Source organism: Lytechinus variegatus, chromosome 18 (assembly GCF_018143015.1).
Source record: "Lytechinus variegatus isolate NC3 chromosome 18, Lvar_3.0, whole genome shotgun sequence".
Taxonomy (NCBI): domain Eukaryota; kingdom Metazoa; phylum Echinodermata; class Echinoidea; order Temnopleuroida; family Toxopneustidae; genus Lytechinus; species Lytechinus variegatus.
Genome location: NC_054757.1, coordinates 7764270 through 7908448, shown reverse-complemented (window position 1 = coordinate 7908448; position 144179 = coordinate 7764270). Strand labels below are relative to the sequence as shown.

Here is a 144179-nt window from a genome sequence, read left to right as displayed (position 1 = left end):
GATGGTGAGAGAGGGAAGATGTATGGTAGGTGAGATGTGATGGTAAGAGATAGAGGATGGTGAGAGGGGGAGGATGTATGGTAGGTGAGATGTGATGGTAAGAGATGAGAGGATGGTGAGAGGGGAAGGATGTATGGTAGGTGAGATGTGATGGTAAGAGATAGAGGATGGTGAGAGGGGGAGGATGTATGGTAGGTGAGATGTGATGGTAAGAGATGAGAGGATGGTGAGAGGGGGAGGATGTATGGTAGGTGAGATGTGATGGTAAGAGATAGAGGATGGTGAGAGAGGGAAGATGTATGGTAGGTGAGATGTGATGGTAAGAGATAGAGGATGGTGAGAGGGGGAGGATGTATGGTAGGTGAGATGTGATGGTAAGAGATGAGAGGATGGTGAGAGGGGGAGGATGTATGGTAGGTGAGATGTGATGGTAAGAGATGAGAGGATGGTGAGAGGGGGAGGATGTATGGTAGGTGAGATGTGATGGTAAGAGATAGAGGATGGTGAGAGAGGGAAGATGTATGGTAGGTGAGATGTGATGGTAAGAGATGAGAGGATGGTGAGAGGGGGAGGATGTATGGTAGGTGAGATGTGATGGTAAGAGATGAGAGGATGGTGAGCCTGGGGGAGGATGTATGGTAGGTGAGATGCGATGGTAAGAGATAGAGGATGGTCAGGATGTATGGTATATAGGTGAGATGTGATGGTAAGAGATAGAGGATGGTGAGAGGGGGAGGATGTATGGTAGGTGAGATGTGATGGTAAGAGATAGAGGATGGTGAGAGGGGGAGGATGTATGGTAGGTGAGATGTGATAGTAAGAGATAGAGGATGGTGAGAGGGGGAGGATGTTTGGTAGGTGAGATGTGATGGTAAGAGATAGAGGATGGTGAGAGGGGGAGGATGTATGGTAGGTGAGATGTGATGGTAAGAGATAGAGGATGGTGAGAGGGGAAGATGTATGGTAGGTGAGATGTGATGGTAAGAGATAGAGGATGGTGAGAGGGGGAGGATGTATGGTAGGTGAGATGTGATGGTAAGAGAGAGAGGATGGTGAGAGAGAGGATGTATGGTAGGTGAGATGTGATGGTAAGAGATAGAGGATGGTGAGGATGTATGGTAGGTGAGATGTGATGGTAAGAGATAGAGGATGGTGAGAGGGGGAGGATGTATGGTAGGTGAGATGTGATGGTAAGAGATAGAGGATGGTGAGAGGGGGAGGATGTATGGTAGGTGAGATGCGATGGTAAGAGATAGAGGATGGTAAGAGAGGGAGAATGTATGGTAGGTGAGATGTGATGGTAAGAGATAGAAGATGGTGAGAGGGGGAAGATGTATGGTAGGTGAGATGTGATGGTAAGAGATAGAGGATGGTGAGAGGGGGAGGATGTATGGTAGGTGAGATGTGATGGTAAGAGAGAGAGAGGATTGTGAGAGAGAGGATGTATGGTAGGTGAGATGTGATGGTAAGAGATAGAGGATGGTGAGAGGGGGAGGATGTATGGTAGGTGAGATGTGATGGTAAGAGATAGAGGATGGTGAGAGGGGGAGGATGTATGGTAGGTGAGATGTGATGGTAAGAGATAGAGGATGGTGAGAGAGGGAGGATGTATGGTAGGTGAGATGTGATGGTAAGAGATAGAGGATGGTGAGAGGGGGAGAATGTATGGTAGGTGAGATGTGATGGTAAGAGAGAGAGGATGGTGAGAGGGGGAGGATGTATGGTAGGTGAGATGCGATGGTAAGAGAGAGGATGGTGAGAGAGAGGATGTATGGTAGGTGGGATGTGATGGTAAGAGATGAGAGGATGGTGAGAGGGGGAGGATGTATGGTAGGTGAGATGTGATGGTAAGAGAGAGAGGATTGTGAGAGAGAGGATGTATGGTAGGTGAGATGTGATGGTAAGAGATAGAGGATGGTGAGAGGGGGAGGATGTATGGTAGGTGAGATGTGATGGTAAGAGAGAGAGAGGATGGTGAGAGGGTGTGGTAGGAGAGATGTGATGGTAACTGGTAAGAAATAGTAAGAGGATTGTGAGAGAGGCGGTAAGAGAGATGTGATTGTATAAAGTGGAGATGGATTATGGTTTAGGTCTGTAATGATTGTTTGGTGGACCAATCAATGAATTTTATTTTGTTTTCCACTTGGAAGTTCGTTTTATACATTATTAACATTTTGTAAAATAAAATGTTATATAATATATCACATGTAAAGATGCAATTCTACATGAGAAATTTACAAATAAAGGGATGTAGGCTGGATTAAGTCCTCACGCATTTAGGAAATCGAGGTGGTTTTTTTTTTCTTACATCCTCGCGGAAGATAAAAAAAGACTATTTCGACCAAATTTCGGCAATCTGACCACCCTCCCCCTTCCACGGACCTGGGAGTTAAACTACGAAAAACCTTATACGCCTATACACCTTTACATCACCGATTATTATTAATCTCCAAGTTTATCAATAATCCTTGGGCTGACGCGAACTCAATCTAAGAGCTTCTTAGTTTTATTTGATGAATGAAAAGTGCATCGAGCTTTTCCATTATACAAGTCCCTAAATATAAACATCATACAAAGACAGAACCTCAATGGGACCAGCATTTGCATGCCAAAGCGGTCAAGAAAAAAGCAGTACAACCCATTCAGCAGGTGTACTCAAACGTGCAGTCGGATTCGGAACGGATGTTTTCATGAAATGCTTTTAAAATCACATTTCCTACAAATCATGACAGATATGATTTCACTAATGATTACATAATTTATGATGTTAAGTAACTCATTGTAGATATACGCAATTTTAATTATTATTATACCGGTACCTAATTTTTTCATTATCAAAAGTTTTGGAACCGATTCGCTTTTCGACCCCTTCCTTTACCCCTATTCAAGAACTATTGACGTTAGTTACCCGTAGCAACTGTACTCGGCCCATTGCACAGATACCGTACCGCAATGCATGCCCCATGCACGGTGGGACAGCCACCCCCAAGCTCAGCCTTCGACTCCCGGGAGCTCGCCGGCGCACGTACTCTCACGATATGGCTTAGCTTTATATGCACGTACCGGGCGCGTACCGTACGTCGATCATCAGTAAATTTACATAGCGTTGTCGAGACCGACCATCTTTAGTTTGCATTTGTGGAAGAGTAAATTTATCTGTGCCCGTGTAACAATTTCAAGAAGTTAGAAGTGTAAAAGTGAGTGGAGCAGACGTTTACTGTGAAATCAGAGATCGTGCTTAGGCTAGAGGACGCCAACATTACTTTGCAGATGAAATTAAATTTAATTCCGTGGAAGTTCGGTTGAGTCCAAGGCAAGGACAAGGCTCCCGCTTCTTCAATAAAGTCCAACGCTGATCTGCGCAATAATTAACACAAGCAGAATCTGACATTGACATCACTGCACTTGCAAGAGCAACTTATTTCAAAAGTCTTCATTCGTTTTGTCATCCTAATCTTTATTGAATGGGAAATAGAAAGAATTCAACAATGTAATTCTTTCGCCTAGCAGTTCAGAATTTATGGAATAGTCTAAAAATAAAAGGACACTTCGTTCAGAGTTCAGTCAAGACTTTAATAGAATCCTAACTTTCTGGAACTTTTGACTTGGCAGTCTTCACTTTATCATGTAATATAGGAATCTTCATGTTTGCTGGTTTGTTCACCTGAGAAAATTTTTGAAGGCTAAGCAATGTTCATTTTGTCAAAATGAAAGGTTACAAGAAAAGGAAATACAGAGCGATTATAATACAAAACAAAAGAACTTTATTCTCAAACTCTGCAACAACACAGCGGTAAGTTTTCATTTATTGAACAAGTGTCTGACATGGGCATGGCATCCCAATCCCTATTTTTTTTACAAACTGCATTTTCATTATCTTTCTCATTCTAGAAGAGTTGTTACATATCTCAAAACTATGTAACAGTTATGGTGTTTAAATTTATGGTAGTGGATCGTATTACCGAACACTTTTCATGAATTTGATCATATCAAACACATTCCAATAAAATTCACCAAACTTTCACCATAAATACACAAATACCTAAAAAATATAAATATGCAGAAATTTTGCCGAAATTGTTTTTCATTTTTACGACATCAGCTTCCAATCGGACCCCTCTTCGCAAGTGAAATATTTTGGTCACTTGAAAAGGTATCGTATTACCGAACATGTGTTTTCTATGGGAAAAGTTGGGAAAACAACAAAGTCACTGATGAGCTATTTTGACCATATTTTATTGTTTTGAGGATATAAAGACTTCGAAATTGTGTTTTTGACAATTTTTCATCATTTTTCTATTTAAGTTCCCTTTGGAAGGAAGTTGCAAAGGTTTGAGCGTATTTGATTATTTTCTGACGCATATGATGCGCGCGTTCGGTAATACAAGGCCGGTCGGTAATACAATCACTCACTATATAGCATACGTATGATAGAAATACTATTTTTTACTTTTCCGTCATACATATTACATGTCATTTAGTTTTATTATTAATTAGAATCGAGATATATTTACCAAAATAGTAGATTGGGCAAGAGTCCAGTGTTTACTACTAAGAAGTTGTAGGGTCTTTGTGACATGTTCAGTAATCTGCAGGGATATCATTAAACAAGAATGACTGAGAAATTTGAAATGGGGTCTAATTGAAATACTTTCATCAACTGTTTGATGGGTTTTTGGTTATTTTGCTCTCAATTTACCTGGCCTGCCAGAAATGAATTCAAGAGTTAAGAGATTATAAGTAGATGTTTGATTTAATATAGTGATTTGGGGTTTTGGACAGTTACATGTACGTTGTTTATTCCTTTTCCATTTGTGTGCATGTGTTTTAAACCATTTTCTTAAGAGACAATTTAGAAGACCAGAGATGGTATTCTGAGATTCATTTTATCTTGGTTAAAATAAAATATTTTATCTCTGTTAAAATCAGTGAGATGAAATACCCTTAAAGGACTTTACTATTGACTAATCTCCGAAGAGCAGAGGGTCAAAACAGAGAGAGGGAGAGCCAAGTCCAACCCAACAAAAAGTTGAATAAAAACACAAAAAATCCTAAAAGCATAACACTGAAAATTTCATCAAATCGGATGTAAAGTAAAAAAGCTACATGTATGACAATTTAATTTAAAGTTTCGCTTAATTTCACAAAACAATTATTCACATCCTGTTCAGTATGCCAATGAGGAGTCTGATGATGTCATCGACTCACTCTTTGTTTTGTATTTTATCTATGAAATATTCTAATTTTCTCCTCAGTGTCAAGTGAAACAACGATTAATTCCTCCCTGAACATGGAATTAGCATTTCAGCCAAGTTGGTCCTTATTGTCGAATCTGTGAAAAATGAAATATTTTTACGGTAATTCACAATAAAACACAAATGAAATTCATGTAGTGAGTGAGGGACATCATCGACTGTTGCATTTGGATGTCACTGACTTGTATCACTGATTTGTGAAAAATATTAAAGCGAAATTTTAAAATGTCATAAATTTCTTTACATCCAATTTTGATGATATTTTCAGCTTTATGCTAGTTTGATTTTTCTCTGTATTTAAGTCAACATTTTTCGGGGGTGGACTTGGCCTTTAAAATCTCTCCGAAGGGATATTCTGAGAAGTTAACCATTTTACAATCATTTTTTTTCTTCGTAAGACACACCTACATGTACATGTACTTTTGAAGCAATACCCATTGAGAATCACGGTTTTATAGCTTTCTCATCTCATTCAACCAATTAATTCTGCCAGGAGGTGTGGCAAAGGAGTGAGATTACGTCAATTTATTGAATTCAAATGGGATTGCACTACCGTATACCATAGCGCGCCTTTACAGAGATTTCTTTTGAAAATGATGATACTCTCATCTTTTTGTCGATGTTAATATGGCTTCATTACAAGCATCATTTCAAAGACAATATTAGTCAAGAAAAGTCTTGAGAAATAATCCCTAATGGAACAGGAATAATGTTAAAGGTATTGTTTAACTTTGTGAGCAGCCAATTTAAAAAATTCTCAAACCAAGATGAAACATGTGTACAAATGCATGTATTAGGACTAATAAACCCTGAAAACAACCATTATTGAGAATGAAAAGCTAAAAGTACGAGGCAAACCCCGATTTTGTAAATAGGCGTCTTATAGACGCCTATATAGTACACATAAGTGTATGGGATGAAATTAAGATGGTGTTTCCGGTCACTTTATATATCAGTTTTTGAAGCACTAAATAATTATTTTCGAACGCAATTTTTTCTGGGCTTCATTTTTGTAACATATCACAGACATAGGTGACAAGTGTGACCTTCTAGCTGAGATTTTTTAAGTAAAGTCAAACCAATGTTAACCAATCACTTTAAGTTATTACTTTCAAACTACATGTTATTCTTAGAACTGTATTTTCATTTCAATATTTGGAGCTAATTCACCTAGAAAAAGAAACATTGCTGAAATGAACATCGTGGAGATAAAATAGCCCCAATCCTATTTCAATATTGTTTTATTTTTTCTTCGTGACATGGGCGCAAGCAAATCATCTGCGTCACAGCGGTTAAACACGATGGATATGACCGCACAGGCACTGCTCTGTCGCGTCTTTTGATATGCAAGATAAAAAATGAATTTCTGATTAATGTGTCACTTCAGTGGCCGCGAAACTGGCGGGGTGGGGGGTTCAACCCCCACTTTTTTCTAAAACCGTGTGTACAAAAAACGTAGAATTGACAACCTGATTGTGATTTTTTGCTTGGTCAGCCTCCCCCTGCTTCCAAAACCATTCCAGGGCCCTTGCACTATTAAGTTGATAATTTTTAAACTGAATTCTACCAATTCTTATCCATTTCCTTTCCAGGTAGGGTAGCGTAGGCCGTTCCCCGGAAGCGCCACCCCCCTCCCCCGATGAAGGGCCCTGCCCTTGCGATGGAGAAATACGAAAGCTTTGGCCTGGTTGGGGAGGGAAGCTACGGTCAGGTGCTGAAATGCCGGCACAAGGAAACCAACCAGGTGGTCGCCATCAAGAAGTTTCTCGAGGGCGAGGATGACAAGATGGTGAAGAAGATTGCCATGAGAGAAGTTCGCATGTTGAAGGTAAATAGGTGAAATTAAAGTTATACCCCAAACCAGGGTGCTACATAAGCACTTGCCCGATTGCCCGGGGCAAGTAAAATTTAAAGTCGGGCAAGTGTTAAGAAGTAAAGACCAAAACTTCTTGCCCGAATTGGGAAAGCAAAATTCTCAAAGTAGAATGACCAAAATTAGGTTGATATGATATGATATTGACCCTAATTTTGGTCATGGCATGCAAGATAAAATCACTTTGAAAAAAGAAATGCCTTAACAAGGTAGATCAGTTCGTATCAAAAGAGAGAAAAAGGTCAATGGTTTATAAAACCAGAAAACTTTCTTTTGAAGAGGTAAAACTTTTTTTTCAAGTATTTTTTTGGCAAGTATATTCCAACTATTTAAAGATTTACTTGTCCAACCGGGCAAGTGCTTCTTTTAAAAGTTATGTAGCACCCTGCCCCAAACATCTCAAACAAACCATGTGGATCCTGCAAATTACCAAGGAAATGAAGAGAAAATGCAATTGGTCACTGTTTAATGTAAAGTAGTGTTGTTTATGATTATACTGCAGTCTCACTGTCAATGAAACCGACCATAGGTCGACCAAAACTTTTTTGTAACTTATTGCCAATAACATACCATTGGTTTATAGTTACATGTAGGAGTCAGTTTTTTGGTGTGACTGTGGTATAATGTAGGGAGTCCACAAGTCAACTTAGTCATACTCTAAACAGACACGGCGATCACAGATCTATATTAAACACCTTTTGACAAAATTTTTTGAGTTCAAACAGAGACTAATACCTTGGTCACATTTGCTCTACGGCGAGTCGAAAACAGCCGTTTTAACATTTTTTTGGTACCAACTACATAGAGGTGGTTTGAAGTAAAATGAATAAAGCGGCTGTTTTCGACTCGCCGTACGGCCGCCGTAGAGCAAATGTGACCAAGGTATGATGCTACAATACAGTGCATCCAAAAGTGATCACTTTTTGTATCCCTTTTTGTCAGGTTTCATTTTTTCCAGAAATATGAAACTTGAAAAGTGATCACAGATACTCCCAAACTGAAATATGACAGAACCAATGATGTCTTGCTTTTTCTTGGTAAATGGAAATGTTATAAAGTTTGAGAAAGTCATGCCGAGGCTAGATTAGAGTGATAGTTTCTTATATTATGTCAGAAATCATAGTTCAAGGTGTGAATTTACTGTTAAGACCCTGGTACATTTTGATGGGGGGGGGGGCACCCGTTATTATGTTAGAGTACTGAGGCAGAATATTGAAATCACCTTTGGAATGATGATTGATGGATGGAAAATAAATAAAAAGGTTGGTTGTAGATATACACTGTATCATTTTAGAAAAATGGCCTTTTTTAGTATATCATTTTCGGAAAAATGACTTCTCTATGCTCAATAAAAAGCATACTTTATTATTTCTCATGAACAATATACAAATTACATTTTGTTACTGTACAGATATGAAGGCCTACAGAAAAGGGATGCAGTGGTATTTCACAAATAAAGCCCATGTACTGCGTAAGATCTTTTAAAAACTTGAAAGATTAAAAAAAAAATAATCGCAATAAAATTTTAAGCTCTTATTCATTCAATGATTCTCATTGCACTCCAAGTATTTAATACTACCTCCCTACATGCATATCTACGTTCATTCATAATACATGTAGAATGGACCTACGTGTACATGTACTAGGTCCATCCATGATAGCAAGCTAATAGCAACCATCCCCATCTTTTGACTTAATCAGTTCCTTGAACTGTTCCACAATACAAACACAGTACTGTAGTTCATGTAATAGTACATGTATTAAGTGATGCATATTCCCTTACCCTTCTCCATCACTAGTGAATTGATCACCTACAAAAAAACGATGACTACACTTCAAGAGATTTGGAATACCATTTTTTAAATTTCAGAATAAAGAAAAAGGAAACAAAAAATAGAGAAAATGCATAAGTACTACACATGAATCATTCATGAAGGTGGAATATGTTATTCACTGATCATGCAGCAGTTGGTATTCCTCTCATTTTCACTCAGTTTACATGTACATGTAGCCTATTAAAGTCAGAGGTTGGCCAGTTTGTTTCATATTCCTTTTAATAGGACTGGGGGAAACACTTAATTTTTTTTGGGGTATTTCTTTTAGCTTGATTTAAAAATATGCTACATTGTATTATACAAACCAATTTTAGGGGCTCTTTTTTTTTAGTTTGCCAGTGCTACTTGAGCATTTTTATTTATTTATTATTTTTTTTGGGGGGGGTGCATTGACTTCAAGTCAAAGTCATGTTATTTCCCAAGGAATACTCGACTGTTAACTATTGTTCGGAACTCTACTCACTGCTAATTTATTTACAGTTACCTCAAAATCTCTGCAATGTACACAGAGTGGGATCCAATTATGATATGTTTCTTTCTGACATTCAAGAACACAATGGGTGCATGAAATTGGAGAGATGCTTCGTGAGAGTCCACTGATATTCAATAATAAAAGTATTGTAATAGTCCTGATTAGATCTATACAAGCATGCGCCATTGTCCCGAAGCAAGGGAGCATGGTTAGAGCGATATCATATTAAGGTTGTACACCGAAGCTAGACACGGTTGGGGGTAACACGATAGTTTTATTCGGTTAGATACACATGGTGTTACTAAGGGACATTGTACCCCAAGTTAATCAAAGAAAATGCTCCATAGATCTGCATAGGCCTGTCATGGTACATTCTTGTCTGTAAACTTTGTTTAGTTTACTGCTTACTACATGTGCATGTATGTCTACAGAGGCCCTACCATGTTGTGTGTACTGTCTGGCTCCATCTAAAACATAAGTGCAACATAAGGTGGTTTCAAACCGCCTCGATCACAAGAATCCCCGTTAAATTACGGGAACTGTTTTCGGCTAAAAAATACCCATTAATTATTCCTGCATTCACACCGCCCCGAAACATACCCTCCGGGATAAGTTCCTGAAGTTACGAGCATGCGCAGTATGGTCTGATATACAGGCAAGGCGCGAGATTAAAAATCACTAGCCCAGCAGCCACCCACAGCTCCCGCGCCCAACGACACGCTGGGATAAAAAGTTCCCGTAATTGCTTTCACATCGCCAAAATACCTGCGACCTTGGAAAAATCCCTGCGACAGTTCTCGTAATTTCGGCAAGTACCCACTATTTAGCGGGTATTTTCTTTCGGGGAAATTACGCGTAGTTTGCTTTCACATTACCAAAATACCTAGTATTTTCTGATCGGGGTAAATTTCCCGATCAGAGAATACCTGGAACTGACGAACTTCGAGGCGGTCTGAAACTACCTATAGAGCTCCTATTCTGAATTTTTTATTTAATTTGCATGTAAACTCTGGTCTAAAGATGTGGTGTAACTAGGGATAGTCCACTGTGACCAGAATCTCTAATCAGTACAACTTCAATTTATTAGCTCAGTTGATACTCATTCAGAAATGATGGGAAATACTAACTAAAATTGTTTTCTTCACCATAGGGTTTGATGGATGTCGAAAGAGAAAAGTAAACATTAAAGCTATGTTTATGTAGCACCATTTATTTTCGGTTTCCCATAATTTTATTACAGCCTAAAAGGGTTAGACCATCTCGTAGGTCCAATAGACCATGGTCTAAGCCAGAATATGGGCCTACATATCTGAATGGCAAGCAGTCTTGTCATGTAAAGTACATCTTATGTTTATGTACGGGTATATAGATCTGTTGGCAAATAGAATCAGACAGCGGTGACTTTAGCAGTACATGTATGTGTATCTGACTATCTGACAGGGCTTTAACATAGTTTTAGATGTTTACTTTTAGGATGGAATACAACTCAAACAATTTAATTTGCCCAAAGTCCCAAATAATCAAGTAATGACATGTTAATTTCATGGAGATTGTGCATTGTGATTTGTGTCAATATTCAGCTTTTATCAATACTGTGTTATATATCTATGCTTTATACTTGTACATGTATGTTCAAACACTATAAAATGAAAATAGCCTGAACTAGATTACATATTTCATTCAAGCTACATGTAAACTTACGAAACTCAGATGCTAGTAGTGGTTTGATATCTCCAAGATCCACCCAAAGGGGTTTGAATTAAAAAAAGGAGTCAGAATGCAGATTTTTAGTGGGGACAGGAGGGGTGCATGCCCTTTTTGAGCCTGCGACTCACTAGCGTACCGTATCCTGACAAGTCACAACTCGTGCAAGGCACGTACATGTATCTCTGCCCACCCCCCCCACAAGCCACAAGTGCCCCCCCCCTCCTTTGAACTTGAAGACTTTTTCCTTCTTTTTGGCTTGTCAAATTTTTTTGGCGGACGAATATGTCCCCCCCCCCTTTGGAAAATCATAGGTACGCCACTGCTGCGACTATACACATGCATGCAGAATTGCCCTTTACTGAAGTCACTATCCTGTCTATTCGATCCGTGGTATCTCGCACAGTGCAGTGATACCCAATACAGCAGGGCTATCCGATAGAAACCAAGACAAATATTGCACACATCTATCTTTACCCAGCACCTGCCAGGACTTCCCTTGCAATTGTCTCCCATAAGATCATCAGGATCGATCCTCGATACAGCTCCATTGCACCAGTGTGTGATTGATGCGTTGTTGAATATGATCGTAACCATGGCAACGGATGAACGGGCCTTTATCCAGGTGCTCATCAGTATCAATTGAGGGTCTTAACCGTCAATCGCAAGACACTTTTTTTTTATGTGAATTTTTATATGGGAGATTTAATTTAATAATGTTTTTTGCTAGAGTATGGTTATGTTCCGAGAAAATAAAATCAATTCCAAAGAGTTATTTTAGCTCTATTTTATGAACTTAATTTACACGTAGATATTGACCTGGAGTACTGGACATAATAGCACTCAAGTCCACTCTAACAACAGGGTGATCCAAATATATTGAGCAATATCAATTAAACATACTGAAAAAATTATCCAAAATAGAAAAAAAATTATGATCTTTTTAATATAATCAAGAACAAAAATAAAACAAAGCAGGCAAGGAATAATTTTCCTGGTATTGCATCACAATTTGCTCCACATTTTTGAAAGACTGCTAAATGTATAAAGGATTTCTCATGATTTATTTTGATAAAAACTTTAACAAAAATAATTAGTCTAATTTGGCCATCTGATTGTAAGTTAAAACTGATGAAAAATGTTGTCTGAATTTTCGAAAGCAGCAAGATTTATATTTTACAGTTAAGTGGCGAAAGCTGTTGCAATTAAATTATGCAACCGATACAATTACTGTCACCAGGCGCTCTTGTGAGTAATATCTTGCCTGGTTATCATAGCATATTACACTACGAGCACCAATCTCCTTTGTCTTGTACCATAGACGATCAATACCGTTCCTCTGTTGTGAGGGCGACCACTATTCAAGGCCTCGCTACCCATCTCTCGCCGTTATTGATTTTTGTCTTTCCCTTCAACTCAAAGCAACTGGACAACGTCTTATCCATACGCTGTCCCCTTTTTTCCTTGTGGTTAATTTTAAGTTGCCTGCTGTCGTCCTCATGGCCAAATCTCAAGTTAATGTGTCGACAAGGCATTGTCTGCGAGGCCTGCGATACTGTTGTGTCGTTAGACCACAATTAAAGCTCATTGATTCCAAAAAGTGTCCCTTTTAGGTGGCAGACTTGTAACATTGATTTATTTGCAAAATAACATGGTGAGATTTTTAGCCAAATGAGACCATCTCACCACAGCCTTCAAACTATTGCTTTTAAATATGCATAATGTATGTGTGTACATGATCATTATCGGGATCAAGGGTGTCCATTTTGAACACAGTTATTTGTCGTCTTTAAACTGTAGAAAATCCAAATGATAGAAATTAAACAGATCAGTCATCTGGGTCCCGTTTCATGAAGACTTGTCATAATGACTGATGCACAATTTCTATAACAAATTAACTATCGGCCAATCAGATTGATGGATTTCAGTAGCTTTTAACTGTTATTTCAATTTGTTATAATAACAGGTTTTATGAAACGGACCCATGCTTTATTGTAGATTTCTTGCAAGGCAAAAGTGGCAATGCTATGAGTATGGTACATTTAATTTCTCTACTTGTTCAATCAATCATCATCATCATTGATTATCTTCATCAACAAATCACTCATCAAATGTACACTGTACCCTAAAATTATGAGAACTTTTTTTTTGTAATCACAATAATGTCTGTTCAGCAGGCATCTCCTGTTTATTGCCCTTCATTGATCAGGCAGTAGGGAAATACTAGCCTACCGTATATGTATATGTAGGTAATGAAATGTGCAGATTCCAAACAAATACATTAATATTTCTTTTATAAAATGATTTTCATCATTAGTTTATCATTTATCTTGCTATAGTGGCCTTTGAAATAAAAGTTGTGCAATATAAATCTCCATGCTTGTTCCGAGGGTAATTTATGCATGATAAAGATGAAACAACATTGTCTATTTCTGTCTGTGTATATATTGTTTTCTCTCATAATTACTGTCTCTTTCAAGTGTATGAGTATTTTGATACTTACATGTATGAATTATAAAGAATAATATCTTTGTAATAAGTCATCCAGTCTATTCTTGTACAAATATACATGTAATTTTCCCATGTTTTTTCTCTTCAACAGCAACTCCGACATGAAAACCTGGTGAACTTAATAGAGGTGTTTCGCCGGAAGAAGCGTCTTTACCTTGTCTTTGAGTTCATGGACCACACGGTCCTCGATGAGCTGGAGAAGTACCCCATGGGGTTAGACGAGAACCTGGTCCGAAAATACATGTGGCAGATACTCAAAGGAATCGAATTCTGTCACGTCAACAATGTAAGTAATTTGCGTGGAATAATCACATGAGCTTCCTATAGAAGATATAGAAGTGTTTTAAGCTGGAGATAAGACCGTTCTTTATAGTTTTCACAGAGATTACATCGCATTAACTCTGAGCCAAAGACTTTTGATAGTGCCATGTGCTAGCAATTGATACCATAGAAACAAATTCTTTAAGTAAAAATATGACATCAGTTGGAACTGCTCTCTTTTTGTATGTAGTTTCTATAAATTGCATTTTTTTTCTAATCGTTTAAATGATTCCACATGTGCTGTGCATTATACAAATCTGATATACATGTACTAATTCTTACACTACATGTACATGTACATGTGTTGTTTTCCATGAAAGGAAAAAATAATCAGTCTGTATGAACCATTAGTCTGTAATTTATCAAATTTTTGAATGGTAAACCTTATGGGGAAGAAGCTCATAAAGAGATACAATAGTAAAGTACCAAAACCTTAAAATTTAATTGGGGGGTCTCTGTTATTCTTGTTGAATTTCTTTCTGTGTTTTTGATCATTTTGACATTACAGTGGACTTACCATTTAGATGTGAATGTTTATTAAAAACTGAAAAGTAATTTATAATATAACAAGCCCATATTTTTTACCACTAAATAAGCTATTCTGGGAGTTGCCAAAGACTCCTGTATCTGTGCACATGTAATTGTATCATTGTGCAGAATCTTCCCAGAATAAATAATTCAGTCCCGTCTTTGATCACAACCCTCGGAAGACAATGGCGCATCAATTTCACAAACCAGCTGCATTTTATTTCCTCTCTGATGTGAAATTCAGCCCAGAAAGGATGATATTACACCACAGAACATCATTCTCCCAGGCCCTCTCTCTTCTTCGGTTGCACTTCTCATGAAACATACATTTTCACCCAACATGTACATTCCATGTGGAATTTATAATTTTGTCAAGTGCTGATTGATCGGAATATGCATGATGCGTTCTTAAAAGGAGCAAAGTTAGGGTTTCTTTAAAGGGATCTCATCTGAGCTGAGTTTACACAAGAATGCATTAAGATAAACATAAACTTGAAAACATGAAAGAAAAATTACCACCTTTTCTTGTTACACCCCTCCCTGCCAATTTTATCATTAAAACTAAAATGAAAACTAGTGTAGATTGGGTATTTAACTCAATGGGAGCATGATAGAAATAATTTTTGTATTTAAAGATGGACTATAAAGGCAAACTGAGAATATTACTTGAAAATGGATTTTAAATTGTGTTTACAGTAATTAATTGCATTCATTAAACCACATCTGCTGGATTTCCATAAGGGAAGATGTCAGGGCTTACCTTACAGTGAAAGGCAAAAAAAGAAGGGAGGGGGGGTATTTCTTGATATTTTTTTGGTCAGTGCGTGATTTCCTCAAATGATTGATACATTAAAGCTGCTAAATTTCATGCATTTAATAACCTGAAAATAAATTTGTCTGTCAAAATATCAAAATCTTCTTTCAACTCTCCTGATATTGGAAAGGGGAGCTGAAGAATTCTGACACATTGTATCAATATGTCAACATACAACTGTTAAAAGCAGTGATTAGGTCTTCCATGGATACCATGTCTGATGCTCAGGCTTCTAGTTTGTTCTTCCTTTCACACCATACCCCTAGTTTGTTTCTATCAACAAACCAGACAACAGCCAGGAGTGTTTGATGAAGGGATGATGGTAGCTTGATGAACATGATGAACATGATGAACCCCGACCTAGATACACCTTTAATTACTTGAGTGTGCCTAGGGTGTATCTATTGAAAAGCGGTGTTTGCTTTCCAGATTCTATCTTCTGTAGATGGCTGTGTTGTCAGAGTTGAGACAACTTACGATTCCTGCATTGTTCACACAATCTGTGCATGTTAACAACCTCTTGAGTGCCAATTCTCCAGTTCAAAGATACATGTAGATCTACATGTACTATATATTATAAGTAATTTTTGTACACTGTTTCAACTCACAATATTTGAATTGAATGGAATAAAATGCCCTTTGCCAAAAGAGTTTAAAGGGATACTCCAGGCTGTACATGTTTATATCTTAAAATAAAAAAAATTCACAGAGCAAAATGCTAAAAATTTATTTAGACTTTATTGAATTTTGAAGATTTGCATTATTTTGGTGAAACAGTTCTAGGCATGTCTTCATGAATATTTATTAGGTGGGCTAATGATGTCATATCTCCACTTTCCTTTTCTTATGTTATTACATGAAATCATAATTGTAAATTTTTTTTTAATGTGTCTCCATTATGATGAACTAAGTTGCAGCAATAAATAATTGATGCTCTTAATCAGTTGTCAGTCCAATTGTTTTAGTTCTTAGTAGAAATTTTTTGAATAAACCTAATTTTATATAATGAAATACAGAAGAACAAATGGGGATATGACATCATCTGCCTACCGAATGAATATTCATTAAAGACATGCCTAGAACTATTTCACCGGGGTAATGCAAATCTTTAAAATTCAATAGCTTTGTTTGTATTTGTCATCCAATTTTGATCAAATTGTCAGCATTTTGCTCTGTGAATTTTACTCTATTTATTGAGATATGAATATTTTCAGCCTAGACCATCCCTTTAATCACCAATTCTCCTCCCTATGACCTCCCCCTTGTCCTCCCTCTCTTCTCTAATCACTCATTTTAAATCATCCTTTTCTTAACAGATCATTCATAGAGACATAAAGCCGGAGAACATTCTGGTGTCCAAATCCAAGGTGGTCAAACTCTGTGATTTTGGCTTTGCCCGGACGATCGCAGGCCCGGGTGAAATCTACACAGATTACGTCGCAACGAGATGGTACCGAGCGCCCGAGTTACTCGTAGGAGATACCAAATATGGAAAGTGAGTAATGTTCAAACAATACAATATTCATTTATTGATAGTTCTTGAATTTATTCCTGGTGTATGATTAATTACACAGTACACACACTATCTCTGGAATTGTAAATCCAGTATTTTGGTAATGAATCATTATGGTGTGGCTATTGTTTTCAATGTTATACTATTTTTATTTTGAAAGACGGCCTTAAATGTATTTCATGTGGAATTATAAATCAAATTCAGAGCTGCCAAGTAGTGCAGATTTTCCGTATTTAGTATTGAGAAGAATACTGATGGTTTCATACAAAATACTGATTCCTAAATTTTTAGTTTTATGTGTTGTCTTATGGTATTTCTTTTGAAAATACTGATTTCCTCACCAAAATACTGATTTTCAGCTTTAAAAATACTGAAATGTTCTTGTGGAGGTTGGCATCTCATTCTCTGCAAATTAGATTAAGCACCAGCTTGAAACTAAGCACCCTGTCAATCATTTGTACTTGTAGCGGACCAAATTTAATTGCTCAAAGTGTGTATTGTTAACAGACTTAACAAGCAATTACTCATTGTATTCACAGCTCTAATTAGAAGTCTCTCAACTTGTAATTGTGTGTTTAATTAATTAGAGGTAAACATGTCTTGTGGAGATGTAAATGACTTTATAAACTTGGAGATGGTAAACAAGCAAATGTTGGTGTTAATAACAAAAGTTCAGATAACACTGTCTGCATTTTAGTCTAACTATATGTATATCTACATGTAGTAACAATTTAATGTCAATTGATTTTTATTAAAACAAAATACCTGTTTATGTACAATGCTTAATATGCTGCTTTCGAGTCATGCACTGTAAACATGGGATTGCATTGGCACAGCAATGTGATTGTTTAGGTTATACCCTCTGAAGGCAATTTCTGTTGCAGTAAATTTGTGGCATTAAATTCTTCACCAAGAAATGTATCAGTATTGTGCCGCACTTGACCCAGGTGTAGTAAATACATGTAGGTGCCTTGCAGGAATACTTATTCCTTGAGATTTGCTCAGGCATACACTGTAGAAGTTACCTGGCAGTAATAATGACAATTAGCACCTTGAACTCATGGATATGAGTACATTAAAGTTGTATTATTAATGGTTATTTATTCATTGCTTGATTATTTGTGATGGCTTTTTTCTACTCAAAAGCAAAATCTGTAATTCAAATGTCATGTTTCAAATATTCAGATGACCTACTTTCCTTGTATCATCAAAACATGTATTCACATCACTGGGAATTAGATTTATCATATGTTAGCCTAGTTTCCTTGAATTTTCATCCATAGTTTGATATTTATGGATAATGATGATGATTCATATCATATTTGTGTTTATCTGTTCACAAAATATTCAAAGACTAAGAGGGTGTTGCAAGAAATTATTTGCCATCAATCACAAATTTTCTGCGGTCAATTCTACAATTAATAGTATCAATTTTAACTATAGCAAATTTATCAGATCACACTCCTGGTTTCATGGAGCAGATTTATAGCAATCAATAACAAATTTGCAATTGATTGCTCGGCATACGTGTATGCTTGATTTCGGGAACAAAAATAGAATTGAAATTGATCGCAAGTTTCTTGCAACGCCTCATAAGGATCCTCAAAAGGCATTCAAATTTCAGGCAGTAAACGGGGGTCCATTTTGGTAACCTGCAGTTTGGAAATGTTTCAGATAGACAATTAAGAGATGATGAAAAGAGAGGACATCCTATAGGCAGGAGCAGTGCAAGATAATGTCCACATTCCTCTAAGGAGAATGAAACATTTAGAACAAGTGGGCTTGTGTGAAAACAGAAAAATCAAAGAAATAGATCAACGAAATTTTGAGAGAAATCGGACAAATAATGAGACAGTTACATGTATGAGCATTTGAATATTGCGATCACTAATGCTATGGAGATGCTCCAGTTGGCAATGCGACAAAGATGTGTGATGTCACTTGTGAACAACTCTTCCCATTATGTTAATACATGTATGGGAAGGCGGGGTAAGTTGTGACAGTTTTTGCTTTTTGCATGTTAGAATTGATATGATTAATAATCTTGTCGAAATAAGTACCTTGCCTTGAAATTTCATTCTTCTGAAATATTTTCCACCTATATATAACTTTCTACCCCAACACTGAAAGTCATCGTGACCTTTGAAAAAACCGATGTCAAATGGCTCAACTTGCCCCATATATGGGGTAAGTTTGAGCCACCTTCTGGGGTAAGTTGAGCCACAAAAACTATGTACAAAATGTATGGGGGAGAACCAGCATGTCAATTTTTTGTTTAAATTCTTTTCACTTGCTAATTCTCTATAAATACTAACATCCTGTAAAAGGAAAAGAGCAGTCATGTAAATTTGCTCCTTTCAGCCTGTATTTCAATCTATTTTTATGGTTTGTTTGTTTTTTAAGATACATTACCATAGGAATTACCATGGCTCAACTTGTCCCATGCTATTTGGCTCAACTTACCCCAGTCCGAACTTAGTGTGATAATTTTGTATCCACACATTTATTATGCATTCATCATATAAAAGACTATGACAAGAATGAAGATCCATACCTGGACTAATAATATTGTTATCATGTCTTTATTATATTCAAAGACGTGTGTGTTTATAAAGCACTTATCTATTTCACACTCTTTTTTACTTTTTTGGCTGAAATTCATATTTTTCCCTCTAAAAAACTACTTTTTGTTTCAAAGTTGGAAACAATGTGGTGGGGTTAGGGGTTATGCTATGGGTCATCAATACATGACACCACCACAATGTCTGACTCATTCATTATTGGCCTGGGGCTGGTGGCTCAACTTGCCCCTATGCTCAACTTACCCCGCCTTCCCCTATATATATTTCACTTAAATTTCCTCTTTTATCACATCTATCAGTAGATCATGTGTTTTTTTTTATAGGAGGGCATGTAATACAGATTTTTAAAGAATACATCATGGATAAAGAATTTGTATCACCATTAGAAAAAGTCAAAAGAGACATTTTGAGGGTATTTTATAGTCCATCATAGGGATAGTTGTTCACATGTGACATGTGACACATCCTTGTCGCATTGCCAGTGGGAGGATCTCCATAGCATAAGTGATGGCAATATTCAAATGCTCATAACTTTCTCATTATTTGTCTGATTTTTCTCAAACTTTGTTCATATTCTTTAATTTTTTTTGGTTTTGACACAAGCCTTCTTGTTCCAAAGGTTTCATTCCCCTTAAATAATGAGAATGACATTATTCATCAAAATTCTCATCAAAATAAAATCACTAGTATACATGTAGCATTATCTTTACTCATCCTGGCACAAGTCTGAACCCATCATTTTCTTTTGTCTCTACAGAGCAATAGATCTATGGGCTGTGGGTTGCTTACAGGCTGAGATGTTGACTGGTGAACCCCTGTTTCCCGGTGATAGTGACATTGATCAACTCTATCACATCATCAGGTGCTTTGGTAAGTACAAGAGAAATAGTGTGATGTTGTTTGAAGGTTTGCATGGTGGCATGTACAATTGCTGATGTGGTTTACGGTACACCATGTGGAGTGTTATAGAAGCAGTGGATAGAAGAAGAGAAGAAGTGGATAGGCGAGAAAGTGGAGATTTGAGAATAGAGTATTCTTTCTTGAGAATAGTCCTGAAAAGGACTGTAAACCAGAAGGAATGTTGAGTGAGAACAGCTTGAGTAGTAGAGCTGATGAGGAGATGCTGGCTTGCGTCGGCGAGTAGAGATGATGAGTAGTAGAGAGACTCGACGTTTCGGACAGGTTGACTGTCCGTCTTCAGGAGAAATAGTGTGTTAGCATACTGAAGATGGATTTTCATTTGAATTTTCATTGAATAGATTTGAACTTTATTGTGACGGAAGATTAACAAAATAAAATACAAAATCATTTTTGTTTTCAAATGATTTTGTTGGAAAAAGAGTAAACAGGGGCTCCCTATAATCTGGCATCAAAACTTTATAGTGAGTTGTTTTTGTATCTGACTTTACAATTGCAGTTCTCAAATATGTTACTATAGTTTGATAGCAAAATTTAGTGCTGTACTGCTGTTATATAAAGGCTGAAATTCAGAATTCTTCTTGCATCATGTCCATATCATAATGATTCCTTGTAAAAGACATATAGAGTTCATTTTAATTTTTTGTAGATTTCATCAATGCTATTCAATAGTAAATTTGATAAAATCAATAATTGGTGTGTGTACGTTGCTCTATACCTTTTAAGAGAGGCTTTTGTGTACAAGGAATGCCGCGTGGTGTGAACTATAGATAAGGAGGTATAATGATTTGTATTAGAAATAATCTTAATTGTTTATCGATGCTTGTTATATTATCTTAAGTGATAGGACTTTGAAATGTGATATCTCTGATTTGAAATACCAGAGTTCAAAGATACATGTAGCAATCCCTTTTGTGTATTGAAGGTGTTTTCATCAGGTAATGATAGCTTTGTACACTCATGTAAACATTAATCAACATGCATTATTAAGCTGGATATTTGAAGGACATTATTATACAATTTGTACTTGAGATACAGTATGCCTATTCAATATATGTAGTATGTCATGTTTGTTTTTCTTTTGATCATGTGTCATAATTGACTTTGGTACAATGGCTTAGATATGTAAAATAGAAAAAAACATTGCATTTAATTGAATAAAAGGTGCAAAGATCTATTTGATAAATGATGACATGATTAAACACAATTTAGCAAGACAAATCATGAGTCCTTCCTCAAGCTGTTTTGAATAGTGGTCTTGTGTAAAAATTGAAAATACACATCTTGGGGAAAATTATTTATGATGCAACAGCTCACGAAAAAAGTCATAAAATTACAAGTCATGACGGGTAAATAGAGTGCTTGATTTAGAGAAGGGAGGGGGAGGGGGGAAATGGTGACCAGTATTATAGAATATGTGCATTGTTAGATTCACAGAAGATATTTACAAATTGAATTATAGATACACTGTACAGTGAATTAAGATAAAGAGAATAATAACCACTAACCAGTGCTTGGGCCAATGCAATCCAGAATGGAAAGATTGATTAACATTGGAGTTTGAGCAAGGACCTCAGTGGCTACAACCGAAAGATATATTTAGAATTATTAGATATCAATCAAAATAATTTTATACCACTGAACATACGGTACATGTAAATCTCTGTTAATTTTTTTTTTCTATTTTATAGTTTTTTATTGTATTGTACATGTACAAATTGATTTAAATGTTAGATGCTGTAATATGTAAGCTGAACCACATGTATTGTTGTGAATATGAAAAGATTGAACAAGTAAAATAAATGAAATGAATTGAATTGAACTTATGTTTTGTGAAAACACCCCTGGTCAAAGATCGGACCCCTTCATCTCTGAAATCTCTCCATCTCTCTTCCCATAGGTACTCTGATCCAGAGGCACAAAGAAATCTTCCTGAAGAATCCTCTCTTTGTTGGTATGAGGTTACCGGAGGTCAAGAACGTTGAACCCCTGGAGAAGAGGTTTCCTACACTCTCTGGGCTCTCTATCTCAATGATGAAGGTAAGATTCTCGGTTACACTTTGTAATTCCGAAACGTGTAAATTGCCTATACCTCGATGTTCGTTAATCCGAAAATGTAAAAGGGTTTGTTAATCCGAACATTTGTGGCGTTATTCCGAAGGTTCGTTGAAGCGAAAACGAAATAAGGTTTGATGTTCCGAAGGTTGGTTAGTCCGAAAACGAGATACGGTTTGTTGTTCCAAAGATTCATTGATCTGAAAACGAAGTAAGGTTTGTTTTTCCGAAGGTTCGTTAGTCTGAAAGTGAAATAAGGTTCGTTAATCATTACAATTTCGGACTCACAAACCTTTGGAATTACGAACCTCATTTCGTTTTTGGATTAACGAACCTTCGGAATTACAAACCTCACTTTGTTTTCGGACTAAAGAACCTTTTGCATTACGAACCTCATTTTGTTTTCGCACTTACGAACCTTCGGAATATTACGAATTACAAATGTATGCGAGATTCTCAAGTCCCTGTCTCATGACTTGCGGGTAACTGTTTTGCTACCCGCAAGTCGCCTGCATTGGCATTAACTCAAACACAGGAGCACAGGCAAGTCTGAATTGCCACAAAAAGAGTTTTGATTATGCTCAAAAACTTGTTGCGGGTGAGTTGTAAGTGCTTGCATGCAACCCACCTGCAAGGCTTGCACTTGTCCATGTGACAGAATCTTAAGGTCAAAGGTCATAGTATATTGGAAATTATGTTCTTTCAAACTTTGGTTGTCCCCAGATCACCAATTAGATAAGAAATATATGTCAAAAAGATCGAGAAAATATTGTAAAGTTGACTCTCCGAGATGCTGATACTAAATCTCCTGATACTAAAATAATCATTACTAGTGCACCAATAAGCCTAACCCTTAATCTTCTAATCGGAGCAGAGATTGCCTCAGCACTTTCTCTGTGTCACATCGGTGTAGACAAGCAAATCTGTCTTAATGTTTGTGTAATTGCATCCTCCTCATTAGATTCTTAAATTGTGTTTTTGTGAACAGAGCTGTCTTCACTTAGACCCTGACCAAAGACCCACCTGTACCCAGTTCTTGAAGCATGAGTTCTTCAAGAAGGATGGCTTCTGTGACACTTTCCCCAGTGAGCTCAGCATCAAGGTTCAGAAGGAATTCGAAGGGAATCCCCTCCTCAAGTCATTGCTGGGTGATGAGAAGGGAGACGAGGAGAAGAGATCTAAGCATCGGAGTAAGAAGGTAGGTGTCTAGTCATCTAAGCTTACCTCTTGCTACATTAACTCCTAGAAAATGTTAAGAAAAGCAACTTAATAATAGTTAGAGAGACTCACTTCAGTGCAAACAGTGAATGGATATGACATCTCGGTATAAATTGAATATGGAGTAATGTAGAACCAGCAGAATTTGAAACCCTGTGTCTGAACCTCTTGACTAATGCTTGCTAGGAAGTCACTCTATCACCAGGACTTTGGTGAATCCAGTGCTGATTTCAAAATCTATATACAATTTAATAGGGAAGTACTGTTGGGTTGTAAGTTTTAACTTGATATATATCTCATACAGTCATGCTCAAATGATACTGAATCCTGCCGCAAAATGCACTTCTTCGTGCTGAGTGTAGAATGTAGCAAACAACACTACAATGTTCGGCAAATCCAGAGAAACAAACTTAATTGAATGTAATGTTTTGTCCCCTGATTTCACATTTAAATATCTAAAATATGGCAGAACCTGAACACTTTAAACATGTTCATTTTCTGTTGGGGTTCACTAATTTTGGATCACCACCTTATTAGATAAATCAATGAATAATAAATTTATTACTGAGTTTCAAAATGGAATACTTCAGAGAAGTTATTTACATAGTATGCATCTCAATTTGGGAATGAACTTTTCTTTCATATTGGTATGTTGAACACTAAACATCCTTTTGAAAGAGGGGAAACAGAAGTGCTGGTTACAAGAGTAAGGTAGAATGCTACAGAATGAAACTAATGCATGAACAAAGGTGTCATATTTATCATTACTACCACATCCAAAAGCATAGACCTTATTCCTACTATCATCATTATCAACATTGTCATCATTCTTACTATCATAATTATTTCATCAACATCATCTTGGCTATCTTCATCATCATTATCATCAAACTATCATCATTGTCATTGTCATTGCTAGTATCATTACCTCCGCCATGGTCGTTATCATTACCGACATTGAGCAGTTTTTGAAACACACGTCCACATATACGACGTGCATGTGAGTGACGTCATTTGTCAAGCTCAGCATGAAGACCATTAAAACACAGTTTTCAGTGACTTTTCACAAAATTAATGTAATATGCATTATGTTTATTAGGTGATCTGTCAATCGACAGACCAACTATTAATTTCGTACGAATTTTCTTTTTTATTTATTTTTCCGCCCTTTTCTTGTTAGTACTAAATCTCCAAATCTACATCATCAATTATCTTCAAAATATCATCAGATATGGGGACTTATCATGTGATGTGTATAAAGCAAGTTCAAGGTCAAAAGGTCATCATGACGTCATCTAGACGCCATTTTGTAAAATCACATCAATCATATCTTCATTATCAATTATCGAAAATTAACAATATTTACATCACATTAACTTCAGGTCAAGGGTCAAACGCCAATGTCATCAAAGGTCATGTAAAGGTCACGACGTGCACGTATGCGCGCGTCAAAATTTTAAAATGCCCAAAATCCCTTTTTGACCAAAACAGAGTACGAATCAGGTCCTTTTAAGCATTTCAAAAATTTGCGCGCGCACGGTTACGCGCGTTCCCGCGCGTAACGGCACTATAAAACATAGGATTGCCATTTTTTTCATATTAATGCACCGATAATATAATTCTGAACAATTTGATACCTTGATCAACCTTCTACGACAAGTAATAAAGGAATTAGCGTCCATCAAAGTTTACAGCATGCGCGCGCACTAACCATAGACTATGTATGTGCAAAAACATGCCTATACAAACTTCATTATAGCTCTTAAAGTAGTCCGTTGACCCCCATTTTTTTTTCGTATTCGAATAGAGTATGGATGGGAGATGTGATATCATGTCGCATTTGACCCGAAATTTTATCATGACGTCATCAAAATGGCGTCGGAACTCAAAATTCCCATTTTGCTACTTATGACTTCATTATAATTATGCAGATTTTACTTTAACTCTGTAAATATTGGTCAATTTTCGCTCAGTTTTCAATATGTTGTAACTGAGGACATACTATTTCTAATTTGATGCCTTTATACACTTTTAAAGGAATGGATCATCCTAAAAAATGGCATGTCATTTTCACTCATTTTGTGTGCAATCTCTATGGGAAATGACTTTTTCTCAAAACTGGATTTTACATTCCTGAATTTCGTGAGCCATATCTCCCTTTCTATTGGTTGGTTTTCTCTGAGCTTGAAGTATGTTGTTGCTGAGATTGTAAGCTATCGCAAGTGTGGTCTTCGTTTTCCAATCAGATGCCGGGATCATGCCCGTATTTCACTTGCAAAATTGGATTTGAGATCCTCTTAATTTGCTTGTGTAGAAAGTCTATGGGATACAGTGCAGCTCAATTGGTAAGGCACCAGACTTGCATCCTTAAGGTCGAGGGTTCGAACCCAAATATGACCATAAATTTTTTTCTTTTCAACTTTTCGCAAATGTTCCTTAATCACCATTACAAGGTATATTAGTTCAAATATCGCACAATAAAGTAGGTTGAAATCGTTTTTAATAGGCCTATAACATGTACAATGTGTATCGCCTACACCTACATGTATTTCACATATTCTCATTTCCCTCTTTTCAAGAGTATTCAACATGTTCTTTTCGTAATAAAAGTTTAGTTTTCAATATGAGCATTGTATTGATCTCAATAAACATGGTGATTGTATTCATGATCATGAAAATCAGAGACAGATCACCTAATTCGTCCTCATGACGAATTAAAATTCTAGTTTTATTTGAAATTGCTTTCTGATCTCCAAAATATATATCAATATATATCCTAACGCACGTAAAAGGGAATCAAAGCAAGTAAAAGAACAAGTGTGCACAAGTTGCACCTTAGCATCACCCGGCCGGGTCGCCAGGTGATGGTACGCCTGATCTTCCGGTTCAGGCAGCGTGTCATGACCCGCTGGTTATCGCACTGTTTCACATGGACGTACGTACACATACAAGTCGAGTGAAATCTAAAATATTCGCATCTGTAGAGAACATAGGCAGACGACGTTGACTCGAACGATCAGATGACTACCATGCCGTTCTCGTTCACTGCTCCTAAAACTCTCTATCATCATCTTCAACATCACCACTACAATCATCCCTACCACCACCATCAACACCATTGTTATTATCATTACCGTCACCACTGTCATCATCACCGTCATCATCATGTGATGTTGAAGAAGGAGATGATATCTCCTTCAACATCACCGCAACATCATCATCACTACCACCACCATTATCATCACCATCATTACCATCACCATCATCTTCAATGTCTTCAAGATCATTGTCCTCACAGCCACCGCCATCATTACCATCACCATCATCATCAATGTCATCAAGATCATTGTCGTCACAGCTGCCACCATCATTACCATCACCATCATCATCAATGTCATCAAGATCATTGTCATCACAGCCACCACCATCATTACCATCACCATCATCTTCAATGTCATGATCATTGTCATCACAGCCACCACCACCGTTACCATTACCATCATCTTCAATGTCATCATGATCATTGTCATCACAGCCACCGCCATCATTACCATCATCTTCAATGTCTTCAAGATCATTGTCCTCACAGCCACCGCCATCATTACCATCAACATCATCATCAATGTCATCAAGATCATTGTCACAGCTGCCACCATCATTACCATCACCATCATCATCAATGTCATCATGATCATTGTCATCACAGCCACCGCCATCATTACCATCACCATCATCTTCAATGTCATCAAGATCATTGTCATCACAGCCACCGCCATCATTACCATCACCATCATCATCAATGTCATCAAGATCATTGTCGTCACAGCTGCCACTATCATTACCATCACCATCATCTTCAATGTCATCAAGATCATTGTCATCACAGCCACCACCACCGTTACCATTACCATCATCTTCAATGTCATCATGATCATTGTCATCACAGCCACCGCCATCATTACCATCACCATCATCTTCAATGTCATCAAGATCATTGTCATCACAGCCACCACCACCGTTACCATTACCATCATCTTCAATGTCATCATGATCATTGTCATCACAGCCACCACCACCATTACCATCACCATCTTCAATGTCATCAAGATCATTGTCATCACAGCCACCGCCATCATTACCATCACCATCATCTTCAATGTCATCAAGATCATTGTCCTCACAGCTGCCACCATCATTACCATCACCATCATCATCAATGTCATCAAGGTCATTGTCCTCACAGCCACCGCCATCATTACCATCACCATCATCATCAATGTCATCAAGATCATTGTCGTCACAGCTGCCACCACCACTTCCATCAACATCATCATCACCAAAACACTGTTACCATAATCATCATAGATATCCTCATTACTAATGTTTTCATCCTTCATTCTGTAGCAATCAAGTAGTGAAAAGATGGAGAGAGAAAGAGAGAAGGAAAAGTCCAGAAAACGTCACTCAGAGACCGACAAGGTCAAGAGGTCATCGACGCCTTCACGGGATGGGCATCATGAGAGCAGCCCAAAGTATGATGCAAAGAAGGTATGAACGAAAATCTTACAAGTTAACGTATACCCTTAAGAAATCAAGCTCGTTTAACTTGATTTTGTTAGACACAAAACCAACAGGTCAATCGTGAAATAACTATGACATGTAGAAATTGGCTTTTTTTTCTAAATTGCAAGAGTTCTAGTAATAGCAAGTATTATGAATGATTATAGGCACCTGAAAATTGATTAGCAATTAATTTTTCTTGGAACATGCATAAGCAATCAGGGGTGTGAGAGTTCAGATTTTTATTTGATTTCAGATTTTTTTTTATTTTCAGCGTAATTTCAGCCTATTTTTGGCTTTCCTCTGTGCAAAATGTATGTGAGCTCTTTCTATTTCAGATTTTTTCAACACTCTCCAGCTTTTTTCAAGATCTTTTTATTTGTGACCACTCACACCCCTGGTAATATGCATATCGATTTCTGGGGAGCGTTTCATGAAAGGACTTGTCAGATGTTTTATCCGACAGTTACCATAGTAAAAGTGTCTCCCAGCCAATCAGAATCAAGGAAAGATGCCAGATCTGACAACTTGTCAGACAAAAATGTTGATGAAACACTCCCCAGTACCAACCCTGATTTTGAAATCTGTCAATTTGATTGTGTTCCTTTCTGTCCGTCCCTCCAGAGCAACCCATCCTCAATGGCTGAGATGCAGAAGAAGTCCTCCATCGCCACCACGCCATCCAACAGCACCGCCCCTTCCATCCAACACATCAGCTCCTCCAGCAAGCTACCCCAGCACATAGGGGGTCACAACGGTCCCACCAACCACACCTCACACCAGTCGGGTCAGGGTTCAAGCCCCACCCAGACCACCATCAATCTCACCATGGGCAATATCACCTCCAACAAGTCCAACTACTCCTCTACCGGTATGGCAGGTCCTCCTCCTTTAAGGTGAGTCATGCAAGAGCCTTGGGCCAGTATTCAATTTGATAGTTAAGCCAGAATTTTAAGTATTTTACTCAATGTTTTGCTTAATGTGGAAAGTGCTTAACCATCAAATTTTTTATTATTTTTATATATTCCCAAAATTGTTTCTTTCTATCTGATTCTATTCACTTAACTTTAATTACAGAGTGCAGAGAGACTTTATAATCTTTGCTCTACATACATGTAAAAACTGAGTATTATTATGATTATTATGTATAACTGGATATGCCAATATTGTGCAAACAAGAGATAATAAAAAAGTTATGTTGAGAAGGAACTAGCACGCAGAACTGCTACTAATTCTTTAACTATCCTTATTGCAGGGCTAATGACAAGATGACAAAGAAGTCAACCAACTCTTACTACAAGAAGGTTGGTGCATCGGGCAGCGAGAAGACAATGATCCATGAGAAAACGCTCCAGTTTGATGCCATGATGTCCAGCCAACGCAAATCCAAAAAGGACGTCTCCAACACGTCGCCACGGGAGAGCGATAGAGAAGTCACACACTTGCCAAACCTAACTGGGAAAGATGGTAAGTAATCTAACAAATAATGTACAGGTTTGTGTTCGTATCAATGCAGTGCATTGCACTCATGGTTATTTACAATGGTGGTATAGTAATCTAACAAATAATGTACAGGTTTGTGTTTGTGTCAATGCAGTGCATTGCACTCATGGTTATTCAAAATGGTGCAAGAAGCACAGAGCTTGCCAAATGCTTTTGCATAATATCGGTAATACTCGAGTGCATGAATAGCCACCAACATCACAAACTTATCCTGTGCATTATTTGTTTTATATAATGGGTTGACAATGTAAATATTCAGTAGAAATTTGCATAATTGTTTAAGAATAACAGTCAATTAAGCAAGGCAACAAATTTCTTTTATGGAATAACCACTGCTTTAGTGGAACAAAAGGGTAGATTACATGCCTAAGCACCATAAGTTTAGTGGTCGCATTATCATACACATATCTGATGGAAATCATGAACACCCAAACATGTGGGCACATGCTTTGATAATTGTTTGCTAATTGAAACATGTCTGATGACAGATTGCCTTTATTCTAATTACAGACATTTACTGACATTCTACCAGAATCATTTTGCACATAATTACAGATTTTTGCATACAGACTCTTGGGTAAAATAATTTTGTTGTATCAAGTTCTAATTCAATCTAATTCATCATTTCCATGATTGGATTTTATCCTCAACTTGTTATGACAGTTGTCCCTGATTCCCCTTTCTCTTGATTTTCGTTTCCCATCTTAGCCAAGACATCAGAGCGCCAGGAGAAGAAGGTGAAATCGAAGAAGAGTCACCATACCACTATGCCTCAGATTGCCAACCAATCCGAACATGGAGGTCATGGGTTCAACGCCAATGCCTCCTACTCGTCAACAGATCACAATCTACCTGCTGTATAGCAAAGCATGGTGTCAAGCCATTTAGACAGTTCAGAGAAGTGTGCCTTTGAGGGAAAGCACTTCCTGCTGCAAAGACTTCTGGAACAGCCTTAACCTGTTGACTACTGGGATCTGCATTTGCCATAGGCTTTGTGCAGGGACTATTCAATTCCAGTACGCAGTGGGTTAACACCGTATTCAAGCAGGAAGATGTGAAGTAAGATTTTTTTAGGGTAATCTTGAGGCAGAGATGCTTGATCTGGTAAAAACTCATAAGCACAAAGTGCTCATAATACCTGAAGGAAAAATGTTACCCAGAACATCTGGCATTGGAGTGGTTGCTGCTATCAAACAGGATGAACATTTCCAAGAAATGGGTTTCGTCACTCAGATGAACAGATTCCTGGCTTCTGTATGACACTGCTGCCGTACCTAGTAGTGTCCAAAGAGTTTGGATTATATTTATAACTAAATAGTGTAAACCAAAAGATATATAATCGTATGAAAATGTGCTACATGCAATGACCTGTAACATGGCTTATAATGTCTGCGCTTCTTCCACTTATGAAAAAAAAGTATTCAACGGCGAGTTTTGACACGGGTCAACCAACTTAAATCTTCCAATCAATTTAGGCTACCATTGAATCGCAGCATCAGCCATCTTTCCCGTTGTGTGTTCTTCAGTCTTCACCAAGGAAGCAATCCTTGATACATTGTGCAGTCGTTCATTTTGCTGTTCATCCATCCTTGATCATGACTGAAAGGCTTTCCTGATGCTTCGCAAAACAGATGTCCCAAACTTTGTATTCTGCAGAGAAGCTAATGCTGTATTGCTCTTGATTTTATTCTTGGATCGTTGTCACAACTTAGCAATTCTTTACAAGCAGAGACGTTTACAACGAACTGTCAATCGATGCAGTCGGTCAGTTGCCTGCGAGTTGGAAAAAGGGTTTAGATGATTCTGTTGAGAAATCAAGTCAAGAGCTGCTGTGATTTGATTTGATTATGATGAGGTTGAAGTTGAGATTAGCCTCTGCAGAAAAAAAGAAGATAATGTTATACGAGTCTTGTCTTTTGCAAATATGGAACAACACATAGGGAGCCTACCAAAGAATCAAAAGAGATGAGACCTGCATCAATTTTCTCATGAAGGTCACATGTCATATCATGTGACTGATCAGATGACCTCCAAGCTGATTCGCATTTATATTCATACAAGCAATTAACGAGTGCAGCTTCGTGAACATCAATTACAGTGAACGTCAATTAAGGAATGATACATTTTGCAACTTAGATCATTTGTACTTTAAAGTATAAAGAATATGCAATAATATTTTCTTTAAGTGCTTGTTGTATAAAAGAAATATGTGCTAAGATTTGTTCTATAAATCATCATCACCCTTTCCTAAGAATCCATTTAGATATTGGAAGTTATTTGTGAAGTTGAATTCACTGTATAGCATTACCTTTTTTCTCTATCTGAAATTTATAATTTTGTAAATAAAAGTTTAGTATTATTGACAGATTTCATTTCAGTGAAAATCTTTTATCACTTTTAGTGCTGAATGAAGGTGTTACTGCATGAAGAAACATAGAATATTGATTTTTTTCTGACTCAATTATTATGTGTATCATTAGAATTCTATTTTGAATTGCTTCAGTATCCTTTGATACTAACTTTCAATGTTTCTAAGATTAATCTTGAATACTTAGTTTATCACAGTAGGTGTGAAGTTTGAAATGAGCATGATGTCTCAGTCTTTTCTGTTAACAGTAGGCAATTTTTTAAATCCATGATCTTTAAATCGACAATGCTTCAACAAGAAACAAAGCCAATTTATTTGAGTAATCTCCAAGCATCAGAAGTAGTGCGGGTGATATTAGATATTTGAATTGTTTGATATTGAAAAAATGTTGCATATTCATTAGGTTTGATTATGTCGATAGATCTTGATAACACAATATGCCCAAAATATTTTGATTATTAAAACTTCATCACTATTTATTGACCAAAAAAGCTGCTCTGTATTATTTTAAACCAACTCAGAATTTTGTTAGTTGGTTCCCAAATACCCACGTTTCATAGACAAGCCCCGATTGAAAGTTTTGCTTTCATTTCCCCCTTCCCTGCTCTCACAAAATTTGCAGCTCATAATGAATCAATATAATCAATTTTCAGACTTGTCGATATATCGTGTTATTGGCGATATGTTGCTGGCGATAATCAACTGACATAGAAATCAAATATCGACCAGCACTAACCAGGCCCCGTTGCATAAAAGTTACTTTTATGATACTACCATGGTAATGCAGATCAACAACCAATCAAAATCAAGGATTCCATGCAAGTTACCATTGCATCGCAAATATGCAACAGGGCCCAGAATCGTTAAATATATTTTTTAGTCCACCCACCGAATACGCAATTTGTAATGTTGACAAAAAAATTGTTTTCAGACTATACATGTATGTAGCCTTTTTATGTCACACTTGAGTATTACATTTCCCTCTTCATAATGACATTTAAAATGTCTGTAAGTTGTTTATTTTTCCCTAGGCATTTGATGTTCTTAATTATTTTTCCAGCAAAGAATAAGTATTAGTCCAAATTTGGTCACTGAGTATTGTAACTAATGTAATTAGTCCTAATCTTAATTGATAACACTATAGATAATATGAAAGAGTTCTTTCTGTATTTCATGACTGGTTTTGTACATAGCAACAGTCAAGACTTTTTAAAAGCTTGCGCTTGGGTGTGTGTATATATATATATCTATGTTTTTTTTTCCAGGTATTAAATGAAATTCTCTGAAATGTTTTTTTTTTATGGCTCTGTGCTAAAGACACCTCATTTGATACATTGCTGTGTGCTGCTTATCACTAGAGATATATCACACTATGATATGCATTTGGTTTTGAATTTTGTGCTTCAGAAGGTCAGATATTTTCACAGGTCAGGGTCAAGGGTCACAAAGGGCATGTCAAAGGTCAATCTATAGTACATTGATGCAATTTGAGGCAGTGTATGGTTTTGGTTTATCAACAGAATTAGATTGCTTTCCTAAAGAACTTACCTGGTTAGCCAACATTTGATTGAAGTAGCTCAGCTACTTAAATGATGAATGATATTTACCCACAATTACCATGCTCAGTGCTTTATTTTAGTGTAGCGTGGTGGTCTAGTGGTTTTGCCTGGCTTTTCAATCAGAGAGTCATGGGTCCAAATCCCATCCTGGTGAAAGGGACTATGTATGTTTTATGATATTTCAAGGCAGACTTCTTGTCTGCAACTCATTAAAACCTAACTTGTTTACAATATCTTGATGGGCAATATATCATGTACCCACCATCGTCTATTCATGGAAGTTTCAAAATAAAAATATTTCATCATTGAAGTCCCATCAGTTCTAGTATGGTATACTTACAGAGAATGTGAAAAGCATTTATCTGCTTAATTGATTAAGTAGTTTATTTCTGCCCTGCCTTAAATATTTTATTGAAATACATCCATGTACTATAGGACACCATTTTGACAACCTTCTGTGATTTTGTTTTTTCACTATCCTTCATGTAACAAGACTTGAACGTGGATGAGGATCTTGCTTTTGGGGATCTTTTCTTGACCCTTGCTTTTGTGTGTTGGAACTGTTTAATTTCAAGACTATCAATATATTTTATTATTTTTCCTGATAAAAATATATTTTAGTACTGTATTTCAAATTGCAATATATCTCTCTTTAAGATTATATGGATGATGTTTACATTCAAAATTTCATTTAAATTTCATGTTCACAATTCGTTTGTTTGTTTGTGTACAATGCCTACAAAGGCTGAATAAAAAATGTTTGATCTATATGATATCACACACACACAAAAATACTGTAATGGCTTGAATGTAGTTACATCATCTGCTGAATTTTAATTTGACTTGGGAATTTTTTTTCTTCCTTTTTGGAACAGTGACTGTTTTCCTAACTTATCCTTAATATATAATGAAAATTGATTACTAATATGTCAGGGATAACATATTTTGTTGTTTTGAAATAGCTAGACTGAAAATCTTGACTGAATCTTTCCCTTGAAAATCTATGAGTGTAATTGGAATTATAATGTAACATAATATTCAAGAATATACATGTATATTTTTGAAATGCAATTTTTACTTCACAGAGAAAGTATATAATAACATGTACCATGCACATTTTCAAATCTCTCATTATTTGCAACTTCTGTACATTACCATGACCCCATTTCACAAACCGTGATATCAATAACACATTGAAATATGTATTTGTTATCGAGAACAGGTATTCGTGAAAGGGGGCTGGGATAAATATGTATATCTTTTGATTTATAGTTTCACTGTGAATTTGATACATACATCACCATCTATATTTTTTGTGTGAATTTTGCTGCTTCCATACACTGTATATTAAAGTGTGCATATAATGTCACAGGTAAACCAATGCCGTGGCCCCATCTTAACAAACAATTGTGATCGATATGATCAATCATAAGTATGGAAAGCCAGCAATGTCGGCAGCTGGAATGCATTTGTCTGTTACAAAGTGTATTCTAAACATGATATATCGTCGGCCTTATGCCAAAAGGGCCTTAACCCGATTTTAGGGGTTCTGAATATTTTATAATAAATTTAACACATTTCATGTAAAACTTAATAACTTAACATGTTTATCGAAATTGGCTTCAAAAGCAAAAAAACGACCACAAACTTTTGATTATTAGAGAGGCCAAAACCTTTAAACGCCATTATCTCGGAATGGCCAAAAGCAGTTAAGGCCCTTTTGGCATAAGGCCGAAGATATACTCATACCTATATCATTGTCATGGAAAAATCAGTATGCTCCCTTTCGTCTCCCAATGGCCACCGCACACCTTACGACTGGTCCACGATCCGTTTTTGCAACAAAGCGCGTTATGCTCATTTTCTGAAAATGTGAAAAGCATTTATTAATATGACTGAGGTTTAAATTTAAATTTACTGAAAGAATGCTAATATAACAATTTTGGATGTTTGTAAGCCTTCTTTTGGAGTAAAGGCCAAGTAAGTTTAAAATCAAAGCCAATCATACAATAAATACTATTCTATACTATACTATACTATAGTATTGCTATGATGTAATTTTATGACTAGATTTGAATTTCACTTTTATTCTAATAAGGATAACAAAGTCACAGATTTGAACATAGGTATTTGTATGATGTTTTAGAACATTACACAGTAAGATATTTCATGTTTCAATATTAGCATCAAATTCTACTACGTTTTATCCCAAAATTGGGTTGCAGAGCAATCAAAAGGTGTGCATTGGCCTTATGGAACATCATACTTTTCACAATTGAAAATATTATGGCATTGATTGATTTTCCATAGTTAAGATTGATATCAATCACAATGCTTTGTATGATCATACTATTATCAAGCATCATATTAAAGAAAAGCATGCTTGCATTGCATATTAATATTGTACTATATGATCAGTTACTATATTGTATTATTTTCTAGGCTGAACTGAGGATAAATTCCCAAAACAGAATTTGCTTCCCTTACACAAATTTACCCTTGTTTCAAGCAAAAACAAATTCAAGATGTAGGCCATAGTATTGATGTAATGAAATTAAGTAAAATTCATTAACTTTAATTTCCCCCAAATATATTGGTTTATATTATTCATATCTTTCATTGATTACAAAAAAAAATTCACCACAAATTGCGCAAGCATATATGTGTCACACATTTGAAGTGTAATCATATTTTGAAACCTGCATTTATCTCTAGAAAAAAAAATAGTCCTACTTGCTATACAAAAATGAAAGGAACATGTACATTGTACCTCCAGTATACCTTATGTTTAAGTGGGTTTTTTTTCTCTTCAAAAAGGCGATAACTTTGTTTACTTTCACATACATGTAGAACAAGAAAGGTTTACTGCAGTTATACAGGGCCTTGTTACACCATGATTAAAGATTAATTGTATATAATAACATTTCTGATTGACTTAAAATGCAATTGCAAATCTAATTGGTCTTTACAAGTTTAACTATATGTAGCTAATATTTGATCATACACATATACACACAAGAAAGTATTAAAAGAATTTTTCAAATAAGGTTGTGAATATTATTCCGTCCATATTATGTATAGATTAGATGGCTTAGTGGTAAAAGTAATATTAAAAGGACTCATCTTGCAGGTAAAATTAATTGTTTTATTTGACAGAGTTGGAACATTTTAGAAATAGGGAGCTAAATTGTGAGGGTTTTTTTAAGGTGGTGGGGTGTCTTGATGACACCATGAAGTCTCTCTCTTTTGACTCTAAATTCAGACAAAAAATATCATATTTTGATAGGTTATTTATTTCATCATATTTCTTGAGAGTTTTACAAAATGTTGCTTGTGCTGTTTCTATTTGGTAGAAAACTTGAAATTGGAATTTTCATCACTGAAAATGTCTAAAATGAAGAATATTTTCTTTCTTGCATTTTGATGATTCAGCACAATTATGCCAAAGAATATAGCAAAGACAAAATGTATTTTTCCTGTAGAATAGTAAAAAAAGAAGATGCATTACTGTTTAAAGTGAATTATTAGCTATGCAGACTTACAACCCCCCCCCCATATAATAGTTAAGATTAACCTGAAGATATATCAAAAGAAACACTTGGCGAGCTTTGCTGATTGTTGACATTACTTTTATGCCACTAAATGTTGTTAACTTGGTAATAATTGCATTTAAAAGGCTGAATAATGTTTTAACTTTGTTGTTTTTGTACAATGTACGGCATGTAGTGTATTCATGTTATGTCACTATTATTATTATTAAGCCTATATACAGTGGCTTAAAAATAACTACTGCAAAGGTTATTATGTATTATACAGTTTTTGTTTTTTATTGCTTTAATCTGAAAATCAAATAAAAGGTTAGCATCGGTGTGAGGATGTTTTCCAATTTTACCACATTTTCAGCATTTTTCCTTTTTTTTATTGTTGTATTTATGTATTTATTGTGAAAGGGAATTTCCAGACTGGTTATGGAGTTAATCACCCTTGCATTTAGGGAAAGAAACAGTTGAGCAGGTCTATGTTTACAGATGCCACTCTTTTCTATTCAAAACGCCAAATTCGTCTGGAAATGTGTTTCTTTATAATGAATCTCTTCTTCCTTTGAAAGAAAAGTCTATTTTTTTTTACTCTGAACTTTGCCCCTTCTTTGGTATGAAGTAGTGCATTTTCAACCATTTGAATCATTTTACAAAAACAAGCTCCCCATAATCAAAATGTTGTTATGTTTTGAGCAAACAACTTGGTAGAAAATGTTCCTACACAAACTTTTTGACTAATTCCCAGGTTGAACCAAAATTGATTTGTCAATTCATGCACAAATGAGCACATATTATTAAAAGGCAAATGCACTTCTAAATTTACAGGAGATATTTTTTAATAAAGTGGATTTTTAGGAATTCCTGCTGTTTTCCGACAAATGCTCACTTATAGCTATGATGTTGAAGTCCACTCTTTTGTTCGTACAATGATCGACAACACATTTTGGCAGCAAAACAAATTTTGATATGTGAATAAATTGAGGGCTGAAATATCAGGAATTTCCCTGAAAAATGTTAACAAACCAAGTAAACACAGGATGAGAAAGATTAATGGGCAGTGATCCCGTGGATACGTGTCCGCCCCCCCCCCACTCCTATTCCGTATTCTGTTGAGCAGCCTCACAGGGTCGTACCCCCCCCCCCGACCAAAAATCTCTCGGAACTGGAGAACTAAAGGTGGCGCCATTTCTTCGTTAAACAACATAGGTAACATACAGTTTAAATATTGACCGCTCTTGTTACTCTTCTTTCATCTTTCTCCTCAATATATCTTGTTTCCACTGATTGAAATTCTCGGGAGCTAGGGGTCCCTCCCCCCTCTCCCCCCCCCCCCCCCTTTAGCTTCGCCCCGATTCTGCCCAACTAACTCCTCAGAAGCAGTTGTCAAATACCAGTCCCGTTTTCACGTTTTATTTTGCTCATTTCCAACAAAACTGCATAATTCACGGAAATGCCATCGGGATAAACGTCGAAGTATGAAACAAACATGCAATGCAAACTAATAATCACAATTATACATATTTTGAAACTAAGATAGATTGATCATTATACGTGCATCACACTCTTATAGGACAGAAACGTCTAACAAACGTGTTTTTTATGTTGTTTTGGTTTTTTTCTGTTAAAGACTGAGCACAATATTATTTTGAGCCCATGTGTGTAAGAAGAAACTCTCAGTTTCCAAATAACAAGTTGACAGAGAGTTCGTGACACAGATCTTATAAGCCTTTGTTATTTTTCTGGCTATATTTTTTGTTTACCTGATACAACATTTTATTCGTATTTATGAATACAAAAAGTAACAATTTCCTGGTATCAAGAATGCAGCAATTTAATTACAGTCTTTGAAAAATGCCAACTCAAACGATAAACGATTTCACCTATTAAAAACAAGTCCCAAAACATTTCTCGCAAATAAACTAAAAAATATATGCTTCAAGTATTTCATTTTCCAATATATACCTATCAAATGATCATCCTCTTTAAAAAACATGATAAAAACTGGTATTATATTTAGGCTTGTTTAGTGTATACACTCTTAAAAATACTCCTTGTCCCATTTGACTAGATCTTTGGATCACATTTTGCCAACAAATTTTGAGGGATTTTTTTACCAGATTCTAGTCATTTAAAAGAAATTTGACTAATACCTAGTCAATATGGTTTCCGACTTTGACTAGTTTTATTTCAAAGTGACCGGAAATGATTAAGTGCATCTGGGATCATTTAATCTAGTCAAAATAGTCAGATAGATTATTGAACACTACGACAAATATTCGACATGTTTGATTTATTTGCAAACAATGTAGAATGAATGTTATAAAGAATATTAGAAAATATATATATCGTTCTTTTAGTTATGTATCACAGGACTTCATGATTAAAATGTTGCATCACGGGTAACTGATTAAGGCAATGTATTCGACTGTGAGTGGTTTTTGTACTGTTCCAAAATATAGTCCAGGATATAAGAGGCATAACCTTGTTTTTTTTATATATGCAATATTTTTTTATGTTTTTTTGTCAATTCGAGGGTGCTGATTACGAATCTGAATGATGCCACTCGTGTAACCTTGAGCATTTTCCGCAAATTGGCAAAATCCAACATGGCCGCCAAAATAAGCAAATTACCCATGAAAATCCTAAAATTGTCCACACATTGGCTATGAAATGCATGAAATTGTGTGGCAGGAGCGAAATACTCTCTGAAATAATAATTTTTGACAAAATATTTATTTTCCTGATATTCAAAATGGCCGCCATAGGCCCTTGTATACTCTATTATGTACAATATGAATAGGGAAAACTAGTTTTCACAAAAATGAGCACTTAACTGCAAAAAATCGCGATGTATGAATGAAGTAATATATGCAAATCATCATTGCTAACGAGATATATCATTTATTATGTCATATATGGGAACATTTATGTATTTTGATATCTAAAATAGCCGCCACAGGCCCAAACAGTATTGCGTACAATGGCAATGGGGGCCAAAAAATTCACAAGAGTGATCACTAAAATGCATATTATTAAGATTAAACGAATGGAATACTGACTAAAAACATAATTGTTAACGAAATATATTTTGTATGTGATGAAAGTTTCATTTTGATATTCAAAATGGCTGCCAAAGGCCCTAAAGCTACTATGCACAATGAGAAAGAGGAGCAAATAAATCACAAGAGAGAGCACTATAATGCATATGTGATAAATTAATGGGATACTGTCTAAAAACATATTTTCTAAGGAAATATATCATTCAGGTTTCAAGTTTGTGTTAAATGCTGTATTTTGACTTTCAAAATGGCCGCCATAGATACAGTATTATGTACAATGCAAAGTGGGAAACCAATATTCACAGGAGTGAGCACCATAAATGCACGTAATAGTGATCTATGAGTAGAATATTGTCTGAAAGCATAATTTCTATTAAGATATATCATTTATTCTGCCAGTTAGGCGATAAATACTGTTATTGGAAAGTCAAAATGGCCGCCGCAGGCCCTTATGGTATTATACACAATGGGAACAAATAATTTATTATTTCAACAGAACTTGGCTTTGCTTGGCCAAATGGTGATGTATGAGTGAAATATTGTCTGAAAACATGATTTATAACAAATTTATATCATATTCTGTGTAATTTAGGTGATAAATACTGTATTTCAACATTCAAAATGGCTGCCATATGCCCTTTTCGTGAACATTATTCACTCCACTCAAATTGTATATTATACGAAAATGGCCTGTGGTGGCCATTTTCAATTTAAAAATGCAGCATTTATCACCTTAATTACACAACATCATGATATATTTCGTTAGAAACCATGGTTTTAGACAATATTTAACCCTTACATCACAATTACATGTATATGCAATATTCAGAGTCAAGTAAAACCAAATTCTGTCAAAATTATATGTCCCATGTTACAATGTACACAATACTTTAAGGACCTATGGCAGCCATTTTGGATTTCAAAGTACAGCATTTATTACCTCCACGACCAATACGGGATGTATTTAGTTAGAAATCATGTTTAAGACAATATTTTACTCGTATATCACAGTTATATGCATTTTATGATTCTCACTCTTGTGAAAATTTGTTTCTCCATTCGCATTATGGTGGCCATTGAACATGTTGAATGTCAAAATACAGCATTTATCACTTAAATGGCATATGAACAATGATGTTTTTAGTCAGTATTCCACTCGTTTATCTTAATAATATGCATTTTAGTGCTCACTCTTGTCATTTTTTTGGCCCCGGCCATTGCCATTGTACATAATACTCCTTGGGCCAGTGGCGGCTATTTAAGATATCAAAATACAGAAATGTCCCCATATGTGACATAATAAATGATATATCTCGTTATTAATGATGATTTGAATATATTACTTCATTCATACATCGCGATTTTGTGCAGTTTAGTGCTAATTTTTGGGAAAATTAGTTTTCCCTATTCATATATAGCCTATGGCGGCCATTTTGAATATCAGGAAAATAAATATTTTGTCAAAAATTATATTTTCAGAGAGTATTTCATTCCTGCCACACGATTTCATGCATTTTATAGCCAATGGGCGGAAAATGTTACGTGCAATTGTGGTGCTCAATCCTGTGAATAATAGTTTCCCACTTTGCATTGTACACAATACTATTAATGTCTATGGCGGCCATTTTGAAAGTCAAAATACAGTATTTAACACAAACTTGAAACCTGAATGATATATATTTCCTTAGAAAATGTGTTTTTAGACAGCATCCCATTAATTCATCACATTATAGTGATCTCTCTTGTGATTTCTTTGCTCCTCTTTCTCATTGGGCATACCTGGTAATACTTTTATGGCCTTTGGCAGCCATTTTGAATATCAAAATGAAACTTTCATCACATACATGGCATATTAATAATATATTTCGTTAACAATTATGTTTTTAGTCAGTATTCCACTCGTTTAATCTTAATAATATGCATTTTAGTGATGACTCTCTTGATTTTTTTGGCCTCCATTGCCATTGTACGCAACACTGTTTGGGCCAGTGCACATGGCGGCTATTATTCATATCAAAATACATAAATGTTCCCATATATGACATAATAAATGATATATCTCGTTAGAAATGATAATTTGCAGTTCATTCATGCATCGCGATTTTTTGCAGTTAAGTGCTCATTTTTGTGAAAATTAGTTTCCCCTATTCATATTGTACATAATAAAGTATACAAGGGCCTATGGCGGCCATTTTGAATATCAGGAAAATAAATATTTTGTCAAAAATTATTGTTTCAGGGAGTATTTCACTCCTTCCACACAATTTCATGCATTTCATAGTTAATGTGTGGACAATTTTAGGATTTTCATGGGTAATTTGCTTATTTTGGCGGCCATGTTGGATTTTGCCAATTTGCGGAAAATGCTCAAGGTTACACGAGTAGCATCATCCAGATTCGAAATCAGCACCCTCGAATTGACAAGAAACCATCAAAAAAATATTATTTATATAAAAAACAAGGTTCGGTCAAGTTTCTATGGGGCCTATCCTGGACTAATTGGATCCACAATTGATATTAAACCATGAGCGAAAATTTTGCTCCATTCGTAAGTATAGAGAACTTGTGATTCCAAACTAAACATGTGCTTGTCAAATTAAAAAGGGGTATGATAAAATTAAACGACTCAAACCCAACCCTCACTTTTTATACCCTTTTCTTTCTTTCTTTTTTTTATTTTGTTTTATTTAACTTTTTTTCGCTACTATACTCCAATCGATGGGAAGGGATGCTTGCCCCCTCCCCGAGTATGACTTCAACAGTTCAAGGATGACTTCAATGAAAAATGTGTTTCTTTTTAATAAGAACCACATTGAAATCAACGACTTATTTTGAAGTTACTAATCATACTACACACCCCTTTAACAACATGAATAGCGACGGAGTTAGTGGTACTCTTCAAAAGTAGCGGATGTATCACCAGCTCAATATTTGAAATCATTTTGAAAATATTTACTTTATTAGATTTTCAACGAAGTTGCCGAACCAACACTAAACGTGCTGAAAGCGTCATCCTTTCTTTGGTACTATACACAATATTCCATTTAGTCGTACCTAGATTTTAGGCTGGAATGTGTTGTGAACAGACACATAAATGCGCAACCATAAAAGATTTCGGCAGATATTGATGTCTGAGAGGTCACACTTGTTATCTTTCTATTCATTTAAAATCTCGATGAATGGGCACAAACGCATTCTCCTTATGAGAGCATTTGAAATCAATCGCCCACTTGCTGAATTCTGGTTAAACTGAAATCATAAAACTCGATAAGTCGGCTTAATCTATATGGGAAGTTAAAAATACAATAAATTATGGAAGCTTAAAAGTGCCACCGAGATGTTGAGATAATTATCTCGGGAAGTCGACATCTTGATAGCAAAAGATAAGATGACGAGATCCTGGATCTCATCATGTCGACATCTTTTAGAAGAGATGATGAGATGACAAGATCCCGGATCTCATCATGTCAACATCTTTTAGAAGAGATGTTGAGATGACAAGATCCCGGATCTCATCATGTTGACATCTTTTGGAAGAGATGATGAGATGACAAGATCCCGGATCTCATCATGTTGACATCTTGTAGAAGAGATGATGAGATGACAAGATCCTGGATCTCATTATGTTGACATCTTGTAGAAGAGATGATGAGATGACAAGATCCTGGATCTCATCATGTTGACATCTTGTAGAAGAGATGATGAGATGACAAGATCCTGGATCTCATCATGTCAACATCTTGAGAAGAGATGTTGAGATGACAAGATCATCTCATCATCTCATCATCTCTTCTACAAGATGTCAACATGATGAGATCCGGGATCTTGTCATCTCAACATCTCTTCTAAAAGATGTTGACATGATGAGATCCGGGATCTTGTCATCTCATCATCTGTTCTAAAAGATGTTGACATGATGAGATCCAGGATCTTGTCATCTCATCATCTCTTCTAAAAGATGTCGACATGATGAGATCCAGGATCTCGTCATCTCAACATCTCTTCTAAAAGATGTCGACATGATGAGATCCAGGATCTCGTCATCTCAACATCTCTTCTAAAAGATGTTGACATGATGAGATCCAGGATCTCGTCATCTCATCATCTCTTCTAAAAGATGTCAACATGATGAGATCCAGGATCTCGTCATCTTATCTTTTGCTATCAAGATGTCGACTTCCCGAGATAATTATCTCAACATCTCGGTGGCACTTTTAAGCTTCCATAATAAATATCGTTTGACCTCTTACAATGCATATGCAATACTTGCACTTAATGCAGAGCAAGAAGAAGAAGTAGAAGAAGAAGGTGAAGAAGAGAAAGAAAAAGAAGAGGTTGAAGAAGAAGAAGAAAAAGAAAAAAAAAGAAGTGGAAGAAGAAGAAGAAGAGAAAGAAAAAGAAGAGGTTGAAGAAGAAGAAGAAAAAGAAAAAAAAAGAAGTGGAAGAAGAAGAAGAGAAAGAAAAAGAAGAAGTTGAAGAAGAGGAAGAAGAAGAAGAGAAAGAAAAAGAAGAAGTGGAAGAAGAAGAAGAAAAAAAGAAGAACAAAAATAATTTGAAGAAGAAGAAGAAAAAGAAAAAGAAGTTGAAGAAGAGAGAGAAGAAGAAAAAGAAGGAGATGAAGAAGAAGTTGAAGAAGAAGAAAAGGAAGAAAAAGAAGAAGTTGAAGAAGAAGAAGTTGGAGAAGAAGAAGAAGGAAGAGGAGAAGAAGAACGAGGAGAAGAAGAACGAGGAGGAGGGGAGGAAGAGAAGAAAACATAATATTGAAGGATTTCCATAAACAACGTTTATTAGAATAAAACAATATGCCACAATACATATCTGGGGAAGCAAAATATCAATGACTACCTGATTATTTCAAAAACTTCAAAACAACTCAAAAAATAATTTTCTATGATTACGATCTACACAGCTGAATCATTCACAGTTATTACGAATATACAAACTGAAATTCGAACAAGTTTATTTAGGTCCACAACATTTAGCCTTCTCGGCTGAAGCAGGAGGAGGGCCAGTGGTGGGGGGGGGTAAACTGTTATCCATCACTCTAAAAAAGAAAATGTTAACTTAACATATGAAAGGTTGGAGGAGTGACAACATTTTCTAAATGTTGAATTTACCACTTTAAATGGTTCCACCCAACACGTAAAATGTTGGATTCAACTTTATACAAGGTTGGATGTAACATTTGGAAAAGGTTGTCACTCCTCCAACCTTTGAAATGTTGATTTAACATTCGAACTTTTAGAGTGATCTTAACCTAGTCTATTTAAGGAATGGTCATGCAAGTCTGAACAACCACCCCCCCCTTTTTTAGGAGAGACAGGGAGTGTTTGTCGAAAACAAGCTGACGAGCGACGAGAAATGGTTCTTTTTTTTAAAGAAACCAAAATATGCCACAAACATTCTACAAAATAATAAACAAAAAAATAAGAAAAAGAAAGATTTTCACCCTCCCTAAATTATGAAGATGTCATAAGCTCCCTTTAGAAAAAAAAGCTGATAAGTAAAATAAGAAGAATTACAACAAATAAGACGAACAAAAAATGCTCTGCCCTGATGAGTAATGTCTCCTGCTTTTATGCAACGATCAGGCGATATTATCTCTGAATAGTCTGAATAAAAAGGAATTTATGGCGGGTGACCTCGATGAATGTAGGATGTATGTGAAGACGCCAAAAAATTAAATGGATTTCTTTGGTAAGCTTATTCCGCACCTAACAATAATGTTGGAGTGTAGCAACGAACATACTTTCAATTGCAAAGCAAACTTATGTCTTTGAATCGACTATACAGAGTGAGTCAGAAAAAATATCCCACTTTTGGTACGGTGAATTGTTTAAAATATGAATATTTAATCATTAGTTTCATGATATGCCACTTTTAAATATTCATATTTTAAACAATTCAACTTACCAAAAGAGTGAGTCAGAAAAAATATCCCACTTTTGGTAAGTTGAATTGTTTAAAATATGAATATTTAATCATTAGTTTCATGATATGTCTTGATAGAGGTATCCTCCCAGTACATTAAGGTACCTTTTTCATTTGATCCCCGCACGCATGACTGAACAGCGGACAATCTTTAGAAGACTGTCAGATCTCACTTGCGCCAAGATACAGGGTGGGGAATAAAACACTCTTTTGAACAAAGACAGTCCGACAGACTGAAACACACACACCGAAACACACGTACGCACACCATAACACACAACAAACATGCACACGCACTGGCAGACCCACACAAACATGCACACACACACACACACACAATTGGGCTGACTCCTTGCTGTTCTGCGACGACCTGAATGCCCTGCGTTCAGGTTGGTACTCGTTCCTGTTCGGTGATATTTCTGAACATTCCGGAGAACATACTCGGTGACCATAAATGACCTATGTTGTGGTGTGAATTCAGGACGAACCATGGTTCGTGTACTTTTGCTACTGTAAAAAAAGAGGCTCAATTGGCTGCTGCCAAATCAGGCAAGCCCTTTTATAGGCAAGGGCAACAAAAGCACAGACATCCATTGTAAATTTTCATTGTTAACCGACAAAAGACATAACCAGCATATTGGATTTATGTGCACTTGATGATGATGATGAAGATCAAGATCAAGATGATGACAATGAGGATGATGATGATATGATGGTGGTAGTGAATGTGTTTTAATGGGAAAGATTGTCGGGAATTGCCACTTAAGCATTCAGCGATCTTGCTAAAAATGAATGCTTAATCAGAAAAGAGAAAATTATGAACCAGTTTTTAACATTTGTGTTGTGTGTGTTTGTGTGTGTGTGAGAATTCCAGTCAGTCTGTCTGACTGTCTTTGTCTAAAGCACTGTTTTATTCATCACCCAGTAACTTGGCGCAAGTGAGATCTGACAGTCTTCTAGAAATTGTCCGATGTACAGTCATGCGTGCACGGGATCAAATGAAAATGGTACCTGAATGTACTTGGAGGATACCTCTATCAAGACATATCATGAAACTAATGATTAAATATTCAGATTTTAAACAAATCAACTTTACAAAAGTGGGACATTTTTCTGACTCACTCTGTATTGCAAAATATTTGAGCATTGAATGAAAATCTAGGTGATGTTGTATGCAAAATAAGCTACTAATTCGTATTCAATGCGTTGAACGTAATTAAGTTTCTAGCCATGCCATGTTAATCACTGTTACCGCCCCTCGTATTCAAATAACATGATAATTTATTCGAAATTAAATATTCATAATCTTAAGATTTCATCAAACTTGATATTTTTAACTGCACAAATTCAAAATGAAGAGAATTGTCCCCCTGGATTGAAGGCTATAAACTATGACGAAAATGATAACAAGAATATGTCAACTATATGATTATTACAGTCTCTTGAAAGGAAATATGTAAATGATATTTGTAGTAATAAATAATAACAATTATCATTAAGCCGTACACTTGTTATAGCATATAGCACTGAACACCTTGTTATCTAAAGACTCTTAGCGCTCTACAATAAATACAGCACATAAATACCCTGGCTTTCATGGTTTTACTAGAATTGCTGAACATTGCTTTAAATCTGCTCAAATTTCAGTTTCTTGAATGCTATGTTAATATGGGCTGAAACGAGACATTCCATAGACGAAGCGATATAGTATAAGAAAGATATTTAGCTCAATTTTCACGGTTAAAATGTATTCTTTATAAAGTCACGCAACAACGCACATGAAATGATACCATAACGTTGACTTTGAAATTACCAAAAAAAATGAAGAAATCTAATCAATCAATGAATAAAACAAATTGAATATCGAATTAAAGTTAAACTGCATGGGTGAAACGTCCACAAACTTCTTAAACTTTTGATCCAAATGCAAAATGAAAGTCGAATATAGTCAAGTTTATTCATAGGCGGCGGAAGCGGGGGGACGGGGGACGTGTCCCACCCAAAATTTTAGGCGGGGGAAGACCTCCCCCCTAAATTTTTGGTTGATAACCCTTTTTTGCTTGCTTGCTCGTCAAAAAAATTAGGTGGCCCCCCTAAAATGTTGTGCCAATGAGTATAGCTCGCATGATTGTTCTAATAGATTGCATATTAACTGAAAATTACGAAAATACCCGTATTATAGGGTATCATTTTGGACACTGATTTCATAAAATTGTATTGTGATGATCGCTTTACAAAGGGTGAGAGGGCCATATGCCTTTATTCGATATCGTTTGATTATTGAAATAATACATCAAGGAATTCCAATCATGAATTATGAACTAGCGTCGTTTTGCCATGGATCCTATTACAAGTTGACCGAACACGAGCGGGATTTTTGATCTAATCACGACCGCCGATGTTCCAGGTTTCTTTTTTTATCTTCTGAATAAACAAGATAAAGGTGTCAATAACAACCTCAAAGCTTATCCTACAGGGTCGCCAAACATGCATATCATTATCAACGACTTTTGAAAATGCTGAATGAATAGATTCAATGTCCATCGTGCTTCATTAGCCATGATCGTTACGAGGGATAATTACATTGAATGCATTACTTCAGTCACATTTGCTCTACGGCAATCGTACAGCGGGGCGAAAACAGCCGTTTTAACCGTTTTATTCTACCAGCTTCATATAAAATGTGGAGCGTTGCGGCCCAGTGGATTAGTCTTCGGACTTTAAAACAGAGGGTCGTGGGTTCGAATCCCAGCCATGGCCTAATTTCCCTCAGCAAGAAACTGATCCACAATGTGCTGCACTCAACCCAGGTGAGGTGAATGGGTACCGGTAGGAAGTAATTCCTTAAGAAGCTGTGTGCGCTATGAACGCCTAGCTAAGCCGGGTAATATAGGAGCGCCTTGAGCACCTAACAAGGTGGATATGTGCGCAATATAAATATCCTATATTATTATTAAAATGAATAAAATGGCTGCTTTCGACTCGACATACGGCCACCGTAGAGCAAATGTGACCGAAGTATTAGCATGACCAATCGTATGTCAGTTGAATGATATCAATAATATGATATCAAAAAAAAAATCAACACCGCAGTTTCAAAAATTTAGCACATGTCAACAACGGAAGTAACTAACTAACGATACGAAAACAGGGGCTACATTTTGAAGCAATATAAAAAAGAAACATGAAGGATTGGACATTATTGGACACATTTGGGAGACAATCGTTGTATCAACTAATATGAAGATAATCAACACAAATGCATACATCGAATTTAAGCTTGACAAGGCCCCAGTGATTATTTTTACCCATCATGAAGTCGAAATCAATCTCGCAAATTTGAAAAAAAAAACATTGCAATTATGATGCATTGAAAAACATAAAATAATATACCAAATTAATAATATTTTGACCTACTTTTTTACATGAATAGGTACACACTAAGAAATGAAGGTTCAAATTGAACCCCGAAAGGTTGATGCAAAATCAGCACCCTATGGGTTCAAAGATTGAATCCCCGATTGGGGTTCAAAAATTGAACCCCTGGATGGGATTCATTTTTGCACCCTGCGGGTTCAAAACTGCACCCCTAAATTTTAAATTAAAGGGATGCAGCTTTGAACCCGCAGGGTACAAAAATTAACCCTAACCATATAGGGTGCTGATTTTGCATCAACCTTTCGTGTGTAAGTGGTGAATAATGCAATCTTTGAATAAAGACCTCAGATTCGATCGAAAGTTAAATTGTGAAGCATTTTGTGGTTACGTTTGCTCATTGGCCTTCTATGAACGTCGTCTGCTGGGTTTACAAACCATCCCTGTTTCACATGCATGCAGGAGCAGCGGTGATTGTCAGTGGATAAAAGAACATTCGCTTTGTTGCCTAAAAGGGATGCTCCGGCTGAAGATATTTATGTTTAATACATAGAGTAGAATTCACTGAGCAAAATGCCTAAAATTTCATCAAAATCGGATAAAAAAATAATAAAGTTATTGAACTTTAAAGTTTAGTAATATTTTGTGAAAAGAGTCGTGATAAATATTCATTAGGTGGGCTGATGATGTCACTTCTCCACTTTCCGTTTTCTTATGTTATTACATCATAATTACTTGATTATTTCATGCTTGTGTGAATGATATGTCTCCCGTATAATGCAATAAGTTGCAGCAATAAACATCTAATGCACTAAATCAGTTGTCAATCCAATTTTTCTAGTTCTTGGAGGAAAAAAAATGAATAAACCTATTTTCAAATAATAAAATGCAAAAGAACAAGTGGAGATGTGACATCATCAGCCCACCTAATGAATATTCATGATGACTGTTTTCACAAAATATTGCTAAATTTTAATTTAATAATTTTGTTTTTCGTTAACCGATTTTGATGAAATTTTCGGCATTTTGATCAGTGAATTCTGCTCTATTTATTAAGCTATAAATACTTTTAGCCCGGACCATCCCTTTAAAATTTGGAATTATGTAAATATGGGAGAAAGGTGTGAGGTAAAATGTAGTTGACGAGGGCAGATTACAATAATTGTCGCCTGCCCCCCCCCTTCGTTCTCGGCCCATTCGTTGTACATGTTGTAAGGTCCATGGTTTTGCTTAATGGTGACGAGAAATGACAAAATGAACGAATTATCAGTTAAACGAATATAATATATCTGCTGAAATAATACATATTTCCTCAGACACAATCAGCTGTAGTAGATCGTGAAAAAAAAATATTTACAGGTTTAAATTGATCAAAAATCATCTGCACTGTGTAAAATTTATGTCAATGCAGTTGTCCCTTGCAGCATAAGAAACATCAACTGCACATAGGCCGATTACCACGGCATCACCTTGAGTTACCATGGTTACCGTCGGTTATTCATCTAGTTGTTCATCGGCCTCTTTCTGATGTGCAAAAAGTAAAAGAAATTCTCCCTGTAATGAACGTTGGCGCATGCATACAACATGGGATTGACGGCGGAGTTCGCCCATAGGATGAACGTCACTGCCTCCGTCACCCGACGGTTGGCTTCATCACCGTGTATGAGGACATAGCAGTCGTTGATGTAGTACGGCATCCAACATAGGATGAAGACCACGAGAAGGGTTGTTAGAAGTTTGGCTGCTTTCCAAGTACCCCGACCTGATGACGTCATACGATGGACGCGCATCACAGCGTTGGAAGCTTTCCTCAGGATTTGCCCTTCTTGAAGAGCACCAACCATCGGAGCACTTGGTCCAGGATATCCTCTACTGTATTCTGCTGCGTCAACAGCAGCTCCACCATCGACACTCGTAAGCACACTGTCTTCATCGATCGAGCGGAGTCCAGGGGGTTTCTTTGTGCCATTTGCATGTTTTGTGCTCATCCGTCCGGAGACGGTATTGGAGTTCCGATGCTCTTCTTGGCGCCTTTTTAATTGTATCTTGCTCCCCCTCCGCTCCTGTATTTTAGTAAACACTTTCAGGTTCAGCAGAAACAGACACGCCACGGGCAACGCAAACTCGATGATGAACATGGAAATAACCAGAGCCTTCTCACGGCGGTATTCCAAATTACAGGTCTGATACTCGAGGTACTTGTAGTCCGTCCTTGCAGAATAGACGAAGGCAAGCGTGGTATGTACGAGACTGCAGACGAACCAGACAACGATGAAGATAAGGACGATGCGTTTCCGGGACTGATGACGCTGGTGTTTAATTGTATCGCTCACCATGAGGTACCGGTCGATGCTGATGGCGATGATGGTGATGACGGACATATCGGTTGAGATGAAATCGATGGCCCAAATGATGATACAGAACTCCCTTCCAAGGAGCCACTTATCCGTGAGGTAATGGGGGATGTGAATGAACATGATGATGCCAACGAGGAGATCGGCAATGGCCAGGTTGAGAATAAACGTATTTGTCTTCTTGCTCCGTATTCTCTCATCTCGTCTGTATGCTGCAAAAACGAAAGCATTTCCAAGAACAGTTATAACCGCTAAAGGAATGTAGAGCAAGCACATTAAGACGATTCGGACGGCAGTTACACCTGTGTCCCCATCAAGTCCCGTGTCAGATCCAAGCGTGGTTATTCCCGCCAAAGTAGACGTTTCGGTTTCCATCACTGTATATCAAGCTGCATGGCGCCTTACATATCAACAGGAAGATGCTATACCTATCCAGCCAGAATGTTCCAATTGAAGAAGACCTGACGATCGAATTTCCATGTTGCTACCGGGAGGAAAAAAGAAAAATCTAATGTACAATAAATTGGTGTGGCAAAAATTAATGTCCAAATAAAGATAATTATGTCGATCTCGTTAAAAAGCTTCATAAACTAGATTCATTACACATTAAGCCTAATAGCGTTAATGAAATTGAGGAGCACTATCTGGGCTCCGTGGTCGTTACCGTTCATTATATACCCTCAAAGAGATCATTCCCATTAAGCTGTCAATCACATGCGACGATGAACATTGTGCCGATGAACTAAACACCTTCATACGGGGTCATTCATTCCATTACAAACATCAAAAGCACTCACATCAATCTTTCCTCAGTGCTTAGGTACGATAGAAACGAATTCAGTCCAATGTTAATACTCGGTGTTAATTATATATAGAGGTGGCAGTTCTGTTTATTTGTCTCGTTAATCATGGATGGATGTGATAGATAACGCAATTAAGATCCCCTAAAAACTTCGAGATAATCACTTCCACACAGTATAGAGGACCACCCTGCCCACTGATACTAACTGACCTTTTGCTATCGACCTCGATATCAGTGTGACGAATATCTGGCATATACATCGGAGGCAAGTCACCCACCCCGTCTTGAAGATAACTCCATGAACTTCAAAACAGCTTCGTAAACCATTGCGTGATCAAACCTGTAAGGGAGAATGAGAGAGAGAGAGGGGGAAAGGAAAAAGAAAGAGCTTTACCAACAAACAGCATGCTTTTCGGTGAATAGGGTGATCTAAATCTGTGAATGATTAAATCTCCTGCTCAAACACAGTGTGATCTACTTTACTACTGGTGTTCCCTAGTCAAATATATTCGCAAACATTTCACGAACTCAGCTCTGGAAATCTATTATCACTACTCGTTGAATAACGGTCTCGTTCAGTAAAAATAAGTCTATAATTTAAAGTCTTTGCATAGACATAGCAGGAGACATATTACATGCCTTGAGACAAATATATTGAACCTACCGGGCCCTACCACATATCAATATTCTTCGTTACAATAGATAGTCTTTTGAATAAAAATTATCACATAACTGTAACTGCATATCTCTTCATGTTTGTATGTACAAACCGAGAAAAAGGGAAGACAAATAAAATCTAGAACTCATCAGAAATGACGTCGCAGTCCAGGGTCACAGTCACATCAACGAAATTTACTTTTACGATCATAGTTATTTCAAACCGTCACACTATCGATCAGTTTGGATCTGGTTCGCTGATGTGTCTGAGGCCTAACGTGTTTCCTTGAGGTAAAGTCGAATTCAATTATGCTGAGTTTAAGTTGACTGCATGATATTAAAGAGACATTATGTAAACAAGCACTTAAGATTTCATCAAAATTGGACGCTGTAAATAAACATTATTACATTTTTAATTGAAAAAAAAGTTGTGTGTACAACACATGTGATATGCAAATAAGATAGCCGATGACATCACTTGCCCCCCCTTTTTTTTTTTTGGGGGGGGAATATTTCATAAATTATCATGAAATGTCATATGAAATATTTGAAATTTTCAGTTGCATATACAATGTTAACAGGTTTTAAAATAGCGTGAATACCATGCTTAGTTTGCTACTTTCTCGGCAATTACTCAATTTCTAGCAGAATCCTTTGCGTTGCCACAACTGGCATTTATCTTTGAGTATACAGCATGTTTTTTTTTCTGGGATACCTATCTGTATAGACCTATTAAGTTTATATGAACAGCTTGATAGAAGAAGTAAGGTCAACACATGTGATGTAGTTGGCGCTATCGAGACATTTTTGTTTGACAGGGGAAGATGTCTTGATTTTTTTTTAATTAAAGGGATATGTTATTGTTCTACCACTAAATCATTTATTTTCCATAGGCTGAAAGGCCTACTCTTTCTTCTCTCTCTTTCTTTTCCATTTTTCTCCATTTCCTTTTTATATCTTTCTATGTCACCAGTAAAGATCAAAGTTTACAGACCGCCGTCCCCTGAGTACCAGCAGCACAGCACAATAAGCCAAAAAATTTGAGGAGGCTAGACATGGGGCATGTGCAAACTCAAATAAGCTGTGAGCGAATGAAAAACCATAAAAATGAACATTATTCTTGTTTTTTTTTAATATAGCTTTGGACACAACATAGTCTGAATTTAATATCTCATTTCACCCCTTTCGTGAAACTTTTGAGTGGGATCCATGGCCCCCATCCCCTCCATCTTTACCCCAGGGATTCCTACCGTAGCACCAAAGATAGTTTACCCTCTCAACCTGGTAGGCCTATCCTGTGGATGTTTCGCTTTGATGCCAATGTGAAAGCTCCCTAGAGGCGACCGCACACCTTGCGATTGGTCTGCGACTCAATTCAGGAATAAAACGTAGAATTCGATGCTAATATTGAGACTTGGAATATCTTACTGTGTAATGTTTTAAATATTCATAAGAATACCTATCTTCAAATCTGTGACTATGCTATCTTCCTTAGAATAAAAGCAAGTTTGATATCTAGTCGCAATGACGTTATAGCAGCCGTACGATTGGGTACGATTTGAAACTAATTTGGCCTTTACTCCAAAATAAAGGCTTACAATCTTACAAAAGGGTAATATTATTCCTTCAATTAATTTTAACCTCAAGTAAAATGACATGTTCCAGTCACATTTTCAGAAAATGAGAAAAAATGCGATTTGTTCCAAAATCGGATCGCGAACAGTCGTAAGGTGTGCGGTGGCCTCAATAAAGACCAGTGTCCAACCGCCTCCGAAAGGGTTAGGAAACTCTTCAAGTCAGTCAACATGGGGAAGATACAGTAAATTCGATTTGTTCCAGGTGAAATAAAGGGATATCCTATAGTTTTACGACTTTAGGTTAAGTTTTATGACTTTAATTAAGTTAGGTACTCGTAATTGATATTGATAAGCACTGGTAGCCGTTATAATCGTCATCTACTCGACGAGATGACGTCATATCCTATCTTACACAGTCCATGGCGAGGTTCGTTTTCTTAATTAACCCTAAAAAGTGTGCTTGGGTTATTTTGACGCGTAATCAGTAATGAGAGAGGGACTGAATCAGTCACCTCTTTCTTATTATTATAGGGTTAATTATTGCCATCGACTTTTTGTGTCTACAATTCAAATTGATTTCTTAAATGCTTGGAGAAGACAAATTAAAGAAATCTACTATGTAAACGAGACTACTTATAGATAAGGGACGCACCATTATTTATCCAGGGGGCTGGACGATCCCCCCCCCAAAAAAAAAAAATACTTGACTTGTTAGATGAGAAAAAAAACCTTAACTCACCATCACAGTAAAAAAAGAAAACTTGGTCCACTGACAAATTGTCAAAAAAGGGGGAAAAATATGTATCAACCCAAACTTCCAGCCCTCCCCCGGGTGCGTCCTTAAAGGAGCATAATGTTCCACAATGTCTGCTTGCGGAGAAGATAAAGTGACCAACACTCTTAATTCAGATTAAAATGTGTTCGGCCGAATAAAGTGGTTAATAATTTTGAAATTCTAACTAATTAATTGGATGATTTCGACTATACTTTTGTCCATCGGATACATTACCATGATTATGCCATGGACCCGGGTCCATGATAAAAAGGTATACTCACCATCAGATTGGTAAGTCCTTTTTAGGAAATTCAAAGTGAATCGGAAAAAAGAATCATTATGGAGGTGCCGTGGCCGAGTGGTCTAAGGCGCCTGGCTATTCATGGAAAGTCCGGGGTTCGATCCCCGGCCGCGGAACCTATGCCCGTGAGCAAGGCATTTAATCTACAATGCTCTTTTATCCTGCTTTCAAATAAATGGAAATACTATATGCATTATTGGTAACTAGGTGTGCACTTGTTTAAAAAAAAATTATGATGTAAGGATGTATAGAGTCGTTATCGTAATGAAAAGAAATTCTACTCACTAAAGGCCTGTGCATTCTATCATCAAGGAGTTATCACTTCTTGTTGTCATAGAACCCGAGTTGGACGTAGTATTTTCCCGAAGATATAACGACATAATTCACCAGAAATGATCCCCGATATAGACTCTCCGCATGAAACGCAACTATGAAACGATAGCCATGTACTCCTATCTTTATTTCCGTCTTCGTCTTAAGTGAAATAATAAACTAATTAATATTAATGTTCACAGAAACGCCCGAATTCTCATCACACATTGCACACGATATCCTGTAAGCAGGACTGTGATAAGGCCAACGTTTCCAAAGTGAACCCTAAGCGATTTTCATGATGTACAATGATCCCTTTGACATGAACTTGATGAATGCCCTAAAATGGGTCGAAACGGGGCCAAAGAAAAACTTGTTCTATTCTCACAGCATGGACTTCAACCCTTCATTGCTTCTGGCTAGTTCTCCAGATATTTTTTTATTTTTTTGTTCGTTTTAAGTCGAATGCTTTTGCAGCAAACAAGCCAGAAGATTCTTCTCAGAAAAACGGCAGCGAGTTGACTTCTGTGCATTTACTTTCAGTGAAAAAAAAACACGAGAGGGTGCCGGCATTTTGGTTGAGTAAAATCATCTGGGGCCCGTTGCAGAAAGAGTTGCGTTTAAACGCAAGCCAAGAAATCAATCGCAAGTCCCAAATGCGCGCTGTTGATTGGTTGAAAACCAAGTTGCGCATGATTTTTAGAGTTGCGATTGATTGCAACTCTTTCTGTAACGGGCCCCAGAACGGCTGTTCAAACAGTATTCCTTTGAGTGGGATCAGGGGATGGTTTCATGAAAGGACTTGTCAGACGTTTTATCCGACAAGTCCCATTTCATCCGACGGTGACTATAGTAACAGTGCCTCTCAGCCAATCAGAATCAAGGAAAGTTGTCAGATCTGACAACTTGTCAGACAGAAATGTTGATGAAACGGTCCCCAGATGAAAATATCTGCTGAGTATTCCGAGAATATCATGACCGAATTAAATGCATTTATTCCTACTTATTATTATTATTATATTATTGTCATCATTATTATTATTATCATTATCTTTATTGTTATTATTGTTATTATTATTATTATTATTATTATTAGTAGTAGTAGTAGTAGTAGTAGTAGTAGTAATAGTAGTAGTAGTAGTAGTAGTTATATTATTATTATTCATGCTGCTGGGTTTTTTTTAATGATAAAAATATATAGGTTCGATGGTTGATTGATGTCGTTTTGTAAAATATATTTATTTATAAAACATTACCTGAATTTCAGTGTTCTTTTACATTTCTTAATGCATTTTCATATATCTACCCCTCTACTTTAATTAATTGAAAATGTCATCAACAGTGTTTCTTTTCTTCAGTCTCAATATTGTTTTGATTATAACACCGCAATGCGATAAGTATCTTATCCTTCATTGCTCAATCCATTTCCCTTTTATTTTTATTCAGAATTTCCTCTTACAATACTGTTTATCAAGATTCCAGTATCAGTAATTACAATGCTGATATTTATCCCCTAATTGAATTTATATTTCATTTCATATTTGTCCTGGTTTTTACAAAGATTTGTCTTCATTCTACACTTTATCATATCGCATGATATTATATTCAAGTAACTTCTCTTCTATTTCAACACAATTATTGTATACCTGTTAAACACATTGTATTCTTCGTAAATCGCTTTAACATAAGTGCCCGTCCACTTCCAAATAAGTGATCCCTTTTACTTTATTCATTGCAATTTATAGTAAAACTTAATTTATAGTAATTCTCCTCTTTCCTTTTTCGTACTTTAGGAATGATCACAATATATAAGATATGCTTTTAAGTGAATCTCCCATTTCCACAGCTCCCTTTTTTTCTATTTAGGTTATATATTATAATTTGTCTACAAAATGTACCATATTATGTTAATTATCATTGATGTTATTGAATATATTTCAAATGACAATAATTCGTATATTGTAAATGTTTGTTATAAATGTATTAAAATAGTTTGTATTATTCTTTATGTTCTGTTGGAAATATATTGAATCTGAATAATTGTGCATCATTTAAACATATACAATGACTGATTTTTTTTTAATTCAATTTATAATTTTAATTTCAATATTGAAATTTGCCTCCACAATAAAATCTCATTTTAAATCTACAAAGGGCGAGTGACTATTTTCCTTTCTATTTATATTTTGTTTATTTTATGCAATAAATGTCCTTTATAATTCTACAAAGGGCGAGTGACTGTATTTTTCCTGTATATAATAAATATCTTTATTAATTTTACAGAAGAAGAAGAGCCACCATTTAAGGTTCTCATTATAATAACAGGTTTGCAATACAGTTTAAAGCGACTGAAATCATTCACTTATCGGCTGATTGTAAACTTGTTAAAGAAACCGTGTTCATTTGTTAATATTTGAATGAAAGCCCGCTTGGACAGGCGCCCTCTTTTGTCTGATTTATTCACAGTTATCTCCTCCAAATGCCACAGCACTGATCTGTATATCAGTGTGCCACTGTCACACCAAGGGAAATGAATCAAAACCGACCGCTGAAAGTCATTGGAAATAACGTATCTGGTTTAGCATGTGGGACTGCGCATTAACACTCCACCTCTTTTCGACTCAGTGTCCACTTTCTACCAACTGCAACGGGTGGCGCCGTGCACAGGGGGCAAGGGAAACTGCCCGATATGATTTTTTTTTTTCAAGTAGTGACGAAGAGTAGAAAAAAAGGAGGGCGAAAAAAGTAAAAGGGGAGTATAAAAATGAGAGGTCTGAATCGTGCATGTATTATGATATTACCACTGTTATTCAACTGAGAAAAAAAAGGCATGACATGACATCACTTTTACATGACATCACTTTTAGAACGTCCCGTTACTCCCCCCCCCCATCTCGGCCATCAAAGCATGTCTATATACTGTAACATCAGGTTACAGTAATTGATATTATCAGATATGTCTATAATATTATATCCGAACATGACTTACGGGCCCTGTAAAACCTTCTTCATCGCTTTGCCTTCTAATTTTCAATAAAGTGTCCTTTTTTGTAGGTGCCCATCCCACTCTGGAGGATGCTTCGCTGCCTCTGATGTAGGCATTGTGTATGAAGTGGGAGTCACTTAGGGGCAAGATCATAGGCAGGGTGCCCCCTCCTCCCCCATCTACCTCCCCACTGTGATTATTTTTATGGGGGCATTGAAAAAAAGGAGGAATAACAGGGTGGAGAGAACAGGAAGAAAAGTGAAGAAAGGGAAACGGTTAGTAATATAATTGCTACAACACGCACATCCACATGATAAACATGAATATCAAATCGCATCACGTGCCAACAAAACTAGAAACTCTGAAATAGATTTTATCAATTTATTTTGAAGTAACAATCCATATTGTAGTACAACATTTTGACATGTAATAAATGTTTCGCACTTGAAAAAAAATCAGCTGCTGCGAAGAACAAAATGACTCTTATAAGTACATAGAATTAAGTTTTTTCAAGTTAAGAAGTGAAACAGGACATCATTAATTATTAGAGTACCGTGGGAATGTATTTGTGAAAGTAGAAACATTTTGAAACAGATTAGAAAGTATTCACTTGAAGTAATCGACTTCGGAGCTTTGTCATGTAATTCGTGATGAAAGCACGCAAATACTCGGTAGCCAAATAAAAACCAATACTAGACCCAGACCCCCGAAGCGAACTTTTATTCAGTGCGACCGCCTCCTTAGAATGTGGGAAATAATTCAGAAAAAAAGATAGAAAGAGGGATAGAGAAAGAAGAAGAAAGAACAAAAAGAAAAACATATAAAAGAAAATCGTTTGGCCCTACAATTCAATTTATTCAATTGAGAAAAAGACGTCATGTTTATGTAATTTTCATTTATTTATTCATTCATTTATTTTTTCTACATTTACAAAATTGTCATAAATAATGTCACCGTTAATAAAATGATTATACATGAGTCTCATAAAATCAATAATTTTGGTATCAAACTGACTTTGTGAGTAAATGATGACAAGTAGAGCTTGTAGTTTGCATTCCCCCTCAGAGATAAATAAATTAATGCATAAATATATAAAACTTTGCAACGGCTTTGATAATCCTAAACATTACACTAAAAAAATGCTGATTGGTTATATAATAATCCAAAGGATTAACTTTCAACTACAAAAATATTAGAATTCAAATCTTTAAGCTTTAAATTTGAATCCGTAAAGGCACGGTCACACCGCCCGAGCGTTGTTGGAGCGGTCGTGGAGCGGAGAGAAAAAATCAGCACCGCTCGATAGAGTCGCTATCGTTCACCATTTTTTATTTCGATTTTTTTTTTCGATTTTTGTTTTCGATTTCCCCTCCCCCCAATTTTGCGAGCGAAATTCGACCCTCTCTCCCTACCGCACCACGACCGCACCAACAACGCTCGGGCGGTGTGACCATTCCTTTAGGTTTAAATTTAAATCTAAAGGCCTGGTCACACCGCCCGAGCGTTGTTGGAGCGGTCGTGGTGCGGTAGGGAAAGAGGGTCGAATCTCGCTCTCAATGTTGGGGAAAAATCGAAAACAAAATCAAAAAAAACAATCGAAATCGAAAATGGTGAACGGTAGCGAGCGGTGATGATTTTTTTCTCTCCGCTCCACGACCGCTCCAACAACGCCGGGGCGGTGTGACCATGCCTTAACGTTCGATTGGTTACAGATGAATGCGCAAAGGGAGGGTGAGGGGACGGGTGCCGAAACACGAAATGAAATAGGATTAAAATGAAAAGCAGAACGAAAATTCCTTAAACATAACCATTTGTCGTAGATGTTAATTCTTTATAAGCTAAAAGATAAGGAATTTATCAATTTTCCACACATATCAATGAAATCCCTAGTAAGATACCACAAGAGAATTCCGAAAAGTAGTTTCTGAAAGATTAAAAAAAAAACGCTGTGCCCCTACGGATTACTCACCCGGAAATTTATGAAGAGCTTCACAGAGTAGGGAATTTTCAGCCAATTATTTATGAGAATATATTTAGCGGAAGACAATGAAAATCAATCATGTACAAGCTGTACTGCTTTGTTTGTTTAAAAAAGTTTGGGGAAATCTTGAGGAAATTTCTCAACAATAAAAACAACAGCGAATAAATGTGATATCACATTCTTGTTTCCCAACACTTGAAAAAGTTTCATGAAAGTTCAACTGTGTTGGTAAAAGATAACGATTTTGTTGAACTTTGTGGTCAAATCGGGTCACATCGCTGACGAAGGTTGCAGTTAGCAGCCAAAGTTTTGAGGTAATATTAAAACATTGGTCACATTTGCTCTACGGCGAGTCGAAAACAGGCGTTTTATTCTTTTTTATTCAAACCACCTATATGTAGCTGGTACAAAAATGTTAAAACCACTCTTTTTGACTCGCCGTACGGCCGCCGTAAAACAAATGTTACCATGGTATAAATCCTCGTTATTTTCTGCTTGTTTTTGTGTTGTGAACCCAAGTTCAACAAAATCGTTGACTTTAAAAAGGTGTTTACACAATACTATTTTAGACAATTTTTTTATTTCTTCCTCTAGAAAAGATACATACCAGGGCCCCGTCTTACAAATAGTTACGATTGATCCAATCAATTGTAACTATGGACGGCCAGCAACATCAACATCTATTATGCATGTTTGTTCGAAATATTTTCTAGCTGTGATGTATATACATGCATTCATTGTTTTCTTGAATTTTTTTTGCATACAGACGACATTGTGCAAGTTTTTCGTAGGAAAAAATTATGGCACTGATTTTTTTTTATTAGCGTGCCTAAAAATAAAGGATTTTGCGCCAGAAAAAAAAACTGACAAGCAAAAAAAAAGGTCTTCAACTTCTCGTCAGGAGGAGGGGGGCAGGGATAGGTCCCTTGCATGGGTTGTGACTCGTCAGGGGGCAGTCTGCCTGCCCCCCCCCCCCCCGTTGGTACGCTAGTGACACTGATGGATTTCCATAGAGTTAGGATTGATCGGATCAATCGTAACTCTTTGTAAGATGGGCCCTGATATGCCTATAATATACGATACAATAAAATAAATCCAGCAATTTCATAACGCAATGGCATTTTAAAAATAATAAGAAAACTTCAAATGTATGCTCACAAGTGGTTCCCTACGAATTTCAAATCAATTAAAAGAAAAAAATATTACAGTGAGTATCTTGGTGACTGGGTATCAATTACATTTCAGTTTCGTTTATAATATTTGTTATCTATAATTCATCAAATTATGTTTTCCCTTAATGAAGCGTGATGAGTGCTCAGATACCGCGTTGCAGCTTATTTTAAAACCACTCATCACTTTTTTCTTAATTTATCATGTATAAAATTGAAATACATTGATGTCCATCATTATTGCAATTAATGATGTTGTTTTGTTTTTCATAGCCTTTCCCTTTTGGACCCTTCTATTCATTAGTCAAACTTAGTATTACATCAAGTCATTGTGGTTGATATATCCAAAATTACAACTTCAAGGGGACACGAAACTTAATAGAAAGTACCCATAAGAATTAATAATTCAATTTAGTTGGCATTTCTCTACAATCTTTACTTCTACAATATTAACTGACTTAAAATTACCTTTTGAAGTTGAATGTGAAGGTTAATCTATTTCTTATACTTTAGAAAAAATATTTTAAAACAAATTACAACCGAGACCCGTTTTTACAAAGAATTGTGATAAATCCCATCAACCTAAGCTTTTGAAAATCAAGATTTATGGAAATTCATCATTCCTCTGGAAACGTTGAGGAGCGCAATGTGATCTTTAAAGAAATTGACGCATGCGTAATTAAATCTGTAGAAAACACTTTGAATTGGCATCAATTGCTTTCAAAATAATTGCAGCTAAATGAAATAAAATTCATGACAGGATTGACAGAGCCCAGTCTGTGTCGTATTTATTTACGCCATACAATCAGCGACAACATTCACATAATTCGAAATAAATTAGTTTACTCCGTTGGAAAACTCATTCCATCGTAAAAGGCCAAAAATAGTAGGGGGGACATTTGATATTGTGTCCCCTGCTAGTTTGGGAAGGGGGGACACGTACCCCCTGTCCCCCCCCCCCCCTGCATGGGATTTCTGCCCATGGTTCACCCCAAAACCCATCCTTTATACGACAATCATTTATTGGGACTATTCGTTCCGGAATATTTTGCTATTTTTTTTTATAAAAAGCACTCCCGACTAAAGAAAAAAATTCTGTCCACAAAGGATATTCTTGTTTAGAGTGAAAACAAAAGTAAACAAACATAATAAAAATCAATAAGTATATAATACAATAGGTTATATGCAATTTGTATTCTTTTCAATATCAGACTTCATTGGGAACTTTGTCTAAATTTAAAGAAAAATACATTATTATCGATGTTATCATAAATATCAAATTTACTATTTTCATTACGAGATTACTATTGTTCGTCATTATATTCTATGTATATCTATCTAAATTGCATAGATCTATTTCATGAAAATATACAATACTAATATCATAATTTATGATCGTTATCATACAATTGCCATTTAAGTAAGGGCAAGCCCACCCCAGCAAATAGCTGATTTGAATAAAAAGACAAAAATCAAACAAATATAACGCTAAAAAATGTCATAAACATCATAATGTTAAAAAAGTATGAGATGACATTTTCAAATATCGGGTTTTTCACAAAACATAGGAGAGACTTAATGATGGTACCCACTCATTGTTTTCAGTTTAAACAGACTCTTCGTCAAGTCACAATAGTTTCTTCCGTTACCACATTGGCTGATTGGCAGTGCCTCATGTTCAGGGACCAATCAAATTTTGGATCACATTTTTTTTACGAGAAGAAAATAATAATATTTCACATTCGATATATTGAAATATAAAAGAAATAGTGAGTGGTGGTATCATCTGTCCCTTTATTTGGAAACCGACTGCAGCATGTACATGATTATAATTTTGTGAACCGAACGACATTTATGACGTTCCTATTATACTTCCAATTTTGATAAAAATTTTCGACGTCATAGACATTGTTTGATTATTTTCTCTAATAACCACAATCAACTTTTAGTTGGGATGGACATAAAAAATTGAATAAAATTAAACTTTCAGATCAATGAGATGCATTCATGATTTCCCTGCGTATAACGAAGAACTATAAAGACATTTCTTCAAATGGAGCGTACGTCGGGTTAGGACAAAACTCATCATCATTTCCTTCGTCTCTTGCCTCGTCATGACTCCGCAGGTCACCGGTCAAATGGCGTCTTGGTCCATGTCGGGCAAGGTCTTCCAAGTTGCTGGTTTTGCAACACGCCCGAGGAACTTCACAATCACCCGACTGCACATGACGAATCCAAAAGGAATTCACGTACAGATCTTCACCAGGCTCAACGTAGTCTTCGTCGTCGTCATCGTCGTCCGTCCGCTGGTCATCGACGTCCGTGCTTTCCCCGGCGTTTCTCTCTTGCAGAGCACCACACCACTGTGTCCTTGCTGTCATTGGGATATACAAATGTCTTTCATGATCTTGAAAATTATGCTCAGCTTGATGGACTAACCTCTCTACGTCAGTGCCATCGTTTGACACTCGGGTAATCGGGTTCGAAAGTGTTCGAACAAACTCTGCTCCCCTATCCAGGTGTGGATATTTCTGCGGCGAGCACGGTCTCGACGAGAAGATTTTCGACAGTAAGAAAATTATCACGATGGTCATCATGAAGAAAAGCACGGCTAGTGCGATGGCGCTTGGGTATGGAATAGTGGTCGCTATCGGACTCGACGTCGTGATCGTTGGGAGGTTCGTGATCATGGTCGGTCGGAGTTGAAGAGTTGAAGTGTTGGGTGCAGACGTGCTTGACCGAGCTGCTTTTTTAAATGTTACTTCGAAGTCTCTTGAAGTAGCGATGGAAGTCAAGTCCATTGCCGTATGTAGATCTAGGAAGAATAATTATATCAGGATTTTGATTAAACAAAAAAAAACAGTTGGAAAATGATTGTTAATTCCTATCTAATTCATAGGCCATCTTATTAAATGCTCCTTGAGCGTTGTAACTTATGACGACTTTAGTTTTGGACTTCCAATGAATAATGAAAAGGCAGAATGGCCCCTCCCCGACCACAGGATCCTGGATCACCCCCTCCCCCCATTTACTCGTTTACAGCATGCCCATGCATACTACATTTCTTGAGCAAGTCGAGTACATACTGCCCCGAAAAGTAAACCACAGTCCACTCATTGAAGAGAATAGGATTAAACTCTACCTGTGTAGAACAATGATATTAACCATATTGTATGGCTAATGATGAATGTTGCTTTACAATATACCCATTAAAAGTTTATGAAATATTGCCAAAATAAATTTCGGCTACTTACGTTCTAAAATCCATGTATATAATGATAATGATGATGATGATGATGACGACGACATCGGATGATGACAATAATGATGATAATAATAATAGTAATAATAATAATAATAATAAAGTGATAATACTATAATAATTATGTAACATTACAGCGCTTAATACAAACAAAATCTAAGCGATGTAGTATTATCTCATTTTTAGCATGTAGCTGCAAATAAGTATCAAACATGTCAAAAATGGAAATCCAATAAATTGTTGGAGGGAATTATCTGAATGTGACGGAGTTATGCTCGCTAATACCATGCCCATCGACATGCACAGTTTTATGACCGTCCATGGTATGGTATTTTAGACGAGAAGCATAAATAGTAAAGTTAAATCACGAAGCATTTATTTACCTTTCCAATAGATTTCAATAAATCTAGCTTTCCAATAAACCTTTCCATTAAATTAATAGTATATATTACTAGTAAATCAACGAAGTACATGCAAACCACCGTATGCGGTAGAAGCAATAATTCAGAATTATGATTGTCGATATCTAAGCTTAAATTCTATGTATAGGTCTTGAAGTCTATATCAAAATTTCGGTATAACTGATCTATAATGCTCTGATTGGTCTACATTTAACTATCTATCAAGGTAGCTCTAGTATAAGTGGTGTGGTGATACTCGGTGCAAGTTAGTGCGGTTGAAAGTTCTTAGAACTCTTTAGTTAGCTGGTATAGCCCTTATGGTCAGTGTTATAAGGAGTTGATTCGGATATGGTTTATCCTAGACGTCAGTGGCGGCCGGGAGGAGTTGGTAAACTTGGGCCGGAAACATGTGGCACACGTGAATAACTGAAAGTATTACAGGAACTTATAAATGCTTACACCGTAAAACACTCACTGTTTTAGAGTTTAATCCTGTCACCAGTGGCTTGGGTCACGGCAAGGGGGGGGGGGGCGGGGGCATGACCAAAACTTTTGAATTACAACATACTGAGTGTGCAAATAGCTAGATATACCTACCTGAAAAGATACATTTTAAGGAGTGTTGATAGGAATTCATGAAAGGCCTATGAATCTCACTAACCAAATATCGCGAGCGCGAATTAAGCGCAAGTTGATTTTTTTTATATCTGTGAACGGAACATTGTAAGTACATTTATGTAATCATGTCTCACTAAGCAAATAACTGATTTGATTCGATTTGATTTATTGTTTTCTTCTGCATCAAAAACATTCGTATAATACATTTTTCATAACATAATAAACATAATATGTATAGCATTTTTGGCATGAATCATAAATAAAGAGTACTAAAAAATACTTACATACAAAAATGATTAACTATATGATATTCACAATTTGCAGGAGGATTGTCATCATAAGCAGATTGCTTGAAAAAAAATGACAATCCCAAACTTATACTAATTGAATTAATTAATACATTCATAAAGCAGAATGGGCATATATGCGAGCGCTGAGTGCGAGCTAAAATTATTGTTTATCAAAGAAGAAACATTTTAAGGACTCTGTTTAGGAATCCATGAAGAGCATACATCTCATCATGGTCAACTAATGCGAGCGCGAAGTGTGCATGTGCCGATTTTTCCCCTTAGATGACCTTCCAAAATGACCTTCTTCATTGCAAAAACCCTGGTGTTGATTTAACAACAGCCCGGAATCTATATCTGCCCACACCAGAAAAGTGTTAAACAACACCAGTTTCGTTTTGGTCTAACACCAGATAGGTGTTTATACAACACCAATTAGTATTAAAACAGCATCGGTTTAATTCCAAACTGGTGTTATTTCAATACTTCTCTGGTGTGTACAGATATAGATTCCGGGCTGGTGTTCAATTCAATTCATTTATTTTCTCTTTCAATCTTTTTACATTTACAATGATAGTTTAAAATACATATTTACAAAATATAATATATAAATCATTTCTATGATACAATAATACTATGCAGTGTTTTAGTAGGGAAACTCTTAATTTTTTATTACTATTTTTTTTTGCTTGTATGAAAACCAGACCCCTATATTGAAAAATCGTTTCCAGTGCCCTGCCACGTAAGGTGTAGTCTGACTAAATACACCCTGTTATATCATCATACCTATTATTATTCAAGAACAGTAACGGCTACGATATAGTGCCTTGTCGCGTCTGGTACAAAAGTACTGACGAAAAAAAAAGCATTTTAACTAACCGTCAAAACTTTCGACGACGATATCATCCACGGCCACAACGCCGGTATTCTTACCGCAAGTACCTTTGAAGACAATCTATGTATAAAGTAATCAAATTTAGAACAAACAATTAATTCATTCATTCAACCCATTATAGCACACACCTTTAAATTATGAAATATTGCACGCGGCTTCAGGGATGTTTATATAATGAAATATAATTTCGAAAACACGAGAGCCGTTATTACTCTCAAAATAACTGGGCAAAAGATGTCCCGCTGAAATTGTAATAAGATTCATCGGTGCTCAATTAATATCGTGAAATCAACACTGGTTTAAAGTGCTTGATATGGTCTTCTCAGTTTTGACACCACTAATTTTGCAGTATGATGAATTTATGGACCTACCTGTGGGCAAGTGTTTTGAATGTCAGTTCGGCAGGTGAAAGTGACGCCGCGAAATTGGAGCCACCTATCAACTTGAGAGGTGATGTTTATATTGATGGGGATAACTTTTTGTCCACCGGTCACGTCAAATCCGCATCTTCCTGGCGTGATGAATTTATAAAAGAAGGAGAGACGGACCTTGGGTGACTGAGTTTCTAGAGGGGGTAGGGTGAAGCGACCCCCTCCAGTCATCCGTTGAAGGACGTAATACCCGTCTGAATTAATGCGGAGAAAATATACATAAAATAATTTTTTATAGATAACGGTAAAACGAAAAAAAAACGGTTGTGTGGTTTTTTTTAATGTGTTTTACCTATTTCATTCCTGATACGACTTATTGATAAAAGACCGTTTTGTTGTCTAAAATCACCAATTCAGAATCACTTTTGGCTAAATATTCCGTTTTTGCTGTTTCCGTTTCCAAAACAGAAAAACGAACTTACTTTGATAGGAAAGATAAGTAAGTAATATTAAAGTGTTTAGAAGTTATGTGCTGAGATAAAGTAAAAAAAATCGAAAAGCAATCTTGTATTTAGTGTTAGTTTTGAGTAATATCATATCAATATCATATAATATATATCTTACCTAAATCGTCCATAGATCTGGCCGCACCATAACGGCCCGCCATGGTCAGAGCGTTGTATATTCTCCAGTCTTGTGATGTGATAGCACACGCATTATGTCCGGGTTTCTTCAAGACTTCTCTCCCAAAATCGCAAGAAAAAAGGACTAGCATGGCAGAAAGATAATCGAAATTGCAATGATATGAATCATGATTATTTCAGAGGCAAAATATACAATAAAAGAAGGAATATCGCTAACATGCATGGGGGGGCTCCATTTTTTTCAATAACCGTGTACACGTCGTAAAGATGACAATCATTACTTTTTGCAAGCTCAGTCTCCCTCCCACTTTCGAAACTCTTCAGGGGTCGATTAAAAGAAAAGAAAGTAGTTTTTACCAATCAACTTTTTTTAAAGGAGGGATAGAGAATGCAATTAACAATAATAAAATCCATGGCGTTTCGATCAGGGCGCAGTGGGCTGGCTGACTGATAATTGATAATGACCAATCTGTTCACAGAAAGCAGAAACTAAACCAGACAAAAATGATAAGCGAAAGCGGCTTTGAGGTAAACTTACATTGCAAATATATGACGGAAAAAATCTAACAGACTCAATATGCATATTCCTCAGTACAACAGGAAGTACGAAATTACCCATTCACACAAAATATCAGAACTAAACTAATTTCGCAATAAATAATTTAAAATCATCAAAACTTTGCCTTTTTAAAGCAAGTTGTTCATATAGGATCACGAGCAGATAGAGAGTATAAAAATATATAATATTTCATTGCCATTAAAGAGAATGGGTTTTTTTATTTTTCAAAAGCATTTCAAAACTTGATAATTCGTTTTCAACTGATAGTGTAAGGTATCATACTAAATCAATATGTACTGATTGCGGGAAAATTAATAACGTCCTAACTCCCTGCTTGAATACATGTATATCTTGAATCAATATTTATAGTAAACATTGAAGAAGAAAAACAAAACAGGTGAGTCTCACCTGGTGATTGGTTCAGTTCAGTTGCGTTATTTTTTCTTATTTCTACTTTCACGAACATATATCATTTATTCAGATAACTACTCTTCTCTGGCGCCTGGAGACGTTGTTTAACTTTCAACCTTTGTTTTATTTGGGTAATCCTGTTTTGGCCGAGCGTTTCTAAAACACGACCGGTGCATGGGGATATATTTGCTTATCCAATACCAATGTCGATATCAATATTTGACAAGCAAAATAAAATCGACAAAATTATAAAAGAAAATCGAAATATTCATGATAATTTTTGGCACTTACTTGATGCTTCTGTCACGCATGCCTGTTGTAATGAAACTACAATCAGAGATAACATAATCATTGTCACCATTTGAGTACCGTCTCTGGAAGATTTTGTAAGGATTTTTTTAAACGGTGACTGCTTCACTTTCTAACTCAGAGGGAGGATACTTAGACGTTTAGTCGCCGCTGCACAGATAGTAACGAAGCCAGGCACTATCACAATTCCTAAGAATAAATGGGATTAAACTGCATTTTGACGTTTGGATGCCGTCCTCGCGGTGGTTAATCTCTTTGCCCAGACAATAACGGGTTGTGGTGAAATGGAAGTACTCAATTACACTTTACGCAAAACTAATACGTATTTGTCAAGACCCGACATTCATTGATTTATATCCCTCTAAAGTGTGTTTTGTTTTTCTTTTTCTGTAGCCATCAATTAAGTTCTCACATCTTAAGTGTTGCACATAGGCCTATACCGGTAGATTGACAAACATTCATTTCTAATATTCTCTTTTCAAGTACCGGTAGACTAAATAGTAATACATTTATTTTTAGCCGCCATTGCCAAATAACATCCGGGATGTTATTGTAGGAATTGTATAAGAAAAGTGAAACTATACTCTGGGATGGTTAAGAGTAAGCTCATAAAACCACTTAGATAGTGACTCAATCGAAGTCAAACGTGAAGAAAATATATAAAGTAAAACATTCTGCACATAAATCTTACCTATACATAGTTCATATAACGAGTTTCATATGAACTTTATGAACATTTTGAACGATGCCATGATCAGAAAGGCTTTATCAAGGCCTAATTAAACAAAACAATTTGTTTTAAATTTATTAACCATAGAGACTTTACTAAAGCACAGCGCACACAATATGCGATCCAATGCGACGTGATTTTTTAAAAAATAAAATCGCACTTTGCATTAAATTTGAAGTTTCCAAGAGGTTATGTTAGTTTATTTGAAGTGCAGCATTGTGTTAGGAATAATAAAATCTTAATTTTGTTTTGCGGCAAGCCCTGTGGTCGGAGTAAAGTCCAAATCAGCTACAAATCGCAGCCGATGATGAAGGCATTTATACAACTTGAAATTGCATTCCTACAGGAGGGCTCGAACTAGACTGAATTTCGATATAAGTAGTCCTGTCAATATTCAGAACTTTGATCGTGAAGATTTATCGGCTGGACTGTTAATCTCAAATGTTATTTATTACAATTTACATGTATATGCAATTGGGATCGCAACGAATAGCATACTACCAATACAATTTTGTGGGCCGGGCAACTTTTCCTTTTCTATTTTAGTCTTTGCGATACCATAGTCAGTTGCTCACGGAAAGATCACAAAGTTTTCTGACCTGATTTTTGGCGAGTTTTGGGCTTAAATCACGACTGTTTATCATGTAAGTCAAAACTGAACACTATATTAAACCAAGAAATGCTGCTTAAGGTATAAATTTACACGCTTTGACCAAACATTTTGCTATAAGCATAGGCGATAATTGAGTTTTGTGTACTCGGTCCCATAGGCTGAAATTTATGTCGTGTGTCTCGTTTACGAGATGCAAAGCCCACTCGCACAAGCATGCGAGGTTAGTTGGCGGAGCGGTATTCTGAAAGGAGACATAACTAGAAGACGATCACTAAAAATAAGATTTTGACATCAATGTAAAGATTTCAACTCCTAGAATAGCATCTGACTCCATCCAGGTAACAAAACAAAAAGAAAAATTAACCAACATGACCAAGAATAGGCCACCCAAAAAGGCCAAATGAAGAGAAGAAACGCAATTTTCACTCACTTCATGCGCCACGGAGCTGAGAGAGGGCCTGTTCATGTGACGCCACGCAGTGGCATTGTGTTTCTGGGTTTTGTACAAGTTTGTACACAGTACAAACCTAGCCTTGAGGACTCTGAGATGATATTTTTACGTATACTTTTTCATCACGGAGCATTGAAATGCTTGCCATATCAGCGAGACTAATAAACATGGATTTCCCTAGGCTAGGAAATTAATTAGAGGATGAAATCTGTTTGTTTCTCTTGATTTTATTTATTTATGAACCTTCATATGCCTAATGCGTATGAAGGAATTAAAATTATTTTAGTATTAATATGCAAAAATGAGAGGTTTCTTACCAGACCGATCTCGTGTAGATCCCTTGATCCATTCATAGACACTGCAATTGCAATATGCTTGAACCGCTTCCTTATGACATAGCCAGAGATGCCAAGTTCAAAGACCAGCTATGCGTGAGATTTTCTGTGAATCTGAGTGAGATCACAGACATTGTGTACAATGTATATGGGGATAGGCTGTGATAGTTGCGTGAGACAGAGATTTGAGGGGATGAACAAGAGTCCAAAATGCTTGAGTCTCACGCATAATGCGTGAGACTTGGTAGCTCTGCATAGCTTCGATAAGCGATGTTAGTGTTACAAAATGCTGTTGTGAAGATCATTTCATAGATGAAAAGGATTATTTAACAAACAATAAAATTTGAATCTTGATTATAAATAATTATTACAATAATAATTATTCATAATCAAGTTTTGAATTTTATTATTTGTCAAATAATAAATTCAATATTTGATGAGCATGTTATAAAAGATGTAGGCTTTGCTTGATACCAGATTTATTGATATTTATTTCCTTCTTAGGAGGTTAGTATAGCATACTAACCTCGCAATACATGCGAGTGAGTCTTACTTAGACTCTTTGAGTCTTATGATGTTATGTCAAGGCTGAAGCTATCTGATAGTTTGTGGATTTTCCAATGTTGAAAGATGATGTTGATAAAAGATCCATTTAGTGTCATTATCTCTTGCTAATTGCGGCTTTCATTTTTTATGAATATTACCAATTCTGTATAAAGTCTACTACTGTGACTAAAAGAAGAAAAGAGGAAGATAATTGAATTGAGGAGAAAAGTCTTGATCAAATCCTATGGAAAAAAGAGAGGAAAACAACAGATAATTAAAAAGATGTAAAATCTAGATCTAGTACATATATATAAATCTGCTACATTTAATTTTTTTTCTTTCCCCATTCCTCTCTGTACTCTCATCCCAATCTTTATTGTTTGGTATTTTGAATTTAAATCTGTTTAAATTCTATTCAGCTTAAATTCAGGGGGATCATTACTCCACTGTTCATGAAGGATGGATGAAGAATCAAATTGCCAACCCCAAGAAGACGACAGTAAACAGGAGACTGAGAACAAAACATCGCCAGTACTATCTAAAAACCAACTGAAGAAACAGCGCAGGCATGAGAGATGGGCAGAAACAAAGAAAGAAAGAAGGTACAAATAGCAGTGTGTCTTCACAAATAACATCAAATTTCGATATGATGTTCAAGTTAATTAGATTTAGATTTAGATTTAGATTTTATTAATTTTCCGTTCACAAAGCACAACAAAATCAAACAATACATAGTCAAATTCAAAGTACATCAATCGAAATAAGGTATAAACAATGAGAATTAATGCAAACTAAAGTAACTTGACTATAATAACTATGTAAAACAGAACGGAGGGGCTTGCCAAGAAAAGCGAAGCTTGTATGGGAGGCAAGCCCCCGTAACTTAGTTTCAATACGTATATTACAAAACTATAGTATAAAGGAGAGACGGAAGACAGTTTAAAAGGAGGCTATACAAAATATCGAAGGTAACAACGAAAGAGTGAACCAAATTAGAATAAATAATAATAGTAATAACAATAAAAATAACAACAATTAAAATACTAGTTTAATCATTTGATTGTCAGTTGAATAAAAAATTGAATATTTTTTTTTTGAAATTAGGAGAAAAAAAACTGAAGGGTTAGAGTCATTTGAAGATGAATGAAAGAGTTGATGTCATGAGTTTTATGACATCAGTGTCACTGGTATTAGAAGTTCACATTTCCTTTTCATCGTTTGTTTGAATTGTTTGAATTTTCTGCTCTGATAGCTTAGTTTTCATAGTACGTCATCTTTGATTTGATATTTACAGTATTAGGCCTAACTGTTTTCAAAAGGTCAGACAAGACCAACATACATGTACTTAACCAGAGTCCTATTCAGTTATAATGATTATTCTATTATCAGTATTGTTGATATTTTATTGTTATTGATATAAATTATTGGATGTTATTTTTATTATTAATGTTATAATCATTGTTATAATCATCATCATCTTCTCCTTTCCCTTCCTCCTCATCCTCTTCCTCTTACTGATCTTCTCCTTTTTCTACTTCTCCTTTTTCTTCTTCTTCTCCTTTATTTTCTCCTTCTTCTCCTCCTTTTTCTTCTTCTTCTTCTCCTCCTTTTTCTTCTTCTCCTCCTCCATCATCATCATTACTTTTGTAGGAAAAAAGAGAGAGAGAAGAACAAAGACAGGAAAAGGAAAATGTTAGAAGAGGCGAGAAAACAAGGAATAGACGAGGAAAGTCTGGTTGTGAAGAAGAAAAAGATGAGCGACCCCGAAGCTAGCAACATCAAGGTAGCCATTGACTGTGCCTACGATTCACTCATGACAGAATCAGTATGTTTAATTTCATTTCATTAATCATTGGTTTTCTAAAAACCCCTGGGAAAGATTGTATCTAGATAGGTGATGATATAATATAAGATAAGTGCATATAGATTTGCAATTTGTCTCACCCATCCATAAAAAAGTATATACTAATATTTTCAAATGAACAAGACTAATTGTTTTGCAAGATATTTCCCTCTGACTTAATTCATTGCCAGATAGATCAATGTCTATAAACACAAAATTAATAACTTCTCTATATCATATGATCAGATGTTATTTTTATGTAACCTTGTTCAACAATATATTTTACTCAATTGAAATTTATATCTTTATCATTTTTATCTACTTTTTGTTAATAGGACATAAAGAAATTAATCAAGCAGATACAGAGATGTTACGCAGAGAACAGAAAAGCCAACAAACCACTCCAGCTTTATGTATCCAGTCTGAAAGATAAGACTAAGCAGATCTTGGATGATGTCATCGAAGGGTACCAAAAATGGGATGTAAGTGTATTGGTTGCCACCCCGAAGGGCCACTTCCATTGATGAGTGGATACCATGTGCGACCATGGGGTCCCGAAAAGCACCCTAAACAAGTATTTTCCATGTTCTGAAAATGCACCCCTTAACAAGTATTGGCGTTTGAAATCTTATTACCCTTTACAAGTATTGGAAACATACTCTTGGCAAGTATTCCCTGAATCGAACCCCTAAACAAGTACAGCGATATTTTAATTGGTAGATGTCACTGACGTCAGTTTGACCTTTACCTACATCATTGGGTTAGTACAGCCCCACCTCCCACACCTCGTGCAAATCGGACTCTAAACACAGATGACTGTTGGGGCAAAAAGTACATCCTTCATATACCATTTTAGTCTTTTGTCCCTCGCAAATTTGACCCAAAACACATAGATTTCCTAGCGAAATATATACCCTTTTTTCATTATCTTAGTGTTTTTGACACCCTTATTACTTTACGTACGTGACATGCCTTATTTTGAAAAAGACATAATTTTTGTCTCACCTGCGAAGCAGAGTGAGACTATAGGCGCCGCTTTTCCGACGGCGGCGGCGGCGTCAACATCAAATCTTAACCTGAGGTTAAGTTTTTGAAATGACATCATAACTTAGAAAGTATATGGACCTAGTTCATGAAACTTGGCCATAAGGTTAATCAAGTATTACTGAACATCCTATTAGAGTTTCATGTCACATGACAAAGGTCATTTAGGGTCAATGAACTTAGACCATGTTGGAGGAATCAACATCGAAATCTTAACCTGAGGTTAAGTTTTTGAAATGTCATCATAACTTAGAAAATATATAGACCTAGTTCATGAAACTTGGACATAAGGTTAATCAAGTATCACCGAACATCCTGCATGAGTTTCACGTCACATGACCAAGGTCAAAGGTCATTTAGGGTCAATGAACTTTGGCCGAATTGGGGATATCTGTTGAATTCCCATCATAACTTTGAAAGTTTATGGATCTGATTCATGAAACTTGGACATAATAGTAATCAAGCATCACTGAATATTTTGTGCAAGTTTCAGGTCTCATGATTAAGGTCAAAGGTCATTTAGGGTCAATGAACTTTGGCCGAATCAGGGGTATCTGTTGAATTACCATCATAACTTTGAAAGTTTATTAGTCTAGTTTATTAAACTTGGACATATGAGTAATCAAATATCACTGAACATCCTGTGCGCGTTTCAGGTCACATGACCAAGTTCAAAGGTCAATGAACTTTGGCCGAATTGGGTGTATCTGTTGAATTACCATCATAACTTTGAAAGTTTATGGATATGATTCATGAAACTTGTACATAAGAGTAATCAAGTATCACTGAACATCCTGTGCGAGTTTCAGGTCACATGATCAAGGTCAAAGGTCATGTAAGGTCAATGAACTTTGGCTATGTTGGGGTTTTTTGTTAAATAACCATCATATCTCTGTAAGTTTATTGGTCTCGTTCATAAAAAGTGGACATAAGAGTAACCATGTATCACTGAACATCTTGTTAGAGTTAGAGTAGTATTCAAAGTCAGCACTGCTGCTATATTGAACCGCGTGATGCAGGTGAGACGGCCAGAGGCATTCCACTTGTTACGTTTTTTTTTGGTCACGCATGGTATCCACTCGTCAATGTAAGTGCCCCCCCCTGGGTTGATCAGTCAATTAATTCCAAACCATCAATTCAACCGATGTTGAGAGAAACCGGTTAAAGCAACCAACGAATTAATCAATCGACTGATTCAATGTAACCTCCCCCCCTCCCCCGGGTTGCCACTTCCTCTACAACAACAAATTCATCTACTAACCATGCTGAATTTGCCCATTACCATTTTCTGAAATTTGTAGTTGAATTAAAGCAAATATGTTTAAATGATTAGATGAACTCTGTATGAATCAAAATTTTCTTTGTGAAGGATCATTAAAATTTGTAAGTTCCTTTTTGGTGTTGGTTATGTAACATGAATGATATTGTCACTGTTTTTCTCAGTGAATTTATTTCAACTCTTTGTTTTGGCATTCACCTGAAGAAGAAGTTCACAAACAATTTCTTGAAAGTTGAGTTGATTGTAATATTCAGCTTTCATTAAAGGCCTCCGCACACCTTGCGACTGTCTGATTTTGGAACAAATCGCATTTTGCTCATTTTCTGAAAATGTGAATGGAACATATCATTTTATATGAGGTTTAAATTAATTGAAAAAATACTAATACAACCATTTTGAAAGATTGCAAGCCTTTATTTCGGAGTAAAGGCGAAATTAGTTTCAAATCATAGCCAATCATACGACTGCTATGACATCATTACGACTAGATATTAAATTCGCTTTTATTCTAAGAAGGATGATAGCATGGTCACAGATTTGAACATAGGTATTCGTACGATGATTTAGAACATTACACAGTAAGATATTCCAAGTTTCAATGGTAGCATCAAATTCTACTACATTTTTTTCTGAAATCGGGTTGCAGACCAATCGTAAGGTGTGTGGTCGCCTTAACAAGTTGGTGAGCTTTCAGTGTTGACAGTTTGTGATGTGCCATGATGGCAATTATCTCCTAAGGCTTGTTTTATGAGTTGGTTGCTACAAGTCTTTGAATCCAAGGTGCAAATTTATTTATCAAACAGAAATAATTTATATTTTATGGCAGATTCACTTCAGAGAAGAAGAGCCTGAAGCGGCGTTTGGATCTGAGAATGTAGTCTACTTGGCAGCTGAGTCTCCTAATATACTCCAAGACCTGGATCCAAACAAGGCCTATATCATCGGTGGTCTAGTTGATCACAACCATTACAAGGTCTGTACACACTCCTTAGTAGAATCTAGAGAGGGGGGTGTTTCACAAAGAGTAAAGTGTGATATAATAATAATATTCTGCATTTGTATAGCGCTTGATACATCGGAATGACGTCTCTAAGCGCTTTACAGACATATTATTACCCCGGTCATCGGATCCTTGCATGCCCGCATACAATGTGTGCACCTTCTCCATTCCCTGGGGAGCATTCCAACAAGAGTTCCAAGACTCAATTGCTAGGCATACTACATATAGGCTTTCACATCCTACCGGGTACCCATTTAACACCTGGGTAGAGAGTGGCAAAATGTGGATTAACGCCTTGCCAAAGGACGTTAGGCCATGGTGGGATTCGAACACACGACCCTCTGAATACAAGGCGATAGTCAGAACTGCTACACCACGACGCTTCCATTATAGAGTAGTGGTGACACAACATTTGATCCTGTGGCAATTGCTCCGGGCTTAATTTCGTCTAAGATTTAGGGTTAGGGTTGCAATAGGGTTTTATGGTTAGGTTTAGATTAGGGTATTGTGTTAAACCCAGGGTTGAAGTTGTTCATTTGACTAGTGTGTGGAATTTACAGCAGAGTAATTGTCGCCAGAGCAAATGTCATTGAACCAGAGTAGTAGATTGCATCCTCTGAGCATGATCACCCCTATGCAGTGATGTGTCGTTTATGGATTGCAACTGGGAATGTATGGGCGAATTTTAGTCACACTTTAATCCTTGTGAAACACTACCCAATTCTTATTTTGCATGGGGTTAGCTACCTAGATGATAAAGGGATGGCGTTCAGGTTTTGTTTTTAGGCTAGCAGATTGTTCCAAATTTGCAATCCTTCGAGGGCTGTATAATTTTGTTTTGAACAGTATAAAGTCCATCTTATATACTATTAGACCTCTGTGCTTCCCTCTCTCCTGTTTGCTTTTAATTCAGTTTGACCTTTCTATTAATCTGTAAAAGAGAAGATGGACAATTGGACATCAATGATTATATGCTACATGAAGTATTGATTTTAGTACTCCACTTTTATATTGGTATTTTATTTATTTCACATCTTTATACAGGGTATCCAATTCAGTTATACACGATAAAAACATTAACAAAGATAAAGAGCTGGTTTGCAATCGGGCCCTTTTAATCAAAATAGATACAAATTATACAGTACATAATGTGCAAAATAGACGAGAAATATCTTTAAAAATCCCAACCCTCTGTGCCGTCATCAGAAACACATGGAAGCACCCAAACCCACACACACTCCCTCACATACTATGGCACATTTTTAACACATCAGAACACTGTCTGTAAAGCATTTTGCAGTAATGTCATCATTTATTCTTTGTAAGTGGTTGTAATATATACATTCGCAACTAGGCATTTCCATGTCTAATTCAGCAAGAAATTTATCTGCACTGTGCTGCGCTCGACCCAGGTGAGGTGAATGGGTACCCATTTGTAACCTCTGATTAATTTGCTGAATGCATCGAGTGCTGCTGATTAAGTGGTCGCTAAAGATGGGGTACCATAAATCCACTTTGTAACCTCTGGTAAAAAGTGCTATATAACTCCAGCTATTATATCATAACATTGTTATCTTTTGTCTTGCTTTAACAGGGATACTGTTATGAGAAGGTGATAGAGAATGGATGGAGTCACGCTCAACTTCCGATTGGTGACTTTGTGAAACTCAACTCTAGGAAGGTTTTAGCTGTCAACCATGGTAAGCACTTTCAAAGGAAAAATGCAGAAGTTATTCAAATCTAAATGTAAGGTTGTGTGCAGGATATAGGTAGAGTTTTCCAAATTGGAAAATGTGAACTCTCGATGAGTACAAAAATAACTTAAAATAAGTTAAAGTATCCTTCTGTTCATTATAGAAATATATATTAGACATCATGCATAATAAAACAGATTTTAATGCTCATACTTAATTAACATGCAAGTAGTTATTTCATTCTATTCATTTTCTTCTTTTTTTTGTCAGTTTATGAAATCATCTTAGCCTATGTTCAACTAGGCAACTGGAAAGATGCCTTCTTCCAAGTCTTACCGAATCGCAAGGTGAAAGAGTACTACTCCAAAAACGATTCTCCTGAAGACTCGGGCAAATTATCGAGTCATACAGAGACCTCTGTTCAGGATCAGACATCACGGAATGTCAGTGACTCGGTTGTTGACCGAACTAGAGAAGATGAGGGTCATTCTGCTGTTGCTAGGTTGGGCAAAGGGGATGGTGATCTCGCTGATGCTCAAACCAACAAGGAGAAACTTGAACAAGATGTTGTTGACTCGGTAAAAGTGTGTGACACTCGCAGTAGAAACGATAATGACCGAAATGCTGCCAAAGCGTTAGATTCAGACAAACTTCACTCTGGTGTGAAGCTGACGGATGGGGAGATTGAATGCGAAGACAAAGATGTCAGCTGATAGTGCATATCACAAAGTGAGGAAAACATTGCTGTCATAACCTTGTAGGTATTTCTTTTATGCGGTTTAATGGCTTTTATATCTTTTGGATTAAGGATTAGACATGTCATGACTATTATGATAAAGAATTACTAGTCATTAAATTGAAGTGATTCCTTGAAGAAATATGAGTTATAAGATCTTAGTTGCAATAGTGACATTGTAAGCACTTGTATCATGTGATTGATTGGGGGGAGAGAAACAAATATATCAGTGCAATCACTGAGACAATGTGATTAAAACAAACTCTATAAATTTGAGTTTTCAGGTCATCATAGCTTTATTTTCAGGCCATAGTTTTGGCCTTTCTAGTGTTTAGAAATTGTTTTCTAAGGTAATAGTATAATATTTTTCTCAAGAAGATGAGCTCAAATCTTCGGCAAATAGTTTGTGGATTCATAGCTTCAGTAGGCTTGCTCACTCCTGATGATATACCTCTTTTGCTCTCTCTCTCTCTTTGTTTTTTTTGGGGGGGGGGTCCTAGTTGTATGTGGAATCAAATCATTTCCATATATAGTAGCAAGTTCTTAGATACAAAGCAAATACGAAAGACAAGTACAGAATATTTATCTGAAAAAAAAATGCTTATGTTCAACTATTTTTAACTTTTTATAGTTTCCTTGTATAACAAAATGCAGAAGATACTGACAAACTGCTCATTTTCCCATTTCTCTTTGTTAATTATTGCATTCCATGATTCTAGTTGCAGCCTCTCAGTATATCCAGTCCATGAAAAATAGATCAGGTTGCATAGAGGGGCATTTATTTCCGGCCCCTTCATCACCTGCTCCCATGTACAGTTCGTCCTTGACATTTTAGTTAATTGATTACCGCATTCTTTGCACCTGTTAACATTCTCAAGGGTGTACATTTCAAAAGATGAAATTCACTATTTAGTACCTTTCAGTTATTGAGTGTAAACTACAGGAGGTGATAGTTATTTGGCTGCAGTTTGCCATCTTTTCTGCTTTTAATTTTCACTATTACCCTTAAGACACAATTGCACATATTCTGAACTTGAGTTTATCTTAAATGAAGGTCTAATTCTTTCCTAAAATTATGGAAAGCCAAAAATGTCAAAAAATGTTACTTTGTATGTGTCTTACATTTATGTGCTCTTCTTAACTTATGAATGGTCAAGAAAAAGTTGAGAATGATTTGAGACAAAAAATGAGCTGATATATTGAAATTATACCGTTAGAGATTTATGCCACTATTGGCTATCCATAGTTGAACCACAACTTTAAACCAGAGTTTATATTAAACCCAGAGTTCAGAATACGGTCCTATGGCACATACTCTGAACTCCAGTTTGACTTAAACCTTGGTCTAGGTCTGGGCTAAAATTATGGGGAGCTGAGATAAGCATCAGACATTATTGCTCCTTATACTTCTTTAAGTTCTTTTGAGTTAACTGGGTCAACTGGGATCTTTGCCATGTTTTAATGTAGAGTATTGTATTCATCATTTCAAGATGGCTTGTAATTCTTTGATTGCCTTAAGTGATGATAAATTGATCATGTAGTTATCTGTCTGCATCACTATTTTCTCCCCATAGTTAAACCAAAACTTTAGGTTGTGGTTTGAATTAAACCAGGGTTCAGAGTATGGGACTAAGGGAATAGGATTAATTTAAAGAATCTACCCAGAAGCCAGTGTTCTTCTCATGCAAATAGGGCTGTACAGATACACCCATTTATGAAGAATGGCTCCGATGCTATAGCCAAGACAGAGAAATCAACTCCACGGGCCTGTAACGCATAGCTTTATAGCAATCATCGTAGAACATTGTTTTTATGATTGATTACATTGACTACAATGTACAATTAATCGTAAAAATCAAGCGTACGATTAATCGCTTAACATTGTGTTATGGGACCTAGGTTGACCCAAAGGTGCTGCATCATAACTAATGATAAACCATCACTGGGTTTGGAGTCGGTTTTCGTTGGTGTGACGATATCATTAGACTTAAATTTTTCCATACTGGCGGTACACTGTGCAAGGCTATTGCATGAAAGCTGAACTGGAAAAATGTTTCCAAAGGTCATGTTTAACGCTAGGTAATCGTTGCTATTCCTCATGATGTGTATTCTTTGTCTTAATTGTCCAAATGGCTTTATCCCAATAGTAAAACTTTTAATAAAAGTCAAGAAACACAGCAAGTTTTGCATTTATATTTTTATTTCAAATATTTTGAAAATAGGTGCTCAGCACAGAGAACATGGAAGCAAAAGAAAAAAAACGATAATAATAGCATTGCAAGAAATATGTACATTCAGTTAATATATCGAGTACAAAAGACGAGTATAACAATGGACGGAAATATGCTATATACCAGGACATTTCAGACATGCAAACATAAATAGAATTAGTATGATTAATAACCTTAGAAAGTTGCATAGCACAAATTAGTTTTGCATACTTAATTGACCCTACCACAAATATGGCTTCAGACAGTCAATAGCAATCTCCCATAATGCCCCAGTCATACCAGCAAAATTTGACTACAGTCCGACCCAATCTATTATGTTTATATCCAATGGAGATGGTTTCATTGTGACTGTAGCACAGAGGACTGCATGCATGGTTGTTTTTTTTTTCTAAAAACTTTCTTCTTGTCCATGATTAGTAGAGCAGGCGCGGATCCAGTTGGATTAAGGCGACCGCACACCTTACGACTGGTCTGCGACCCGATTTTGGAACAAATCGCATTTTGCTCATTTTCTTAAGATGTGAATGGAACATATCATTTTATTTGAGGTTAAAATTGATTGAAAGAATACTAATATAACCATTTTGAAAGATTGCAAGCCTTTATTTTCAAGTAAAGGCCAAATTAGTTTCAAATCGTAGCCAATCGTATGACTACTATGACGTCATTTCGATTAGATATTAAATTCCCTTTTATTCTAAGAATGATAGCATAGTCACAAATTTGATCATTGGTATTCGTACAATGATTTTGAACATAACACAATAAGATATTCCAAGTCTCAACATTAGCATCAAATTCTATTACATCCTATTCTGAAATCGGGTCGCGGACCATTCTTAAGGCGTGCATTCACCTTTATATTCGATACCATTTCAGGGGCCATGTTGTTTTTGTAAAATAGTCGGCCTCTCGATACTATTTTTTTCCAATCTGGCTGGATTTGTGCCTGTACTAGAGAGCAATAATTTTTGTCACTTTGCTTATTGCTATTTCTGTACCCTTTCATTTTTCCCAAGAAAACTTGAGACATTCTCACCTCGGTCACATTTGCTCTACGGCAGCCGTACGGCGAGTCAAAAACAGCTGTTTAAACATTTTTTGTAATAGCCGCATATAGGTGGTTTGAATGAAAATGAATAAAACGGCTGGTTTCGACTCGCCGTACGGCCGCCCTAGAGCAAATGTGACCGAGGTATTAGCTAGTGGGATGAATGTGCTTGTGTACAAGAATTGTTGTATCACGAATGCCCTTCTCTCTACTGCTGAATCCTTTATTTGTGGTAGGTTCAAATCGCCAAATTATCAAATATGCATGATTATTATTTCAAATACCAATATCTGTCATATATTACAACTTCTCTCATTAATAGTGAGTTTGATTACCTATATACAACAAAACATATTTTGCATATACTGCATAGAGTTTATTGTATTTACAAACATATATTATTAGATATTTTCTTTATGATAAAATGGTGCATAATCCTTGAGCAAGATAAAATGATATTGACATTTTAGAAATTAAAAGGATGCTTGTTATTTGGATATGTACCGGTATTCGTAATTTCTCATTCCTTTATTTTTATCAACCAGTGCTCTTTAGGAATATCAATTTTAGGGGGTAAAGAATAATTGAAAGTTTAAAAAATTTTCAATTCTGTACGTGTATTGTCTTTTGTATAAAGTCTCTAAATTCACTTAAAATACTGAATGTATGGAATGTTTAGAAAGGTTTGGAATGTCCATATTTTTCAGACTTTTGCTCTGAGGGTTGACTTTCAACTATAATTATCATGTTGGAACTATATTTTGTAGAGAGTGAACAAAGTGGCTAAGGAATAAGCAGCAGCAAATATATGAAATGAATTGTTTCTTTCTTTTCAAAATCTTTACTGTTTACATAAATACTGAACGACCGAACAACATCTAGAAAATACCCAAATGATGGAATTGAACTGCAAAAAAAAATCAAATATAACTCTGGGGGTATTTCATGAAGAACCTTGTCAGCAATTTTCCACCTGCAAATCTGCTCTCGGCCAATCAGATGCAGGGATTTCAGTAGCTTATAACAGTTCATGAAATGCTCCCCCATTCAAAGCAGCACTGCAAATATGTGAGTGATCGACACATAGAAATGATGTCTAAAATTGCAATAAATTGACAAAACTTATACAAACCAAACATTATTTTGACACCGAGACAATTTGTTTAAACATGAAATAGAGTTGCATGATCTTGATCTAACTAAATCGACACTATATATTGCATCAAAGAAACATACATGTATTACTTGATTAGTTAAAAAAAATACACCATGGCCCTGTCCTGCGAAGAGTTACAATTGATCCGATCAATCACAACTATGGAAAGCCAACAACCCAAACATCTAGAATGCATTTACAACATCATGGTGTCTTAAGACACAAGGTTTGCCTGAATCTTTGTCTTGTTAAATCAGTGTGCTCCCCTTTGTTTTCAAAAGAGGGCCATTGTATAAAGCTTTAGTGCGAAGAATTATGACATTGCTGGCTTTCCATAGCTGAGCTTGATTGGATCATTCATTTATAGGACAGGACCCGTTTGTAACAATATGAAATATCCCAGTATATGTAATCCGGTTTCATGTCAAATCTGTGGTATGATCCATCCATCCATATATATATATATATGTGTCAACCTTACGTGACCTTTCTTAATTCAGATGGAAATTGAGTCAAGTTAACCAAATGCTTTAAACACATTTCAGCCTCATAGCATTACTATAAAAGGTAATTTTTCATAGATTTTTTTTAATTTCTCCTTTCTGACTTACAATTTGAATAATCTGTTTTCAGATTAATATATTTTTCAAATATATGAAGAAGAAAGAAGATTTAATGTTAATTGTCTAAGACTTTTTTTTAAACTTCTACTTCTAAAGATAGTACAGTGTACATGTACATCTGTTATAATGTATTCTTTTGTGAATCATGCTGTTGCGATTAAATCAACACAAAAAACATTTGTACCCTTTTTTTGACCTGTGACACTGACACGCACAGTAGTGTCTGGAGGCATTACCTACAAATAACAGATGATAACATTTTACCATAGAGCTATTATGATTCTACCATGAAAAGTGGCTTGACCTCAGCAAAAACACATCACAATTGTATGAAACGTGTATATGTCAAGAAAGTATTATGTAATGTACAAAAGCGAGGTACTAGGCCTATATTTTGTTCCGGAACAGCTCTCTACCACAACAGCAATGATACTTTGAACTAGAGGTATGGAGTACATGTTACTATTACTCAAATATACATTTACTTTGATTCTGTTTAAATGCATACTAAAAGAAATCTTAAAAAAGCACTTCAATGCAGTATCTCTATGCCAAATATATGTTCCTATGTATAACTTTATATCATATCTCATAATTTAGACTCTCAATGTTTTATACAATTTAAAAACTGTTATGTCAGGTCTCATGGGTGAGAATAAACTCTCGTAATCTCCAAACTTTGTTGAAGATATCAGCCCGTGGACAAAACAATGTCTTCTGTCTGCAGGCTATCGGTGGAAGTTGACGTTGTCTTGTGACTTATGAAAGTGACTCTCAGAAAATAGTTTCTTGACATTGGTAATGACCTTCAAACGACGGCATCATCTGGTTTCCAAGAGTCACAATTCTGTTCTTCTTGTCCATTCTCATGTTTGGGAGAAAGGGGCGGCAGCTTGGCTGGGTGCTTCCCATTTTTAGTTGCAGGACGGGGTGAATTGTGCTCGATTTTGAAGACATCTGGTTTGTGACTTCTCTGTCGTAAGGCTGGGTGATCTGGAAGAAGAGATTATAAAATGTATTTAGTTTGAATTCTTATTAAGTATTTGCTTTAGAAAATATATGATCAATGCCAAAGCAATTTTATATGAGTTGTTTTCCAGCATTGGTTTATGGTGTCTTTAAATGATTACAGAGCTGGATGATTTGCAATAAATAATTTGTAAATTTTTCCTGAGGTTAAATTTTTCCCTGAATTTTTCCACCATCCCCTGAATTTCTCATAATGTCAAGGATGATTCTGAAGGATTAATAAAGGAAATTATGCCATTTCAACGGACAAAAATCCCCAAACTATTAATCATTTCACAGCCAACCATTTTAGATTTAGTTTGTGATTGTAAACACATTGTTTAGCACCCCCCACCCATCCCATGTTCTACAAAATATATATTTTTTTAATATGGAGGGAAAAGTAGAAAATTACTGAGCTAATCGAAATCAAATCCTCTCAATAATACATCTGCAAATTCAGTTCAAAACAATGCATAAATCAATGTTTCAACACTCTAGATTCAAAAGGATTTATTTCATGCAAATTACACACACTTTACATGCAGTATGCAGAATGGTATTTAATTAATTATTAACATTTTAAAATCAATGGATGTTTTTTATCAGTCTTATTTTGTTTCTTTCTATCTTCCCCCTTTTTTTCAATTGGTGAATCATTTGGAATTCATTTATTTTTGGTGATGTATTGATATAAGATATTTAAATGAAATAAGTTGCAATGGTACATTTCGGAGAGTTTCTCACACAAAGGTATACTTCTATACACCTTTTTTGTAGCCCTGGGGTAGTGTGGATTAATGTTTGATATTTTTCAAAGTTATATCTTAAGTTGGTGTAATGAACAAGTATTTGAAAATTTTCAATCAGAAATTCTGATTTTTGCAATTAAAAGGAAATGAAGAAATACTTTGGGGTTAGAAGTGATGGAAAATGCGTAAGATTCAACCCATTTTGCTACAAAGGCAATGTCCTATAGTGTCCCCACACCGCATTAACCGTATACTCAACCTAATACATCATACAGTGTACTCCAAATCAATACACGCTGCACTGCAAAAACACCGGTGTTGATTTAACACCAGCCTTGAATCTACATATGTCCACACCAGAGAAGTGTTAAACTACACCAGTTTGGTTTCGGTATAACACCAGATAGGTGTTTATATAATACCAATTAGAATAAAAACAGCATCAGTTTGATTCCAAACTGGTGTTGTTCAACACTTCTCTGGCGTGGACATATATAGATTCCGAGCTGGTATTAAATCAACACCGGAGTTTTTGCAGGGTGTAAACTGCACCAAAAACAAATCAAACTGTTGGTCTTACATGCAGAGGAGTGGTGTCTGAATCCACAACAATCACAAATATACCTGACACCAACCATCTTACCATTTGAATCATTTTTCTTCTTTAAATCCAACTTTGGTAAACTTCCTAAGAATAAAATTTGCAAAGTTAATGTGAAAAAGAAGACTATTAAAGAAATGTGTTAATTCATTGCATGATAAGAAGTGGTAGAGGTCCAAGAGATGTTTCAGCAGCAACAGTGGTATCAGCTGCAGTGGTGGTGGTAGTAGTACTGTAGTAAGAAGAAAATGATCAAGGACAATAAGTGGAATCTGAACACAAAAAAATGAAATAAGAAGAAGAAGAAGTGAAGAGCAAGAAGAAGAAAAAGAAAACTGTGCGATAGTATCAGGGTAGTTATGTAAATATCAATATTTCATAAGAGCAATAATAAAGAAATTATCAAATGATTATTGAGAAAAAGAAAGAATTAAATCATGAGTTAAACATAGATGAATTCATTATAATGAGAATAAGAAAGTTACAGGAATCGAGAACGAAGTTTGAATGAAGAAAGGGAGAAAGTCTAGATACTTTAGAAAAAACAGATTGTTTCAAACTACCTTCTGCGTCAAATATCGTCTTTTCTTGGTTATTTTCGACCTTCTTTGGCGTCTTGAGGCCAGCAGCTGCCTCTGCCACAGCCTGGTAACGAATGTCTCTCCCGGCGAACGGCGGCGGCGAAGGAATATCGACGTCGCCGTAACCGTTTGTGACGTTCATGTTTGCCGGTAGGTTGGTTGATGGGCGCGGTGGTGGCGGTGCAGGAGCGTCGTTATAAGCTTCAGCGACAGTTCGTTGGAAGTAATCTGCCTCGTTACTAAATGCTGATTTAATCATGTCGAGAACCAGTGCCTTTTCTAAAGAGTAGGAGAAAATATCAAACAGGAAATTTTATCAGTAAATACATGTATCGGTTTTCATTAAAATGATTATTTCACCTGGAACACAAAATATGGTAAATATTTATTGGCAATGGAGACTGAATTGCTTGATGAAATTAAGAAGAAAAAATCCACTGATGGAGGAAAAAGTTTGAAATCATTTTCGAGATGTTTTTTTCATCTCGAATGCTAATTCTCTTTCCTCATCGTGTAGTTTAATCCGGGAGTTTAATTCGACTTTCTGATTTGTTTTCCGTTTGTTAATGATACTCATTAATCATTCTGTATGAGGTCTACCAATGGATATGATGGGGCATGTTTAATCCACTTTATATCTAAAAAAAGGGAGAAATATTCGTAAGAATGTGAGTCGCAAGGCTATTGTGGAAGACGACCCAAAGGAGACGTATGTGTTTTTATCAATTGCATAATTAGGGTATATGAATTATTTTACGACAAGATCTCATTTCTTTGATAAACCTTCTTTCTTCATTTCCCCTTCCTATTTCCACCCCCTCTTTTACAACTAGAAAAAAAAAATATTTGCGGTCTCGCCCACGCCCTCTCCTGTATACAGCGGCGTACTTGTTCATAATGAATGCTCTTATTTTTCATGCACCAGTAAATTTATAATTTTTCGTCGCTTCCCCCGAAGTCATTCATTCCCCCAAATGTAAATGACCGTAGAACACATAAATTGTGTTGTTGCAATAAATTTTATTTCATGAGACGAAAACTTATCAGAGAAGCAAACAACTTACCTCTTTCTCCAGCCGATACGAGCCATGATTGCACTGCGTTGAGGGAGTCTGTCTGGAGGATTTGGCAAAGCATTTCAAGGACCTGTATGTCGAATAGATTTACAACATTAATGTAGTCTGCTTAGCGTGCACTTAAGTGCGAACATTGCGCATTGCTCCCCAGGAAGTGGAGTATGTCCCGGTCCCAACTATGAGTGCGAGTGGACAAGTTTGAATCATACATTGGTGTGGTCTGCTCAGCTTAAAATATTCAGTCAAAAAGACGCCTGACTACTCTGCTCCACAGGGAGTGGAGAGTCATGCATTGTGCGCAGTTGAGCATTGTCTTGATCATGATTTTAGTTTCTCAGCAAAGTAAGTGTTAAAATGTCGCCCTCTAATGCTCCCCGGGAGTGGAGAAAGTGCAAGTAGTTCCATTTTTGGCATTCATCTATATTAACAGTGTCGTTATAGTATGGACGAATGCATAATGAAAACTACTTTTTTATATAGATCTGATAAAAAACAAATGGGAATATTGTTTTCATATAGATGAAAATTGTCATCTCTGAAAATAACAGATGAACATTGTAAAAACGCTGTTTAAAATTTTAAGCACATTGTTTAAGCCAGTCACTCTAACAACTACTGTTTAAACTTTTGAAACAACTGTTAAAACTTTTTAAACAAGTTGTTTAAAAAGTTTAAAACAATTACAAAACCGTTTTAAAATGTTGTAGAGTGACAGGCTTAAACAACATGCTATTTTTTTTTTTTACTGTGAATGAGATAATTTGAATCTATATCATGATGATGATGACATACCAGAAATGAAATCAATCCAATGAACCGTTCACATCCACAACACTTTCAATAACGTCAACACTTTACACTGCAGCAATTTTAACTATCAAGAAAAAAATGGTCCACCACCACCAAACATCTTTCACTTTCGACCCAATTTATTTATATTACCTGATGGCCCTTCCTAGCTCTTGGAACTCCAATTATGGGTAATTTCTTTCCAGGAATATTACAAAAATACACATATAAAATTGAATGAAACGCTACACGATTGGATTTTGGGTGGCCTGATAAGAGGCCAGCACTGTCTTGAACTCGACAATAAACTTTGAATAAGTTTACATGCCTTAAATAAAAGATTTCAATAAAGGTGCCATTTTATACATGCAGCGGAGATGCAGTATTTATCAGATAACATTGCTTGAATGAAAACTGTTAAGCTCATTTCTCAATAATTCAGTCTGTCGTATCTTAATTCTTACTCGACTGACAAAAAGAATAGATATCAAGTGCAATGCAAAGCCAATCCGCACAACTCAATTGTCACGAAGGTTGCGTGTCTGTAATATCAGAAGAAATATGTGCAAACTGTGTCCAAATTTTGATATAAATTTGATATAAATGGATTATATAATGCCTCTATGAAATAACATACATTTACATATAGGTCCTCGAGGCAGTCGATCATAATTATTGTCTCGTATTGTAGACCGTGAGTTTCAGTCTAACTTTGCCCCGGCTTTTTTCAAACCTCATCCGTATCTGCTTTTTCAATTATCTTATCATTATCAACTTGAAATGTGCGAAATTAGACACGTTTTAAGGGTCTTAAGGGTCTATTTACACTGTCTGGACTTTCAACTTTCGTGAGCTTAATTATTTGTTGATATATTTTTTATCATAGAATTGGCATGATCATGAAGTCTCTGAACTTTACTTGTTCAATCGAATTCTAAAGTCACAGACATTATCTACAAACCATCTCCAAAATAGAACCTCCATCTCGTACTAAATTTTTACTTAGGCAATGCACAAAGTTGCTTATATCATTATGATCTCACCTTTTCCGAATAGTGTTATAATCTATTTTATTCAAAATGTTGCATTTCACTTCCCCCACAACATCGCTCTCTTCCTTTCCCTCACTCACTCTATCAGCTGTTTGACAAAATTTATTAGACCTTTATTTTTCTGTTTTGCCCTTTGCATATTTCAGGTAAATGAAATTTAATAATCGATTCTTTTTAATCTCTAATCTGATTGGAAAAAGACTGATTACTATTCTTTGATCTCTTGACAGTCCATTCATATCGAATTGGTCTTTAATAAGAACTATTTTGCCTTCAAACTTCCGTGAACTATTGCTCATCCTTCGTCGCCTGAATTCTATTGTTGCTCGGAACAATAAGCTATCGATTGCACGAGTCTACATACATGTAACGCTTCAACTACATGGATATTATCATGTAAAACAACAATGTGATATATCGATCCGAACTTTGCTCCAAACTTATAGGCTGCCTAGGGCAATGTGCAGAGAATACAACAACGCTAATAAAGTATATGCGACACAATGTGCCAAGACTTGCAAGAAAACGCCACGAAGTTTTGCATTTAACATCAATAATCAATAATCAAAAGATACTTTGAACAATGAATGAGGAAAGGGTTAAAGTTTGAAATAGTTTTGCTTTGTGATCGATACACGTATTATCAAAAGTGAAAGTGATTCATCGCTTTTGGTTTGTAGAAATGTTTAAGAGGGGAAGACCAGTTTGTACTTTTACTTGTCAAATTTGTTTAATCAGTATATTAAAAATACTGAAACAAAACTGCGATGTATGCCTATTACCGGTAACAAATTGATTGAGGATAAAGTGAACTCCACTTTAATTCACATAGAAATTTCGTTAGTCCTCTTTGATCCTCACGTTTTCAACCATATCATTCGATTTCAAAATTCAATCTGCCCTCCATAATCTATATTCCTTCTTCAGTCTTTCCCTCTTTCCTTTTTTAACATTCTAGCAAGATCAGGAAAGGAGATAAAAGGGAGATTTTTTTTTAAATAAACTGATATAATAGGGGAGGGGTGAGAATGAATGAGGGGGGGGGGTAAAGAAACAATAGAGGGGATGGAGGAAGATGATGATTAAGAAGAAACTCACCAGTGATTCATTGCTGCCTTCGGCGGCGATGTGGTACATGAGATCATGTTGCTCATGTTTTTGTCTTGAGGCGCCTCGAGTCATCGCCCGAGAGGGTGGCGGAATTAGCCGACCAGTGTCTGCCGAATAGACCGAAGTCCGCTTCGGCTGTTCGGCTTGGGCCTGCTTGATCTCCTTCGGCAAACCGAAGCCAGCCTGCTCCGTTATTTCCCGAAGTTCATCCCTCCATTTGTCGGTGACGGGAACTATAAATTCAATTGGAATGAATTTATTTTTATTAAGTTGAAGATTTTGTAACAAAGGAACATGTTATTACCATTAACTACGAAATAGAACAAATTTTATTTTATTCAGTTTGTTTTCAATTCTTTTCGTATAATTATCTTTAGCTTTAAAAAGTGAACATGTGATGTAATATTCCTATCATTAATATCTGATTTCAATAAATATTTCTTTCTTATAAACAAAATAGGAATCAACATTAGATTGTTTTATATTGTGTTTAACAATTTCTCATTTTTTTTATTCACGACTCTCTTCCATTTATATCTAAACTTACTTTCTTGAAGAAAACCGAATACTTTTTGGTAATTGAAATTGATTTCAAACATAGACAACTCCATATCAATAAAATCAAAATGAGTTAGTTTCACAGCACACTTTAAATGACAACGCAAAAGAGTCGGCAATAATTAGTGTTTTGAAAGGAATGTGATCGCTAAAAAAAATTGCCATGCATGAGAATAATGTGCGCATTTTCATATTATATGCATTACGGAAAGAAAAAAAAATGATTAAGCTGTTATATAGTGATGACAAGATTACAGGAAGAAGAATTAGTGTATTAGTGAGCGATCAAAATTATGAAATTATGCACAGAAGATACACTGGATGATATCAAGTTCAGTGTTGACCTTTTGGTGTTGGTGTTAGGTCAATTTTTACACGATTATAACACCAAATATAAAAAGAAGATGGTCCCGAAAATTCACTCACTAGTTGTTGAGGTGTCCAAATTTCAACACCAACACCGGACTTGAAATCGCCCAATGAGTATTATCATGGAAGTAAAACATAGATGAAAATGTGAAATACACACAAGTGATATGAAATATGCTCTCTTTTTTATTTTCGCTTCATGCAACTTATTATTCACGGTAACGTCAGGTAACTATGGCAACACCACTAAACAGCCAATCAGTCAGCGCGTGAGTTACTATAAGTTACCGTAAGACATAAGTTTTGGGCAATGAAAAAAACAGCTACATTCTTGCTAGTTCAAAGTGCTCTTTTATATCAGCCCAAACGACAAGCTAAATTAAATTGCAAAGAATAAAAAGGAGAGTTTTTTATACATGATACACAAAAAGAAGATTTTTTTTAGAATAGGATATTATTAACAACTCGATACATTTAAAATCTAATTAAGGTGATAAAAAACAGGGGATGCATATAAAAAAAATCTTAGACGACATTATATTACCTTTATTGTTAATAATTTAGGATTAGCAACAGTTGAAAGGAAAGGCAGTGAAAGCAATTTTGTGATTTTAAAAAATGAAGAAGAGGATTGATTTACAGAAAAGGTAGATTAGCCACGTGACAATTGGATATGATGCAAATAGAGAGCAGAAATAAATCTGGAACGTGTATATTTGGTATCATAAATGATCGTGTTTCTGAATTTATTTTCATTGTAACTATATAGGACCCATGAATAAAATTTCGACAACCCAAATTAGACAATTCTGCTTCTAAATCCTCTAAACTCTAATCACAATGTGCTATTCAAGGGAAATACAAAATATGTATTGGAGGTCTCTGGAAGTTGGTTATTGTAGATATTTTATTTGTACAACATTGGTCATTTATAGTTTTCTTTTTTCTTCTGCATGTAAATTATATTTTGTGTGCACTATTACTAACGAGCAAGAGGTGGCTATTTAACATTTGGGGCACTTCCCTGTTCAAACTTTATGACACAAATACTATTTAACGAATATTGTTTAACAACTAACATTATGTGCATTGTGTGAACACAGCAGAGCAAATGTGACGGCATGGAGAAATATATTTCTAACGGCAATCTGAAAGAAATAAAAGGCGTGGAGGAGCAGGTCGTGGGGCGGGGCATGTCAAGCAAGGGGTGTGTGGTGTCCGTTTAGGGGGGTGGGTGTCAGACAGATGCACTGCAATCGTGAGATTCACAAAACACAGATAAAATCCTCGAAATGGGAACGTACTGAGGCCGAACATTGGGGCGTGGGTCTTCTCCCTGAACCCCTGCGGGAACATGCTGAGTCCGGTCAGGGTGTTGATCGGGTATTGGGAGGCGTTGATGGTGGGGTTGAGATTGTACACCTCCTTGGCTGGCTTGGGGATGCGGAAGGTATACATCCCTCTCGCCTCCGCCGTCGCCGGTCGACGACGTAACCGTGGGTTGGTGAAGTATCCCTCGTCGTGCACGGCGCAGATCGGGACATCGAGAAGGCCTGTGATTGCGATGTCAAAAGATTTATGAGTATAGTGCATTATTGTCTAATGTATTGATTTTATCCACCTAAGATATAGAGGAAAGAAGGATAATTAAGATGGGATGGGGGAGGACGCTTGCGAACGGCATTAAATGGCTTGCGTAAATGATAATGGTCATTGTGGAGTGGGTCAGAATCCGACAAATTCTCTCGGTCATTGACTTTGTGACTGACATCGACGAAGAGGTGATGGGTCTAAATTGTTGAAATGGACTGTGCTCGCGACAACAAAACAATACAAGTAATGGTTGACGAAGTAGGATCATCAGAGTTGTCGAAATAGCATTAGCCGGCGTTGGGGTGATATTTTGAGTAAGCGCTAAAGGTATGCTTATATTGCCGACAAAGCAGGCATTAGATATTGACGAACTTCTCATAGTCATGTTGAAGATTGTTCAGACGCTAGAACAAATGATGAAGTAGTATGCATTGGAGTCTTATAAATCCCTCGCGTCGAGGGTGACGAAAAATGTTGACGAGTATTGACGAGAACTGTCGGTAAACGTCAATGTTTCCTTAATTGTATAAATGTGTTAGGAAATTCTCGAAGTTCGGGAAGAAGAATTGGCACGTAGCAATAACATGAATAATGTCAAAATTGTATGTGCAGAGTGGGAAAAGTTCTGTGAATTCGGGATTTCTATAATTTGTAGACGTCACTTATGAAAAGCAATGCGCCAGAGTCCAGAAACAATGAACGAAGTTGCAAGCGTCGAACATGCCAAATGAGAGTAGGTCTAGTCAAGGCTGTTACAAAGTCGTGATTGGTGCAATGATTGCATCTGTCAGTCTGAAAAAAAGTAATATACTGTAACAGAGGTTTAAGCAAAAAATTGACACATGCCGTCCTAGCTTAATCAAATAAGAGCACGTAGAGGCCCGTGAGACAAAGGAAAATGTTATATCTCGTCGCTGTTGACTGGAAAGTGTGCATTTTATTTCTGAAATCATCGATCTGTTTACATTCTCAGGACATTTAAAGGGATGTGTCCTTCAGAAATTGATAGCTGACGGTGACCACACTGACCAGTAATGGTCAAGACGATCGCGACGATGGCCACCCAATGGACTGGACAGTGTTCCTCAGTGCTGTTAGTTGGTATTATGGGCAGGACTTTGAGGGGAAAGTGCACTTGACTTCCGGTTGTCGTCAGTAAGTTTTGGAGGAATTCAAGAGCTGGACACTATTGTGTCGACATTTCGCCTATTTTTCATTTTTGATAATTGCAACACTTCCAAAACAAGTACCCCGGACAAGTACCCTCTCTTCTTAAATGGATTGATCCTTTCCTCATATTTTACTGCGTATAAGAGTTCAGCACTAACCCTTTCCCTGCGTACTAAAGAATTTATGATTATGGTGATGGGAGTGGGTACATCATGAGTAAGAAAATAATGTTGGTCGTCTTTCAAGTGTTTGTAAGAGTGGTGATATTTCATGTTTTCCTCTAACTCTGGTTTTCTTCTGCCTTTCCCTTGACCATGTGGAACCTAAAACAGGGAGCTTCAAAGAATCGAAAGCGGAAAGAGGGGATAGGGGTGGAAGGCGGCACGATGTCTGTTACGTTCATGCAAGGAGTTTTGGTTAATGGATGAAAAAGCAGCATGCAACATCGGGTCAACCAAGAGTAATACTCTTAAGTGGGAATGATCACTGCTTGCCGCATCTGCAAAATGAAAAGATGGACCCGAACAGGATGAAGAGAAAATGGACAGAACGTTATTAAATATTAGTAATGATGCATGCGATGGGCGTAATGAGTTAGGTAGCATATCCACAACCATCCATATATCAACTACCAAGAGACAAAAACAGATTATTCTGGCCAAATTTGCACAGATCTGTAGACTTACTCAGCCCAAACTTTGGGTCAGCCCTCTCCCGATACGACATTGGATAGCGCCCATATATGGTATTCGCTTCAAGGGCATTGATCTTATGGTTTTGGAGAGCTGGGTTGATGTGATTTGGGTGGTAGTTGATCGCGTGAACGGGAAGACGCCCAAGAGGGGCCAGGCGGGCCACGGGGGCCGACTGCGGTGGCGCCTTCGTCAACGGCCACGACTTCCTCGTCAAGTTGATGTCGTCCATGGTTGCCGGTCGTCGATTGAGACGGGAATTCGCGATATACCCGTCGTCGTGGACGGAACATATGGGGAAGTCTAGCAAGCCTAGATTTAAAGTATGTTTTGTAGTGCAAAGCGGAATAATTTGTAAAATTTGTATAATCAACTTACACTCTCGAAACTCTAAAAAAGAATGGTCATTGTCACTTATAGAGGATCATAAAAGTCGGAAAACTCTTATTGCAAACGAAGTTTTATACAACACACATTTATTAACTACCGAGGACAAAAATACACAAATGATTATAATAATCTCAGCCTTCAAATGATAATGTGGCCTTAATGGTAATTGACAGATAAGTGTGAATATTTGTTTATGGAATTAACAGAAACGTTCTCAATGGATAAGGGCGAAAACATCGACACACATACATGTATATTTCAAATTGCCCATTTTAAGGTAGTCATACAAGGGGCCGAATTGATGCATTTCTTTCACCCTTTTAAAATATTATTTGTATCATGTCAATCAAATATTTCATAACAATCATAATTTCTTTGCAAACTATCAACCAATTTACTATGACAAAGATAATAGTGTGAAATGTAAAGACATTGTTTAAAATTCAATAATTTGTTTCATTATAATAAACATAACTATACCAACTTTCGTCGATTTTAAATCGCTTTGATCCGTGCAAAGCGTCTACACGGCAAAAACTGTGGTGTTAACCGGTGTACATAGAGGACCACACCAGTTATTTTACACTGGTGTTAAATTGGTGGTGTTAGTTTACACCTATAGGTGTTATTACAACACCTTTTGTTGTTACATTTACACTCTTTGGTGTTACGTTTAATCTCTAGGGTGTAATTTTAACACCTCAGGGTGTGGTCCTCTATTAACACCAATCGGTGTCAGTTTTAACACCGCAGTTTTTACAGTGTACGTTGTGTTATTATCATTATAACTATGGTAACCATATCATCATTTATACAAAATCGTGTTCCAACCTACCTTTTATATGCCTAACTCTCTTCGACTGTGGGTTGTGACGGGCGAAAAACGAGCTCTGGCTGAGCTGGCCGAAGCGAGCAGTTCCCTGGGTGTGAGGTCGACGTCCGGCGAAGTCGAGTTTGGTGATCGCATGGTGGGCCGATCGGGCATTGTTCTCGGCGACGTGTCCCATGGTGTCGCGGACGATCAGGGAGTCGCCCTTGGAGGGTCGGAACACGGGTATACTCATTGGAAATATCTGGTAATGGAATAAGACCACGATGAAGATCAAGTTATATGTCTATTCTTTTCTAGACGCATGATGGGTGACGGGTGCTCATACGACACTGGCGTGAATCGGCTCTAGTTGTTGACAATTTATTTCCAATTGGTCTAATGCCAATTCGTCTAATTACCAACTCGTCTACTATTAGTTGGTCTATCATCAATTCACTATCCACATGGTCTAATTGCCATTTCGTCCACTCATCAATTCGTCTAATAACCAATTGGTCCAATAGCCATTTAGTCCATAAACCATTTGGTCTAATTGGAAAAGTGGTAATTGTGCCAAATAAATGAAAAGAAAGGGGGTATAAGACCAACTATTTATTAGACGAAATGGTCATAGACGAACTGAACTGGTGATCAGACGAAATGATGATTTGACCAAATGGATATTGGACCAAATGGTTGTTAGACGAAATGTTGATGGATGGAATGGCATTAGACTAAACGAAGGTAGACCATGGGGAGTGGACGGGTTGGCAGTGGACGAATTGCCAATTTACCGTTGACAAGCCCCCCCCCCCCCCACCCCCGAAAGAGAGAAATATGAAGAGAACCGAAATGTGATCGTTTCCTCCATATTAGGTATTCATAAAATATATTCCATACATAAAATTATTGGTCAGGGAAGAGACGTGTTCGGTGGAGACCCTATCTGCCACTATAGGCATCTGAAGGATATAGGTAACAGTTAACACACAAAACAATTGGAAACGTCTGTATAGGTCCAACCTAAGTTACTGTAGGCTTAAGTATGCAACCCTTAATCACGGATTTTATATTAATCTGGTCAAAGTATTCTAATCAAATCAATATGACAAAAGTGCAGATCAACATTAACCATGTTAACTAGAAAGATTTGTTAAAGTTTGCCCAGCAAAATATTTGTATGTTTATCTACATTGTAAAATTTCTCGTAAAAATTGTTTTTAAAATTCATTTGGAAGGGGGGGGGGGGGGCGGCGGGATAGTTTTAGTCAATGATTGAATTCAACACTCACAGACCAATGCACCCAATACTAAAGGCAGGCCTATCTTTCGACTTCAAATTTGGAAATAAACAGAACCATATGATACAGCAATTATGAGTCCTTGTTATAGACACAATGGATTTGATCTTATCTCAGAGCAAATAAAACAAACTGTGCTCAGTCACATTTCTTTATTTGCTCTCGAGTCCTTAATGTGAAATATATTTGCTTTTAATGTCATAATCTAGCTTTGCATAGACATTTGTGTGTGTGTGTATTTGAGTTTTGTCAGACGTGTATCAATCAGATATGATTATTTACGTCTGGGACCGACCTTTAACGTCACCATCCGAAAGACGTGACCAGGGCTCGAACCTCGACCCTCTGCATCAATTTGTAACTTCCCCACAGCTTGGATTACAGGCGCACGCCACAACACCCAGACATTTGTGTCTCGATTGATTCCCCTAACATATCTAATGCCACGACCTAAATGTTTGGTGGGCATGTTACGCCTCATTCTCACCAACGCAAACGATTTCAAAGCGATCTAACGATTACGTTATTTCACATGGCATGTCATCTGTCGGTTTGGATTAATTTCATTGGTGTGAATAAAGCAGATGTTATAATTCAAACCTATCGAGACAACTGGCATGGAATCCGATTTGAGTGATTTTTAAGAACGTTCACGACAAACGAATAAATCCGATTACTTCAGTCAAAGAAAATACTAGAAGCTAATCTGATTGGTGAGATCAATATTTGAAATCAAGAGCATGATTATAAAGAGTGATTATTGGTGAAGAGTGTCGAATTTCCTCTTTACGATAATATGACATCATGCCTTCAATAACTTCAAGTAAAATGTTTCGTTGTCGGTTTGTTCATTTGTTCTTGTCAAGATTTGATATATACAAAACTTATTTTAATGATTTATTTAGTCTTTCTAGGATGTCGCGATTCAGAGTCTAAGATAGTGAATTTCTGAAGAAAGTTTCTTTCATTGGTACGCAGGCTGTTTTCATATTAATTCGCAAGATTTCACTTATGTCTTATTTTTCCTATGCATATTTCTCTATTTTCAATGAAATAAGTGAAATTTCAAAGTAAAGGAAATGTTGGAAATCGAATTAACACTTAATATCAAGAGTTTTTTTTACTTCTGTAATTCATAACACTTCATTAGTGTGATTTTGGTCTCAACCGTCCCATGATCGAACAAAACAAACATACATTTTTATTAATGTATTTTAAATATATTTTGAGGAGAATAGCGTGGAAACTTATATGGTCTCTTTCTTAGCATGATTTGCAGGTGATTATATTGACGGTGACAGAATTGCTTGAAGCAAAGCGAGAGGTCACGGCATGCATGTGAAGTATTTGAACAGTCCTGCAATATATGAATTTATTATCTTTCCGTTGTGTGCAATATCAAAACCACCAGTGTGATTTATTACAATGAAATGTATTTATATTATTACAATAATTCGTTTTATAGATGTCTCTGCATAGCCTTCATTCACTGTGCATCAATTTCCACAGATTAAAAAAATTTGTAGTATTTGGTACTTGGTATGATGTTCGTCCGAAATACTCCAGGAAGAGTTTTAACTGATTACTACAGAATAAAAGTTGTCTAGGTCCTCAAGATAAAAGTGCTTTGATTTACATTTAGGTGAAAATAGTAAGACTTTATTTTGAAAATAATACTGTGGTATAAATATACATTTACACCGTACCTCCATATTAAACTAAAATAAAAACCCTTCTTTATAAAAAAAATGTCCATCGAGTTCAATATTGTTCCCTAGCGAATTACGAAATATGCTTGCCTATATAACAGTGAGCCACTTCTATCCCTGAAGTCATTAAATGATTATGAAACAATATAATTTTTGTTCACACCTCTAATATGCAATTACTCCTAGTTATATTGAAATATATCATCAAAAATCAACATCTCGCCTAGAAAGTATTTTTTTAAAAGAAGAAAAACGCGTGTTTTACCAGACAGTATTGTAATTTTTCTTAAGTAATCATGATTATAATCATTTTGAACTACCATAAAATCGTAATCATGGTAATGTGGTTCATTTATGACAACGCGAATATGGCTTATCTGTATATAGTATGTCATAAAGTAAATATTATCGAAAAAAGGCATAATTCTTTTCTTCAGAGTAAGGAAATATTCGAACTTACCTTCTTTTTGCTCTCTTACTCCAGAATATATATATTTGGCTGATTTCAAAATCACCACCCCAGCCTGAAAGTGGACATATGGAATAGAAACATATACTACCAACTGCACGTCTGTTTCTGGGACTCCCTTTCACTGAAAGCACGGACGAGTCAACATCGCAACATGCAGAAAATCCTCGAGTACATGCTTACAACACAACACACCATTCAATTACTACGACAGGTACCGACAGCCCGTTGCTAGGGGACGCCTTTTCTGCAGCGCGGGCGCTGGGGGGTCATTCCTAAATAGATCAATGCACGGGTTTTGTGTATGACAACCGGGCGAAGCGGGCGAGCGCGACACCACAATAGGAGTGTCGTCTGCTTGTGAATGGGAGAGGGGCGGAGTGGTGAATAGCAGGACATGGGCCGTATTGAATAGTTCGGATGGCAAACAGAGAAGAGACAGAGCACTTAAAAGTTTGTTTTCCAAAGTGCTTATATGAGGAAGCCGTGTGTTTTGAGTTTGGTTATTTTGAGTCGACATGGGTTTTTGCTGGTTGTCGTGAGGATTAGAAAGTTTTGTGTACAGTAACGACGAAGCGGGAAGGGGCTAACGATGATTTTTCTCCTCTCTATTTTCCCATTGAGTAATGGGATGAAGCCCCTCCTCAAAATATCGTAAATTTTATGCACATCAAAACGATTTTTGTTTGATTCATTCTTTACTTGCAGTTATATACTCTTTCCATAATTGACGACATATATAGCAACATACAAATAAAATAGTATTGTTTATTGGTCGCTACTCCATTGTAAAAGCAAAATAGTTCCATAAAGTTTCAGGAAAAAATCAAAATGTTTGGGGATTAAACATGATAAATCAGGTTAATAGTGCCCTTTTATATAAATTCAGCTCCTTAGCTCCCACAAAAATCACGTTCAATCCCCTCGCTCGCTGAGCTCGCACGTATAAGAATGAGTAACAAACGGACGCAGTGACTTGTGACCATGCAGCAATCATTTAGATGTAGAGCCTTTGTATATTTTCATGATAAATCTTCACTTCTACTGGTTAGAGCATCAAAATTACAATCTCTTTCATCGCCAATATATAATCGGTAGCCAGGGGCGGATCCAGGATTTTTCAAAGGGGGGGGGATTCTCCCGAGGAAAAATTTGACAAAAAGGGGTTTCAACCAACATTTAACGGTATTTCGTCTACAACCCAAAAAGATCTTCACTTTCAAAGGGGGGGGGGCAGTGGCGTACCTAGGATTTTCCACAGGGGGAGCAAAACCGGTCGAAAAATTTGACAAGCCAAAAAAAAAGGTCTTCAATCAAAAAGCTTTTCCATCGTACCAGAAAAAAAATGTGACAACCAAAAAAAAGGTCTTCAAGCTCGTCAGGGGGGGGGGAATAGGTAATCAATCTCGTCAGGGGGGCAAAATAGGTTTTAAAGCTAGTCAGGGGGGGGCAGGGATATGTCTTTTGTATGGGTTATGACTGGTCAGGGGGGGGGCACACTTCTGTTTTAACGGCATTTTTACATTACAAATTTTAATTATGCCTCTCAAAATGGGGGCACGGGCCGACTGTGCCCCCCCCCCTGGATCCGCCAGTGTCGGTAGCATAAACAGAATGTTGTATCACAATGTAAAAAAACGATCAAAATTATTGGAGAGATTAAATATGGGCTTGCTTCCTCAGGGCGTTCTCTCGCTTCGCTATCTCGTATGATCAAGTTTGTTTTTGAAATGATGTTGGTTGATTGGGATATACACCCCTTCCTCTCCCGTTGATCTATCGTGGCTCCAAACCGTCAGAAGCCCCCATTCCCCTCCCTTTTCTCTTAGCAAGGGGCGTCGTTAAAGGGAAGTGGGGTGTGGCAAACCTCCCCTCCCTTCAAAGTTTTTTTTTGTCAGCAAATTAGTTATCTCCGTTGGTATGATAGAAACGTGAAAAGAATAAGTAAAGACAGAGGAATAAAGAAAAGAAATCCATTAAGAAAAGAGAAAGCACGAAAAAACATATCTTCGAAATTTCTTAATGTGGAACTAAAATCCTGTTCTCAGCAACATATTTTTCAAAAAAAAGAAATAAAGTGAACTCACAAGTAATGACAAAAACTAATGCATGAACGTGCAGAATAGAACAAAAAGTTAACGGATAGAAAAGTAACGAATGGGAAATTGAAAAAAAAATCCACAATGGCGTGCTTATACATTTGTTTTACGTTATTTTCCACAAAATATGACATTTTTATGATTATTTTTCCTGCATCCACCACTAATTTAATATGTGCATGGAACAAAAAAAGCCGACTCCATCCGGAGAGAATTTATTTTCGAAACAAAACTTCGTTCGCACGAGGGCGCACTTAAGCATAACACAGCGTACAACATGACGTTGCAAACTTTTTTATGTGCTACATGTACACAGTGACGGCGCCAGGATTTTTAAATAAGGGGGACACTATAGGGGCAAAAGAAAATTTTGGGGGAGGAGCAAAGGTGGACACGATTTTTGTTGCCTAGTTCACAAAATCAAGCGCGAAGCGCAAGCTGAATGTTTTAATATTGGCCCTACCAACTTGAAAAGAGAACTACTTCAGTGGCTCGTGAAGATATCTCACCAAATGAAAAATGCCGGCGCGAAGCGTGAGTTGAAAACTTTTAATACCCTGATATTATAACTGGAAGCACTTTTTGTAACCATGAATATGATGGTATCTAATTAAACACAATGATTGGGAAAACGTAGCACGAGCTTAATATTTTTGATATTCAGCATTTTCTATAATTATGAACATGCAGGATGCGTGACTCACTAAAACAAATACTGAAAACTCGAATCGCGAGAAGAATGATTTGTGCAAAATATCGACTTGAACACTGAATGTTTAAGATCATTTATCTATCTCAATTAACAGCCACTGCGAGCGCGAAGCGCGAGCGAATTTTATATAATGACCTTAAGTTTTCAGTATGTTAGTGACTAATAAATATTGTTGGGAGCCATGGCGTAAAAATCCCGGGGGATGGGGGGATATATCCCCCCTACTTTTCGAGGGGGGGGGGTGGCCTGTACAAACATTCCCCCCACTTTTTACGAAAGAAATGAAAAAAAATCACAAGAGATAATTGTTTTATTGATGAAAATTCTTCCTGAAATACCACTTAACAAATAAAACAATATTATTGAATCATAAAATGCAAATAAAGAGCCAGTTCACCATTTCCAAACGAAATACTTATGTCCTTATTATAACATTGAAGAGAAACTCCCGTTTCTTCCAATTCATCAATGTTGGGGTCTTTGGGAAGGGATTAAGATGGAATGTCAATTCTTTTTTAATGTAATCTCTAATAAAACCATTAAACCATCATGGGGTAAAAAGACAAAAATATTCTTATTCTTCTTCTGGAAACAGTACAGTCCACCGTCTGGTGTATTGTCGTACTGGTGATATTGGAGGGGTATTTGCCATATGGACATACAGTGGCGTAGCTACGGGGGGGCATGGGGCACGTGCCCCCCCCCCCCGGCATTGGCTGACCAAAAAAAAACGGGGAAAAGGAGAAAAGAGGGAGAAAGGAAAAGAAACGTATAGTGGGAAAGAAGAAAATATTCATTATAATGTTATATTATAACTATGTTATGTTACATTACATAAAAAACATTTTTATCATAACTTCATGAAACATAATTTACACAGGGCCTACGTCTTCATTGTTCCTAGTGCTTGCATTGTCTGTTAACGAGATATATAATCCTGTTGTACTGAAACATCCCGTTTACAAGTCAATATAAACCATATTTCCTAGCACTTGAGTTATCATTGTTTCATGTAGTGACATATGCTTCTTTTTTCATGACTCAAAAAGTGATTGCCCCGTATTAAGGTCTTCGTATAGTGAAACATTTCCTGTCCGTGATTACGTTCGCATTAGTGGATTGGTGAGATATGTCTGCTCTTCATGAATTCCTAAAATCAGTCCTTAAAATGTCCCTTCTTCTGATCTGAATATCAAAAATTTTCAGCTCGCGCTTCGCGCTCGCATCATTTGGATATTGAAATACGTATGGTCCTAGTTAATTCCTACAAAGAAACCTTAGAATGCCCCACTTCAGGTCTGAATTATCTAAATTTTCAGCTCGGGCATCGCGCTCGCAATATTTGATTAGTGAGATGCGTATGATAATCATGATTGCAATGACTACAAAAAGTGTTTCATGTGTTCAGATGTAATTCTTATAAACCAGCAAGCGCTTGGCACTCGCATTAGATGACTATGGTGAGATATGCATACTCTTAATGGATTCCTAAAATATATTCCTCAAAATCTCGCTGTTTGGGGTCAAAATATACGAAAACTTCAGCTCGCGCTTCGCGCTCGTATTGTTTAGCGAGACAGGTACCTATCATGATTACACAAATTTGATTATAATATCTCTTTTTAGGTGTGAATATAAAAGAATTTCAGCTCGCGCTTCGCGCTTGCATTATCTGATCAGTGAGATGCATATCCGCGCACGCGTTTAATGAAGTTGTCCAGAAAATGTCTCTATTAGGTCAGTATAACTGGCAACTGAGCGCGCTCACTCAGTGATTCAAACATTTTGCTGGTGCCCCCCTCCCAATGCCGTGACCCACGGTACGCCACTGTGGACATATCAATGACAATTCCTTGCATATCTAAAGACATGATTGCAAAAAAAAAATGCCTAAATATTTCAGTCATCCCCCCTCCCATCAACACGGATTTACGCCAGTGTAATGGGAGCTACCATGCAGTGACTGGATTATTGAGAACATTAAAATTTGGAGAGTGTAAAAATGTTGTTTTGGAGCACTTTACAGCTTGAGTAGGATGTTATTCCAAAATTTACCATACATTTTTTTTTTCAGTTTTCAGAATTTCTGGGGGGTAAGTGGGGGCAACAACCCTGACTGAGGAGGCAAATGCCTGCGTCCCACACCTCCCCTGCTGCTGCCACATGTACATAATACATTTAATAATTTTCATTATACCAGTGGCGTCAGGCCTGTAGCGTACCTATGGAACGAAACATAGCGAATGGGGCAAACTTTCTTTTAAAAAAGTCTAGAGCGAACAATTTTTTTTTTGTCTTTTATGATTTTCTAATTTGGGAATTATTTTGACATATAATGTTCAAATAACGATTTAATTTTCACCCTTTTCTTCTTCTTTTTCTGGAGCACCCCCCCCCCCCCCCCCCTCTGTATACCAGTTGCATCCATAGTTTCTATTGTTTGCTGTTTTTTTATTGGAAGACTCAGTCTCTTTCCAATTCTTTTCTCGGCCGGAACAAAACGGATATGCATTCTCGTGCCAAACAGTGAAGTGAGTGAGTATATGATGTCAGATCATAAAGCAGATACTTTTTGTGTTATTATTATTCGATCGATCACTTCATGGATTTTGCGTATTTGTTAAAACATTTTTAATTATTAAAGTAATTGTTATTCATGATTCATATGTTTTGTTGATTAAACCTCGCTACTTTCTTTGGACTTCGAGGAACAACATCCGTATATTTTGATAATTATCATTATTATGCTAAAATTCGCAATACACTGTATTTGATTTTTTTTGTAAAATAATATCAAATCAAACCAAAGTCGTTATTAGTATATATCTCTATGGATGTACATTTAAAAACTCTCATTTTTAGGCCATTTTTTAATAAACGCACGGATACCACTGATCTATCTCCCCGTTTTTCATGCGCCGCGCCCCCTTGCGACAATAGACCCGGAAGTCTCGATCGTACAAAACTTTATTTTTCACGCAGCAGGGGTGAACAACTTGTTGACAGGAGAACTCCAGCTTGTTCTCTATTTTTTATGGTGCTTTGAGCCAAATCCGTTCCATAAATCGCTTCAAATAATTCTGTAAGTATTCTTTTATTAGTTATGGTTTAGCATTAATGCATCTAACAATCTCTCTCTAACATTTTACAACCAAAAAGTACTCGGGTTATTTTTTAACGCACAGATACTCGGAGATGGGTGTGAAAGCGAGAAGGTAACTGATTAGACCGGGTAAACGTCCCGCGGGTTTCCTGGGGCCCGTTGCATAAAACTTTTTACCTGAGAAAACTCAGGTTGATTTTACCGGAGTTTTTGTCCTGTGTTAAACTCAATGGCAGAAATCAGACTAACCTTAGTTTTCAGTTCTTACCAGAGTTTTCTCAGGTAAAAAGTTTTATGCAACAGGCCCCTGATGTTTTCCCTGGCCATGCCCGCGTCCGGGTCGCAGGATTGAGACGTACTAGTGGCTACCGAACACCTTTCAAAAATTGATTCGTACTAAACACGATATTTTTTTTAATTCATAATACCGCCACTATAAATACTTACAGGAAATAAAGATATGAAAAATTTTGCTGTGAATTGGCCTGTCAGTTGTCTTGTTTGAATTTTGCAACATTAATGAGGATGAGCTATTCATATTCTTACAATATTTTATTATTTACAGAATATAAACACTTTGAAAATGTGTTTTTGACCATTTTTCAGCATCTTTCTTTTATAATTTAAGTTCCCTTTGCTGCAACTTGCAAAGTTTTGAGGGAAATTGAGTGTATGATACATGTATTTTTAATTTTCTGACGCGTATGATGTGTGCGTTCGGGAATACAATTACAAGGGCGGGTAGTACTGGTTGGCCACTATACTATCTAACCCAGGGAGCTCCTGCCCGCTGCACGTTTCGATCGGCCATTTTGTTACAATTCATAACAAAAATGGCCGATCAAGACGGGGGTAGAAGGAGGGAACTTTACGTTTTTTGAGGTTCCAGTCTGTGCCCAGATGTCAGGAAAACTGCCACTCGTTAAACCTTCATCCATACAATCATGGTAAGTGCATAATTTCTCTTTTCACAATTCATTTGGAGAAATATTTAGACCATAAATCACGCTAGTCCCGTGAGTATGGGCAAATACACGGTAAGCCCCTGGGCTCCCAGGGTTACTATCTAGACCATTGCATGTCCTTTATGTGGGAAAAATGACCTTATTTCTAAATTTGTTATTTCTCTTCTCATTCGTGTATACATGTATTTGATTTGTACAAAGTGGAAGGGTGTAGAATGTGGAGTGTAGAAAGTGTAGTGGAGAATAAACGGTGCTCACTGAATGGACTGGTGACAAATTTCATGATAATGCTGGGATAATTTGACAATTTACAAAAACTAAACTATCACCTATATAGATCTACTTTGAAAAATATTCTTTTCATTATAATACAGAAAACAGAGATATCATAAATTATGTGTTTTTGCGTTTTTTGGTCATATCTCTTGAAATTCTGACCGGGGAAATAAAGTATACATGTAATAGGCTTACTTAATATAAAATTATTTCTGACCAATGTATAATTGTTTGTCCTGGTAATACAATTCTGATTGCAATTGCATTGGTAATACGATCACTCACTTTAGTATTGGTATGTCAAGTGGGAGCTAGCATTTGATGAGTCAAAATACTCCTTCATATGTGATCTCATTTCTTTTTCTCATCCATTTTTTTAATGTAGCTCTAGGTGCTGTTACTCAATAAATTAGTCCCTTGGCTCTGTGGTTCAAAGCCGAGGGGTTCACATTCCCTCTGAAGCACTCGTGTCTTTTGGCAAGGCATTTATCCTAGGACTAATTTATCCCTTGGAAACTGAATTCCCTTAAAGAATCTAGGAATTCAGAATGTATGCTAATTGAGCCATCATCTCTACACAACTACATGTACAGTGATGTTAAGAGAATAATAATATTCTAAAAATAGAAGGAAAAAACCCAACAGGGACAAGAAAAAAAAACACCCTGTTGTACATGTAGGCCTCTATTTCTGTAAAATTGCATTATTTTTTTAATTCTTCAGGGAAATATTGATACCCCCATTTTCTATGACGTTGAGTTTATTATATTTTTGATAAAATAAGTGATGCGGATTTATTTATTTTATCCGTCCTTCACGGTCCTTGTGTAACTAAAAAAATTCCAATGACCAGTCATTTTACTTTAGCGCTCATCACCATCACGGACCATTTAAAGTAAATTTACATGAAACTTTAAGGCAAAATATAATACCAAGTCATGGGTGCATTTATTAGAATCTTCTTCATCACCTGATGTTTTTATTTTCCCTGTAGAAATAACATATATAGCAAGAAATAAGTGTCCATCTTCACTGTTGTAAATTTTCCTTGTATTAGTTCACCACAGAGGCCTGATTTTGGAATGGATGTTTTTTTTTTGGGGGGGGGGTTATTTTACCAAAATTGTCTTTGGAAAATGAATGCCCATTATTTGATTATGAACTGTCCATTTTATATAGTTACAGATTTTAATTAAGATACATGTAGGTTTGACCAGATGGATAACGGGGGGAAATGGCAAAGATTGCCAATAAATTGAACTTTAAAATAGAATTCGAGATTTAAGATACTGTATTAGTTACACAAGCACATGAAGAAGATGGATCTTCCAAGCACCAAAATGAGATGTGTACTCATATACATGTAGGTATGAAGAAGGTTCCATTATTCCTCCTCGACTGTGGACTTAACCAGCTAGAGGTTCTGTTAAAGTAATTCACAAATTAGAGACTGGAATGGGAAATGCATTGGGAAACCAATTTCCCATGGCCGTTCATTCATAGTCTGGAGTAGCTGCTGGATTTGTCATCAACATACTGTACACACAATTATTCACATTCTTGTAAATATTACTGCGTGCATCCAGAGTTCAACTGAGTACATGGTAGATAGTCGGGCTCGGCCATGCTTCCAAGATAGCTTTTAGATGGTTATTTCAGCAGGATTATCATGATACCTTTTTGAATGACAGCATTTTTAATAATCACTGTTCACACATGAATTAATCCTTTCTTGAATTTGAAAATATCAAGGTGATAAGGACAGTATTTACATGTAGGGAAACTCTTGTCTTGGTGCCCTAACGTTCTTCAAACAATAAACCTGCACAGAGCTTGATATGAAGGCAGCCATGTGAACATGCAGGGCAAAATTAGTCGCAGATGTTGGTTATTGAAGGTTGTATTAAAAACAATTTCTAAACTTTAATGAAAAAGACATCCAGGAAGAGGAAAATAAATAGTGTTTGTAGGTGTAAGCACTAAGCCGTGATTTCCAGGTGCAATTTGTTAAAGATACTGAACACAGGGAACCGTGGCATGTAGGACCTTTGAAATACAGCTCAGATAATTTGTAAAAGTTGAATCAATGTTGACCAATTCCTTGATAAAATATAGAAGGTTACGAAAGCATTATCAAGGTACATTGTAATGATTGTATCTATAGTAATTGATAATCACCTATATTTAATTGCTAGTTCTATCTATATGATAATGAGTCACAGTGTGGACTTTAATATTGAGCACACACATCATCAATGAACACCCATGGCATATGCCCAGCAATATGATACAAGTTTAGTTATGTTAGATTCATATTTAAAAAAATATCCTCCGACTCTCATTAAACTTTTTAATAAATGACCCTTGTTTTTTTTCTGACCATGATACTGTACATCCATCAAAATGTCAAGTGATTACATTACAAGTTGAGGCTATGTTAAAAAGGGTTTTATAGTGAAATCTATTCTTAGAAATAATAGTAATACACAACAGAAATTGATTTTGTTTTGTCAGATCTAAATTTTCGGTTGTAAATTACATACAGTAATACACTTCACTGGATCTCTCATGTTAAGCCTTGTCAGTTTTCAATAATGAAATTTTACTTTTTCAAAATAGGTTATAAACTAAAAGTACTACATGCTATTATTGTTGTGGATTTCACATGCCGATCACTCTTTAATAAAGTGTACAGTTTACTCAAAGTTTATCACAATTGAAGGTGTGAAATAATTGTCTGAAATTGTTTTGATGAGATGAGAGGGAAAAGCAGGATTTAGGTTATATTACCCTCTAATGCCGATTCCTAGAAGCCGCCAAGCATGTTTGTGAATCTATGATCGCTAAAAAGGATGTTTTTAATTAGCTCAAAAGAAGTTTGCAGATCCTTCCACATCTGTTTTGAACAACCACTTCAAATGACTTGCTGCACTTGAAATAGTAGTAGGAACTTAACACAGGGGAAAAGGAGAAGGTCAGTTTGATATGAAATACTTCCATTTTAAAGACATTGGTAACTTTACATATTAAAGAAAAATCCTGGTATTTGATGTGTGTTACACTATTCTAATGGTCACATGAATTAACAATGATCATCCATGAAAAAAAACAAATCAAATTCATGCAGACACTTTCAAGACATCTGTCACTGAAAAATCAAATGATTAATCTCCTTGGGAGATTTTGAGATTTCAAGAATAAAATTGAGATGATTTTTCAGGTCACTACATTTTTTGAAATATAGTAGACACAGGTGACAAATGAAACCTTTCAGCTCAGATAAAAAAGTCAAATTGATATGCATGTAACCAATGCCTTAATATCCTTTTTAGTGTATGTGAACAGTATAGCATCCCATCTCAGTGCAATGCTGTTTATAGGTCATGATCAAGTCCACCCCAGGAAAATGTTGATTTGAATCAATAGAGAAAAATCAAACAAGCATGATGCTGAAAATTTCATCACAATCGGATGTAAAATTAGAAGGTTGTGACATTTTAAGTTTTACTTATTTTTTACAAAACAGTAATTTATGCAGAATTCAGTTACATACATGTACATGCAATTGAGAGAGAGTTGATTATGTCCCTCGCTCACTATTTTTTTAATTGTTTGAATTATATAATACATGTATTTGAATTTAATTTACAGATTTGACTATTTACATTTATTTTACAGATTTGACTATACACAGGTAAGGACCAACTTGACTTAATAGAAGAAATGTTGAGTGTGTCAGTGGGCGACATCATCAGTCCCCTTGACTCCCCTCATTTCTTTACTGATAAGGAAGTGCAAGACTTTTTTTGTGAAATTGCGAAAATTAAAAATGTCATAACTTTCTTATTTTACGATGAAATGTTTAGCGTTACACTTGTTGGATTTTTTTCTTTTCATGCAAATCAACTTTTTGTTGGTGTAGGCTTGTCCTTTAAGCATACAGTGTATGTTTAATACCTGTATTATGCTATGTAACATAATGTAATTTGTAAGAAAGCATTAAGTATTTAATTTCCTTATTTATGAAGGAAATGAGTTGGATAGAAGTCTGTTTTGAAAGTTTATTACACCATAGACTTTTCTATTGACAAGGAAGGAAACTTGAGTTTTACATGTATACGCAAACTCCATTTATTAGGAAAAGGACAAGAATTTTGTATGGGATCTTTGTGGCATTCTACACAGCTACCTTTTCCCTTCTATCTCTTTCTCTTTGTCTGTCTCTCTCTCTCTCTTTCTACATCCATATCTGTTTGTCCTTTTCGTCTCTTCTTTCTTGCCTATATACTATATCCTTCTTAGGTTTTGTGAACTAAGTATACAGTGTACTTCATGAGTTTAATACTGATTCCCACAATATACTCTATCCTTTCATACAGTTATACACAGTTGTGTTTGCTGAACTGAGTTCAGTGCACAACTTCAAATTCTTGTCTCAAAATTTTCTCCTGTAAAGCTTTTCACTACACCCATTGAAGCTCAAAATTTATAATTGTTGGTATTGTGAGGTCATATTTACCGTCAAGACAATAGCAAAAAAAAAAAAATCTTTCCAAAATCCTTTGTGACTGAGATAGGACATCTAGTCATCTACTATGGCACAGTGATATAAATTGATTTAAAAAGTTATGGTCTATTTCATGTGGAATTCACAACATTATTTTTTATGATCACATGGGCTGGGACTCGCCATTTTTAGGTCAAATATTTATGGTGTAAAGAATGAAGAACTGGCAAATATGAAAACTATGCAAACATTTTGTTTGTTGAAAGGAAACTTTACCACAATTGATTATAAAAAGAAATATTTCAGCACTTTTTAATAGTACAACAGGCATGTAATTTCCTGTCAGATCTGTAGTGTGAAATTGCAAATGTACAAATGATTTATGTATAGTTCATTGAATATTGATCAAAATTGGATAGATTGTGACCATCATCCCCCACTCCAGTCAAATATGTATTTTCATCAATCTTCATTTCAAGCATTTCAAAATCTGGGGTACATTTCATATTATGGTACCTTTTTTATTATGGTACTAATAGCTACTAACTAGCTTATCTGGGCTCAGCGGCCAATCAAAATCAAGCCATTCATTTTAGTTGAAAAAATGGCAAAAACACAGTAATCATACTTATATATCCTGAAATTGAGGCCCAGAGTCGCCTTTGGAATGGGTCATTGACAATCATCACATATTGAGGATTGACATTGCGCACATTTTTCTAGCGACATAAAAATGTACATCTCCATGAGCGTGAATTCCAGAAACTCCAACATCATAGGGTAGGATTGAAGTTATAACTAGCTCAAAGTAAACTATCGAAAAGACTGAAAGCTGTCATTGGCCAATTATCCAACATTGCCAAATTATGCTACATGCTGTGCTACAGTGCCAGTAGTACCTTGAGGAAATTTGTTTCTTTTGACATGGCTTTGACTCCCTGGAAACTTAGGGTGTGTTTAGGCAAGTTTAGACGATTTTCTTCAGCTACACTGCAGAATTGCGGGAATCGCACAATTCAAAATGCAGTAATGTTTCAGTGATTTCTGATCTGTGAGGATTCTCCCTTATTTCAGGTACATGTATCTGCTCATTTTGCTACATGTACCAAGGAGCTTCAAAGCTCCTTGGTGTAATACACAGTTTTACCAGGAAGTGTTTGCCAACAAGGAGAGTATTACCACTTTTCCGAACAAGAACCTGCGGAGCTTTTCATCAGCATTTGTTGTTAGATCCGACAACTTTCCTTGATTTTGATTGGCTAAGAAGCACGGTTACTATTGTACATATATGCAACTGGACATCCTAAAAAAAAAGATTTAAAATGGAACTTGTCACCTACATTGTAATGCCCTTTCATGAAATGCCACTCTGTATTATGAAAAGACTTGTCAGATGTAATATCTTACTACCAAGTGTTTGTATGACAGTTACATGTACAATAGGATCTTGACTTCTCAGTCAATCAAAATCATGGAAAGTTGTCAGATCGGGAGAGCATTGCATCAGTGTTTTTTCATCTGGCAACTTTCCTTGATCTTGATTACTGGTAGCTGAGAACTCACGGTGAGAAGTACTTTCCTACAGTACTGTATGTTTGGTAGAAGGACAACCTGTAGATAAAATGCACTTTATAAAACTGAAAGATTGTTGGACAAAATTCTATACTGTTCACTTAAATGGCATCAGGTAATCATGATGGAGATCTCTGAAGATTGCATTCAAGTTATTATATTTTTTACAACTATGTAGTTCTGCAGAAATCACCTCAACCGACATTTATTGTTTGCATTTCTTTTTATGTAGAGCCATCAAAATGAACTTGTTTGAACATAATCATGGCTTATTTAAAAAAGAAAGCTGATTGAAACTGAACATGATGTCTTTGAAAACCATCCTGTTTGTTGGGTAAATGTCTTGATTGAGTTGAACACAATGTTTTTGAAATCCATATTTCTTCTAGCACGGTGCAGTACATGTGCATGTAAAACTAAACGTGTTGTTTGAATGCAGCCTTTCAGATTTTGTCATCCAGTCATTTGTCAACGAGATCGAATTTCCTGTCAATTATGTTACCGCCCATTGAGTGATGTACTACAAAGTTGTCTGTCTCCTTTCCCACATTGGTGAGTTTCTCTGAACAATTTGTGTCAGCGACACAATATCTGTACATGGAGCAATTGTTTGCTGTTAACAACTCTTTCTCTCTACCACAAGTACAAGTAACTCTGAATGAAGTGGACCTTTATAAAAGTAAAATATTAGTCTATTGAAAGTTGAAGTACAAAGTTTTGAAACAAGAAAATTGAAAACATTTACGTACACCTCTTGTATTTTATAGTCAAACAGGTATCTGTGCTCAAAAAGTCTTTGGCAGAGTTACCTGTGTATTTTTGTAAGCCATGCATATGAGGGCCATCTGCACCAGCCCGAGTTTTCAGATTAGCGCGCTGATCCGGCAAATCATCCCGATCTGAACAATCTCAAGATTATTTGTAATGGAGCTACGATTATCACGCTAGTTCGCTGGATTAATCTCGAGATTGCAATCCCAAGTCAACTTGGGATTATTTGCAAAATAGCATGCTATTTTACGAATTATCCCGCTAATTCGCAGGTGCAGACGCAGTCAGGATTATTCATGCACGGCATCAGACCATAATGCATCGAAGCTTTACTCGAGCAGGAATTGCTTTTCTTGCGATGGTGGAGACGGGGTTTCTTAAATCTCAAGATCACAAAGAGGGTCGATCGGGCTAAAATCTTGAGGTTGAGCAAACTCGGGATGGTGCAGCACTGCCTCATGTAAGGTTGTGTTCGCCTATATGTATTTGCATTCTTCTTTTATCTGATGAAAACCACAATTTCACTTGAGAGGACTTGACCTGAAAACCTGTACATGTACTAGCTACAAATGTACATGAAAGGTTCATTGTTGAAAATGAATTTTTAACAAATTGTGGTTTTAGACTTTGATTTTATTTCAATATATGATGTGCATTGTGCAATCCCAAGTAAAATTTATTCAAGAAAGCAAAAATTTTAAATTGATAATCTAAGAATTAAAAAAAAAATCTTGTTATTTGAATAATTTAGCTGACTAACTGTAGACTACATACATGTACATGCATGTACTGAATATTATAGATTTGCGGAAGTGCATTGAGCCCCTTGTGTTTTACCCAGGTACATGTAGCATGTTTGGACTTTGGAAGTTTGACGCTTTAATGTGACGCTACCCTTTGACATCGCATTGTATTAATGAAGTTGTATTAGGTTTGCATGAAGCAAATAAAGTACCCCTAGGAGTTATTGAGTACTGTATAAGCACGATTCATCACTGTTAAATTACTCATTTACATCTTGTGAAATATATTTGCATTACTTCACTGTAGTACTGCACAAGACACTCAACTTTTTTCAGTTTGTCATTTAAAATAAATGTTTTTGCACAAAGCTTTTCACTACAAATGCAGTAGCCTAATCTTTCAGTGTATAAACACCTTTAACAGGGAGCAGATTGTTCTGGAATTAAACTTTTTTATTCCATTTTTTTCAAGTGCTGCTCTTTTCATGATATATAGAAGGAAATGGTTTACTTACCGAGAAGACTTAATAGACAATTGCATGCTTAGGACTTACATGTAGGAGCACTTATCTCTCACAAAGTAGGAAGTTACACTGTAGATTTGAAAAAAAAGGGTTTAAGCTCTACTTTTTGGCTGTATTAACTTAAAGTTACAATGGATCTTCAACCCCTTGAATCCCCCCTCATCATTTCCATCTTCTATATATAATGTACATTTATTTTTTTTATTTGTTTGCATAATAAGAGGGGCTAATTTTGACCAGCTTCTAGCTTTTGATACATGTACATGTAGCTCTTCAACTCTTCAAACTGGCTTTGGATACAAGATTTAACTTCTTTCAGCCCTTCAGTTTCCTCCATGAATGCTGCTTAGTGCTTACATGTACATGTACATGTGAAGCATAGAGCTATACATGTACATGTATGTGTGAAGTACAGTTCTTATTGTTAATATCAAAGTAATTGTTTGTGATATCTGGGGATTCCCCAATAAAGTCTCACGCTGTGAAGAGGTTATGTTACAATCAAAGTTGGTAAGTGGAACTCTTTATAATTGAACTCCCTGGGGAGTTACATGGGAACTAATTGAGACAGATAGGTCATTCAGACCAAGTTATAAAAATGCTACTTTGTATAAATAGGGTATGAGGAATGAAGATTTAAAGATTTTATACTGCCCATTGGAACATCATGATATATAGTTAAGAAATACACAAATGATCTTGCAAAAAAAGGAATATACATTTAAATTTGACAGAATAATCATAAATTGTATGTTTATATATTTTCAAAATCTCCATGCCAAATACATAATTTTATTTTAAAAAGAAAAAGAAAAGAAAATACTAACTAGTTGGGGCTAGCAAGAGTTAGAATTTTATCAATGATATTACAAAGCTTTCATTGATATAATTTTTGAAAAAGGAACCTTCAAATCAAATTACTACCACAAAATCAATAGAAAATGTCATTAAACTTTTTGTAAAACTGGAATATTGGAATGATAAAGTACAATATAATTCCATTGAAAGTTATCAGAGCTTTAGACAGTGGATGCATAATTTTTTCAAGTACATTCATAACAATCACATTTTACGTTTATCAGTTTGATCGTCATATCATGCACTATGCATAGATGTAAATCACACGCTGATTGAAGAGTGCAAACAGAGTTGCATGTAATCATTAAATCAGATTTGTATTTTACTTGCCGACATCTGATGTTATCTTATTATTTGTATGCTTATTGCATTCTTCAATGTATGGCAATATGTACGTATGCAGATCTCTGTTAGTACTGTAGTTCAATTAGGCATGTAGAAAATTTGAATTTCAGTGTCCACATCGCAATGTTGGTGGGGGGTGTCTGTGAAGTACTATTTCGGGATCCTGGATCTGCTCTACCGGTAACTTTTTTTTTTTTTTTTTTATTTAACCTGGAAGTGTTAAAGATATTGCTATTCAGTTGAAATACAGTGTATTTGTAGCAAACTTGGTTTGCTACGTGTATTCTCTCAATTTTTTTTCAAAGAAATAATTCCCTGTCTCAGTGTCTGTCTTTCTATACTGTAGAGAATCAGGGAAAAAATTAATAATTTATTTTCCGGGGCTATTTTTGAGCTCACTAGCCCAAATATCCTAATTTGTGTTAAAGTTTACATTGGACCCTATATGAATTTCAGGGACTACATTTAAGTTTTCCAGGGCTCTTTAGGGCATTTCGGGGGCAAAATCACCCCAAGCCCCCGTGTATTTTTTCCCTGTAGAGAATGGACAAGTTCATGGGTTCATTACAACAAAAAATGGCATTTACATGTACATGTACTTCTCCCATTGTTAATAATGAAGTCATGCATTACTATTTATTAACATCAACAAATTAATAAGTACTGGTAAAAGCTTTTTGAAATAATATCAGAAAATCAGTTTCCCTTTGAGCTGTTGCTGTTTGTCTATTGAAAGGTATTGATATACCTTTTAAATGACGGTAGTTGCAGTAAAACAATGATTTTGTGAGAAAGTCTGTAAAACCAAGGTTAAGTATTACTATATCATCGTCGGTCTAGATCTGGTACAGTTGCATTAACTCAACTTTGTGAAATTCTAAAATCTAAGCTGAAAAAAAATCACACTGAAGATCGCCAACACAGATAGGTACATGTGGGACAGTGTACATGTATATTATATTGCCGGAATAAAGACCCGACGGAAGTGCCCGAATCCATGCTTATTTTGCTTTTTTTCTCAGCAGTTATGCAATTTCTTCCAGAATCCTTAGGCACATATTTTTTTATTCTTATAGACAGACACTTGGGTGGTCATTATATTGGATTCTGTAAAAAGTCATTTTGAGATCGTTACCGCAACTGGCATTTATTTTGAACAAATACATGTATGTTGTGGTTATTTGAAGCTTTCAATTTTTTAAAGGTAAAATTTGCATTATTTTGTTGCCTCTGATTTATTGATCTGAATTGTGTTATTTCACGATGAGCACCTGTTCTTTTGATTTGAAATAAACAACACAATTATGCATACAATGTATCAGCTAAAAACTCCTGAAGCAGACTGTCCTGTGTCTTTTAAAAGTTCTAATGAATTATGATGCACCATCAGACAACAGCAACCCTACAATTAATATGAATTATTAGCCCTAAAAACCAAATATTTCATGTTGTGACATCAAACGACCTTCATTACCTAAACATGTAATTTGCTGTAATATTTCATTTGATCCAGTTTCAGTATCAGTTTTTATGTTGAAGTGTTTTTATTCTTCTCAGTACTGATAGTATAATAAATCACCATTGTTTACATCCCCATTGAAACACTGTTAATGAATTTGCTACATGTATGTACCGTTCATCATGATAAATCAAAGACAATTCATGCTGCTAATTACTAGTATTGTTCAATATTCAATTAGTCAAGATGGCAATTACACATACACGTACCACTACATGTAGATCATTTATTTCCATAGCCTAGGCCAAGGGGAAAATAAGACAAGGTAGTAAAAAAACAAATTGATTGTACTTGTAGCCAGAATGAAGTCTGTATAATCAACAGAGTATCACTTTCTTGTACACATTATCCGTTTGAAAAATCTATTTTAGATTTAATGTTCTCTTCACATGCATAGTGCATACCGTCATGGGTATACAGTGTATACATATGGATGTTACTTCCTGAATTAGCCATAAAACTTCCCGGTCAGGAAGCAAGTAACTGTCTTTTTCCTATTGCTATGCCCTCATTGCTCCATTAGATAGAGAGAGAGAATGGTATAATAAACAGCTTTACGCTAATGGGTAATTAGGCTTCGCAGGAGTCCAGGAGTAAAACTATGTACTAGGCCCACACACTGTGAATGCTATATGGATGATTAATTTGAGACCTACTCAAACAGACTCGAAGGTAAGTTTGTATTCTTGAGGCAAGTTTATGATTGACATTCCAGGATTTCTCAAATGTACTTGTATGTGATGGTTGTGGCTGTAGGGCCAATATTTGTAGTTTTTAATCTTGAAAATAAATTGCTTCGTTAGACTCTGGTTAGAGCATCTCATTCATTCATACATTGTAGGCTAATGGACTTTAGGCGGTGCTGCACCAGCTCGAGTTTGCTCAATCTCGACATTTTATCCCAATCGGTCCTCTTCAAGATTAATCTCAAGATTCAAGAAAACCTGTCTCCACCATCGCAAGAAGAGCGATTCCTACTCGAGCAAGGCGTTGATGCATTATGGTCTGACGCCGTGCATAAAATAATCCAGAGTACGTCTGCACCTGCGAATTAGCGGGATAATTCATAAATAGCACGCTATTTTGCAAATTTCTTAAGAATAGATTAAAAGATTAAGCTATTTTCCGGGGTACTAATGTTTTTTGGTGCAGGAAGATAAGCAAAAGTTCTTCTTAAAGCTCTTTATCCTTTATAATAAAAGGCCACTTATAGCATCCTCTTCAGAAGAAATTATGTGTGAAACAATGCAAGATTCGAGCCCGGTGACCTAATTCAGGATTATTTTGAGTTCTGTTTGTTGGTCTGAACTTCTGTGCCTCATATGGAGAAGGAAATGTCCAGTAATTTGGGACGCTCAATTGACAGTGTCAAAGCAATTAGGACGTTGCACCTGTTTTACCCAAACAAAACAACCATTACAGTGTATTACGATCTGTTTGGGTCAGGGTGCGTTGGATCGTGGACCAGTTTATGCGACCCAAGCCAGAATCATGATTTGAATCATGATTCAAGACACATACATGAATCACAATACTACAGAATCAGTGTTTAGACGACTTTCATTCCAATGCTGTTTCTCCTCGGATTTGGGCCGAAAAAATCGAACAAGCATAACACAGAAAATTTAATCATAATTGCTTGTGAAATAAGAAAGTTATGCCATTTGAAAGTTTTGCTTAATTTTCACAAAACAGTTATGTATGCACATCCTAGTTGGTATGCAAACAAAGGAACTAATGACATCACTCACTCTTTATTTCTTTTGTATTTTGTTATGTGAAATATGAGATATTTAAATTTTCTCCTTTTTATCATGTGAAACAAAGTTCTATTCCTCCCCAAACATGCAGAGTACAATTATTCGAATATGTTGTGGTTCAGCCGAGTTGGTTATTACTGCCAAATCTGATAAAATTGAAATATTGTATAATTCAAACAGTAAAAAACAAAAATGATGAGTGAGAAATATCATCGATTCTCTCTTTGCATAGTACTGAGTTTTTTATAAAGTGTTATTTCTGTTTACCTAGTCAAAGACAAACCATATGGTACATGTTTGTGAGTCGGCGCATGACTTTGATACACAGAATGTTGTGACAACTCCCAGGTCTTCAATCCTAATCTTTATACATAGATAGAGTTTGTATATGATGCATGCATATGTGTCATGAAATCATCATAAGAATCATGTGAAACTCACGCTCTCATGAACCTTCACAAACTCTATTATTATTGGTGGCAGCGGTGGGATTACATCAACATCACATTTTAAACATATCACAGACATTTTTTTCCAGGGCTACTTTAAGTACTATTTTAATGGCTCATCAGCCAAGATTTCCTTCATCGTATTACAGTTATTAAACATTAATTGGACCTTATTGAAATTTTGGGGGCTCTATTTTAGGTTTTTCAGGTTTTGGGGGCTTTGTGGGGGAAATCCATTGTTTTCATTGGATCATTGTAACTTCATGGCTTTCATAGATGTTTTGCTACCTCAAGTTTGAAATGATGAAAGCTCATGAGGTTGTGAATGTGTGCAGCAAGTCTACTCGTAACTTTTTGAGCTTCATTATAGTGACTTGATATTTGATGCATTACAAACTGTCTGAATCAATATGCCATGCTATGACATATGATAAAACACTGGCAAACCTGTTAGTTTGATCAGGGATATGCAACAACATCCCTGGTTTGATGATCAAGTTGTACATGCACACTTATAACTCTGTACATGTACATGCTTCACCGCACACTTGTAAACATGACTTTTCGATACTGGTTCATGTTTGCGTTATTATTATTTCAGTATTCGAGGTATGTACTTTGGACTGAATTTTGTGTGATACCGAATAGTAAATTCAAATCCATACTAAGTAATTTGTCCATATGGATAAGAGAGAATCTTTTATCACACCCCTTGGCAGTTTTCATGCATTGTTTTCTCAACATTCCATACAATATGCAGGTGGATAAAAGGAAGCATGATTTTAATGGAGTTCTTGTTATATGGTACTTCAAGTGTAGTATTTCATGTGGGAAACTTGCTTTTCCCTGTTGGAAAATATGATACAGTCAATCCATATACGAGGAAATATTCAAATTTCAAATGAGAGTATTTGATTAAAATAAGAGAAAATTGCATGTCTGTACATTTTTCACCCGAGTTCTAGCTTTAAATTTTGTTGATCATCCAACCTGATTCACCCTCTTTTTTATAATTCCCACTCATGTAAACATATTCCCACTTTGATAAATCAATATCTGTTTACTTCATTCCATTCCAGGTTACATAGGAATATTCTTTATTTGTAAAGTGATTTGAGTTTTCGGTGTGAACAGGTTCCTATAGCTCAACCTGATGCCCTTTGAGACCTGGAGTCTTGCATTCTCCTGATTCTAATTGTCTTGTCCAATTTTGTTATCTTCCTCCCAGGCAGTTACATGATTTCCTCCAGGCCAGTGTCCCTACTGCTCTCGGAGGAGAAGGATGTCACTTCAGTGAACAGTTGGCAGACTTCATCGTCCTGCATGTGAACGGCACATATCCTAGTCAGGTAATTCTAATCTTTCTCTTTTGTGTGTACCTTGCATCGTTAACATTCAGATAAGACTTTGTTTGTATTTAGAACATTTAATGGCATAGCAGTTTGAACAGACATTCTAGCTGTTAAGTTTAAACTGTTACGCTTTCCATCTACATGAAGTTTCACTCTGGCACAAATTATTCCCAGCTCAACTATATACATGTACATATTGAAATGCCCTGGATATTGAGAACGAGTGTTGAAAATGTGAAAAGATGGATTAGATTGTAATCAAAGGAGACAACAAAAACTCATCTTCAGAATTTTTATTCAAACCAGTTCCTCTTCCTGCTTCCTTGAATACAGATATACATGTAGGATAATCCAGGTTATGAGAATAGGTCTTTCTCCATACACTGTAGGTTTAAAATGAACAAATGAATAGTGATATTCACTGGCTATTTGTTGTAGAGCTGAGTCGAAGCAGGTGGTCCACCAGTTACTGGCGGGTGCAATTTTCTTCCAGACCTGTGGATGCCAAAGTAAAGAAGAATATGGGAAAGTTCAGTGTCACCAAATATTGAGAATATCAACTACTTTCAGGCCTTCATTTTCTTATCCAGGTCTCTATGAAAATGTACATATGATAACGTATATTCCAAACCTTTAATCAACCAAGTATAGCTATCAGTTTTCTTGCCTAAATTTAATATCGTCTCGTAAAGTTATAATCCTGGTGCCTGTGTGCAGTCATTTTGTTCAGTTTGTGATTTCTAGTATGGGTTGCTACCATTACCTCATGGTTGTTCTGCAGTGGAGTAGAGTCGCAAACAAGCAAAACAGCAGAACAAAATGGCTGCCCCCTTGCACCAGAATTATAAGTTTTATAACTTTACGGGCCAATAAATTGAGAATTCCTGCTCGGTACTAGCTCTGCTTGGTTGATTAAAGTTATGGAAATGTACTGTAGTATCATGCGTAAATTTTTCTTATAGTCCTGATAAGTTCTAGATAAGGAAATGAAAGCCTGAAAGTGGTTGGTATTTGTGGTCCTTGGTAACAGTGAAAATCACTGTTTTGTTTTGGTTTTTTACACTGCACCCTTAAAGGGATAACTCAGGTCTAATTTGTTATAAGCTACTGAAATCCTTGCATCCGATTAGCTTAGAGCAAATTTGTTAGTGAAGGTCACTGACAAGGCAGTGCTTTATGAAACATTGCCAAGTTTTTCAGGTGATGCAGTAGTTTCCCATACAGCTGGAATGTAGTATCAGGTACATGTAGGAGTCTGTCAGGATAACAGTTGAAACCAAATATGATAACAGATTTAGTTGTCAGTCGTACATGATATGGTGGCCATTAAAAGATGTTTAAAACCTACAAATCAAAGAAAATTTGGAACTGGAACCAGATGGTCTCTGGAAAGGCCTAATATTACAAAATTCAGTTGTTAATGGCTCAAATGAGATCCTTGCACATGCGTTTATGTAGTAATCGTAGCAAAGGAACCATTCCACACCAACTGATATTGCATAGTATACAAAATGATGCATGCTCATGAGTTCATTAGGGGACTATCCTCACGCGAGTCGAGGCTCTGTTCAATCCTCAACGAGAGTGGATACATGTACGTGGCATAATGGGCGATGGAGACATGCATCATTTGGTTTATACATTACAAATTTTCTAGATTTTGTTATTTGACAATAGAGAAGAATAACAAACCAAATCAGATGGAATTAAGAAATGTTTTGCCTTTGTCTGACAATTCATTTTCTCTTAAAATATTATCATTTTCTTGGTGTATAAAAGCAGAACCTTTAGTGTCCGTAGACGGAGAAGGAAGGATTCAAAACCCTCTGCCAAAAGTGCAATAATTTTACTGTTTTCCGCCTACGGATATTACTGCTTCACCCACTTGGGATTCTTATTTGATGTTACTGTCAACGTTTGTACAGTTTTTAATGTTGTTTCGTGGTGAGTTTTCGTGTGATATCTATTTGTAATGATTGTTCCACTTTTCTTCAACGACGCCATTTTCGTATTGCTTGCAATCTATGTGCTCGGTTCTATGGCTCACCAGCAGGCATCTGACTTTCGGAGATACACGTGCCCACAACTCTCGCACGAGGAATGGAATCGTGTCAATGATGACATAAAAGCCGTGACACAGACAATACACCATGAACTGGCCAATGGTTCAATACCCGTCTCACATGCCGGCGATCGCTTTTCCGAGACTCTACAGCAGTATTTTGACAACTCCCCCCAGTTTTCAGCTACTAATGATTCATCAAGTAAACGTAAACCATTTTACAGAAGAAAAGCTAAGACCATGTTGGAAATGAAAAAAATTAAGAATTCTTTGCGAAAAACAGCATTTTCTTCAAACGCAAGTCGCGAAGATCGTGCAAAATTCTATGAGGCACTACATACATATAACTTTTTGAGGAAAGAACAAAAAGTTAATGAGCAGCGTCGATCGACAAAATATGAAGAAAGTAAATTTCGGAAAAACTTTTGGTCTTTCAGTAAAAACGTCGTCAATGACACCCTGTACTCTTCAGCGTCTGAGCCTTCCTTTTCGCGCCAATCAGCCAACGAATACTTTTCTGCTAAATATGCTGCTGAGCCTCCACCCATAGATACGGATAAGCTCGACTGGTGGAAGGGACCGACGGCCGATATGATTCAGCACCAATTTGATATGGGGCCAATTCGTCCAAAGGACATAAAACAGGTTCTAAGTCACAAAAGTTCAAACTCCGCTCCGGGGCCAGATGGGATAGCCTACGGAATATTGAAAAAATTGCCAAGCGTACATCACTTTCTCGCAACTCTATTCAGTAAGCTGTTGTCGAGTTCTGATCCCACCCCACCCTCCCTTTGGACTAAAGCAAAAGTTATTCTCTTGCATAAGAAAGATTCTGTGGATAATCCCGAGAACTTTAGAATGATAGCACTCTCGAGTGTTTTTGGTAAGATATTCCACCAAATCATTGTAAATCGATTGGATAGTTATTTAACTTCAAACGGGCTTATTGATACTACAACTCAGAAAGGTTTCATGAAAGGGGTTTCAGGTTGTGTTGATCATAATATGATTGTACATGAAGTAATCAAACATGCTAAATCTAACAAGAAAACTGCCCACTTTACGTGGTTTGATTTACAGGATGCATTTGGCTCAGTGCCGCATACATTGATTGAATATGCCCTTAGAAAATACTTGCTTCCCAATGAACTAAGAGCATATATTAACAACTTATACTCCGTCATTTCTGGTACCGTAGTAACACAACTATGGAGTACTGAGTCATTCCCATTTCGGAAAGGTATTTTTCAGGGGGATCCCCTTTCACCGCTCATTTTTACCATGTGTATTAACCCCCTTCTCGAATACTTGAAATCAAATGACAAATTCGGTTATACGTTGTCTGAAAGTAAATATGTGACTTTTTTCGCTGATGATTTCTGCCTATTGACTTCTAACAGTAGGTCTCATCAGCGAATCATGAATACTCTAACTTCTCATGTCTCTAGTCTGGGTCTCAAACTAAAGCCATCGAAATGTAGGTCATTGTCAATCTCTAGTGGAGTAATAAACAAAACTACCTCATTTCAAATAGAGGGCCAGAATGTTTTGTCACTGAGTGTTACTGACAACCGCTTTAAGTTCCTTGGATCACTTGTCACTGATAATGATAATTCCAGGTCAGTCTATGAATACCTCAATGAAATCATAACGTCAGGATTACGTAATATAGATGCTTCCTTAGTACGTCCAGTGTATAAATTGGAAATCTATTCAAGATATTTTCTACCATCAATTAGATTCCATGTCACAGTGAATGATCTTTGTCAAACACATTTAAAGCAGCTTGATGCTCTCACAAATAGATATGCAAAGAAATGGTCTGGCCTTGCTCACCCAGCCACCCTGGCAATGATTCACATGCCAGAAGGCCTGGATATTCCATCCATCTCTGACTTGTACATTGAATGCCACACTCTCGCTCATGTCCACATTCGTGAAAGGAGTGATTCTAAAGTCAATGAATGTTTGGATTCCAAACTTGAAAGAGAGAAAAAGTGGACAAGAAAAGTGTCTGCTACTGTGCAATCTGAAAAGATTTGGAATGATATACATGTGCAAAATCTAACAGCTAATAAACAAAAAATTGCAGTAAGAAACTCATGTAAACAACGGGTGTCAGAATACTGGCGAAGTCATGTGAGAAACCTGGCGGTGCAAGGCAAAACCCTTGAATTAATTAGTATAGAAACCAATAACTCCCAGTGGAAGAGTGTGGCATACAATCTACCCGAAAGAGTAACCAAATTTATGCTTAATGCTCTAACGGACTCATTGAATACACGGGCAAATTTGCTTACATGGGGTAAAAGGTCAAGTGATAGATGCACAAAATGTTGTAATCGTGAAACACTGCACCATGTGTTAAATCACTGTCCAGTTGCCTTAGAACAGGGACGTTTCACTTGGCGCCACAACAATATATTACATTATATCGTTGAGGTCGCCAAGTCGGGTATTGATGCGCACAGTGAATCTGTATCAAGTCCTGTCATCCAAAGTGATCTCGCAGGTGACGCACGGTCTGTCCGGTCTACTGTACCTGTTGAATGCACCCAAACAGACTTAATCCCAGATATGTGCATATTTTGGAAACGGGATAAGAAACTTGCAATTATTGAACTCACGGTTCCTTTCGAAACAAATCTGATCAGGGCAAATGAACGAAAATCAAATAAATATGCACCTATGATTTCGGACATAGAAACCAATGGTTTCGATGTGGCTTTCCTTCCTATAGAAATAGGTTCTAGGGGCTATATCAGTAACGACAATTCACAAAAGCTAAAGAAATTTCTCTCGCTATGTGGGAAACCGGTGCCTTTCAAGACCTTTCGGGATAAACTTGCCTCACTTGCAATCACTTCTTCATTTGTAATATATTCGGCCAAGGAGGAACCCGTATGGGAATGTCATAACCCTCTAATGTAATAATAACCAAATACCGTAAGACAAAAAAAATAAATAATAATCATAACAAAAAATATACTACGACTTATGAGGATCTCCAAAATGTGACCCCCCCCCCCCATAACTTACACCCTCGGAGATGATTTGTTCAGCATATTGACGTTGGTGAGCGTATGGGCCTTCCGACTGTTGGCTGATAAGGTTCATTCATTTTCTTTGTCTAACGGTTGGTGGGTTCATGCGTTCACCGGCCCAATATTGTTTTTCTTTTTTGTCTGAGGGTGTGTGGTGTGGAAGGGGGAAAACATAGCCTGTTATAACTATGTATCCAAGGAAAGAAGAAACGTTCCTATCTGGTCTGTGTCGGGGTATATGTGCAATCATTTGAATTTATGTAATGCCCTGGAAGTCACATGTTCTTTCGTCTCTCTTTCTCTCTCACTCCCCCCTCTCTCCCACCAGCCCCCACCCCTCTCCTTCTCTCTCCTCTCTCTTTTACTCTCCCCTTTTCATTCCTCCTCTCACTTCAATTTTCATTATTTCACGTTTGTATGTACTGTCTCTCCCTTCTTTTATAATTTCCATCTCTCTTTTCTCAACTGCTTTTACTGTTTTTTTCCTTTTATACACTCTACTTCTCTATAATAATTTCTATGCTTGTTTTAACATTTTGATTCGGGGTAATTATAGTAATGTATTGTGTATGCTATTATGTTAATATAATCTATGTTATTTATGTATGCCCTGCTTGTTCTGTTACTCAGATATGTCCTGGGCGCTCCCTTTATGTTTGTATATTTTTATTCCTTTGAACGATTTGAATGTTAATAAAGTGATGAATTACTACTTTTATTCTTTTGTGAACTACTTTGATTCTTGAATCTGAGTGCGCACAGTCAACCTTTTTTGTTGATGCACCATAGAGGTGGATAGCCTTACTACATTTATGATCCACCTTTATGTGATGCGCTTACTTCGATGCGCACAAACACACACATACATACATGTACAAAATGTCCGTACACACACATGCTCAGTGGTATAGACTGAAGGAGAAAGCTCAACCGTGCAATGGAAAAATAAAAAAATGCACGGTCGCCGTGCAACGGAAAATGAAATTTGCATGCAGCAAAAAAATGGATCAAATATTGAATGGCTTTCAACCATTCAAATTACAAGAATCATTGTATGAGTCGTATAAATTGAAATAACAGTGTGGAACTTTCTTAATTTCTTTGACTGCATATCATAATAGGGAGGATGCAGAATGCTTTCAGGAACATAGAAAATGTATTGACAAATGCCCATCAAGACAATGAGCCACCGAGAAGTCTTTGTCAAAATATGGTGAATCAAAATTAGCAGTTTCGTCCTTGACTTTGGACAAACAACATATTTGCAAGCTTCCGTCACCTCCGAAAGTTAGGATGAACTGGTGCTGAGATTCACCATTTTTGACAAAGACCTAGCTGTTCATTGTCATTTCACAGGTATATTTCATGCACAAAGTTGTAGAGTTCTAGAATCAATGTGAAGTGAAAGCTCGCTATTTGTTGACTGCAGCAGTTGATTGTCTGGTGGAAATTCAGATCGATTGCTATGAGAATTGCTATTTTCAGAATTTAATGTATGCAAACACACAATTAATCATTTCCTTGATATGTTTTGTCCGAATGTTCTATTGCAGGTAATCTCACACAACAGCAGTCAGATGTTGTTCTTGAAGTCACTCTAGAGGGCAGCAAACATGACAGATGAAAGCGGTGACATGCTGGAGACCAGATATAGGTCTCTTGTAACAAAGTAAGCCAGTGAGATACATACGTGTAGATAGATGGAAGTTAAGAGAATCCTGTTGAAAAGAACAACTTTGTATCAAACACATATGACATGCTACAATTCAAGTTTCAGATATTGATTGGCCAATAGTACATGTGTGCATTTGTCAATAAGTTTCTGGAATTTGTCACTGATTAAAAGTTTTGTAAATCAAGGCTCTTTTTCTTCTGTCTTGTCAATGGCAAATTACCTGCAAATTCGGTTCCAATAAAATGTACATTTTATCATGGAACAATACTTATACATTAAAGGGGAATGAAACCTTTGGAACAAATAGGCTTGTGTAGAAACAGAAAAATCAAAGAATAAGAATAAAGAAAGTTTGAGAAAAATCGGACAAATAATGAGAAAGTTATGAGCATTTGAATATTGCAATCACTAATGCTATGGAGATCCTCCCATTGGCAATGCGACAAGGATGTGTGATGTCACTGATGAACAACTTTCCCTTTGGTGGACTATAAAATACCCTCAAAATGACTCTTTTGGCATTCTCTTAAGATGATACAAACTCTTTATCCATGATGTATTCTTAAAAAAATAATGTATTACATGCCCTCATGTAGACAAAACACATTATTTATGGATAGATGTGATAAAAGAGGCAATTCTAGTGAAATATATACTAAGGTAATGGAGAGAGTTGTTCACAAGTGACATCACACATCTTTGTCGCATTGCCAATTTGCTATCTCCAAAGCATTAGTGATCGCAATATTCAAATGCTCATAACTTTCTCATTATTTGTCTGATTTTTCTCAAACTTTCGTTGATCTGTTTCTTTGATTTTTCTGTTTTCACACAAGCTATCTTGTTCCGATGGTTTCATTCTCCTTTAATACTGTGCATGTGTATATCATTTGATTTTTCTTTTTACATTGGGTCTAACATATCTCACTTTCAATCAAATTCCTTCCCGCAGACCATCATTTGCCTCCGAGCTGAAGCAGTACAATCTCTACTTCGCTGGTACAAGACCAACCCAACAGCTTCAAATCCATGAGGTAAAGAGACAAGAAAATCGAATATTCTAATGAAATATCCTAACTTCATATCATTATACTTGTGATCAAGTATTAAAGGGGAATGAAACCTTTGGAACAAATAGGCTTGTGTAGAAACAGAAAAATCAAAGAATAAGAATAAAGAAAGTTTGAGAAAAATCGGACAATAAATGAGAAAGTTATGAGCATTTAAATATTGCAATCACTAATGCTATGGAGATCCTCCCATTGGCAATGCGACAAGGATGTGTGATGTCACTGATGAACAACTTTCCTTTTGGTGGACTATAAAATACCCTCAAAATGTCTCTTTTTGCTTTTTCTTATGATGATACAAACTCTTTATCCATGATGTATTTTTAAAAAATATGTATTACATGCCCTCATGTAGAAAGAACACATGATCTATGGATAGATGTGATAAAAGAGGCAATTCAAGTGAAATATATAGTTTAAGTAATGGGGAGAGTTGTTCATCAGTGACATCACACATCCTTGTCGCATTGCCAATGGGAGGATCTCCATAGCATTAGTGATTGCAATATTTAAATGCTCATAACTTTCTCATTTATTGTCCGATTTTTCTCAAACTTTTGTTGATCTGTTTCTTTGATTTTTCTGTTTTCACACAAGCTATCTTGTTCCAATGGTTTCATTCTCCTTTAAGTAATCTCCTACATTTAAGAAACTGGTTGAAGAAGAACACAGTCTGGCCCCCATGAGGAGACAGTCGTACTGAAAGTTGTCACCAATGTTTAAAGGACAAGTCCACCCCAACAAAAACTTGATTTGAATAAAAAGAGAAAAATTCAACAAGCATAACACTGAAAATTTCATCAAAATCGGATGTAAAATAAGAAAGTTATGGCATTTTAAAGTTTCGCTTCATTTCACAAAACAGTTATATATTTGTGCACATCTCAGTCGGTATGCAAATGAGGTACTGATGACATTACTCACTATTTCTTTTGTATTTTATTATATGAAATATGAAATATTTCTATTTTCTCGTCATTGTCATGTGAAATGAAGTTTCATTCCTCCCTGAACATGTTGAATTCCATTATTTTAACATTTTGTGCTTCAGGCAAGGAGGTCCTAATCGTCAAATTCGTAAAAATTGAAATATTGTATAATTCAAACAATAAAAAACAAAAGAAATAGTGAGTGAGAGACATTATCGACTCTCTTATTTGGATGTAACTGGCTCGTTCATATAACTATTTTGTTAAAAGTAAGCGAAACCTTGAAATGTCATAACTTTCTTATTTTACATCCGATTTTGATGAAATTTTCAGCATCAACATTTCTCTGAGGTGAACTTGACCTTTAAGTGTTAGCTTGTACAATTTCAGTGACATCCTTTAATTTGATTATAAAGTGAGAAGCATTGGTTTATGACTGCCACTTTCTCAACTGTCAAATAAATTATAGTTTATTGGTATTAAAAAGCTTGGCAAAATATTTACCCGATCAACTGTCTGACTTTAAGGGTTAATAGTCAGGCTGTCGGGTCTAATTGCAAGAATTGTTGCTTCCTTGATGAATTGAGAGCCTTTGGTTTGAATCTGTTGTTGTAATAAGCATACCAAGACAGTTTTACATTGTGAGATTGAACATTGATGATGAACTGAGTGTCTGATTGACATTTATGTAACATTGGCAACCCATAGTTAGACCACTGATTTTAACTTTTGTATATTTCTTTGTGAATAAATGCCCCAGTATTTATTTTGAGATTATAGTTGTACATAGATTGTGATTATAGTTGTACACTACTTAAGGCAAATAAGCGAATGTCATTAAATCACTACGTGAAACATGTATACATGTATGTACTTCATATTTTTGTTACTGGTTTACAGAGGAAGGGGATGCCCGTCGTGTATGGAGTCCTCAAGCTGTACTGGGGAACGCAGCAGGTGATACGCCTCAAGAAAGAAGAGCCATCATGGAAACGCAAGAGCACGCGTCTGCCCTGCGAGAACGGACTCGACGAGAAACTCATGAATGCCATGGGAAGCGGCGCGAGAAACAGGCGCTCCCTGAAACTGCGCGATAGTGTCGGCGACATTCCCGAGGAGAACGACGGGTCCGATAACGACCACAGCCACGAGGAAGGCAACAATGGGGTTTCAAAAAAAGAGGACAATTTGGCCACCTTTGAACGATTGAGAATGTCTAACTCATTGCCCAGGGATGCCTTGAACAATCACGATGTGGTCGCAGAGATTGAGAAGGCAGCGAACGGATCGCCAAATGGCGATATTGAACAGAAAGAGCTTTCATCAACGATGCCAAAGAAGTCAAATTTAAGGAGGAGAACGATGTCTTTCAGCGGGCATCTCTATAATAGCAAGGTAAGGTGACCAATGCATGAAGGTTTTCAGCAGTGACGTTATCAGACAGATGTCATATGACAATAGCCATAGTAACATTCAGACACTGAAGTAGAAATTGTTCAAAATACTTTAATTACCATCAACCAATCGGATCTTTTAAATTTGCAATCAATCTTAAACTTTTGTGTGACTTGGTCCTGTTGGCATTAATGGCCTGTGAATACTGTTTTTTAATCAATCTTCAGGTACAGTTCACTAACAGCTAAGATTGACTTTCATTTAGATAAAATCAGTTGCTAAAAATTTCATTGGTCTTCAGATTTAAAAATTATTTATGCTCGTAGCGAAGCCCCTCCTCCCTTTACCCATAATATCGCAAACTTAAAGATTCAAGATAGTACCTTTCTGACTAAGGTTAGTAGAACAATTGAAAAAAAAGCAAACCCAAGCTGATACCTCTGCCTTCCATGTAGAAACACTACCGCACTCCATGATCTTGGTATTCATGACATGATTATGACACAATACATGTAGTGTGTATATTGTAGATATCAATTGGGTCTTCCATGCTTATTGGTTTTCATTGCTGTCAGTTCCGTTGTCAAGCATCCTTTTTCATAAAGCCTGTTAGAGACGTCTGGTGGTGTTTCACAAAAACATTTGACCTTGAGTCATGCTTAATTGCTTACACGCACATTATAATAATAATAATAACGGTATATTTACCCAGGGTAGCCACTTCAGGTCCGAAAACTGTTCTCCCAGCGGGCCTTGCTATTATTATTACCCGGCTAAGCTATGCTACCTATTCAGGTGCACACAGCTCTTTGAGGAATTACTTCCTGCCGGTACCCATTTCCCTCACCTGGGTCGAGTGCAGCACATTGTGGATGAATTCCTTGCTGAAGAAGGAAATTATGCCATGGCTGGGGTCTGAACCCACGACCCTCTGTTTCAAAGTCGGGAGACTAATCCACTGGGCCACGACGCTCCATGACATGCCATGTAACATGCAATCTTGTTGATTGATATGCAGTAGTGCGTGTCCTCTAAGCATGATTTTGACCAGGCAAATGGGAATTTAAGTGTGATTCAAAGTCACACTTAAAGAGAAATACCAGTAGTAGCAGTAAACACTGATTTCATGAGAAAGTCTGTAAGACCGGGCTTAATTGTCGGTTTATCATTGAGGATCTAGATCTGGTACAGTAACATAAACTGAACTTTGTGAAATCTTGAAATCTACGCTGAAAAATGTTCACACTGAAGATCACCAACACAGATAAGCGCACGTGGGACAGTGTATTATTATTGCTATGAATGTCGGCCCGACGCTTGACCCGAATTCTGTGCTTATTTGCTAATTTCTCAGCAATTACACAATTTCTTCCAGAATCCTGTTGCACATATTTGTTATTTATACAAACAGACACTTTGGTAGTCATTTCATTGGATTCTGTACAAACTCATTTTTATATCATTACCACAAATGGAATTTACCTTTAAATCTTTGTGAAACACCCCCAGAACTGTCTTGCATTTAACTGGCCCATCTTTTCCCTTCCCTCATTTTTTTTCTTCTCAGACGAGGGTGTTCAGACCGAGATATGGAACGGTTTCAAACGTGAGAGCTTCCAGTACACAATCGACCATCGAGGTCATCAAACTACTACTTACTAAATTCGCAGTGGAGAACCCTCCTGAGGAGTTCAGTCTGTTTTCAGTGTCGAACAGTGGAGGTAACCTACAACATTTCTCTTAAGGCCACCGCACACCTTACGACCGTTCGCGATCCGATTTTGGAACAAATCGCATTTTGCTCATATTCTGACAATGTAATTGGAACATATAATTTCATTTGAGGTTGAAATTAATTGAAGGAATACTAATATAACCATTTTGAATGATTGCAAGCTTTTATTTTGGAGTAAAGGCCAAATTACATGTAGTTTCAAATCGTAGCCAATCGTACGACTGCTATGATGTCATTATGACTAGATATTCATTTCGCTTTTATTCTAACAAGGATGATAGCATAGTCACAGATTTGAACATAAGGAATTTGTACAATGATTTAAAACATTACACAGTAAGATATTCCAAGTCTCAATATTATCATCATTTTCTACTACATTTTATTCTGAAATCGGTTCGCAGACCAATCGTAACGTGTGCGGTCGCCTTTAGTCGTGAATTGAGTCGTGATTGAGGCAAATCATTCTGAATTGTGGAGGTCTAGAAATACCATAATTCTTCATCGTGAACACACAATTCCGAGCATTATATGCTCAAGAGATGGCCTATGTGCAGGCTGCTACATAAGCACTTGCCCGATTGCCCAGGGCAAGTTAAAGTTAGAGTTTGGCAAGTGTTTTGAAAATAAAGACCAAAACTACTTGCCCGAGTCGGGAAAGCAAAATTCTCACAGTGGAATGACCAAAATAAGGGTCGATATTTTTGATATGATATCAATCCTTATTTTGGTCATAGTGGGCAATATGAAATAACTTTGGAAATAGTCATGCAATAACAAGGTTCATCAGCTCATGTCAAAGTAGAGAAAAGAAGTTCATTGGTTTATAAAACCACAACACTTTCTTTTGAAGAGGTGAAACTTGAATAAAGGATTTTTTTGGGCAAATGAAATAGATTTATTGGCAAGTATATTCCAACTATTCAAAAATTTACTTGCCCAACTGGGAAAGTGCTTCTAAAAAGTTATGTAGCACCCTGCCTATGTATTCCTTTTGTAATGATAAAGATATTACCTATGCCTTCTGGCAAATGTATGCATTACAAGCTGGTTATAGTCAGATTGATTCGAATCAGTCACAAAACATCCTATTATGATTGATTTTTATTTACATCCATGAAATGCAAGAATATACCCAATAATCTTCAGAGATCGTGCTTGCCAGGTACCTTAATGAGTAGAACAGTCACTCGGTTGTCAGGGTTGGTCTACTTTGATACCTTGGGACTACTTTCATTTACAAAAGTTTACCTGAAATAAACAGGACATTATACTATCATCTTTACATCAACAAACAAACATTAACTTTAGAAAACAAAGGATCAGGAAACTTGTTATAGAAAGAACAACTATCTCTGAAACAATGTCAATTTACTCCTGTTTTTTAAATCTTTTTTAATCTCAGGTACGCAAGAGCTGAAGACCCATGATTTCCCTCTCCTCAGGAGGATACAGCTCGGTCCTGATGAGAATGTGGCGAAGATCTTCGTCATGGAGAGAAAAACTTCTCAGGTTTCCCAAGAGGTGAGTCCTAGAAAAATGAGCTAACATCTAAACATTCATGTTTCATTGAGAAAGTCAGGTGACCTTTAACCAGTCAGGTGACATGTGGCTGTTGATTCTGCTTTAATAATGTCTATGATGACATAAAGTCAGGGTATTTGGTCAACAGGAATGTGAAGAAAATGTATTAGTGTGTTTTATGAGGTACTGTGTTGGCAAAGTATGCAGTTTTCTGTCAGAGCGATTGTTAATTGGGTGAATGTCATTGAAGAGTTCCTGACATTTGCTCTGGTGACAATTGTACATATGGAAAGTCTACACGTTGAGCCAAACATAAAGCCTAACTTTCAAAAATAATAAATCATGCTCCTCGTCCTTGCATTATTCTAAACCAAAACGTAACCTTAAGCCATCTGAGATAGAGAGTGCAGTTGGCTCAGTCAGTAATGCGTCTGCCTGTCGAACCAAAGATCGCGGGTTCGAGTCCACTCCGGGCAGATGACTGAGGCCAGTGCGTTGTGTGTAAACACCTCTCCATGTTTCATAGACGCAGGCTATGTTACAATGGAAAACACTCCATCCCTTGGATAGGACATTAAATGGAAGCCCCGTCTAGAGCAGAGTCACCACCTTTGCACGTAAAGAACCCACTGCACTATTCGTATAAGTGCAGGGGGAAACCCCGGTGTAGTGGTCCAACTGCACTCCCCAGAATCAGTTATATCGGGAGGAGAGACCTGCGGGTCATAGTGATTCAGTTCGCTTTTCGCCTCCCAGGCACAGGTGACGCTAAACAAAATAATAATAATAAAGATATTAGGACTGGAGTAAGTGTCACAGGAACATAATATCGTGTCGCCCATTGAAGTAAAACCACATCACCTCAGTTAGTGAACTGAGCAACTGATCAATCATCATCTTGATTTTTCTATTATGTTTTAACCCCCCCCCCCTCTCTCCTAGGTGGCCCAATATGTCAACTTACCATTCCCAGTGCTACAGGCAATCCTTCAGAAGTTCAAAGAGGAAGAAAACAAAGAGGTCGAAGAGATAAAAAAGAAGTGAGTTTGAAAAGTCCCATTTTTACTCCTCTTATATCAAAAAGAGATGGTCTATACCCATTTTGTTTATTCTTCTATCAAAGCACAAAGTACATAAATTTGATAGGTAATCAATTATATATATATTTATGCAACAAACAAATATTGAAAATAGATTTAGTCCTCGAAGTAACAGCAGCTGCTGAAGGTAGGTAGTTGAATGCAGCCCTCTGCCATTAGTTTTGGAATATCAAAGTATTGTGACAAAAATAATCGCAGTATAGATTAGCATTGAACTTATTACCTTTGCATGGAACCATGATGATGATGATGATGATGGTGGTGGTGGTGGTGGTGGTGATGATGATGATGGTGATGATGATGATGATGATGATGATGATGGTGGTGGTGATGGTGGTGGTAATGATAGGGTGATGGTTGTGGTGGTGGTGATGATGGTGGTGGTGGTGATGATGATGATGATGATGATGATGATGGTGGTGGTGGTGGTGGTGATGGATGATAAGATGATGATGATGGTGATGATGATGATGATGATAGTGATGATGTTGATGGTGATGGTGATGATGATGATGATGATGATTAGACAAGGATGTTAATATTAGTTATGGTGGTAATGACAGCCATGATGATGATAATCTACTCATAATTATAGTACTCTGATAATTCATGATGGTAATTATTATAATTTTAATTAAAATCCAATTCTAAGGGTAACAAATTTATTTGAAATGCAAATACTGAAGTGACACAACTGATATTATGGAAATGGAACCCCTATTAAAGTATTTGATGATTCTGACTTTCAATATTACAGTGAGCATAATTAGATATTATTGGATCTTCTGCTCTGTACATATGATCAATGAAAGCTTATAATCTAGCTCACAGTTTTCAAACATTAATTTCCTCACAATCAATATTTATTGAGAATTTTCTAGGACATTCTGTTTACGGTCCTTCTTTAATTCAATCAATTGTATTGGTGTGTTTGCGTGTACATTTTCTTGCATCATTTTTTTCTCTCATATGATTTACCCTATTTCCAATATCATCTATTTTCTCTTTAATGTCTCTCCCTCTCTTACCCATTTCTCTAGTTTTCTCTTGATACTTTGATACTTCTTTTCATTCTTTATTCTTCCTTTTCATTCTCTCTTCTTCCATTTCCTTCTCTCATACCCCATCCTCTCTCTTCTTCATTCTCTTTTTCTTTCTCCTCTCTTCTCTCCCTCATTTTCCCTCTCACTCCTTTTCTTATCTTCTCTCACCTTTTCCGTTCTCTTTTGTTCTCTCCCCCACTCTTCCTCTCTCGCATTCTTGTACTTTCTACCTAATTTCCTTCCTCCACTCATTTCCCTTTCCCCTTTCTTCCTCTTCTCCCCTCTCGCTATCTCTCTATTGCCCCTCATTTACCTGTAATGGGGGGGGGGGGGACAAAATGGGAGAATATGCTAAAATGAAATGCTGAGTGAAAAATGTAAATTACAAGTAAGAACTTGCATTTATTGGTGTTTGATGTTGTTATATGGTGTGTTCCTTTTTTCTCTCTGCCATTTTTTTTTAATCCATGAACAAATTCTTCCAATCCATCAAATGCTTTCAAAATGCAATTAAAAACATCCAACCTGTAATTGTATTGTTGCAAGTTAATGAACACATTTGTATAGATAATTCAACTTTGATAAAGAAAGGTTACAAAATTGCAAATGGTCATGCAAGATGGATGGACATATTCCATTTTGTTAATTAAATTGATTTTTTTTAAAGGACACTGTATTTTTTAAATTATGAAAAGATAGTTACTTAAATACACAAATGCAATTTTCTTCTACCTCTCCATTTTAAATAGACCTAAAGAATAGACTTTGTCCAAGGATCAATATTTATTGAATTGTGTAATTAATTAGATCTGCGTATCAATGCTTAGTCTTGATTCAATAGCATTGCAGTGCATTGACTGCGACTGTTAATAATATACATCATTTCACGTAATTAATTAGCTATTTACAATACATTGAAATGGACAAGGTCAACAAATTGACAGAATGAAATATCTTCTGTATCCATGTTTTAAAGGGTTGATGTAGCATGGCATTGAATGGTTTTCAGTGCATGACATTGTGATCAAACTATCCATGTTTTCCCTTTCAACTTTAGATACTCAATATACCAGGCAACCTTAAAGAAAAAAATGGAAGTCCTTATCGAGAGCACGTAAGTCAACATTATTTATGCAAACATTGTATTCTCATGTTTGGTTGAGTCAGTAAGTGTGAACAGGCTTGGTTCATGAATAATGTTATGCTCCTTTGGAAATTTGGGAAATAATTTCTTAAGGATTTCATAGTGAAATCTCTTTAATCCCTTATAATGTCAAAGCATTTTGTTTCTCTATTACTCTCCTTATTCTTCTCTAACTTCTTAAAGAGAAATGCCAGTAGTTGCAGTAAACACTGATTTCATGAGAAAGTCTGTAAAACAAGGCTTAATTGTCAGTATATCATCGAGGATCGAGATCTGGTACAGTTACAATGTACATAAACTGAACTCTGTGAAATCTTGAAATCTATGCTGAAAAATGTTCACACTGAAGATCACCAACACAGATAGTGTATAATTATTGCTTTGAATGTCGGGTCCGACGCTTGACCCAAATTCTGTGCTTATTTGCTGATTTCTCAACAATTACATAATTTCTTCCAGAATCCTTTGGCACATATGTTTTATTTATACAAACAGACACTTTGGTGGTCATTTAATTGGATTCTGTATTAAAGAACTCATTTTGATATCGTTACCACAACTGGTATTTACCTTTATGCTGTTAGAACAGGTTCTTAAGATTACTTTGAAGTTGAATAAAAAAAATGAGTTACATGATGGGAAAAGTTGGTTCTGCCCTTTCTCGGGGTTTTTCAGACAGATACAAATTTAAAGTGAATAGGCAAGAGACACCTAACACAAAAAGACAAACAAAAATTTTGTGAGCTCAACAGTTCTCCTGATTGCAGCTAATCTCAATTCAGTTATACCAAATTATTCTTTGTGTGCATGCTATCGCAACTTTAAAGCTAATCAGCTAAACTCTCTTTATATTATCCAGCTTTACAATATACACAAATAATTTACCCCAGTGTGAAAGTTCCCTTAGCATGTCCAAATCATCCTTGACCTTGAACTCGAGTAGTATTTAGTTTAATTGTAAAAAACTACTTTCTGTGGATGCTATCACAACTTTTAAGCTGATCAGCTTAACTCGCTTTATATTATCCAGCTTTACAATATACAAAAATAATTTACCCCATTGTGAAAGTTTCCATAGCATGTCCACATCATCCTTGACCTTGAACCCGAGTAGTATTTAGTTTAATTGTAAAAAAACTACTTTCTGTGGATGCTATCATAACATTATAGCTAATCAGCTAAACTCTCTTTATATTATCCAGCTTTACAATATACACAAATAATTTACCCCAGTGTGAAAGTTCCCATAGCATGTCCGAATCATCCTTGACCTTGAACCCGAGTAGTATTTACTTTAAGTTTAAAACTACTTTCTGTGGATGCTATCACAACTTTAAAGCTGATCAGCTTAACTCTCTTTATATTATCCAGCTTTACAATATACAAAAATAATTCACCCCAGTGTGAAAGTTCCTATAGCATGTCCAAATCATCCTTGACCTTGAACCCGAGTAGTACAGTTTAGTTTAATTGTAAAACTACTTTCTGTGGATGCTATCACAACTTTAAAGCTGATCAGATTAACACACTTTTTATTATCCAGCTTTACAATATACAAAATAATTTACCCCAGTGTGAAAGTTCCCTTAGCATGTCCGAATCATCCTTGACCTTGAACCCGAGTAGTATTTAGTTTAAGTGTATAACTACTTTCTGATGGAAGTGACAAAGTGCTGGGGAGAGAGTTTTGAGGAAGCTTGGAAAATTTTCCTTACTCAAAACTTGATTGATTATAGAGGTACCCGTAGTGCTTGTAGCCTATTACATTGGCTGACTTTATTGATGTGTTTACAAACAAACTGGGAGGCACTGGGGGAATCCAAAACGTCATAATGTTCTGTTGGTCATCCGTGTATTTTTCTGCAAGTGTTGTCGTGATGTAATTACAAAGAGTATACATTACCATGGGTTATTTTTTCAATCACTATGATAATAGTGCAACTTACTTGCTTAGATTTGCCTATTTCTTTGAGGGTGTTTATAATTATCATAAGCTCATTAATGGAGCGTTGCAAGAAACTTGAGTTGCAATTGATTACAGATCGACTGCAACTTTGCAGCCGATTCCAATCGACTGCAACTAGCACTCAATCGCCAATTTGCGTTGCAAGAAAAAGGCTTGCGATTGAACGCAAGTTGCAGCTGATTTTTTAACCTTGCGAGCGCATTTTAGTATACTTATAATTCCATTTGAAAAAAAAATAACGGGAGCATTATTCATGTAGCTCTCATGATTTTGCTTGGTTTTGTTGTGTGAATTCTTGCAAAAACAAATGTGTGTACATGTACTTCTGTTATACTGCATCCAAAATAACAGCAGAAGCTTTTGATCGTCATGTTTGCATCTGATTGTATCTTTGTGTTTATACATTTGTTCATAAGTACTTTAGTCATTTTAGTCACACTGCAAAAACACCAGTTTTGATTTAACACCAGCCTGGCATCTATATTGGAACACACCACTGAAGTTTTGATTAAATGTCTATCTGGTGTTAGCATAACGCCAAATTGGTGCTGTTTCAACACTTCTCTCGTGTTTTCCTACATAGATACCTAGCCGGTGTTAAATTAACACCAATGTTTTGGCAGTGTATGTGTAATTTCATGCCTGTAGAGAGGATTACACGTGGGGTAGTGGGGTGCTTTTACTTCATATATAAATTTCTTAATTCTTGTTTCATTTCCCATCCCCCTTCCCCCTCTTCGCTTTTTAATGTATTCTCTTATCATGTAACATTTTCCATTCACATTACACGTGCTACTAATGTTCCTTCCTGTATTCACGCCTGATTTATCTTTCTCACACTTTCTTCATTTCTGTTAAATTTTTCACAATTTGTATTAATATTTAATCCCTTAGTAGTTTAGATACTAGGTTGTAGGAGTTTGTGAATGTGGTAGTTTTCCTTTTTGCAGTGAACTCATCATTAAAAGAGCATTTCATTTCTCTTATCACCCTCACACATTCCCTCTCAGTTTGCCCAAACCTCATTTATTCAACCTACTCACTAGGTGGTTTCAGACCGCCTCGAAGTTCGTCAGTTCCAGGTATTTTCTGATCGGGAAATTTACCCGATCAGAAAATACCAGGTAATATTGGCAACGTGAAAGCAAATTGCACGTAATATCCCTGAAAAAAAATACCCACTAAATAGTAGGTACTTGGCAAAATTACGAGAACTTTTGCGGGATTTTTCCACGGTCGCAGGTATTTTGGCAATGTGAACGTGTAGTTAGCGCGAGCACCGTGGGTGGCTGCTGAGCTAGTGGTTTTGAATCTTGCGCCTTGCCTGCTTATCAGACCATACTGCGCATGCTCCTAACTTCAGGAATTGTCCCGAAGGGTATGTTTCGGGGCGGTGTGAATGCAGGAATAATTAATGGGTATTTTTTAGCCTAAAAAAGTTCTCGTAATTTAACGGGAATTCTTATGATCGAGGCCGTTTGAAACCACCTACTTATTCTCACCCCCCACTCGTTTTCACCCTTCTCAAGCTCCTAATCCCCTCTCCCCCCCCCCCCTCATTTTAATCTATCACCACTAATACCATTTCCATGGTTTCTTATTCAACTTTATACAAACCCTCATCATCTTTGCTCTTAATTATATTCTTGCCATCATTTCCTATCTTTTCTGCTACCATAGTAATTTTATTTCACATATTTCATTTACCACTAGACAGATAATATTCACTTTCACCATTGTTTCCATCTTCTTTGTATCTCCCTATCTCATGTTACATCACTTTTATCTTCTCGAATCTAAACTATTTAATAGATTCCTCTTTGTTGTCACGTCATACCGTGTTACATGTATATATCTAATCCATCAATAGCTAAGCACCTAGGTGCTAGAATTGTTTCTTTAATAGCTTTTGTGGTAGTTTTGTTTCACTCTATTTCTCGTTCTGTCCATCTCTCCTCCACCCTTCCATCATTCATATAGGAACAAGAAGACAAAAGAAAAGAAGAAATCGTGGTGGAAATCATAGGGACTGACCAACATTTTTTTTTCAAATGGATCTCCAGTCAGAATTCACATCGACTAATTGTACTTCATGAATTACCCATTGCAATACTACATCGACTAACATTGTTTTTCTTACTTCTAAGCTGTTTTTATTCTGAGTTTTAATGTTAATTTTATCAAATACTGTCTTGGATAAGTCTCTACTTTGTCTGTTTTCTTATTGTCTAAAAGCATTTCCAAATAGACTTCCAGTCAGAATTCATATTGACTTCATGGATTTTCCCAATGCAATACCATATGATTGCATCAATTATTATGTTTTCTCATTTTTTTAGCCATGTTTAATCTCACTTTTAATATTAATATGACCATTGTACAGTAATGGGTTATCTTTCACTTGGTCCAA

General features: G+C 36.3%; 5 protein-coding genes across 18 annotated transcripts; 3 read left to right on the top strand and 2 right to left on the bottom strand.

Moving 5' to 3' along the window:
* The first annotated feature begins 2893 nt into the window (after positions 1-2893).
* On the top strand, positions 2894-34189 carry LOC121431955 (cyclin-dependent kinase-like 4). 2 transcript variants are annotated; one of them, XM_041629749.1, is made up of 11 exons: positions 2896-3793; positions 6848-7083; positions 13742-13936; positions 16630-16808; positions 20166-20278; positions 22227-22366; positions 23370-23579; positions 28004-28147; positions 28784-29055; positions 29415-29626; positions 30371-34189. In XM_041629749.1, the coding sequence occupies exons 2-11, from the start codon at positions 6895-6897 to the stop codon at positions 30523-30525; spliced, it is 1809 nt and encodes a 602-aa protein (XP_041485683.1). In that variant the 5' UTR covers positions 2896-3793; positions 6848-6894; the 3' UTR covers positions 30526-34189. The 2 variants fall into 2 exon arrangements, with proteins under 2 accessions (XP_041485684.1, XP_041485683.1); XM_041629750.1 differs by lacking the exon at positions 28004-28147 and having other exon boundaries at positions 2894-3793.
* A 16560-nt stretch (positions 34190-50749) lies between these two features.
* On the bottom strand, positions 50750-56514 carry LOC121431940 (histamine H3 receptor-like). 2 transcript variants are annotated; one of them, XM_041629718.1, is made up of 3 exons: positions 56245-56514; positions 52860-52989; positions 50750-52331 (listed from the first exon to the last, which is right to left on the bottom strand). In XM_041629718.1, the coding sequence occupies exon 3, from the start codon at positions 52220-52222 to the stop codon at positions 50996-50998; it is 1227 nt and encodes a 408-aa protein (XP_041485652.1). In that variant the 5' UTR covers positions 52223-52331; positions 52860-52989; positions 56245-56514; the 3' UTR covers positions 50750-50995. The 2 variants fall into 2 exon arrangements, with proteins under 2 accessions (XP_041485652.1, XP_041485653.1); XM_041629719.1 differs by lacking the exons at positions 52860-52989; positions 56245-56514 and adding an exon at positions 52645-52698.
* Positions 56515-71450: 14936 nt separating this feature from the next.
* Positions 71451-83129, top strand: LOC121431882 (tRNA methyltransferase 10 homolog A-like). 3 transcript variants are annotated; one of them, XM_041629660.1, is made up of 7 exons: positions 71451-71538; positions 73259-73441; positions 74490-74664; positions 75018-75164; positions 77832-77978; positions 79600-79705; positions 79970-83129. In XM_041629660.1, the coding sequence occupies exons 2-7, from the start codon at positions 73299-73301 to the stop codon at positions 80410-80412; spliced, it is 1161 nt and encodes a 386-aa protein (XP_041485594.1). In that variant the 5' UTR covers positions 71451-71538; positions 73259-73298; the 3' UTR covers positions 80413-83129. The 3 variants fall into 3 exon arrangements, with proteins under 3 accessions (XP_041485594.1, XP_041485595.1, XP_041485592.1); XM_041629661.1 differs by lacking the exon at positions 71451-71538 and adding an exon at positions 71547-71845 and having other exon boundaries at positions 74490-74622; XM_041629658.1 differs by lacking the exon at positions 71451-71538 and adding an exon at positions 71548-71845.
* A 1705-nt stretch (positions 83130-84834) lies between these two features.
* Positions 84835-101884, bottom strand: LOC121431649. 8 transcript variants are annotated; one of them, XM_041629245.1, is made up of 10 exons: positions 101519-101884; positions 98073-98310; positions 96842-97159; positions 94697-94945; positions 92454-92698; positions 90457-90501; positions 89503-89584; positions 88421-88717; positions 87900-87944; positions 84835-86489 (listed from the first exon to the last, which is right to left on the bottom strand). In XM_041629245.1, the coding sequence occupies exons 2-10, from the start codon at positions 98299-98301 to the stop codon at positions 86305-86307; spliced, it is 1695 nt and encodes a 564-aa protein (XP_041485179.1). In that variant the 5' UTR covers positions 98302-98310; positions 101519-101884; the 3' UTR covers positions 84835-86304. The 8 variants fall into 8 exon arrangements, with proteins under 8 accessions (XP_041485179.1, XP_041485185.1, XP_041485180.1 ...); XM_041629251.1 differs by lacking the exon at positions 96842-97159 and having other exon boundaries at positions 101519-101878; XM_041629246.1 differs by lacking the exon at positions 90457-90501 and having other exon boundaries at positions 101519-101873.
* Positions 101885-107301: 5417 nt separating this feature from the next.
* On the top strand, positions 107302-143803 carry LOC121431632 (ras association domain-containing protein 2-like). Of its 3 annotated transcripts, none has more exons than XM_041629226.1 (10): positions 107302-107420; positions 122959-123079; positions 129742-129857; positions 130816-130897; positions 132763-133257; positions 134825-134978; positions 136398-136516; positions 137459-137556; positions 139717-139773; positions 143750-143803. In XM_041629226.1, exons 3-10 carry the CDS (start codon positions 129802-129804, stop codon positions 143793-143795), a joined length of 1107 nt encoding a protein of 368 aa, XP_041485160.1. In that variant the 5' UTR covers positions 107302-107420; positions 122959-123079; positions 129742-129801; the 3' UTR covers positions 143796-143803. The 3 variants fall into 3 exon arrangements, with proteins under 3 accessions (XP_041485160.1, XP_041485162.1, XP_041485161.1); XM_041629228.1 differs by lacking the exon at positions 143750-143803 and adding an exon at positions 142667-142900; XM_041629227.1 differs by lacking the exon at positions 143750-143803 and adding an exon at positions 142664-142900.
* Positions 143804-144179: the final 376 nt, after the last annotated feature.

Coding starts and splice junctions, on each gene's coding strand:
- LOC121431955 (XM_041629749.1), top strand. CDS start 6,895: ATGAAGGGCCCTGCCCTTGCGATGGAGAAATACGAAAGCTTTGGCCTG. Junction 20,279..22,226: donor TCACATCATCAGGTGCTTTG/GTAAGTACAAGA, acceptor CTCTTCCCATAG/GTACTCTGATCCAGAGGCAC. Junction 28,148..28,783: donor CAAAGTATGATGCAAAGAAG/GTATGAACGAAA, acceptor CCGTCCCTCCAG/AGCAACCCATCCTCAATGGC.
- LOC121431940 (XM_041629718.1), bottom strand. CDS start 52,222: ATGGAAACCGAAACGTCTACTTTGGCGGGAATAACCACGCTTGGATCT.
- LOC121431882 (XM_041629660.1), top strand. CDS start 73,299: ATGGATGAAGAATCAAATTGCCAACCCCAAGAAGACGACAGTAAACAG. Junction 74,665..75,017: donor ATTCACTCATGACAGAATCA/GTATGTTTAATT, acceptor TTTTGTTAATAG/GACATAAAGAAATTAATCAA. Junction 79,706..79,969: donor GGTTTTAGCTGTCAACCATG/GTAAGCACTTTC, acceptor TTTTTTTGTCAG/TTTATGAAATCATCTTAGCC.
- LOC121431649 (XM_041629245.1), bottom strand. CDS start 98,301: ATGAGTATACCCGTGTTCCGACCCTCCAAGGGCGACTCCCTGATCGTC. Junction 97,160..98,072: donor GAGAGTTAGGCATATAAAAG/GTAGGTTGGAAC, acceptor CTTTAAATCTAG/GCTTGCTAGACTTCCCCATA. Junction 89,585..90,456: donor GAGCTAGGAAGGGCCATCAG/GTAATATAAATA, acceptor TTCGACATACAG/GTCCTTGAAATGCTTTGCCA.
- LOC121431632 (XM_041629226.1), top strand. CDS start 129,802: ATGACAGATGAAAGCGGTGACATGCTGGAGACCAGATATAGGTCTCTT. Junction 136,517..137,458: donor CTTCTCAGGTTTCCCAAGAG/GTGAGTCCTAGA, acceptor CCTCTCTCCTAG/GTGGCCCAATATGTCAACTT. Junction 137,557..139,716: donor GTCGAAGAGATAAAAAAGAA/GTGAGTTTGAAA, acceptor TTTCAACTTTAG/ATACTCAATATACCAGGCAA.